We start from the raw sequence: 144179 nt of genomic DNA, 5'->3' as shown, positions 1-144179 counted from the left end.
ATTTCCCATCATATGTATATTAAAAACAAGTGTAAGATATTTATAGAAGAAACCATATTATCTTGTTCATGAAAATACAATAGACTGTGTACTGGAATTCCAGTAGGAAATTCTAAATAAGTTCTACCAATTCTGAAACAGTATTTCTTAGAACTAGCACAAAAGATAGAGGATTTAAGAAAGGACTCGAAGATGAGTTTTGTATACTGGGAAGGCCCCTCCATTGAGATCATATGAGTGTATATCTGCCTTTAAGCCTATCCATTATTTTAAGTTTTCATTATGGCTTCTCATCAATGATACAGACACATTGGCTATATTTAGCGGATAGAGGGAGAAGGAGGGATGTGAATGGAGAATGTGTCTACAATGTTACTCCACTGGGAAATATAGTAACAAAGTTCCACAAATAGGATGTGACTTGGGCCTTTATCATTAATGCTCCTGCCTCCCCAGGGGATGTTTGGGGAGCTGGACTGGAGCTTGAAGCAGAAAGGGAAAACCTGCAGATGATGAGTCTGCAGAGAGAGAGCCGGGCATGGGATCAGAGAGAAGGAGGAGTCTGTAAGATGGCTCTGTATCTTGATGGCCAGTTCCCTCTTGTGTGAACTTTGCTGAGTAAAAGTCTGTTCTAGCAACCACACAATTCCTGATGAAGACATCGGTCTTCCGATTAATAGGACCTCATGTCCTATGAGTAAATGTCACAGGGCATGAAGCCCACTCCATAAATGAGACTGTGCAATCAATAAATATTACGTTCTTTTGTTTCCTCCAATTGTAACTCATCTGACCCTCAATTCACATTTTATTCAATCTCAGGTGTTAGTGAGGTGAGAGGACCCCTCTTCTTTAGAGCAGCCCACAATCTGGGAGGTTCCCACTTGAAATGGGTCTTCAACTGAGCCTTCCAGCCATGGTTTCTGTTGATGTCCTCCTCATCCCCCTGCTTGCTCCCCGGAAGGTAGGCATCACTGCCACTGTGATGCTGAGGTCCAGCCCCCCTAAGTTAAATGTACCACCGAGACACCTTTGCTGACACTGCCAGCCTCCTCCACCCCTGCCCCAGTGTTGAGGACTCCCCCATCTCACTGCACTCAGAGGGACCTGGCTCTTTCTTTCTTGCCTGCAGCATAAAAACCTCAAGTTCCAGCCTTGAACATAGGAAACCAGGGAGGAAGCCCATCAGCGAGTGTCATCTGTTAATAGCCGGGGCTACCCGTTTGCACTGGAGGAAGGCAGAGTGAGTCGAGGAGCACGGAACAGCAAGGGACACCCCCATCGGTAATCCTGATATTCTGCTAATGTGTATTCCTAGTGGCCATGGCACCCACTGCTTCTAGTGACCCTCCTGCTCCAGGAGGACCTGGTGGCTACCATGCTTAGACCATTAACATCTGTGTGGGTTCCTGGAATTCCTGCCGGCAGCACAAAAGGCTGAGTGGTGAGAGATGGAGAAGCGGCCACTGGGTCCCGGCCCCCCTGCCCACATCCTAGGAGAGGAGGTGCTTTGGCAGTTGTGGTCTTCGGCGCGAGGACCTGGCCGGCTTCCTCAGACACATACTTCCCAGAGACACTTTGCCCAGCCCAGGCCACTGCCATGTCTTCTGGATTCTTCCCTGGAGCAGCTCTGGGCTGATTTTTGTGGAATGTGCAAAAGCCACTCTGTTTAAGCACAGCGCTGGCCTTCTTGTTGCCTTGATTTGAAACCCCAGGCTTGAGAGAAATCCTGCCTCCTCAGTGTGGCTTTCGAGGCCTAGTGCCAGCTGGTCCAGTCTCAGCCTCGCCCTCTGCATCACATGCTCTGTGCCCCAGAACCACACACTACTTGCTCTGTCTTCCCGGACCTTTGGTGATACCGTGTCCTCTGCCTGCGACAGTGACCCCAGCAGCCTCAGGCACTGACTCTGGAGCTGCCCTTCAGTGTCAGGGAGGGCAGGGGACAATGGCCCCGAAGTGCTTGGGCCTGGGTCTGAATGCCAGCTCCTCTACTGGCTGGAGGTATGACCTTTCATTCTCTGAGCCTCAAGTGTCTTGTCTGTAAACTGGGCATCATTAAACCAACTTCACAGGTGAAGTGATGATTCAGTGAGGACGTGGAAATAAGGCACAGGAGCGCTAGGAAACGCGCTGCTCTGCTACATGCTTGGGATGTAAGACTTTCTCTCATCCCTATGAATAATAGTCCCTCTTTGCACTCTACACCTTTCTGAATAAAAGCAGGTGTTGTTTATTGAGCTTAAGAGGTGGCTGACAATGAAAATCTTGGTCAGGGAGCACCTGTGTGGCTCAAGTGGTTGAGCATCTGCCTTTGATTCAGGGTATGGTCCTGGGGTCCCGGGATCGAGTCCCGCATCAGGTTCCCTGCAGGGAGCCTGCTTCTCCCTCTGCCTGTGTCTCTGCCTCTCTCTGTGTGTCTCTCATGAATAAATAAAATCTTAAAAAAAACAAAATCTTGGTCAGAAGTTTGAGTAATAAAGCAAAAAGAATGAGAGCCTCCATTTGTTAGTGCTTACCATGAGCTGGTACCGTGTGGAGTGCTAGAAGACGTTAGGTCTTCTTATTCACAAGTCCCCCCAGGAAGGGAGGGGGGGGTTTCTATTTCCTTATCTGTTTTGACTGGCAACAAAATAGTGGCTCAGAGGGTTTATCCAATGATAAATGAGTTATCCCGTGTCCTACAGCTTATATGTGGGACAGTCCAATTGGAATTGGATCCAGATCCGAGTGCCCATGTGTGCAGTTAAACACCCCCACACATGGGTACTGATGGGGTTCAGGACAGGCCTCCCCAAAATATGCTACTTTGGCATATTATTTTTACTTAAAGTTACTCAAGAAACAGCCTGTGCAAAAAGGACACAATGATTCTCCTTTGTCCCCTGGAAAGCAAGAAATAGATTTCCCATGTGAAGGGTACCCTCCCTGTGCCAGGAGAGAGGTCCTTATCACTAGAGATAGGGAATTGAGGGCAAGAAAGCTATATAAACAAACCTTGTTACTTCTTCACTCATTCACTATCCCAAACCCAAGCTTACTTGTCTTGTCAGTTCTTCACAAATGTATTGTTTCTTTGTCTAAAAGCTGCCCACTTTGGTCATGTCTTTGAGTCTCATATTTTTGTGAGCTCCTATATATATGAAATTAAATTTGCTTTTCTCCTGTTAATTTTTCTTATGTCAATTTAATTGTTAATTATTTTACTAATTATTAGTTATTTGTTAGACCAGCCAAAGAGCCTACAAGGAAAGAAAGAAAAAACTTTCCTCCCCTGTAGTATATACATTCACACATATACACACTTCATACGCACAGTCTACGCATATGTGTATGCGTGCACACACATATTCTGTTGTGCCTTTCCTGATACTGGTAGGCAATTAACTCATGTCTCAGTGGACACTGGCTGGACATCTTACAATTTAACTCAGTTCTGGTGCTATCTACCTGGAGATGCACAGGTTCTGGCTTAGTCCCACAAGACTATCCCCCACTTTGGAGTTCTCTGCAAGTCCAGGTTGCCACTTCGCTTCTGGTAGACAGGCTATAAATCAGAGGTTCCCTCAACCCCCTCCTCAGGCTTAATTAATTTTCTTGAGCGGCTCACAGAACTCAGAAGAACTATTTACTTATTAGATGACTGGTTCATTATGAAAGGATATAACTCAGGAACAGCCAGCTGGAAGAGATGCCCAGGGCAAGGTACGGGGGAAGGGGTGAGGAGCTTCCATGCTCTCTGGAGCACACCACTCTTCCCAGATCTCTGCGTGTTCACCAGCCTGGAAGCCCTCTGGTGCTCTGTCCTTTGCGGCTTTATGGAGGCTTCCTTACAGAGGCATGATTGATTCAATCATTGACCATTAATGATTGATTCAACCTCTCTCCAATCCTTCTGTCTTCCCAGGAGGTCAGGGGTTGGTACTGAAAGTTCCAACCATATAATCATGATTAGTTCCCAGGTCACCAGGCAGCCAGCTCCCATCCTTAGGAGCTTTCCAGAAGTTACCTCACTAACAAATATAGGTGTAGTTGAAAGGGGCTTATCATGAGTAACACAAACTTGTATCACTCCTTACATTTAGGAAATTCGAAAAGTTTTAGGAGCTTCATAGGGATGAAGATGGGGATATATATTTGTTATTATAAATCTCAATATCATGGATGTATATACTCATAAACATATATACCCCCCACGTATGTTCATGCATGCATATACATACATTCTCTCTCTCTCTCTCTCTCTCTCTCTCTCTTACACACACACACACACACGCACACACACAGAGGGAGCCCAGGGACAGGATGTATAAGAGATTGGACCTATGGCTGTCCTGGAAAGTGGAAGAAGACATGAATAGCAAAGGGAACAGGTGACATAGTTTGACTCCCAAGAAGGGAGGGGAGCAGGGTGAGTGTTAGTGTCCTGACGTCTCCCCCAACCTTGCTTTGCTCATGCGGTCATTGTTTTATTGGCACATAACGGGCTGCTCTCTCTCCTGAAATACTCCTCCTGCCCCTCACAATGGTGCCGGTGACAAGGCCTGAGAAGAGCACATACTCCAACCACAGTACTTAGGGCTCCCTGGAAGGATGGAGAGACTGGGTCCTTGTCCTGGGACACCCCAAACCTTCTCCTTATCAGACTTCGGGGGCACAGATACACTGTTAGATCAGTGGAACACATTCCTGATTTCTCTCTTTATTTAACCTCAGTCTCCTACTTCATGATGCTTTGTTGATTGTGCAGATACTTTCATTTCTAAGGATGGTAGTGTATCTGTTACTCTTATAAATTTTATATTAAATTTTGATTTAAAAAAGCAAGAAATTAGAAAAATAATGTCTGTGAATGCCTGTCAGCATTTTAGTGTTTCAAACATGTACTCATTTTAGAAGTGACTAATCTTGTGCCCAACAGGCTGGCCCATCTGCAGTGTTATTCATTCATTCATTCAGTTAAAAATGCTGATGGGGCACCTGCCCTAAGCTGGAATGTTACGTCACTGTGCTAACAATTAGGACCCAACAGGCAAGATTCCTGTGTCCAAGGAGACTACTGGAGAAGGGTGGCTGGCCAACAAGTTAGCAAACAAAGGAATAAGCAACAATAAAGAATGTACTGAATGCCACTGAAGCGTACACCTGCAATTTTTATGTTACTATTTTATGTTAAATTTTACCAAAGTAAAAAATACTGATTTTTTTTTAAGGTTCTGTGGTAGGGAGTAACAGGGAAGAGATGGGCTAATTTCCCTGAGATGGTTGGGGAAAGCCTTTCTGGAGGAGGGACCTTTGAGCAGAGAGTGGATGGCAGATGAGACCCAGCTGGCTTGGCCACCCCTTGATGGCAATCTTGGGTGAGGTGGGAAAGGCAGCAGGACGTGGGACCTCAGAGGCTAGGGTAGGGAGGGCAGCTTTTATTCTGGAAGCAGAGGGAAGCTACAGGAAGATTGTAGCTGGGGGAGTGACCTAATCTGGCTTACATGTCTAGAAGATCATTCAGGCTGCCCTGTGGCACAGGGGACATAGAGGCTGGGAGAAGTAGAGGCAGCAGTGTGAGGCAATGTGGCAGTTAAGGCAAGAGGTGAGGCCTCTCCCCTTAAGCATCTTGGCTCCCTTACCCCCTTTCCCTGATTGTCCCCACATCACAGGGCCAGTGGGTCACACATTGGAAAGGAAAGATGAGGAAATCAGTGTTGAAATCCACTGGTGCCTGTGTCAGTGGCAAAGGCCTCACTTCTGGAAATGGGGTGTGGCCTGCACAGCCTGAAGCTTGGGAGCTTCACCTGCTCACCAGGGGAAGAGAGGGTCAGGGGCCAAGGGCAAGAAGGGAGTGGCTTACAAGAGCCTGGGCCTGAGAGTTTGGCAAGTGAGCTCACCTCCCTGGGCCTGGGTTTCCTCATCTGTAAAAGCAGGATAATAACAGCACTCACAATGCAAGCTTATGACAAAGGTTCAATAAGGTAACGTGTGTCAAGCTTGCAGCATAGTTTCTAGCACAGGGCAAGCACTCAGTAAAAGATAGCTGTCATCATCATCATTATTTTACTTTGGAAATCTAAAACATTTATTCAGTTGACTCTGGGTACATTAAAACCATGAGACTTCACCATCTGAAGGTTATAGATTGAGTTTAAGTCCTTTTGATTAATAAGGTCAGCTACTTTTTTATACTCCGTGAGGATCTCAGGGTCAGGGTCTGGAATTTCATCTTTTTTTTCCTCCAGTAGGCTCTCCCATCTATTTCTGTCCCTTAACGCCCTGGTCTTTATACACTCATAGCACCCAGAGTTAGGTGTTCAGTGTCTGTTTCCTGCTAGACATGCTCCGTTAAGAAAGGACCAGCCTCTCCCAGGCATTGTGTTAATAGGGCATTGATTAAGAATCTAGATTTCATGTATATATTCAAAATCATTGAAAGCAGGATCTTGAAGGGATATTTGCACAGTCATGTTCATATCTACATTATTTGCAGTAGTCAAGAGGTGGAAGCAACCAAATGTCCATCAACAGATGAATGGATAAGCAAAATGTGGTACATGCAAACAACGCAATATTATTCTGCCTAGAAGGGAAGGGAATTCTGACAGATTGCTATGACATGGATGAACCCTGAGTACATTATGCTAATAAACCAGTCACAGGACACATACTGTAGGATTCCATTTGGGATATATGAGGTATCAAAGTAGTCAAATTCACAGAAACAGAAAGTAGAATGATGTTTGCCACAAGCTTCAGGAAAAGGGGAAATGGGGGATTGTTTAATGGGTACAGAGTTTCAGTTTTGCAGTTCTGAGTATCTGTTGTACAGTGATGTGAATATACACTTAACACCACTGAACCATATACTTAAAAATGGTCACGATGGGACAGCCAGGGTGGCTCAGTGGTTTAGCGCCTCCTTCAGCCCAGGGCGTGATCCCAGGGATCGAATCCTGTGTTCGGGCTCCCTGCATTGAGCCTGCTTCTCCCTCTCCCTCTGCCTGTGTATGTGTCTCTCATGAATAAATAAATAAAATCTGTAAAAAAATGGTCACAATGGCAAATTTTATGTTTGTGTTTTTTACCACAATTAAAAAAACTTCAGGCTTCTGAAAAAAGAGGCCTAAGTTACCACTGGACTCCAACATAAACAGGAAAAATTGTACCAATCTCTTACTGTGGAAATGAGTATTGTATGAGATAGTCACGTAAAACTCGGTGTTTGGCACCTGGCAGGTACTTAATAAATGTTATCTTTGCTTTTATTATCATAAGTGCTTGATAAATATCTGCTGGAATGAATGAATGAAGCAAACATTTGAAGAGTAAGTAACTCTTACTCATCAAAGGGGACTCGTGTTTGGAGCTCTTGTTGGTCTTCCCCATTCCACTGAAGTCTCCTCCCTAATCCTGTAATGGCCTCCCCATTGCTAAAAAAAAAAAAAAAAAAAAAAAAAAAAAGGTCCTATTTTGACTATCAGTGGTGATTGTCACTGTTGTTCATTCTTTCCTTCCTGAAATTTTTTCTTTACCTGGCTTCAGGTACTTCATTTAATGTCTTAGTCTTTTCTGTTTTCCTCTCATCTCCCTGACCTCCCAGTGCTAATGTACCCAGGCCCAGTGGTGGCTTCTCTCTTCTCTTCTCTTCTCTTCTCTTCTCTTCTCTTCTCTTCTCTTCTCTTCTCTTCTCTTCTCTTCTCTTCCCTTCCCTTCCCTTCCCTTCCCTTCCCTTCCCTTCCCTTCCCTTCCTTCCCTTCCCTGTGTCCAAGGAGACTGGAGAAGGGTGGCTGGCCAACAAGTTAGCAAACAAAGGAATAAGCAACAATAAGCTAAGAATCCATAAGGGAAAGGAAAGGAAAGGCAAGGAAAGGAAAGGAAAGAGGGAAAGGAGGACGGAGAGAGGAGAGGCAGAGCGGAGAGGAGTACTGCGTAGGATGCGAGAGGTAGTAGCGCTCGATAGCGTCTCTTCTTTCTCATCTTTCTCTTCGTCCTCTCCTCGTCCTCTCCTCTCCTCTCCTCTCCTCTCCTCTCCTCTCCTCTCTCATTCACTCCCTAAGAACGTCAGCCAAACTTGTGGCTTCATATACCATTAATACACTGATAACTCCCAAATTTATGTTTCCACCCTGGACCTCTCCTCTAAAATCAAGACTCATATATCCCCTCCCTCCTCGATGCCTCCACATAGATGTCTAACTCAGCATTTTGGTAAACAAGTAGGAGAGGTTCAATTTAATATATCCTAAAATAGACTTCCCATCTTAGTAAATAGCAAGTCCACTTCCAATTCTTCAGACCTAAAACCTTGAAGTCATCCTTAACTTTTCTCTTTCTCTCATGTTCCACATCCAATCTGTCAATAAATCTTATCTGTTCAGCCTTCAGAATATATCTAAAAAATTACCCACTTTCTCCCACTGCCACTATCTTGCTTCTAGCTTCAATATTCCTTGCATGGATTATTGCTATTGTCCATGAGTGGCCTCTCTGCTTCTATCTTGAGCCCCTCTCACTCAGTAACTTAATTCCCCAAACAGCAACCAGAGTGATTTATTTTTATTTTATTTTATTTTATTTTATTTTATTTCATTTTATTTTATTTTACAGATAAATACAGGTTTAATGATACATTGTTCTTCACACAGACAACTACAGAGACTTTATAATCCCAGGATATATAACCATGCAACACAAACCAATCAACCAATTCTAAAATAAACTTGGCTTCTTACAACTATCCTGTAAATACTGCAGCCCTTGTTCCATCCAAAATGAGCCTCTTCTCACATGAAAAGTTATCACAGAGGAATGAGAAACCTAGCTTTGTGGCAAAAAGGAAAAACCAAAGGGAAAAACAGTAACTGGGTGGTAAACTGGTGAGAGCAGGATATGCAGTGCCCTTCACTGTGCTGCTTTGCTCTTCTTACTCTTGCTCTTTTTGTCCCTCTTCTTCAGTCCATCCATGTTAGCTCTCAGTAGGTTTGAGTAAGCCATCTGAAACTTGTTTACTTCTTTGGAGCTCACCACAGTGCTGATCTTTTTTCCATCAGTAGCTCTTAACAGACACTTGTTGTCTGAGGGCTCAAAGCCCTCTACAGAACCTTTCCTTGGAATGGGTTTAGTTCGACCATCATACTTCTTCAGGGTGATGAACATGCTGACCGACAACTGGCACTTCTGGAAGAGTCTGGTCAGCTCCATCAGGAACTGCTTCCTCTCCAGCAGCACCATCCCGGGGCTGCTAGCTCCCAGGCATCAGCATAAGGCTCTAACCAGAGAGATTTAAAAATATAAGTAAGAAAATATGAAAAGCCAGAAGTGAATATTATTCTCAATGGTTCGAAGACTGAAAGCTTTTCCTCTAAGATTAAGAACAAGGCAAAGATGCCTGCTTTTGCCATTTCTATAAATAGAGTAATGGAAGCTCTGGACTGAGTAATGAGGCAAGAAAAGGAAATAAGAGGTATCCAAATTAGAAAGGAAACAGTAAAATTATCTGCTTGCAGATAATAGAGCTTACATATAGAAAATTATAAAGATCCTCCCCCCCAAAAAACTGTTAAAACTAATAAATGAATTCAGCAGAGTAGCGGGGTACAAATCAACACACAAAATCCAGATGCATTTTTATATTCTAACAATGAACAATCTGAAAAAGAAATTACAAACACAACTTCGTTTACAATAGCATCAGAAAGAATAAACTACTTAAGAAAATTTAACCAAGGAGAAAAAGTCTTGTACAATGAAAACTACAAGACATTGTTGAAAGAAATTAAGGAAGACATAAAAAGTGGAAACACTTCCCATGTTCGCAGATTAGAAGGTTTAATATTGTAAAAATGTTAATATGACAAAAATGATTTACAGATTTGGTGCAATCCCTATTAAAATTCCAATGATTTTTTTTTTTTGCAGAAATGGAAAAATCCATCCTAAAATTCATATGGAATCTCCAGGGACTTCAAATAGCACAAACAATCTTGAAATAGAGGAAAGAAGCTGAAGGACTCATACTTACTGACCTCAAAGCTTACTACAAAGCTGCGGCAATCAAAACAGTGTGGCACTGGCACAAAGACAGGTGGCTAGACCGATGGACTAGAATAGAGAGCCCAGAAATAAACCCTTACCTATACAGCCAAATGATGTTTGACAAGAGTGCCAAAATTATTCAATGGGAAAAAGATAATCTTTTCAACAACATGGTCCTAGAAAATTGAATATCCACATGCAAAAGAGTGAAGTCGGACCCTTATACACCTAACATCATACACAAAAAGTAACTCAAAATGGATCAAAGATATAAATATGAGGCTCAAAACAATAAAACTCTTAGAAGAAAATATGGGACAAAAGCTTTCCAACATTGGACTTGGCAATGATTTCTTGGCTATGACACCAAAAGTGTAGGTAACACGGAAAAATGGACAAAGTAGATTTCATAAAAAATTTAAAATTCTGTGCATTACAAGACACTATTAACAGAGTAAAAAGGTAACCCACAGGATAGGAGAACATATTTGCAACTTTGATTACCTGATAAGTGATTCATATCCAAAATATATACAGAACTCCTACACTCAGCAAAAACCAAAAACCAGCCTGTTTCAAAAATGAGCAAAGGACTCAAATAACCATTTCTCCAACCCAAAGAAGATGTAAAAATGGTCAATGGACCCATGATAAGATGCTCGACATTACTAACACCATGATGTGAATGGGAAGTCATGAGGGTGGAGCCCTGTGGATGGAATTATTGCCCTTATGAAAGAGGCTCTAGAGCGCTCCCTCACTTCTTGGGCCGTGTGATGGCACAGCGAGAAGACTGTGGCCTAGAGAAGAGCCCTCACCACACTGGGCTGGCACCCTAGCATCTGACTTCCAGCCTCCAGAATGTGAGAAATAAATTCCTGTTGTTTATAAACTGCCCAGTCTGAGGTGTTTTGTTATGGCAACCTGAATGAACCAAGACACTGAACATTAGGGAAATGTAAATCAAAATTAGATACCACCTCATGCTCACTAGAATGACAACTATTAAAAAAAAAAAAAACCCTCAAAACAACAACAACAAAAAAAACAAAATAAAACAAAACAAAAAAAACAAGACCCCAGAGAACAAGTGTTGGTGAGGAAGTAGAGCTATTGGAACCTTTGTGCACTGTTGGTAGAAATGTAAAGTGGTGCAGCTGCTGTGGAAAACAGTATGGCGGTTCCTCAAAAAATTAAAAATAGAAGTACCATATGATCTGACAATTCCTCTTCTGGGTACATACCCAAAGAAATTGAAAACAGGGTCTTAAAGAGATATTTGACTACCCATGTTCACAGCAGCATTTTTCACAATAGCTAAAATGTGGAAGCACCCCGAGTGTTCATTGATAGATGAATAGATAAGCAAAATGTGGTATATACATACAATGGAATATGATTCAATTCTAGAAAGGAAGGAAATTCAGTAATATGGGTGGTAACATGGGTGAAACTGGAGGACATTATGCTAAGTGAAGTAAGCCAGCCACAGAAACACAAATACTATATGATCTCGCTTATCATGAGGTACTTAAAGTCGTCAAAATCCTAGTGACAGAAAGGAGAATGCTGGTTGCCAGAGGGTGGGACGAATAGGGAGTTGTTGGACGTGTATAGAGCTTCAGTTTTTATAAATGAAAAGAATTGTGAAGATGGAGGATAGTGATAGTTGCACAACATTAGCAATGCATTTAATACACTTAAAAATGGCTAAGGTGGTAAATTTAAATTAAATTCTATTTTTTTAAGATTTTATTTATTTATTAAGGAAAGAGAGACAGAGGGAGAGACACAGGCAGAGGGAGAAGCAGGCTTCATGCAGGGAGCCCGATGTGGGACTCAATCCCGGGACTCCAGGATCACGCCCTGAGCCAAAGGCAGACGCTCAACTGCTGAGCCACCCAGGTGTCCCAAATTAAATTCTATTTTTAACTGAAATTTAATGTTATGTGTATTTTTACCACAAAAATTTTTTTTCAAAAGAAAAAATACAAGACCATGTTCCTTCTGTGACCAAAACCCCCAATGACCTCTCCTTTCACTCAGTATAAAAGGGAAGTCCTTACAGAGGCCTTCAGGGCCCCCATAATGTGGCACTGCCATCTCAGTGACCTTAACTCCTATGCCCCTCCCACTGGTTCACTGTGCTTCAGCCTCTCTGGCTTTTCTGTAGTTCTTTGAACATGGTTAGCGGGCCTCTGCTCCAGGGCCTTTGAACTTGCACTCCCTGCCCAGAACCCTCTTCCTGCTGATATCTCTGCCGTGTGCTCCCTCCATTTTGTCAACTCTCTACTCATGGGTCATCTTATCAATGAGGACTTTCTGCCTCCTTTATAAGGATAACACCTCTCCACCAATTGCCTACCTCCCCATACACCCTTTACCTTGCCGTTTTTTTTTCTCCGTAACAACTACTACCGCTTGACAAGCTGTATATCTCACTTATTAATCTTGTTCATTGTTAATATTTCCCCTGAACTGTCAGCTCTAGGAAGGCAGGGTTCCTGCCTGACTCCTGCACTGCTGTCTTCCCAGAGCCCATCTCAAGCAGACATAGGTCTATAGGTCTAGTAAATATGTGTCCAATGAATGAATAAATGGGTTCAGTATACTCATCTGTAAAGAGGCAGGGACCTACAAGGGTTCTTGGAAACTGTAAGAGTCTATGAATGGTTGAGATTCACTGCACTGTGTCTTTCCTAGAAGAAAAAGCATTGCTGTCTTAACTACCTCAAAAACAACTGCTTGGGGTGAGCTTACTGGGTAATCCCATGGCCCCAACCCAAACTGGAGAATGAGACTTCCCGGGTCTTTCCCCCACTTCTGCATTGACGGACTCAAGTCCCTGCCTCCTAGCCAGCCCCTTCACCTGGTGCCTTAAACAGGAATGCTGTTTGTCCATGGTACCAGGGTGGACTCCTGGATCATCTGGGAAGAGGGCAGTAGGAATGCAAATGCTCATCTCCAGGAGGCTGGCTTTGCTGGTCACATGCAGCAGAATGAACGGCAAATTCTTTACAAGCAGAGCACAACCCCCCCTACCCCTTCCCCACTGAGGCTGGGATCCTTCCTTCCTGTGCACTGTGGCAAAGCTGCCCTAGCCATGGCATCTGGCAGCATTTCCCCGATTCCCTGGCTTTCTCTCTCCGTTGCCACAGAAATGGGCCCCTGGCACTCCAGAAAGACATATTTCAGGAGTGTTCACTCACACACCCGATTTCTCTCACAGAGGGCTGAAAATACACATGCATACACACGTATGCGTGCACACACACACACACACACACACACATACATACACTGGCCTCTGTGCAGTCACAAAACTACCCCGTGACACCACAGGCATGGGGATGACTGTCACATGGCAGGTACTTAAGGCTCACGTGGACTGCTTATGTGGCTCATGTGCCAAGATGAAGGGGATAGAACCTCGATTCACAAATGTGATAATCTTTGCAAAAATCTCTCCCCCTCACCCCCTTGACTTCAGCTAAGAGGCAAAACCAGGGGAGGGGCCTTTTGCTTTAAAGCAAATCAAATCATTGTTCTCAGTCTTTTCAGTGGGAAGAAGACCAATACCTCGCTCTACTTAAGCACGGCTGTGATCACTTTTCCCTCACAGCGCCTGCACTTCATCATGCAGCTGTAAGGAGGGTATGTCATGCTTTCCAGGCTGTGAGGGCCCGCTTTGGACTCAGGTTCTTTTTGCTTCTCTTGATGTACCAGAGGGGCCTTCAAAGTTCTGGAAGGAGTGTTGTGTACTGGAGCAAGTGGAGCCATGGGGAAAATGGACAGTTTGGCATTTACAGATGAGATCTGTACATGTACGGACATATCCAATGTACAAGCGTCTATAGGCACATACAATGCATATATCTACAGAGATCAGTTTCACACGTCACACACATATATACGTATATGTGTACCTATATGTATACATCCAGATACGTATACCCCAGCCCCACATATACTCCCCAGGCACAAATGGGCCCGTTTACAACTACCTTCTTCCGTGATACTTAACAAGCACCCATCTGCATATGTAGCACATCTACCTAACAGCATAGCCAAATGAGACCCTTCCTGTGATGATTTTACAGAGATCCCCCAAAATTGAAAATAAACAATAGGTGGCACTTCCCCACCCATTGCAAAGTGAAAAGGCACTCCACCTATGCAGAACTTACTAAGGTAGCAGGGTGGAGGGAACCTAGCTTTTCAACCCTGAGCCCCAAACCACTCAAGGGTGTAACGGCATTGATGTTGAAGAGATTGAGGGGAAAGGCATTCCTAGGAAAAATTGCTGGAATGCTCTGACATTTTCTCTTGGCCTCATGTATAGACAGGAGACGGGATTGCTTCCTTGTCATTTCAAGCCTATGGCTAGAGACCCAAGGAGAGCTTGGCCTATCTCTGGAGTTTGGGGGAATCCACTGGGCTGCTGTTTGCCCTTCATCTGAGTGGTCTACAGGCAAGAGGACTCTAGACTGAGAAGAAAGAGGAAAGAAAGGTTCTGAGCTGGGAATGGCCAGCACTCCAGTGTTTGCCAGGGCAGAGAATGCTTGAGTATTTTTCGTAGATATGTGGACCATGCAGGAGGGCGGCTGGAGACTTTACCTAAAAAGGCCACCTAGATGCAATGACCCCAATGATGAGTCTACAGTGGGTGAGGGAGCTGGTATTCCAGTCAACAGAAATAGTCCCTGCCTTACAGGAATTGCAGTTGGGAGACCTTCCCAATGACAAGGGTTTCTAAGAACCTACAGAGTACCCAGGAGAGAAAGAATCAGGTTTAAACCTCTGCCAAGGCCAGAGGAAACCAAAGCCAAGAACCGTGGGGGCCAAGGAGATCAGCTCTCCCCTGCCTTGCCCTCTATTTCACCTGAAGGAGCAAGAGGAAGCCTAGGCAGTGGCCTCCCCATCCCTAAGGAGGCCCCGATTGGGTGGGGAGACATGCCTTTACTTTAAATAAAATTTGGAGTTTCTTCAATTACCCAGCCTGGAAATTTTAATTATGGAAATGAGAGTATTCTTGGGACTATAAGTGTCTGGGGAGGATCTGTTATTATGTAAGATGAGTGACCAAAGAAATTATGGCCGAGTTTCCACCCCTCAAAGATTTCATCCAAAGTGGCAGAGAGAAAGGAGTCTAGCCAGCAGTTTATAAGGGCAGTCATAAGAAAAAATGAGATTCTCTGGCTGGTGTCTGAAACCTAAGGTATTATACTTTTCTACCAAGGGCTATACTTGCTACAGAGTCAACCTGATGAGGTTGACTGGCAATGAGCCTCTGTCCCAACCCACTCTCCCATTAACATGTATACCCTCTTTGTGACTCTGGGCAATACACTAACTTAATTTCTTTACCTAAACCATAACACACACACACACACACACACACACACACACACACACACAGACTCACAGGCCATTAACACCATGGATTTGCTGCAAATAAGCCATAGCCAAACTGGGAAAGAGGGCTTCAGCAACTACTACAAAAATACATACTCTTTTTCCTTTTAGACTCGTGGATAACATGTGAAAAAATAGCATGTTTGAGACCCCAGATGATGATGTCTTATTTTTCAACATTTTTAATCTTTGGCTAAAAAAGTTGCAGTGTGACCTTAGACCGTATGTTGGATTGAACCAGTAGAAATTGCAATGACCTACAAAACTATTTCATAAGCTTTGACCTAATATCATATCTTGTTGAGATTCTATATATAAAATGAGGATAATATCTCATACCCAGCAGGACTGTTGTGGAGATTAAATAAAGAACAAATACCAGGACCTAACCCCGTAGGTAAATCCACCAGTTTCCAGTTGTATCTTGGCCACAGATCAACAGGAATGAGGTACCCAGCTGCCTATAGCTTGTTGCTTGGTTTCCAGTGTGTCACCCTCCCTAGACTCTGGGGGGCCAAAGCCTTTTGAGCCCTTTGGTCCCATTCTCTCTTTCTACAAGGGCTCTTTCTCATTCTCTGAATTTTCATTTTTATAGCCTCAGTGTTTGAGATGTAACTCCTCTCTTTCTGAGAAAATCATTACTATTGTTTTTCTTGTTGTTCCTTGGCAGTTTTCCATGGCAGACGATGCTCCCATATTGTCTCTGTTACCCTTCGGTCCCCTCTTTTTTATTTGGTTTGTCCCAGGGGCTTTGTTTGGTTGTCTAGTAGCTTTGCTAGTGTTTGTATTTAATGGCTGGAAAGCTGTTTGGAAGCTCATCAGTAGAGGTTTGTTATTGGTGGGTTTCACTATTATGTGAAGAAGTAGTTAATTGGTTTTGTTCTTAGGGTCATCATCTTCCCTAGAATGGAGTCCTTCAATCTCCTGCCTGAGGGTTATTACTCTGGCACCTAGTACAGATCTCTGTATTCAGTGTGGAGACTTTCATTTAATATCCCTCTGTAAAATGAAGTCTTTGGCCCTATTCTTAGATGTGATCATGTCTCTCCAGCTCCACTTCAAAAAGGAATCCAGGCTTTGTTGTGTTAGAGGAGAGATATTTTTCTGGATTTAGTGGTTGAGGGAGAGAGTGGTAGTAATTCTGGTGGTATTGGTGATGACGGTGATGGTGGTGGTGACGATGGGTGATAATGGTGGTGGTGGTGGTGATGGTGATAATGATAATGATGTTAGTGGTGGTGATGATGATGTTGTTGGTGGTGGTGGTGATGATGGTGATGCTGGTGGGGGTAGAAGTGATAGTGGTGGTATTAATGGTTCTTGCTGTTTCCTGCTACTTCAATCATCCCTACTATTTTCAGCTCTACTCCTCATCCAACCTCCAAGCTACCCAGTGTCTCCAATTCCTGAGATGTTCTGGAGGCCTCTGGCTTTTCTCGTGTAGGCTTAGGTTAAAGCTTTCTCTAGTTGGCAAAGCCGGTTACTATTCATCCATCTGCTTTCATAAAATTAATTGACATATCTAAGCTTCTGTTCTTTTTGTTTTTGTAAACTTACATTTTTATATTCCTCTGTCATTTTAATGGCATTTGAGAAAGAAGCAGATATAAGTGGACAGATTTGATTTCCACTGCCCTTTTAAACACCTAAATTTTGCTTTTTTTTATCTTATTTTCTGCTTTTTTCCCCATTTTTAAAAATTGTCGACATGAAGAATTGAAAGCACATTGAACATTCCAAAATAGCTAAGAGCTATGAGCTTATCTCTACCCCATATAAGCTCAGACACCAGGGTCCTGGATTTCTCAGGGAATGAAAGAGACCTGAGCCACTTCAATTTTTCTTTTTTTTTGTATTTCTGAGTACATTTTTAAAAATGAAGACATGATGAAACAAAAGTTAGGAAAACAGATATTTTTTTAAATCATTGCATTTATCAAATTTATGGTTTCAATACTGAAAAAATTATAAAGCAACATAATTATGCTATTCACAAGATAATTACAGGATTTATTAAAATATTAATTCATAACACAGAGACAGAGTGGTACAGTAATGAGATTTGAGCTTAAAACAGTGTGATGAATATCTTCTTTGAATTCTACCTCAACTCAGAGAGAACATTACCCAACCAAATCTTACGGCCCCCACGGATATGGTGCCATGAGTATGCTGCCACTCTCCATGTGTCCCTGCCTCCCCCCAGCACACACACACCCCTGTGATGAGATGCATCCCAGAACATCAACTGTGCAGCCTTCCACTGGAGGCAGTAAGCAGAGTGGCAAAAGTTTTCCCTGCACAACGAGCCAGGTGGGTCAGGTGTGGGTAGCAGCACATCACATTGCAGTAGCCGCTTTGCTTTGACCATTAGGCACTGGCCCAGGACTTGCACATGACTGTCTCTCTGAAACTGAATGTCTCTTGGGCCTTGGTTGGTAACCAGGAAGAAATTAAGTGACCAACATGGCTTGTCTCCCTTTAAGATATTCAGGCTACTGAAACTCAGCTCTAGAGGGACTTGGAACCTCGGTGAATTCTTCTCTTTTCATCCAACCCTAACAGTTAAAGAAATTATATACAGAACAAGAAAAAAATTACCCACCATCTGACTACTCACCAGCCAAGCAGATCACCCATTTTCATTTTTCCTGTTTTCTTCCTATTTATCTACCTAGTCATAGGTTGATACACATGTATACACGCACATATCTTGAAATAAACAGACCACTGGGCTGAAAGTCAGGCAGAGCTAGGTTCAAATCCTGTCTCGCCTCCCGCTTCTTTACCAAATGCATGGCCTTGGGTGTGTGACCACCTCCCTGAGCTCATCTGTCATCTGTACAAATGGAATAACAATAGTATCAACACCATAAGATCACTTAAGGATAAAATCATGTGAAATAATATATGAGAAATGCCAGTCACAATGCCTGCTACATAGTAGGTGCTCAATAAACAGAAGCTAAGGTTATTGTCATTGATTCTTTAAGAATGTTGTTCAACAAACATTTATTAAGCATTTACTACGTGTCAGGCAGCAGGGAGAGAGAAAACAGAGAGCCTGCCCTCCAAAACTACATCATCCAGATCTAGATACGAACATGCCGACAGATAGTGAGTGTCCTGTGCCAGCACGTGAGCTAGCGAGGAGGCCTGACTGGAGCTGGACTAGGGAGATGGGAAGGAGACACCAGGCTAGGCAGGGCTTGGTTCATGCAGACTGTGGGGCTGCAGGGAAAACCTGCAGAGAGACAGGCTGGGGTTCTGCCTTTTTATACTGAACAGCAAATCACAAGCACTTTGGATGTTGCGACGTAATCTTCCCATCATTTGTAATGACTGCATAATATTACACTGCTTTGGGGGTCCTGTACTTTCCCTTCACCTCTCCCGTCATCCTGGGCTTAAGGTCACCAATTTGGAGCTATTAGTGATATCACCACAATGAACACACACGTGACAGTTTTTCCTTTTGAGAATGACTTTCGTAGGATAAATTCTAGGTCAAAGGGTATGAACATTTTTTTTTTTTGAACATTTTTTAATAGCTCTCAGAACTCACTGCCAAGTTCTTGTCAAAGAGTTTGCACACTGGATATTAGCATAATTTTGTGCATTTTGTCAGAACAGACAAAATTGGTATACCACTGTTGTTTCCATTTTCATTTCTTTGCTGAGTTGTTTGGTGGAGGCAATTGAATTGAATGAATACCTAGGGCAGGCATAAGGGATGAGGAGTGCAGGAAATTGTGAGTGCAGGTTGGTTTTGGGACTCAGATTTGGGGGCTGGGATTTCTGCAAAGCCCAGCCTTGGTGAGGGGCAGGAGGAAAAGGAGGCTTCCAGCTGACACAATTGGATTTCTTAATTGCATTGTTTGTATTTCCCCTCTTTTCTGTGGCTGACTAAATGAATAATTAACATCATAATAATCACCACTGAATGTATGCAACAGGGAAAAAAGTGTCATTTCTAATCCTGACTGCCTTTTCAGGAGGGTGGTAACTATTAGATAGGGACTCCTTATTCTTCTGAGCACTTCGAAAGGTTTGGAAAAGCAATCAAAACTAGGATAATATTTGTGGATCTTCCATTACTGATGGGAAAGGGGTTGCTGTTGTTGTCTGCCTGTACCTGTCTACCCCAATCCCAGGGAAGGGCAGGGTGAAGGCCACCTCATGGTAGAGAGGAGTAGACTTTTCTGAAGTCCTGGGCTGAAAGAGGTGAGGAAGGGGAGGCCAGTTCCTCCTGCTCCCTTGTGCGTGTTCTGCCGGAAAGAGAGGTGGTGGTGGCAGCAAGAGGCCAGAAGGACTGTGTGTCTGGTTTCTCCAGATCAAGAGGGTATGGTGGACATGTCCAGGTAGGACAGAGGATCCTGAGAACATGGGATGGGCAGAGGAGAAGGTGTGCTTGTGGCATGCTTCCCTGGACATGGTGAGCGGGCTGCACAGCAGGAGGAGCACTGCACAAGGCTGCGTCCAGCTGTGCAGCCCATGCAGGAGCGCATGGCTGGATAAGCGAGCCTGAGGCAGCAGGAGATGTGCCAGGTTTCTGTAAGTTCCCAGGGACCCCAGCAAGGAATGCTGACACACTGAGAAGGACTAGTGTGGGTGGACTTTGGAATCAGAGGTGAATGGCCAGGACCATTCACCCAGCAATGAGTGGGCACACAGTGCCCCAAAGGCCAGTTGAAGGCAGTCACCCACAGCAGGCAGCAGCCCAGGGACCAGACTAAACATCAGACAGCTCAGGCTGGTATAAGACTACCACTGATTGGGTGGCCTAAACAGCAGACATTTGTTTCCCACAGTTCTGGAGGCTGACACATCCAAGATCAGGGTGCCATTATGGTTGTGGTCTGATACACCCTGGTTTGCTATCTCTTTACTGTGTCCTACAGTGGGGACCCGAGAGAAAGAAAGAGCAAGCTCCCTTCCTTTTCTTACAAGGACACTGACCATCAACCATGGGGCTCCATCCTCATGACCTAATCACCATCCCACTCCATCTGTTAATACCATTCCCTTCGGAATAAGGGTTTCAACCCATGAATTTTTTTTTTGGGGGGGGGGGGGAACAAACATGCAAGCCATAACAGAAGAGACAACTTGAGAGCCAGCAAGATGCCAGAGGGTTGTGTACTTTGAGGTGATCTTCCTTCCTTTGACATTCAAATGTCCTAAAATCTACTCAGCTAACTTAACAGCTTGTTGTAAGTTGAAGTTTTGTGAAAACCATAATGAAGCTCAATTTCCAATCCAGGTGGATGTGGAATAGCATAAGGCTGGAATGCAGAAGCAGGAGACCCTAAGGGTGGTGAGGGTGGGGCCACACAGAAATCTGGAAAATGAATGGGGAGAGGCTGTGGATTTTCAAGCCTGTGACACTGGGTTGCTCCAGCGGCAACTGCACAGGCTATGCACAGAACAAGGGCATCCAGCTTCGGCTTCAAGGGCAAATGGAGCTGAAATCCCAGACAAGCTGCCTTTTCCTAATATGCTTATAGTCCGACCCTTAGCAGGGTTGGGCTGGGTGGGGGAGACTGGAATATCTGGCCTGTTGCCTCTGGCCTCGATCAGGCTCAACCATTTATCACAGGATACCATACAAGTATGACCATTTCCTATGCACCCAATTCAGTAGAAATGTGTGTCTAGTACAAATCGAGATGTGCTATAAGTGTAAAGTGCATCCCAGATTTCAGAAACTTAAAACAAAAATAAGAAACTCCCTAATAGGTTGTTTTATATTGATTATATGCTGCAATGTTAATTTTTTGAATAGATTAAATATGCTGCCAAAATTACTTGCATTACTTTTTACTTTTTTCAAGGCCACTACTAGAAAATTCAAAATTACATATGTGGCTCCCATTGTATGTACGGACTGTGCTGCCCTAGGAAGAAAGTTAACATTTTGCAGAAAGAATAAATGGTTTTGTCTGTCTGCAAGGGTATTATATACATGTATGTGTGTGTCTGTGTTTAAGAGTGCAAGTATGTGTGTGTGCGTGTGTGTCTGTGTACATGTGCATGTGTGTGAGCATATCCATGTGTGTGTGAGTGTGAGTGAGTGTGTGTGTGGCCGAGCCATTGAAGGGAGGCAGAGCAGGCCCAGTGGTAGGCCAGGATTCAGCAATCCAGCAGCTGTTGGAGGCCTACTGATGAGGAGACTGAAATAGCAACTAGAAGCAGAGTGAGGGAGACACTGGGGCTCTCAAGATTCCCCGAAGGAAGGCCCGAGAAGCAGCACAGTGGCATATGAAAGAGGAGCCCGCCAGCTGTTGAATGGCCCTTGCTCACACCCCGTGTTTCCAGGCACAGACTAGCCTAAAGGTGAGGAGGACAGGCTTTGAAGCCAGATTGCTCAGTTCAATTCCTGGCTTCTCCACTAACTACCCATGTGACCTTGAGGAAGTCACTTAACTTTGCTGGGTCTCGGTTTATTCAGCTGTAAAGAGGGCATCTATTTATCATTTGGAACTTACCATCGGGTCATTATGATGCATTAATGTGTTCGTGGGTGTAAAGTGCTTCAAACAGGTCAACTGGGTCCGGCTTAGCCACAGCCTCCTCTCTCATTTTGCCAGGAGAGTGTGGTCTTATGATTAGATGAGCCTGGATCTTGTGCCCAGCTCAGGTGGACAGGCAGTTGGGTCCATCACCCCAAGACAGGAGAGAGGCAGGGAAGTGGGCCAGCAGATACACATGGCAGCTGTCTGGTCTCCTTCATCGCTGGGCTCTGTGACCTTGGGCAAGTGGCTCAATGAATCAGTAGCCCAACTTCCACATTTGTAAAAACTTCCTAGGGAAGTTAGAAGGATTACAGAGTCTCTGCCCCACCAAAGGTGGCCAGCAAATACTTTAAGGCAATATTGCTGTCATTGGCAACAAGGAGCTGACTTTCGGTCTGGGCTAGACAATGACCCAAATTGGGGAGCCGTCCTTTCTGACGATCAGATCACACACACCTCAAACTCTCAACTCAGTGCCAACAGGAAGGTCAGCTGGGACTTTTGGGCTGAGACCTGCTGGGTGGGCCCTGGCCTGTGTCTGTTTAATAAACATCCCCTAGCCTCCTGGAAGGTTCCCTTCACTTGCTACACAGTTTTGGTCCAACCTGTTCTCCTTTTGTAGCTGGGATTTTGTAAGAGGCCAAATTCCAGGCTGGGGCAGGATAAACAAGATTGCATGGCTAATGATTGGTGAGTTGGTCTGGAATGCAATTTACCACAGGTTGCAATGGAGGGCAGTTGGTCACCCCCTGGACAGTGTACAGGGAGGTTGTTAAAACAGGAAGGAGAGTCCACGCTCTGTAGGATGGCTGCTTGGCATTTTTCTCTACCCCTTTTTTAAGAAATGGAGACACCTGCTACCAACTGGCAATTCCCTGCCTCAACCTGATTTACAAAGCAATAAAAGCCTTACATTTGTCTAACATTTTGTATCTTACTCAATTCTGCTACTACTCCGGTTTTACAGGTGGTGAAACGAGCTCAGAGAGGAGAAGTAACTCGCACAAGGACACACAGCCAGCAAATGGCACAGCCAAGACTCGAAAATTTTCCACAAACCAAATGAGGCAAAAATAGTATTTGTGCTTGGTCTTCTGGAGCCAAGGCTAGCCCTTCCCTCCCTCTGGGTAGGGACACTTGAATTGAATGAAATCGGAGTGAGGGGAATGGGATGGTCTCCTGTTCTAATGTAGCTATCATTATGATGGAGAAAGATTTTTCTTTTTTCCTAGCTCAGAATTTTAGAGATCTGCTTTCTTGACCTCACACTGTTCCTCTCTGCTCAAATGGAACTCCAGTCTCTCCAACACCACTCTGATGCGCACCCCACTTCTAAAGGGATTGCATGGTCGCACAGCCGAAGGAAGAGATCCGAGTTCAGTTCCTGTTGTCTGACCTCAAGCAAGTCACTCGGTCTCTCTGGACCTCAGTTTTCTTCTCTGAAAAAGGGGCATGTAAAGTTGAGATGAGCTCTGGAAGCTCACCCATGCTTCTAAAGCTTCGTGGTTCTCTGCCTGCAGCTCTGGCACAGAAGAGCCAGGCCCAGGGCAATTTCTGACCCTTCTCTGCACCTTGGTGCCCTGTCCTGCTGGGGACATGTGCAAGTCTCCCCAGGCCTCCGTGGATGGCCCCAGCTGCCCTCTCCAGTTAGCTCAGCACAGCATTCGTGAGAACTGATGGTGGAGATAAAGATAGACATGCTGAAATGAGGCATGCGCTCTCTCTCTCTCTCTCTCTCTCTCTCTCTCTCCTTTTCTCTCTCTCTGCCCCACGCAGCCTTCCTCCCTCAAGGCAGCTGTGGACTGGCCTGGGGGAGGACTGGTTACCATTCCAGAAGGAGCAACATTCGGGGCGGGCAGGTTCCATGAGCTCATTCTTCTAATTGTTCTGGCTGGTTATTGTTTCTTCTGATTTATTTCCAATTAGCACCAGGGAGCCCAGCTTGGGTTTGACTCTGCCAGTTTCCCAGAGCCAGTTCTCAGCTATTTCTGGCTTGGACAGGCCCAAAGCCTTCCTGCTTCCATGCTAGCTGCCACTCGGGGAGGGCCTCCTGGGCACTTACGCCACGTTGCCACCCTGGCAACAGCACTTGTGAAACTGGTCTCATTGTCACCATTTTACAGAAGTGGAAACTGAGGCTCAGTGAAGCAAAGGTACTTGCCCAGGTTTCCACTGGCAGGAAGTGCTGAAGGTGAATGCTGTCTTAGAGACTGCCAAATGCACGTGCATTTCAGTACTACCATGCTCGCCACACTCTTCTACTGTGCCTAACGCGCTGCCCTGCCATTGCATTGCTTGAACTGCTTAGAAACAATTAATCCACAAATAAACCCTAGGCCTTGTCTTCCAATCAGAAACCCAGATTCTGTGACATTCCGGCTGTTTCTGAGCTAGCCGGGAGATCTCCTGGTCATATTAGGAATAAGCAAAGCCATTTGGGTTTTAATAACATGGTGAGAAAATGGTGTGACTTTAAAGTCTTTATTAGCCCTGGAATGCATTTTCCAAAGCAGGAATTAGCTGACACAGGCAGAGTGTCAGCTGGAAAAACAAGGTCTGGGTTAGGTGGCCCAGAAAAAAAACCTGCTTTGGTGCCCAGAGCCTCCCATTGATTTCAATTGCTGGTTAGCACAGGCCAGCAGAATAATTGTCCCATCGGTGAATGTGCCATTAGAAATGACCCCACACAGCTAATGGGGGTTTAATACTGGCTTGCTTGGTCCTTGGTATGGTTCCTGCTCTCATTTTTAGTAAGAAAATTACCTGTCTGTCATTCCCTTTAAACTTGCACAGTAATAATTAGCCAGGCCCCAAAGAGAAGCTGGTTACCCTTAACCTTGGCTGGATGAAGGCTCAGTGACCCATTAAAGTCTGTGAAGTCATTTGACTCTGGCTGGCTAGGGAGGTAATGTAGCAGATATTTGATAGAAAATGGTTATAATAACAACTCACATTTGTTCATCATTTCACAATCTTCAGAGCTCAGGGCCACTTTGGGGTCATGAGCAAGGATTCTCACCAAGGGGTCAGCAAACCATGGCCTACTGGCCAATTCGGCCCACCTCAGATTTTTGCAAATAAAGTGTTATTGGCATACTCTGTGCCCATTGATTTACACTGTACATGGCTGCTTTTGCATCAGAGACTGTATGGTCTGCGAAGCCTAAAATATTTACTATCTGACCCTTGACAGAAAGAGTTTGTTGACCTCTGCTCTAATTCACAAAAGCCAAGTTTGAATCCCGAATCAAACACTCACCAGCTGTGTGATCTTGGGCATATTGCTTTATCTCCATCCTCTGCTTCAGTTTCTTTGTTAATTAAAGGTAATAATAGTATCTGTGTTGTAGATGCTACCAGCCCTCACTGACTCCTTCAGTAACACCCACTCCCTTAAGCTTGGGCATGACCAGGGCACTTGCGTTGAGCGATGAAATGTAAGTGGAAGTGGGTGTGCATCTCTTCTAGACAGAAGCATTTAGAGCTGGTATGGGCTTCCTATGCTCTTTCTCAGCCACATTGACTGAAGCAACCATGTGGCCTGGGTTTACAACTACAAGATGGTCAGCTGGTTTCTTTTTTTTTTTTTTTTTTCAGCTGGTTTCTTAAATGATTAAAATGGTTAGAGATCCCCTCCACTCGCAAAGGATGTTTGAGTGAGAAACACATTTTTGATGTTTAAACCAAGATCTTTGCATCACTTGTCACTTCAACAAATTCTAGCTTATGATAACTGACCCACTTTACAGTGTTTTTCTTAAAATTAGATGAACTAGGTGTGTAAGATCTTTAGAATAGTGGTTGACATATAGTAAGTACTCAGTGGATGTTAGCCAAAATTACTAGTATCATGGTGTCAGTTGTTATTAATAAAAATGTATACTATTTTCATAAATTATCTCATTTTCAAGCTCACAATGACTATGAGGTAGTGACTATTATCTTCACTTTTCTCTAGTAAGCATCTAATGGATACCTGTTTTATGGTAAGTAATATGCTAGACTCTAGGGTAGAGAAATAAATCAGAGAAGCTTTTGGCTCATAGAGGGAAGATCTGTCTAACTCAGACTTTGGAGTGGAAGTGGTATTATAGGAAGGCGTCACAGAGCTGAATCTTGGAAGGTAAGTGGAGGTTTACCAGATGGAGAAGGGAAGGAAAGGCATTCCAGACAGAGAGAACCAGCATATGCAATGACACAGAAGCTGAAATTATATGCTCTTTTGGGGCAAACATTGAGTGGATTGGTGTGTTAGACAGACAAAACTTTGATTAGGAATATAGCAGACAATGTAGCTTGGCCATGCAATAGACATTTGCAATCCATTTCTCCCTCACCAACTATACCACATGGAGAGAAGCAAGATAGAGGCTTTATCAGAATTCACCTTGCTAGAGATTACCGTGTGACACTGTGTCAACCAAAAAGATGTCAAGAGAAGGACTCCAGGGCAGGGGTAGGGGGCTGCAGATTAAAGCAAAGAAACCAACGAAGAGATCTCACTGTTATGTGTGAGTGTAATGTTCTGGAGTTATGGCAGCCATCTTGTGACAATAAGAAGAAGGACAGGAGAACTGGAGAGATGGAACCAATGAAGTACTGCTAAAGCAATCCTGGAAGGCACGTACTCCCAGATTTCTTGACAAGTAAACAATATGTCTTTGTCATTTAAGTGACTACTCATCTGTTAAAGTCCAAGGGGAATTTTGAGAAATGAGGCTGGAGACGTTAGCAGGGCCTAGATTAGGCAAGATTCCTAAAAGCAAAAGGGGCACATGAAGAATTCTGCGTAGGGAAGGGAAATTCAGGCTTATAGAGGGAAGGAAGTCACTTCTCAGGATCCCACTGCTGATAGGTGTCAGAGCTAGAATTTGCACAAAGATCTTCCAAGCCATAGACCAAGCCTCTTCCTGCGGCTGTGTAGGGCATTTTCCTTTTCAACTTGCTTGTGGCTTGTTTTGGCTCATCGATTATTTCTAACTGCACACTGGATGAATTGAGACTTTTCCAAAGCTTATTCCTAATTTGAGACTAGATCTGTGAATTTCATAAATAAGGAGACTTGAGAAGGTAAGAGAAGAAATCGCAGAAGGTGAGAAGTTAAAATAACTTAGGGCCCAATTGGCTTGGAAAAAGACTTACAAAGACCAGGACATGGGGGAAACTAGAAACAGGAAGGATGGCAGCAATCCTTCCACCATCTTGGTCTCATTGGCCGAGAAGTAAGTTACAGCCACAGCATGCTCTCTCGACTCTCCTTGGTTTACATCTCTCTGGCATACGTTGTTCTGACAGGCACCTATGAGACCCTGAGCTACTCAGAGCCAGCACAGTGCCTGAATCATCTGTGTCTCTCAGAGCCTGGCTTCATGTATGTCCCAGAGTGGGCACTTACCAGTACCTGCCTCACGTAAACTGAAACTTAAGTCAAAAATTAGGGGTGTCCTCATCTCTAAGGTGGCAGTATCAAAAGACAGTGTCACAGGTCATCCCCATTTTTTTCTCCCTCAGCCTCCTTGAGCCAGATGGGCTCAACTCACACATCAGATCCCTCTCCCTGCACCCCCAAAATCCGGCACCAAAGACCAGCTGAAATTCATTCTAGTTTAAGATGTAAGAAGGCCAGTTCTGAGACCCAAATGACCTGGCACTGCCACTTATTAGCATGACTTTGGGCGAATAATTTACCTTCTCTTTGTCTCAGTTCTCTCATCTGTATTAAGAAATGATTGATTTTATATACTTGTGAGGATGGAGTGAATTAATACCAGGAAATGCTGACAATAAGCACCTGATACATGTTCTTATTGTTATATTATGATTTTATTAGTTGTCACTGGTATTATCATGCTTTGAGGCAGCCCTCAGGACCCTGATCCTACGTAGACTCCACTCCAGCTTATGGTACACAAATCAAATCTTGGCTAGGGTATTTCTAGCTGCTGGCATCCATCCTGCCATTACCCACTCTAGATTTGGAATTAATCAGAACTAAGAGACCAGCGTTCCTCTCTGGATCCTGGCTTAGTCAGGCCCTCAGGCCCAGTGTCCCCTGTTGCCCCAGGTAGGATCAGCCCTGACCCCAGTTCCTGTCCCCTCCACCCCCGCCTCAGCCCTGCCCCAGTCTTGCCCCCTCCCACCAGCTCTGAACTCTCGAGGGTGGGGAAGGGGAAATGTGCCCTGGCGGCCCTGCCCCCCTGAGCCTTGTCTGTGTTTTCCCACCTTCATGCTTCAGTCACTGTCGTCCCTGACTCATCAGTTAGTTAACAAGCTCCAGAACGATTCCTCTTCCCTGTGGCACCTCATCAAATAGAGTGAGAGTGCGGGCTCCGTGGGGATAGTTCTGTGGGATAACTTTGCTTGTCTGTTTTTCTATGTGCCTGTCCTCCCTTTCTCATTGCTCCCAGAGCATCTCAAGGGCAAAGGCTCTGTCTCTTCCTTCTTTTGCAGTTGGTACAATATGGAGAGTTTTTCTTTTCACAGTGGGGAATCATGGGCCATCTGGCTGGCTTATTAGTTTTAACAGTAATAATAGTGCCTCACATTTACTGAGCACTTACTATAAGCCAGGCAGTCTAAAAAGCACTTTATGCGAATTAACTTGTAGAATGTTTGCAATAACCTTGGGAGGACAGTTGGGTTTTTGTTTTGTTTTGTTTTAATCACTGTTTTACAGATAAGCACATTGCAGCTCAGAGAATGACTCGCCCAGCTAGTAAGTGCAAGGTAAGATCTGATACCAGCCAGTCTGACTCCAAGACTGTGTCCTCAATCTGCGCTTCTCAAACTTTTTGGGACATGCAAATCACTTGGAGACCTTATTAAAATGCAGGTCTGGGTCAGGACCTATAAGGTTCAGCATTTCTAAGAAGCTCTCACATGACGATATGACTGATTGGAGCACACATTTTAAGTAAGGAAGATCTAGATTAAATTATATTTCTTCCTACTTTGCTGGGTTGACTATAGGATGCTCACTTAAGTTTTTTCCTGGAAAGAATTTCCTAAAATAAGTCATGGGAAAAGTTCACAGTAGGAGTCCTGGGTGTGAATTCTAGCAGTTACTTTTTACCATGACCTTGGGCAACATCTACTCTTAGAAACTCCAGTTTCCTCATCTGCAGAATGAGGCTAAGTACCACTTGTTGGATGATTATGAAGGCTCAGATGTGATAATGCCCCTGAAAAAAGGGCTCTGTGGATGCTGTAGAAAGTATGGGTGTTAAAGTAATTTGCTATTAAAGTACTAGGAACCAAAATAATATTATTACTGTTAACAACTCCCAACTGAATGGGCCGTGGGTAGAGTCCTATGTCACTGTCATTCAAGTTATCACTCATTCCCCAAAATCTTTTTTTTTTTTTTGCCATCTGACGATCAAGAGTGAAGGGATTCATCAGTGTTTTATTGCAGTAACTCACTGCCTCAGCATGTGAGTTTTATAGAACTTTCTGTGAAGGGTTTTATACCCATAAATCAATTCTTGCAAGCCCCTTCCATCTTTGGAATCATGGGTGAAAGAGGAAGAAAGCTTTGGTCCAAAAAACAAAATGAGATCACAAGGAGGGCTTGACTAAGCAGGAAAGCAGAGCAAAGCTGATGCCCAACACTGAATTTCCAGCCATGAGGTCCAGTGTGGAGAGCAATAGATGGGTGCCACAGGCATCGCTAATGTGACCAACTGACAGATGAGCAGAATTTTGGATGTTTCTCATTAGGTCCCTTAATTTATCCACTATAATACACTGGAGATGGTGGGTTAATGATGGCTACAAATTCTCTGCTGCTTCTTCTATTAAGAGTTGAAATCTAGCTCCTGTCCCCTTGAGTCTGAGCTGGGTTAGAGACTTGGTTTATATCAATAGAATACAGTAAAATGATATTCTGAGGCTTCCAAGACCATACCTTAAAAGGAAAACTGACAGCTTCTGTGTTCTCTCTCTTGGAAGCCAGCTGCTTTCAAGAAGCTTAGGCCAGACTACTGAGAGGTGAGAAGCCATGGTATGGGAAGAAGCCTTAAGGATGAAAGGCCGTCTTGGGTGTAGTAGCACCAGCTTTCTGGAGCAAAAGAACCATCCAGCTGAGCCCAGTTAACATCCCAAATTGTGAGAAATAATACATTATTGTTGTTTTAAGATTGATTGATTGATTGATTGATAGTAGAGAGAGAGACAGAAAGAAGGAGAGTGTGTGCGCCTGCATGAGCAGGGGGAGAGGCAGCAGGAGAGGGATAAGGAGAGAAGCTGACTCTCTGCTAAGCCTGGAGCCCTACCTGGGGCCCTCATGACCCTGAAGTTATAACCTGAGCCGAAATCAAGAGTTGGCCATAGCTGCCTGAGCAACACAGGCACCCCACATTATTGTTGTTTTAAATCCCTACCTACATTTGGGGATGGCAAGTTACACAATTGATAACTAAAACACCAGACATTTCTTGAATCTCTTTTTTTCTAATTTTCCTTCAATTTATTCCTTCAAGTATTTCCCATATGTGAAGCCAGTAGCCCTTAGTGTAGCCCTGACATGAGCAGTGTTGTCATGGCTCAGAAATTTGTTAGAAATGCAGATTCCCAGCCCCACCTCAGATCTACTGCATCAGGAATTCTGAGGTGGGACCCAGCCACCTGGATTAACAAACCTGTGAGTTATTCTGACACAACACTCAAGTTACAGAACCGCTGGGCTAAGGCCAATGGTTCTCTACCCTGTGTATCTTAATCACCTGGGGACTGAATATACACTGGCTTCAGAGAGTGCCCTGGACCTCTTGAATGAGGTAAGGCTCAGAGGTGTGTGACGTAAAGAGTTTCATGCTGACTCTGCCACACAGCCATGTACCACAGAGGAATTTAAAATGTCTCTCATGAAGTTGGCCCCCTTAGACCAGGGCCTAATGCATAAATGCACAAATGACTTACCTGAAGCTTCGGTAAGAGGCAGATTCTGATTCAGTAGATCTGGGGTTAGGTCTGAGATATGCGTTTTCCTCATAAATTCCCAGCTGACATTGATGCTGCAAACCTCACCTAGAGTAGCAAAGCTCAGGGGAGTCACCATCACTGTTTCCCTCAAAGGGTAAATGGCTTAAAAAGCAGTTTTATATTACACAGCCACACACAGAAACCCACTCACAGCCTTCTATAAAAGCTTCAATCTGAGGTAGCTATCCCCACCACTGTGGGGGCAGTCTACTGCACAGACTATGAGCCCCTACAAAAGATGCTGTTTGAGCTTCACCCCAAAAGATGACAGATGACATTCTTTTTTTTCCCCAATTCCTTTTTATTGTGATAAATATATATAAGAAAAAATTGCCCATCTGAACCATTTTTAAATATACAGCTCACTGGTATTAGCTACATTCATAGTGTTGTACAGTCATCACCACCATCCATCTCCGTAATTCTTTCATTTTTGAAAGCTGAAACTCTATACCCATTAAATAATAATTCTCCATTCCTCTCCTCCCTGCCTCCTCACCAACCCGGGTCCTGGCAACCACTATTTTACTTTCTGTCTCTGATTTTGACTACTCAAAGTACCTCCTAGAAGTACAGTATATGTTCTTTGGTGACAGGCTGATCTCACCATCATATCCTCAAGTTTCATCCCCGTTGTAGCATATGCCAGAATGTCCTCCTGGTTGAATAATAGTCCATTGTATGTATATACCTCATTCTGTCTATCCATTCATCCATTGACTGGACACTTGGGGTACTTCCATGTTTTTGCTATCATAAATAATGCTGCTGTGAACACGGTGTACAAATATCGCCTTGATACCCTGCTTTGAATTCTTTTGGGTATGTACCCAGAAGTGGAATTGCTAGATCATATGGTAATTCTATTTTTAATTTTTGGAGGAACTGCCATACCATGTTCCACAGCAGCTGTCCCATTTTACATTCCCACCAACAGCACACAAGGATTCCAATTTCTTCACAACCTCACCAACACTTGTTATTTTTCTGGTTTTTTGATAGTAGCCATCCTAATGGGTGTAAGGCTGGAGAAGAGCATTCTAAGGCCATGGGAAGAGCCTTGTTAAGGAACCTCAGAAGAGCCACTCAGTATAGCCAGGCAGCACAAGGAAAGGGAAATAAAGCCAGAAGTGGTTTGTGGCTGGATTATGAATGACCTTGAAAATTAGGCTAAAAAATCTGAATCTTATCTCATGGGCCATGGGGAGACATGGAAGTTTCTTTAGCGGGCAGGTGACATCTCTGTAATCACAACCAGGTTCCCACAGAAGGTGGAAGGGCTGCCCTGATTGCCACCACACCCACAAGACTCATATGATGAGACAGAGCGACACCAGAAAGACTTGAGGGCTTGGTGTCAAATGCAACAGACCAATATTTTGAAACTGTGGTGGCCTGCCTCTCTTCAAAGAGAACGCTTCTCCATCAATTTGAGGACTTGTCTTAAGGGCGAGAAACAGCAAGGTTTCCACTCCCAGAGAGCATAGCTCTGCTCACATGTTCCAGTAAGTAATGTTCTCCTTGCCACGATGAACAGAAAAATGTGCCTGAAGGAATGAAAATCCCCACTGCCCTGCTACCCGTGGGCAGCCTCGGTTACTATGGAAAATCCCTGATTAAAGTCAGCAGACAAGTTTCCTAGCGAGCGACTATTATTAATAGGAGCTTCAGCCTTGTGCTGACATTCCAGATTGGGTTCTTTAATATGCCATTCCACAAGTCAGGTGATTAAACCCCTATGTTTTTTAAAAGCGAAGAGAATGCACCCACCTTCGCCAGACTGACTACCCTCTTTAATAACCCACGCGCTCCTGCTCAGTTAGCATGAGAACAAAACTGCGACCATGAAATTATTTTAACAAGACCATAAAAAAAACAATTTGTTTGAGTGATGTTTGGGGAGCGGGGGGGGGGGGGGAGCAGATCCCACCCTCTCTCTAAACTAATTAAACTGTACTATATGTCCTTGTATAGTTCCTGACATTTTTCTGGTTCACTCAGTTTGAATGGTTGCACAAGGATCGGCGCCAAGCTCCCAAATGGCTAACTCAAAACAAAAGCAGGGTCTCCAGAGTATTCTTGAGCATCCAGCAAATTGAGGGAAAGTTATTTTGGGTTAATCAATGTACTTCAGTTGCAATCACATCTTGCCTCATAGAAAAGACCGGAACAAAGAATCACTGTTTGAAATCCAATTCAAGATGAACTGGAAAGTGACATTGACCTTACTGCATTCATTTTATTTTTTATATTTTATGTTATATTTGATTTTCTATTCTGTTCTATTCTTAAAATTATACTCTGCTCTGGATGAAACTATTGACAATGGTCCCTCATTTCCTGTTCACTCAACACCACCCCCTGATAATTTATGTCTTTTCTACTCACACCAGCTATTACCGGAAGCTACTGGCAGTTTCCTTGAACATCTTTACAGGCAAGTGGTCTATTCTCAGCCTGTCTTAGGGACTAGACATTGATTAATGGCTGGGAACTTTGGTTTCTGGCAAGACAAGTCTTAGTTTAAGCTAGAGAGGCCTTTGGGTATTGGTCAGGCTCTCATCAAAGTTAAATTGAAAAGCATAATAAGTGTCTTAGATGCAACACAATTGGGGATGTGTTAGATATGAAACCCCCTTCTGAGGAATGAGCCTGAATATCATGCCCTTATACTCTTTCAAACTAATGTTTATCAACCCCTTTGCAGTTTAAAGAAAATATTCCCCTTTGAATAGCTCTTTAACACTGACAAGGCAATAAAATTTGTGGAGTATCAGCTCCCTTTAAATTCCAAAGAACTGTGAAGCACAGATAAAACATAATTTAATTCATTTCCAGTTAAGCAACATACAGCAAACACCTGCCATGTGTGAGATACTGATGGGGACTATCCTTTGGGTGAACAGGATGAAACTGATAGAGATGTTTCCTCATTTCAAGGAAACTAGACTGTCCGAATTTAAGAGGAGAATTGGTATGGTAAATGGTAGAGCTGCTCATGATAAGCTATAACATTTTCATAAACCTCTACAATATGCAAAATACATGCACATATGTGTATGTGTACACACAGCTACAAGACTGTTTATCTCCTGGCAATAGATGCTGATGGTCTCTAACTGCTCTCCTACTGGTTCATCCAAACCAGTGGGGGGAAAAATCAGCTGGAGTCACGGAGTTGCTCTAGAGGTGAAAACAACCAGGTAATCAGTAAGAAACTAAGGGCCTTTGGAGTCCAACAGAGATGTGAGTCCTGGCTGTGCCACTTATAACTCTAAGCTTGTCAAATGAGAGACACAATGCTCACCTCTTAGGGTTGTTGAGAGCATCTCCAAGATAAAATATCTTAAGCCAATGCATGGTACATAGCTGGCTCTCAATGGCTGTCATGTCCCTTCTCCTCTTGTGCAAGACTTGCTTTATCTGTCCCAAGTGTGCCTTCCTTGTGCGAGGTGATGGGCCATCCAAAGCTCTGCCATGCTGACCTTCCCAGGGTCCTCTAATCAGTGCTCTGTCTCCTGCCCCAGAGCTCCAGAAAGGGTGTTGTCTCACTCAGTGGAATAGCTGCCTGGCCTGTTTTTCTGAAGGAGGGGCTGCATGGAAGGGAAACTGCCAGGGAGAACAGCAACCCACATCAGGCTACTTCCTGTTTTGAAACCTAAGGACCTGCCTGTAATCAAGGATGAGGAGTAGAGGCTGGGGGCAGACAGTACCAGTACCCCAGGCATGAAGGGCTGTCTGTCACCTGGGGCTGGTATAACTGGTGGTGTGCTCTTGAGCCTGGTTCTGGTTTCCCCATACACCCTTCCTCTGTGGCATGCATTTCTTAGAAATCCAAGACCCAAGAAGGGCATTATTTGGTGCCCTGACCTGGTATGGGAAAGATAGCCCATTATTTGGTTTCTTTCTTTTTTTTAAAAAAAGACTTTATTTATTTATTCATGAAAGACACAGAGAGAGGGGCAGAGGCGTATATACAGAGAGAAGCAAACTCCGCGTTGAGGAGCCCGATGTGGGATTCGATCCCAGGATGCCGGGATCATGACCTGAGCCAAAGGCTGATGCTCAACCACTGAGCCACCCAGGTGCCCCCATTATTTGGTTTATACATGAATCCATGTCATATGTTACTCCATCTTTGCTTGTCTGGTGTTCTCCTTCCCTATCCACAGGGACAAGGAGCAGAAGAGCTATTAGTACAGTTGAGCGTCCCTCAGTTCTCATGGCCCACAGCTTGTCAGAAGCACAATGCCTAAACTTCAGCTCTCCTACGGCAGTCACCACCGTCTGGTCAACCGCCATCATCTCTTGCTCAGATACCTGCAGTGGTCCTCTAATCACTACTTCCCATGCCTTCACCTCGCCTTCCCACAAGCTCCAGTCCTTGCAGTGGTATCAACCCTCAGAACAGAACTCTGACCCAAGTCCCACCAAGTGGAGTATGACATCCCCCTGGCCAGTGTGACTTGTTCAGGGATGGGCTGTGATCCAAGCCAGTGAGTAATTAAAACTCTCATCTATTAAGCACTTGCTGTGTGCCAGACATGGGACAAAACCCCTAACCAGCAACATCTCCCTTCTTGACCCTCAAAATAATCTTGTGGGATCAGAGCTATTATTATCAGAGTGGGTGAGAAGCTTGCTAAAGGAACACAATGAGGACACATCCAAAGAATTGAACTCAATTCTTCCAGACTCCAGAACCCACCCTTGTGCTTGAGTGTAAGCATGGACACAGAACACTCTGTAGATGTTTTCTCCAAACAATAGAATTTGTCATTTTAAGACTTTGTCTTCTAGTGAGACCAGCATTATGGTGCAATGCAATCAAAATGAAGAATAGGGTCCTGCAGCTCAGCCTGCCTGCCCAGGGTATGCCCCCCTCTCCTAGGCTCCTACCAGCAATATGAGGACAACATATTTTCTGCCTTGATGATATGGGCATTTTATTTTTTTCTGAATAAAATATCACCATGTTATAGCAATCTGGTGGATCTTGGTACATTTTGGTGGATTGATCAGTTTCTCTCTCTGAAACTGATGTGGATATTTTAGTGCATTCATCCTGGGATGAAGCAAGATTCTTCCTTTTTGGTTTAATGTGAAACAACATTGGCTTTGTGACCATTACTCACCCTCAGCGCAGACTCTCCCGAGAGAAGAGTCTCGTGCTTCAGAGCAGGAATCTGAGGTCAGAAGGACCAGGGTTTAAGAGTTCTCTGATCTCCAGCAAGGTACAGGAACTAGCTAAACCCATCAGCCCATGGAATGATAATCCTACCACTCAGGTCTGGTGGGGAACTGAGCTCATTTAGGTCACCTGCTTAGCATAGTGTGCAGGCATAAAATACAGGCATATAATAAAGACTCAGTTGACTGTAGCTGTTTTTATTCATTTCTCTACTGAGAAGAAGAGTGGATTTTTTAAACTTATGATTATTTGATTAATTAATTTATAACCTGAAGTCCAAACACATGTTGCTGATGAATTAGCAGCCCCATCCTTCTTCCTTCTTATGTCTCCCTTGCTTAATCAAAAACCATTTCTCAGGCGCCTAGGTAGCTCAGTCAGTTAAGCATCCGACTCTTGATTTCGACTCTTGATCTCAGGGTCGTGAGACTGAGCCCCAAGTCAGGCTCTGTGCTGGGTGTGAAGCCTGCTTAAGATTCTCTCTCTCTCTCCTTCTCCCTCTAACCCTCCACCTCCTCTCTAAAATTTTTTTTAAAAAAATATTTCATAAAATGATTGCTGAAACAACTGATTCCTATATTTTTCAATGGAAACATGCCCACGACATCCCTTAGTTGCTCTCTCTAAAAAACCTACATGAGGTTCTTCTCTTCCAGTTAGATGCCAGGGAAAATGTTTCTCCTGACATATTAGTATGCTTATTCCTTATATAATGTAAATAATGTAGCTGGTCATGTTTCCTTTTTGTTCTGGCCACTAGGAAGCTCAAAGGCAAATTTGTGACTCAACTTTGATAAAATCCCAGAATCCTCTGCTCGTTTATGTTATAACTGCCTTCCTGGTCTTGATCTATTAAATCTACTTTTCCCTAATCTTTATTTGATCTCTATTTATAGTTTTCTACTGTTTACTATTATATTATATTATTATACATACATAATATTTAGAAAGGGGTCAGTTATATATAGTCATTAGGATGATGATTTTTCAAAATATTAAACATTTTTAATCTGCCATAATCACATAATCTGGCAAACCTAGATGGTAATGAAGCAGATTGTGGGGGGAGAAGAAGGCGTGTGTGTGTGTGTCTAAGAAACAGAGAGGGAGAGACAGAAGCTTCTACCACAGCATATAAAACTCTAGAGTGGGCTTGAGTCCCTGGTGAGTTTGTCACCTAAGATAGTTGGTGAGCTTTATCTGCTATCTTCTGAGAAACCTGGGTGAATCATTTCTTTCTGGTCAGTACATTTGTCCCAGCCCTCTGGCCACTCCATGGACTCCAGAATGGGCACCTTTAATCTACTTTCTACTGGATTCCTGAGAGTTTTCTTTTTGTTTTAATTTAATATGAGCATGTGACTCACCTACTTATGCCTCTCATTGTTACCCACAAAGTAAACCTTAAAACTTCTTCATCTCCTGCAATCCCCTCATTTTCTTATTGAGAAGAATGAAAGCCAGAGAAGCAAAGGGATTTTCCTGAGGTCACACAGCCAATGAATAGCAGAGTGGGAACAAGAACTGAGGTTTCATTCCCCTGTCCATTCATTGCTACATGCATACATCTATTTATTCAAAAAATATTTCTGAAGACAAAGAGGCATCAGACATATTGCAGGCTCCAGAGACACAGCAGTGGGTGAGATCGACACAGTGCCTGATGTCTCTGGGTTCACACTCTAGAGGGGTAGATTTACACAGAAATGGACAGGTTGGGATGCCTGGGTGGCTCAGTGGTTGAGCATCTGCCTTCGGCTCAGGTTGTGATCCTGGAATCCTGGGATCGAGTCCCACATCGGGCTCCCTGCATGGAGCCTGCTTCTCCCTCTGTCCATGTCTCTGCATCTCTCCTTGTGTGTCTCTCATGAATAAATAAATAAAATCTTCAAAAAAAAAAAAAAAACCCAACTGGAGAGGTTGTGCTAAGTGGTGTACAGGCCACAGAGGGGCACCTTGCTAGATAGCCAGTGGGCCACTGAGGGGAGGTGGTGTGGTCAGTGAGGGCTGCTCCAATAGGGACATTTGAACCAGCAGCCGGCCCAGGGAAACTCTGGCTCTGGGCATGTACATGAGTTCCTGAAGAGGACACTGGGAGAGGGTCCGAAGAAGGCAGCTGGCGAAGAGGTTGAAGAGGATGCAGGGCCATGGCAAGGCCTCCTGCTCAGCCATCACGGTGCTGGTCACAGAAGTTCATCACAGGCTCAGGTGCATGTTCCACCCAGAGGCCTTTGAAAAATCATGGAGGAGCAGGAGCAGGCCTTTCCTTCTATACCAACCCAACCACAGCTCACTCCTTCTCACTGGATCAGATTTACACTCAGCGGTATTTTTAGCCTTCTCTCTCGAGCTCAGTGAATGCACCCCACATGAAAGAGGAGACAAATTTATCTCTGTGGTTGAGAAATACTCACATGTGAGAGGCACGTGATAGCAGGAAAGAGCACAGGCTTTGGAATGAAGGGAAGTTAGGTTTGAACCTTAGCTCGGTTAGTGACCTGTCCTTCAGCAAAAGGACCTCACTTCTCTGCACACTTCTCAACCACTTCTCTTGGTTTCCCACCTGTAAACAGCATTAATAGGAACTAGTGTTTGTAGGACACTGAGGCTGAGCCAGGCATCAGGCATCCTTTATAAAGAGTAACTTGCTTCATCTTCTTATGAACCCTCTTCTTGCACTATTATCATCAAGCCCATTATAGTGATGGGGAAACTGAGACCCAAAAAGGATGACCTAGTATTCAAATCCAAGCATTCCTGTGTCTCACGTGTGATGCTGTTGCTGGATAGCCAGTGCACAAAAACCAGAGCACAGCCTGGGCCCTCACCGTATTTAATCAGTCTTCTGTTTACTCTGAGGAAGCAGATGGATAGTGTCACAACCAGATGCTCAATGGTTGCAAATGGGAGGCAAACCTCGTTGGCCGTGTTGCTCACCAGCATGCCTGACCCAACAGCTAGATTCCCAGGATATTCCTCCTGCTTTTCTGCCATGGAAAAATAAATGGGTTTAACTTCTTCCCACTCAACTACTGTCCCTCAGCAATAACACTCTCCTCTGGATTGGAATATTGTTCAAAGAGCACTGTGTCCCAGGCTGGACGTGCGCCTCCTCTAGGCTCCCATGGCACCACGTGCATCCCATATTTCAGCCCTTATAAAACCATCCAGTAAAAAAAAAAAAAAAAAAAAAAAAAAAAACATCCGGTAATTACCTCACTTGCCCAGGGCAAGAGCACAAATAGAGGCCCACATATCATATGTCTAAATATTAGAAGTTATAAATCAACCTAACAAACTGCTAAATAAAATATGTTCTATCCACATACCTTGACAAATATATATGCCTAGCAATCTGGAAGGCCAAGATAGAATTAGGACTCTCAGATGCCTCAGGATTTTGTGACTAAATCTGGTGACATAGAAAGGCTGGTTCCAGCCTTGGTCTCTGTCCTATACTAAGATGCGCCTCGGGCAGGGTGTTCCAGCCTCACATTTATATCGCATCATCCAATGCCTCTCCCCACTGACAGCTGCCCTTTGGCCTCCACTGGGCTTTGGGGTTTGCATAAGGGAGGCTAGTGCTCAGGCTTTAGGAGGACAAACCTGGGAAAGAAGTCTATGCAGATTCCAGAAATGGGCTTTTAGCCATCTGAGTACAACATCCGCGGACCCCAGTATGTATGCATGGAGCATGATCCAGAACTGTGTTATGTAATAGCAATACAGTCTGAGCCACAAATGCTAGTAGCCACAGTGGAATTTAAATTTTACTCACACTAGAGAACAAAAAAGTAAAAAGAGGTAATATTACCTTTAGCAATATATTCACCTAATATTTTCAAAATACCATCATTTTAACATGTAATCAGTTACAAACAATTATTATATGAGAAATCTGACATTGTAGTACTATTCTGCTTTGACAGCACATCTCCATTGGGTCTAGCCGGCATCTATCCCACCTGCAGCACAGTAAGCGCTCCCTCCTGACAGAGAGAACCAGCATTTAGCAAGATCCCCAAGTGGTGGAAATGGACATGAAAGTTAACAGGCTGGCTTCTATAGAAGGCTCCCTGGCCTGCTGACTCTAACCAGAGAGGGCCAGAGCTGGACTGGGAGCAGGGCAGGGGTGCTTCCTAAGGGCGGTTTTGCCTCTCAATAGGAACACTCTTCCTATTGAGCCACGCTGCCTTCCCTGAGGCCCTCTCAATTGAGCAGAAAGGCAGAATAGTGTGAACAAGGAAAATGTGGAGGGCTTGGAGAATAAGAAATGGACAGATAGGAAGTCGGAGTGGAGACGACATCTGTTTAAAGGGAAAAAGATGAGAAAGAGCATTGTCACGGGGGGACAGTAGGCAGGTCTGGGGAAGGATGCTCTGAGGAGATTGTCTCTGCTGGGAGATAGTGGTAAATGAATAGTTTGTACTGGTTTCAAAGCATGACTACACGGGTGTTTAGGAAATGAGAGAGGTCCGAGGTCACCACATGGGAGGCTTCTGGAAAGATTTGTACAGGGAAATTCTTCTTCTTTCTTCTTCTTCTTCTTCTTCTTCTTCTTCTTCTTCTTCTTCTTCTTCTTCTTCTTCTTCTTCTTCTTCTTCTTCTTTTTTTGAAAGAGAGAGTAAGCAAGGAGAAGAAAGAGGTGGGGGAGAGAGAGAATCTCAAGCAGACTCCCCACTGAGCACAGAACCTGACATGGGGCTAGATCCCATGACCCCAAGAGCATGACCTGAGCTGAAATCAAGAGTCAGACGCTTAATCAACTGAGCCACCCAAGTGCCGTTGTGCAGGGAAATATTTGATCCCAAGCCCTTATACTGCAAAATCAGAGCTATGTCTCAACAGCTTAAATTTGCCAATGGTTTGAATTGACATTTTGTCCCAAAGGTAGAAACCAGTCCCATCATGCACTTTTCATGAAGGTTTCTGAAACATGCTGGAGGTGAGCAGTTCCATTAGAAGTTGCATAGTGGAAATGTCATTGTCTTTGCTCTTAGTATAATGGATATTTCTTGGAGAAATGCCTCCTGGGTGCATTTCAGACTTAGTTCAAGCTGGGCTTGTATCAGGTTGGAGTGGGAGGATAATACCTGGAGATGAAAATGAAAGACAATGAAAGAAACAAAGGTTTACCAAGCACTATGGTTTTGCTGGATATATAGAGTATCTCCATGAATGGCCAATTGCTTCTCTCGAGTAAGTGTCATTATATCTGTTGAGGGTTTTCATCAACAAGTAATAGGATGTGGCCCTAACAGTGGCTTAAAGAGTAATTCTCAAGATGTAGTTCACCAGCATCATCAGCATCATGGGTACTTGTCAGAAATACACATTCTTGGGCCTACTCCAAACCTACTGAATCAGAAACACGGGTAGAGGGCCAGCAATTTGTGTTTTAACATGCCCTCCAGGTGATTCCGATGCATGTTCACATTTGAGAAAGAATGGCTTACACCATAAGGACATTTACTATTTCTTAACGAAATGTCTGGGAGCAGACTCCACACTGCTAGGACTGTGGAGCAACATTTCTAGGATTCTCTTTACCTTTCTCCCATGGTCATAAAAAGGCTGCCATAGCTTTGAGCATCATGTACTGTACTTACCTTGTAGTGTCCCAAACAGGGAGGACTAGGTGATGGCAGAAAGTGGGCTCCTCTTCCTCAATACCTTCTCTTTTATCGGGGAAGAAAACACATCTCAGGAACCTCCTCAGCAGACTTCCCTTCTCAATCCACTGCCCAAACCTGGGTCTCATGCCTGACCCTAGGCAAATTATTGGCCAAGTGGGATAGTCTGACAAAGACTTAAGCTAGCACAGCTCATCCCCTTGAGCTTGCTACTGCTCCTTCAGTGCCTGAACCAAATCATTCTCTATTAGCCAGAACAAATCAGGGGTGGGGGTAGGGGATGCCTGCTTTCGAGTAACCACTGGTGTTTGTTACAATTCTTGTGCCCATTTCACAGACATGGAAAGTAAAATCTCAGGGAGCCACATACCTAGGAAATAGCGGAGCTGAGATTCAAACTCACTTTTTTTCTGACTCCCCCAAATTTCCGTAGCCTCATTCCACCTAGGGCTTTTTTTCTTTTGTTTTTAAGATTTATTTATTTATTTATTCATGATAGACACACAGAGAGAGAGGCAGAGACACAGGCAGAGGGAGAAGCAGGCTCCATGCTGGGAGCCCAACGCGGGACTCGATCCCGGGACTCCAGGATCGCGCCCCGGGCCAAAGGCAGACGCCAAACCGCTGAGCAACCCAGGGATCCCCTACCTAGGGCTTTATAATTACCCAGAGCCGGTAAGACAAAAAAGATAGATTCTGGGACTTTCTGTAATGGCAACATTCAGATATGGATTATAATTCGGAACATATGATATCAGTAGAAGAGAGGTCACCAGCTGGATATCTGTGGGCCTGTGCTTTATTTGGCAAGCTATTTTTTAAATTTTTATATTCATGTTCAGTATTTAATACTGGGACACTTCACATTAAAATTCCAACTTCTAAAAAAAAAAAATTCCAACTTCTAGGTGCATCTGAAGAAACGTGAAAAGCTCTTGCTACAGACCCAACATCTCCTCATGGCAAGAATCACTAGGAGCTGTGTGGCCTAATTTTTCTCATCTCCCACCACTCTCTGCCATCTTGCCACCGACCCAGTTCACCTATTTGTATCACTTAACTTGCCCCACTTCGAATTTTGCACACTCTCCCACCCAGACCTGCCTCCATGGGGCCAATGTCTGCAATGCTGATGGTGAGGTCCAGCAGCATCTCTTCTTCACCCCAACCTCCCAATCTGCAGCCAAGAGTCCTTGGGGAAGGGCAGGAATGGGGCAGTGGGAGCTTTTGGAGGGAAATCTGAGTTTTCCCATGGAACCACCAGCACTGGAACACCATAAGACTATTCTGTGGGCTCTTTGGGCTGAGACATGGCTCTTTGGGCTGAGACATGGTCCCAAGAGGGAGGCATGGAGGACTCCCTGTCCCCAAGTGTATAGTATGGGAGTGGACCCCAAGATAGCAAGCAGCTGGGACAAGGGGTCTGAAATCAGGGTGGTAGGGACTAGCAGGGCTGCCTTACCTCCCAGAAGCTGGTTCCTGTTGAAACTCCCCAGTGTTCCTATGCAATGTCCTACTCCTTAGGGTCACCGTATGTCCTCTAGGATTTGTTTTAGTTATAAACATTACCTGGGGACTAATTGTCCTCTCACTTAAACCACTACCAGAGGAAATCATATATAAAACTTGGAGTCTATTTCTTTATTTTGGTTTTCAACTCTGAAATACAGTTAGTTTGCTTTTCCTTCAGTACACTTAGGAATATTTTTGGATAGTGTTGACCCAGGAGCACTCTGTTACAAAAGGAGAAGCCACAGCAATAATAAAAATGTTGATGATAATAGTGTAGCTAAGAAATGAGGTAATGCATGGGAAAAGCCCTAGCTCAGCTCTGTGTCAGCTCCGAGGACACAAATACTCAGGGAATTCTCCATCTGTCCAGTGGGACAGACAGATGGATAAACAGGCCATTACAATGGAATCTGATCAGGGTGGCTTCAGAAGTACACAGAGAGTATTCTCAGATCTGGGACGATCAGCACCTACCCTGAGATGGGAAAGCTTCTGGAGGAGGTGACAATTGAATCTTAGCATAAGAATCAGCCAAGCAAAGAAGAGGAGAGGATGATTAGGCAAAAGGAGGCGTGGGAGTGAAGGTCTAGAAATAGGTAAGAACACGGTGCTTGGTGGCACCTGCCTGTTCCTGGAACTCACAGGGAAGGGAGACAGGGGAGGAGCCTGGAGGAGTAAGGAGCAAGTCATGAGGTCTGTGGATTTCTCCTGGAAGAATGGAGATGCATTAAGGGTCTTAAGTATAAATGTGACCAATCATGCTTGTTGGAACAGTCACCCAGGCTTCAGATGTCCTGAGAGTGGAAAACAGAGGGCAGCAGACTTGAATCCAGCAACTGCTCAGTACTATTTTCCACGAAGGAAAGAATGTTGATATTTGCTGTCTCCAAGGTTCTCCATCTCTGTATTCCAAAGGCATGAAAGTGGAAGTTGCAGATGTAACTTGGGGCAAGGGATCTGAAATCAGGGTGGTAAGGACTTGGGGGTGGTCCAGCCTTGGGGGTTACACAGCTCACTTCTACGAATTCTATTCAACAAAGCAAACCACAGGCCAATCCAGGTTCTAAATAGATTCCACCTCTTCATGAGGGGAGAGGCAAAAATTAGGAGCCGAGCCATCTTTGTATGCACCATCCCTTGCTTATATATCCTCTTAAATCATCTATTATAGAATAGGATACATGATAGGCACTTAATAAATATTTTTTAAGAATTGACTGATTGGGCAGCCTGGGTGGCTCAGCGGTTTAGCGCCGCCTTCAGCCCAGTATGTGATCCTGGAGTCCCGGGATCGAGTCTCATGTGGGGATCCCTGCATGGAGCCTGCTTCTCCCTCTGCCTGTGTCTCTGCCTCTCTCTCTCTCTCTCTCTCTCTGTCTCATGAATAAATAAATAAAATCTTTAAAAAAATTGATCAATTGACTAAATCATTTACTTTTATGTGGGAATCACTGACCATAAAATAGATCAGTGTTCTTCTTGGAATAAGGGAGAAGGCAGCTCCATGGATTGAAGAGAGCCAGCCAAACTGCAGTCAGTCCTCGTCTGTCCTATGACCTTCGGAAAAGTTACTCAGTCTTTCTGGAACTCAGTATGCTCATCAGGAAAATGAGGATAATTATACCTACATATGACAGTCCCAATACCCACCTTACAAGATATGTCCAGGTCTCACTGGTCATGGGTTCTAGCCTCCAGAATAGCCTTGAGGTGATAGGACCCAGTGAAAGAAAAGATGGGTTTATCACAGAGAAACAGGCTTTATTTTGAGGAGGAAGAAAATTCTTGAGTTATTTTAGAGCACTTTCATCTGGAATAAATAGAACACCACCAGCAAAGAAGACATTGACCTTTTGATTTACAAAGATAGTTAACTGAAGAAAACCCATAACAAAAGGTTGCCTCTGGGGACCAGGAATTAGAAATGGAAGGGAAAGAAATGTTTTGCTGTTTACTTTTTTGGCATCATCTGAATATTTTTCTCCCATGCATGTATTCTTTATCTAGTAAAATAATTCAAATATGAGAAATTAAAACATTGTTGAAACAATGTCTTCCCTGTCACTATTACTTTGAGCACATAGTTGGTCATTAATATAATTCACAGCTTTAGAAAGTGCTAATTCCATTTTTCCTATATTGGGAAGTCTTAAAAAGAACAGAGTAGAACTCCCAGGGTCTTTCTTCTCGCTCTACCCTGACTCAGTTTCTCCCTAGACCCTCTTACTCTTGGAATATTTTTGCATTTGTTCATTAAATGCCTGCTCAGCCTGGAGACAGTTCAGGTGACGTCCCATCTTTGCCGCCCATGATGCACACTACACTCTCACGGCCTCCTCCTCTCCACACAACCTCATCAGCTGCTCCTGCTGCTGCTTGGTTGGCTTAATCGTTTGATTTGTGATATCCAGGCAGCCTAATGTCTGTGCTTCTTTTTTAAGCAAGATCATGATATGGAGCCAGTCAAGGAGGAAGAAGAAGCCTGAAAGAGGATGAGACAGAAGAAAGGGAGGAAGGAAGGAAGGAAGGAAGGAAGGAAGGAAGGAAGGAAGGAAGGAAGGAAGGAAGGAAGGAAGGAAGGAAATGCTGATTCTTGCCGTTGTGTAGAATGCCTCTCCACAGCCTCTCTTCCTCCAGACCTTTCTCCACTTGCCCCAAGCTTCTCTTGTCCCTCCACCCTGGCAAGCTTGTGCTCTTGCATAGTGCACAGACTGGCACAGATCAATAAATAACGCTCTGAAAGACAAAAAGAAGGATTTGTTTTTTAAGTCTACCACATTTCCCAGTCACTGCACATATATGTACACATCGAAGGCACCTGCAGGTGCTGTTAGGTCTATGAGATTGGCGATTAGTCCCACCATCCACTTCTCGGAGTTTCCACCACTGCCATGCCTGTCAGTACAAATGGGACCATGAACTGATGTGAGCTGATGTGTGAAAATATCACCTATGGTCATATAAATAAATAAAGAAAGTGTGGTCGCTTCAGCAGCACACATATCAAAATTGGAACAATAAAGAGAAGATTAGCATGGACCTTGCGCAAGAATGACATGCAAATTCATGAGGCATTCCATTTTTTGAAATAGGGCAGAGGATCATAGGGTAAAGGAGGGAAAACTGAATGGGAAGTAATCAGAAAGGGAAAAAAACCACGAGAGACTCTTAACTATAGGAAACAAACTAAGGGTTGAAGGAGGGGAGGTGGGTGGGGGGGATAGGGTAACTGGGTGACAGGCATTAAGGAGGGCACATGATGTGATGAATGCTGGGCATTATACGCAATTGATAAACCACTGAGCACTACATCTGAAACTAAGTATATATTTTATGTTGGCTAATTGAATTTAAATTAAAAAAATAAAAAAGAAAGAGGGAAAGGAAGAACAGAAGGAAGGAAGAAGGGAGGGACAGAGGAAGGAAGGGCTGCCCTCCCATGTTTACTGTAGCTCTTGATCTTTTTCTTTCCTTAAATCATTTTTGCCAGTCTCCAAGTGTGATTCCCAGCAAGTCATCCCCAGACTTAAGTGATAGCTCTTGCTGTTGGTTAAATTGTGTCCCTCAAAAAGATATGTTGAAGTCTTGACCCCCAGTACCTTGGAAAGTGACCCTATTTGGAAATAGGGCTGTTGACAGTGCAAATAGTTGAGGTCAAGCTCGAGTGGGCTGGCCCTTAATCTAATAAGACTTGATGCCTTACAAGAAGAGGAGACACACAGACACACAGGGTGAATGCCTGGTGAGTAGAGGCAGAGGCTGGAGTGATGCAGCAACAAGCCAAGGAAGGCCAGAGATTACTGCCAGCACCTGAATCTGGGAAGAGGCAAAGAAGGATCCTACCCAGAGTCTCAGAAGGAACACAGCCCTGCTGACACTGTAACTTCAGACATCTGACCTCCAGAACTGGGGGAGAGCACCTATCTGTTGTTTTAAGCACCCCGGGTACATATTATGTTATGGCAGTCCTAAGGAACTTAATCAACAGGGCTCCCCACAGCTGTCTTTGGATCCTCAGTAGGATAGGAGTCTCAGAAGGAACCCCATGATCGATTTCAATTGGGTCAACCAGAATGGAATTTTCGAAGTGAAACACACACACTCTCACTGGATTCTAAAAGAGGCCCACTCCCTTTTATCAAAAATGCAGAGACATTTGAAGATACAATGTGGCTTTCTTTTTCTTGTCCTCAACAAACAAACAAACAAATGAAGGAACAAGTTCTCAGGATAACAGGGCCAGGAGGGTGGAATGATGGAGAGTGGACAGAGGGGGAATGTGGAATCTCAGAACTGCTTCTTTGTTGTCAGCTGCATGCTCCTGACAGGCGGATCAGTTAGGGCCCTGGAAGGATGGCCATGCCCTGAATGTGGTTCTGATGGAGATCCATGGGAAAGGGCCATGTTGGAGAGGTAGGGGACAAACCAGGGATGGTAAGGCAACAAAGTGAAGCTGGAACCAGCCATCAGGCCCCAGAGGAAATGTGTTATTGGGAATGAAAGTCATGGAGACCTATAGCTCCTGGTAGACACACATCTAAGTGGGTAGGGATGAGGACGAAAGACATCAACCTTCTCTTCATTCTTTTTTTTCCCGACCCCCTCTTCATTCTGAACTTAGTTTTTCTTTTGTTTTATTTTTGTTTTTTTTTTTTTTCTCTGCTAAATGGCAATAAGACCACTGACCTGATAGGCCTATGAGAAGTTAACCTGAATTATAAGAGACCCAGTGTAATACTGGGCACAGAAGTGTGTCCTCAATAAACATCCTGTGAATAAACAATGAGGGATGGAATGAATGCTTTTATAAAGCACACACAATAATTTTCTTTTAGCAAAAAAAAAAAAAAAAAAAAGCCTCAAATGATAGACTTGGATAAATTATGCCTCCGCTCCATGTCATAAAAGTTACAGAGGGAATTGTATAGCATATCAGAGATAATTAACTCCAAGTTGAAACAGGGCTGCCAGAATTCAGGAAGGATTCCTCTCGTCAATCTTGCCCTAAAAAGGCACCGAGGCACATGCACAGGAAGGAAAATAGAAGCCAATTAATTCAAAACATTTGGTACCTTGTAGCCTCAAGAGATTTAGACAGGAGCACTTAGTGACCGTGACTGAAATAGCAAGTGCTCAGGCCACACGGCAGGTAGGACGGAGCTGACTTGGCCACCATCCGGAAGAGTCCACTTCTAGGGACTGTTGAATCAAAGGCAAAACGCAAGGTGGGGTTTCCTTAGGGCCAGTGGGTTTGGAAGGGGATTTGAAACCAAAGGCCCTTTCTCTGGGGAAAGAGATTGGAGTCTTTTTCCGGTTGCAAGGGAGAAAGATGGGCACTGTTGGGCCTCTCCTGACGTGCTGAGTGGTGGGCTAGAGGCTCCTGCACGTGGCCTCTGTGGGTCCTCACAGCACCCAGGGGAGGCAAAAGAGGAGGCAGGCACAGGGAGGGCAGGGATCTTGGCCCAGGCCCCGTCACCGCTGAGTGGCCCTGTGTGAATCTAGGCGGTTTTCATTCTACGTCGTATAAGTCAAATGTGTCGGCTCTGCTTTTAAGGACTGGCAGAGCAGTGACTTATGAAAGGACCCTGGGCCCTAATGACACAGTTGAGCACTGCTGTATCCTCCGCGACTTGAGAGTCCCTTCTCAAGGGAAGTCGGAAGTGTTCTTATCACATTAGCCACCTTGCATTTGGTTTTTCTGAGAGTCATGTTGGTAATAACATCACATAAATCCCAAGAATTCCTTGGAAGGTAGAAGTTGCAGCTCCCATGGCAAAAATGATCTGGTCATAGGCAGTGGATGGAAGACATGGCAAGAGAACTGACATTTCCTTTCTTTCTCCGTGTCCCAAGACCTTTTCAATAAGTGGTCACTTCTCTTAGATGGAGACAGAGAGAACCAGGATCAGATCCCAGAGTTGCCGTTACCTCCAGGGTAACTTAGAGCATGTCATTTAAATTCTGTAAGCTGCAGTTTACCCATCTGCAGATTGGGGTGCTCAACCAGCCTTCTCTGGGATGTGTGTGTGTGTGTGTGTGTCTAAGGTCATTCAAGGCCTGATATAAGGGTTATAAAAATGTTAAAGCAGCTTGTCCTCCAAGTCCAAATTTGAGGGACTACCTAAATTGGGAATTTAAAAATTTGACTACTTGGGACCCCTGGGTAGCTCAGCGGTTGAGCATCTACCTTCAGCTCAGGGCACGATTCTGGGGTCCTGGGACCGAATTCGACATCGGGTTCCCCACAGGGAGCCTGTTTCTCCCTCTGCCTGTGTCTCTGCCTCTTTCTGTGTGTCTCTCATGAATAAATAAATAAAATCTTAAAAAAATTTTTTTTGACCTCTTACAAGCATGTAGCCCTGTCCTTAGCAAGATGCTTAACCTGAAGCACCGTTGTCTGCTTGCCTTGTTTGATGGGCTATCTATCCCAGCCCCTAGACATCTGCTGCCTGTGGCTGATCTATTAGCTGCCTCACCTGCCCCCAGAGCAGAGTGATCTGTCCTCTGCCTCCATCCAGGCCACCATAAAATATTCAAGCAGCCTGACAGCAGATAACTTACTTTGACTAGATTCTCCTAAGGTCGTGGGTTGGGTTACAGATGAGAAGTCTGACCAAGTAAGAGAAGTCAGAGGTCTAGAGGTGGGCTGCTTTCAAAATGAGGAATGATCACAAAGAAAGTAAATCACAACTCAGGATGCTGCTTTTTAAACAAATGCAAACTTAGAGAGCTAAAACTCGCTACAGGCTCCCTAAAGGAGTAGTGAAGCCTGAGAACCGATTCCAGACAGTGGAGGATTACAGTTTTCAAAGTCATAAAGATCTAGGTTCAACTGCAGTGTGGCCACTTTCTAGCTATATTCCTTTGGTAAATTACTGAATTTCACTTCGACTCAACTTTTTTATACATAAGTGGGGGAAAATAAGTCCTACCTTCCTTGAATATGATCAAGTATTTGGAGGGACCTGGTATATGCTTACATTATGCAAGTTCCCTCCTCTTTTCCAATCAGGAGTTTCTTTTTATCTAGGTCAGCTTTAGGAAGGAGTGACAGCCAGGCATCATCTGATGGATAGAGGGTGACCCCATGAAGGGTCATCTGACACTGGAACAAAATTCACTCTATCCAGGCATTTAGAATATACCCTGATTCCTAGGATTTCTTTGCCATTCACCTCATTCTCCCCAGAAAGGATCTGAGGTTGTTTACTATAAAGTGCATTTATATATACTACCATTAATAAAACAAGAGTAGGAATGATAACAGCTAATGTTTACAGAGTGTGTGCTATACACCAGGTGCTGAGTTAAGTGACTTGCCCACATTAATATTTTTTCAAAGATAAGGAAAAAAAAGCAACATCCTGACAAAAAGGTGGAGGCATATGTACTAAGCCTTGATGGGCCTTTCTGGCTTTAACATCAGCCCAACCACGCATTCTGGGTCACAGTTATAAAAGAAATGGTTTCAGTGGGAGCAAAACAAAAAAGGGGCTTTGGACTAGAGATCTTTAGAGTCACAATAATAAAAATAATTTTTCCTACAAGAGTCCAAGCAGTAAAGTTGTTTCTGTAGCTGAGAGTTCATAGCTCTAAGATCTAAATATCAGTAGCTTCAGAACGGTCAGATTAAGTGCCACCCCCCCCCCCTTATGGCCACCAGCTCTGACTTCAGTGCAAAGCATCTTACATATTTTTTTAAATCTTGTTTATCCTCTTTTCCAACCAATGTTATGATAAAGTCTCAAAGCCAATGTTAAGACTTCAAAGCCTTTTACCTATGGCTCCTTTGGTGCCCCAGGGGACCCTGTGAAGCCAGGTGCATACTATAAATAATCCACTGGGTTATATCCAGTTTGCCTAATGGACACTCACACTGCAGGAGCAAAGTCTGCAGTTGAGGGTCTGAGGTGTCTCTGAGCTCCCTAGCAGTCCCTTCCAAAAGGGAAACTCAGTGAAGTCCAGAGGGAGTGCTCTCTCCCTAAAGGGAGAAAGCACACATTTGGGAGGATTGTTGCTTTGGCTTGGTTCCTTAGAAGTAGAATATCACTTAATAGGCTTTGGGCTATAAGGTTGCTTCTTGCTTCTCTGGCTGTAGCTTCTGTAGGATAAATAAATGCAGGATCTGTCTTTCCTGGTCAGTGCAAAATGCTCTTAGGATCTGGCAGGCCCTAGGTCGCCCCTTGTCTCTGCTGCACTCCCAGAACATGCCAGACTCTGTCTACATGGAGCGTGTACACTCCATCTCCACAATCTCCATTCACACATTCCACTGACAACTCTCCTGTGAGGTAGACACAGTACAATCTCCATTGGACCGCAGAGGAAAAGGAGGCTTAGAGAGATAAGGTAAGCTGCCTGAGCTCACAGTCCACAAGCGGCAGAGCTCCAGCTAGACCCCAGGTCTCCATACCTCTAGAGGTATGATGATGTGCTGAATCACACATGGTGAGCAGGTCACAGAGCAGGACTCAAACTCGGGACTCCAGACTCCACGTCTAGTGCTCACTCCACAACACTGCACAACTTCTCAGCTTCCAGTCATCCTTTTAAGAAATATTTACTGCCCACTTCCCAGGCACCAGGAGCTATTGGAAGGCCTAAGGATACAGCTGTAAGACAGAGAAGATCTGTGTCCATGTGGGCTCACCGTCTAGTGGAGGAGACAGACTATAAATAAGGAAACCAATAGGTTGACAACATCATTCTGGTTGATATGAGCCTCACGGTAGAAATATTCAGGGGCTGAAGAGGGAAGAAGGGTTGGGGGTGTGGGGTCATTGATTTAAACAATGAGGGTCAGGAGAGGCTTCTCAGAGGAGGTGATGTTATCTGAGAGCTGCATGATAAGTAGGAGGCAGACACGGAAGACAGAACAAGATGAGTGAGAGCCTGGAGCTGTGAAGTTTCAGTGACAGGGACTGATACAAGGGTGGGGTGGCAGAGAAGGTCATGGATGAAGACACGAAGAGCATCGGGTGACGTGGAACAGAGGCTAGCCACAAGCCTTAAGGACATATGGAGGGTTGATATTTTCCTAAGAGCATTACAGAAGCACTGAAGGGTTTAGGCACAGGGGTGACAGGACCTGAGTTTGCTTTTAGAAATCCAAGAAAGATTACTCTTAGCTGCTGTGTGTGTGTGTGCGTGCGCGCGTGCGCCTGCACTTGTGCATTTGCACACATGCCCTGGGGGTGATGGTGGGGTTGCAACTGGGGGTCAGGGAAGTCAGCAAGATGCTGTTGTGGGGGCCCCAGCAGGCCTGAACTAGGGTAGTGGTGATGAGAGTAGAAGAAGAAAGCAGATTTGGGTCATGTTTGAAAACAAAGGCATCAAGGCCTGTGAATGGCTTGAAAGTGAGCAGTGGTAGGGGTCGGTGTTCAGAATGACTTTCAGGATCCAGGCTCCCTCGAGCATATCAGGTGAAGAATATGGCCATCTCTCCTTGGGGCTGCTGGCATAGGACTGTGAGGGCAAGACTTGAGGGGCAGATGGAGGGCCCTGCAACTGAGGCCTAAGTGTCAAGTCCCACCCTGTAGCAGCAGGAGCCTTTCCAGCAACAAGCAGATCCCTCTGCCCACAAAACAGGCAGATAACAAACTCCACTGTGCCTGGAGCCTTCCCGGGGGCGGGGGGGTGGTGGTGGTAGCAGACAGCCAGGCCCTGCTGCAGCAAGGGCACTGCACTCTCTAGATTGGGTTCCTGGAAAAACTGCTCAATTATTGATAAGGAGCCCTCCTGACATCACTGAAAGACGACAAGGCTCTCTCCTTGCTTAAGTAATGCCTCTCTGCCCAGATCTGAGTCCTCCAGCTCAGCAATGGGGAGACGGGGGAGGTGAAGAAGAGGATGCAACAGTTGAAACACAGCCGTGAGGAAAATACTCAGCATGTGATAATGAAGATGCTAATACTGTAATAATGAACATTTTCTGAACACTTGCTATGTGCTAGGCAGAGTTCCCAGAGACGAGACTCTTCTTGAGAACTCTAGGAGGGAAGTCCTATAATTATGCCCCTTTTACAGGTGAGAACACCGAGGCAAAAGGAGGTTAATCCAACTCATCCAGGTCATCCAGCTTAGCAATGGCAAAGCCAGGTTTAAATGCCAACAGCCTGGCTCCAGACTCCATGGAAACTCCTACTACCCTGAAATGTCTCCATGTGCTCTCCCAGGTAGGATGTTGGAGCTGGTAGCAGAGAAGGCTACTTTCCTTTCTTCATTTAAAATGAATTAGTTAGGGATGCCTGGGTGGCTCAGTGGTTGAGCAGCTGTCTTCAGCTCAGGTCATGATCCTGGAGTCCTGGAATTGAGTCCCACATCGGGCTCCCCGTGGGGAGCCTGCTTCTCCCTCTGCCTATGTCTCTGCCTCTCTCTCTATGTCTCTCATGAATGAATGAATGAATGAATGAATAAATAAATAAATAAATAAATAAATCTTTTTAAAAAAGGAACTAGAACAATGTGGGGAATATTTAATTAAATCCCTGTTAGGGGCTTATATTTACTACTTTACTTAGATTTACTAACCCTCCGTGAAATGAGGACTCTTGTCAAGCCTATTTTACAAATGAGAAAATGGAGGTTAAGAGAGAGAAGAGGTTTTACTAAGGCTGGGCAGCTAAGGAAGGACAGGCCTAAAATTCGAACCTTGGTTGTTTAATTCCAAAGGCAGTGACTTCTCTAACTGCACTATGCACACTCATATATGTAAACTGTATGTATAAGTTGCTCAAGTTCATTTAAAAGAATAGTACTGTTTCAGCATAGAGCACACATGCTGTGTACAGTGCATCCTGGTGTGACCGAGCATTGCTATGTCCTTAGAAAGCCTGGTGAAAGATCCATCTGAAGCTAAAATTCCAGCTGCTCCCATGTTTCTTCCTCTGAACTCAGATGTGTGCCTTTCTTTTCATGACCTTAGAAGAAAGGAAGTTAGACCTTAGGCCCATTTCTTTAATCTTCCACCAATTTACTGCTTTGAAATAGTCTGTTGTTTCCCTTTTATTTTGCCATCTTTGAATTTTTTTCAATATTCCTCCTTCTTTTTCTCCCTCCCTCCCTTCCTTTGTCATTTAACCAACATCTATTGAGCACTTACTCAGTGGCTGCGATGTTGCAGAAAGATCACTGGCAGTGGGGCAAAACAGGCCAGTATTCACTGCCCTTGATTGATTAGCTCTGTGGCTTTGGGCTGGTTCTTTCACCCCTCCAGCCTCAGCATCCTCATCTCTAAAATGGGCTAATCCTACAATGTACTCCACTCCATTTTACAATGTAAAATGAGCACTCCTCAGCATCCTCATCTCTAAAATGGGCTAATCCACAATGTACAAAGTACTCCAATGTACTTTTGTACTCTAGTGGTCACAAAATGAAGCATAGTCACAGCTGTGAAAGTGTCCCACAGGGAACTTGGCATGGGATGGGTGCTCAGTACATGTTGATGGACACTGAGACTTCGGGTATGAGAAGATGCTGAGGAGGAGCCACAGACTCCACCCTTGAAGATCCTCTGCCTAGAGAAGGAGATAGGGCAGAAACAAGGCAGGGTGTGACAGGGCCCTGGAAGAGGGAAATAAAGTATCCTGAGGATTAGCAGGAAGGAGACAGGCTTGTCATGAAAATGCCTTAGGTTCTACAGAACAGCCTGGAAACACATTCCTCTCTCTCTTTCTCTATTTCTCTCCTTCTCTGAGGGGTCAGAATGATGTTTTTCTAGGCCAGATCCGAAACTGCCCTGAATCCTCAGTAAAATAGGGCAGAAGGTATCGAGGTGATCCTACCTGTGATTGAGGCCAGCGGGCTTAGAAGCTTGAGAAAGCTCCCTTGGGCTGCTTGCATCTATAGGCAAGAGCCAGAAGTCCAGGTCTGCCCTGAGCCTGGCTCTGCCACTTCCTAAACATGTGACTTTGGACAACTGCCTTTCCACCCTAAAGCTTCAGGCCCATCACCTGTAAAATATTATTAACAACAGTTCCTGTCTTTAGGGCTGTTAGGAAGACAGAGAGAACTATACCCAAATCCAGGGCATATGGAGTATGTATAAGGACCAGCTTTTAACTTTCTTTCTCTTCCGGATAAGTGGGGACATGTTGGGGGCTCTTCTGAGACAGGTGGATTTTATTGGCCAATTAGAATTTTGGCAGCTCTAGAATACCTAAAAGTAAGCACTTGACAATTTTATGTTTTCTATGTTCAACAAAGGCAACACTTAGAAATAGGTGTGTTTTGAATTAATGGAAGCAAGCTACTTAGGAGACAAGTCTCTTGCATCCATAAGCCAAGTTTAGGGGCAGCACCCATCAGACTTGCTCTTGTACTCATATTGCAGGGTAGGTTTAAGGTAGACTTGATGGGAAGGATATCCAGGAGCACTTTTTCGGCTGCAGCCATCAAATTGCGGTGAGCCCTGCATAAGGGCCAGTACTCTCAATGATGTTCAGAACTTCACAATGTATACACACACACACACACAGATGCTCCACTAGACTCATTCATGCAGTCATCTCATGCACATGCATGACCAATCAAGGGACATCTTCTGAGGAGGAAAGGAAAGAGCATTCGACCAGGGAAGCAGACCTCTATTTAAATCCAGGCTCTCTCGGTGTCCATCGAAAGATGAATGGATAAAGACGATGTGGTCTATGTATACAATGGAATTTTACTCAGCCATTAGAAACGACAAATACCCACCATTTGCCTCAACGTGGATGGAACTGGAGGGTATTATGCTGAGTGAAATACATCAATCGGAGAAGGACAAACATTATATGTTCTCATTCATTTGGGGAATATAAATAATAGTGAAAGGGAATAGAGGGGAAGGGAGAAGAAATGGGTAGGAAATATCAGAAAGGGAGACAGAACATGGAAGACTCCTAACTCTGGGAAACGAACTAGGGGTGGTGGAAGGGGAGGAGGGCGGGGGGTGGGGGTGACTGGGTGGCGGGCACTGAGGGGGGCACTTGACGGGATGAGCACTGGGTGTTATTCTGTATGTTGGCAAATTGAACACCAATAAAAAATAAATTTATTATTTAAAAAAAATAAAATAAATCCAGGCTCTGCCTCTTTCATCTCTCTGAGCCTCAGTTTCCTCATTTGTAAAGATGGGGGTAATAGCTGGGGCTCTTGGGAATATTAGATTAGAGAACTGATATGAAAATGAGCCAACACAGTGCTTGGAAAGTAGAAGGGGCTTAATAAATGCTGGTCAAATTGGAATCTGTTGAGGACTACAGGGACACAAAGATTGGGCAAATTTTGAGGGGATCCTAAGGGATGTCAGCCTTGTGTCAGGTTCTGGGCATACAGAGATGAATAAAACATACCATCGTGGGGTTTTTGTTTTAGACAATGGGATGGATATACGATATACACAAACATTAGAAAAGAAATCACAAAAGAAGTCAAATTTATGCCAGTTGTAAAGGACATAAATGGGTTTACAGTCAGAGACACTCCTGAGCTTGCAGGGTTCTCTTTGGCTATTTCTGACTTTGAAGAGCATAGCCATAAAGAAAAATGAAATTCAATACTCCATTCAATTCAAACTGGTGAAGAGACCTCATCCAAGGTATAAGGCACAGAGGGTGATGTCAGGCTCCTGGCTCAGCCAGCACAAGTCTAGCCAAGCATGTGTGCCAACCATCCCATCCCACAATCCCAGAAGCAGGCCACCACTGAGATCCCAAACTTCTCTTTGCCTGCAAATCTCCAGCTCCAGGGAGGCAATGGCCTCTCAGTGGTTCCATTTGAGAAGCAGTGTTCTGGAAATCTCCCCTTTGTACATCCAGTCCCACACTCTACCTTCTTCCACCTTGCTCTGTGTCCTGGGAAGGCTGATCTAGGTGGATTGAATCAATGGAGTCCCCTTGCCCTCTGGTTCCTGCTTGGGCCCAAACAATGGGGAGCCTGAGTAGGCAACAGGAAGGAGGGAGGAGAGAAAGGTTCTTATTTATTTATTCCCCTGCCTCCACCTTGCTGTGGGTTGGTTGTGTCCCTCTACCAAAAGCCACAGCTCCTGCCAGGTGGGCCTCTCCACATAGGTCACCACTCTGTCCTCTTTCCTTTCAGGCCTAAGGGAGGTGACAGCACTCAGCTATTACCAGCCCCAGGGAACTGCACTATCCCTGTGGTTTCCCCACATCTTTGTAAATGGCTCCTTTATTAAACTCTTCTTGAATCACTAATTTAAGTGTGCCATCTGTTTCCTGCCAGCCCCTGACTGACACCTCTAGGTTCTCAGCTTTACTCTGTGCATATATTTTTCTGGACCAGTGGAAAATAAGGCTGGAAATTTGGCCATGACAAGGTTGTCCTTCCAAACCTTTGCCCATCCTGTTTGCTGTTCACTTTGGGCCAGTCACAAGAGTCATTTTCCTCCCAGTTCTAAGAAAAGGTGGTTTTCAGGCCTAATCTGAGCTCGGGAATCTCAGGTATATATGGAGACAGAATTCACATGAACCATGGGGGCATATTCACCTACCATAAATGGTGCTTCTCAGGATTAATTTGCAATTACACCCACTACGCCCTCAGGAGGACCCTGATACACACATTACATACTTATTTGGTTATGATGTTGGCTTGACTTTATTCCCTAATGATTCACACAGATAGTGTCCCAAACATCCTCTGCTCTGTAGTCATGTCATATATATCTGCAATGTGAAAAAATGTAGTTCACATTTCTTTGAATTCCTATTGGGTGCCAGGCACTTTAGGCCAGGTAGTAGAGAGTGGGATTGACACAGTGAATGGACATGCTTTCTCTACCCACTTGCTACTTATCCATTGACTAGCTTCTAACCTTGAGCCAGTTACTTACCACCCCTGTTAATGCCTCAGCCTCCCCATTGGTAAAATCCATATAATTGTCTCTATCTCTTAGAGTTGCTATGAGGATTAAAGTAGTAAGATGTATAAAGCACTTATACATGTTTATTATGATTATGTGCATGATCTCATCTAATCTTCATAATGGTCCTAGAGTATGTGATTGTCATGACTTTGCAGGTCTGTCTGACCCCAGAGCCTGGTTCTAGCACACTGTGTCTATGGAGACGATGAGGGGTGGCCCACCAGTGTGTTGTGTCGTGACTTTGTGCCAGGAACCATGCTAAGCTCTTACATACATTAGCCCAATTCAAACTTAAAATTATGCAACGAGGAAACTCTTATCAACCTTATTTTACAAGAGGAAACCAGGGTATCAAGGGTTAAGTTACAGGCGTAGGGTCATGCGAAGGATTTAGCTCTGGCAGGATAGAATCCTGGTATCTTCAACCCAGACATTCATGCCCTTAACCATGAGGAGAAGACAAAATGCCACGCTTTTCAATTTGTAAAACTTGGGGATCCTACAGAAGCCCCTCCGGGGTGTGGGATGGGGGGTGGTTTCTGCACTGTGAGCTCCATCCCAGTATAAACCAGGTCGGTGTCCTTAGCTGCAGCAGTGAGAAGCTAGCTTAGCGCTGAGGCTGGCAAATGCAGGATCTGATGTAATCTATTCCATTACTGAGTGTGCAGTAGCTCATGTTTAAAAAAAAAAAAAAAAAGGAAAAAGGAAAGAAAGGAAGGAAAATGGGGCCCAGAAGCAGTCCAATTGAAACGCAGCAGCTGGCAATACCGAAGCTGATCACAGTGGCCATCCAACAGGAAGCAGAGGAGGACCCTAACTGTCCAGATCATCATAATTCCCTCCTGCATGACAATGAAAGACGAGGACACTCTGACAAGGCCCCCATTTGGACAGGCTCCCACAGGCAGGCTCAATGGTACAAAGCAGTGTCACTGCCTCAGAGGAGACCATGTGAGGGGACGAGAGCCCCAGTATACAGTTCCTCCTCTGGATGTGCTATCATCTCCAGCTCTGCCTCCACTTACTGCCTGCACAAGGGCAGGGGGAGACTGCCCAGTTTCCCCCCCCGAAAGGCATTCACTCAGGGAGGAGAGAAGAACAAAAAAGCAACGGGGAACTAAGATCTAGCTTCATCCAACACAAAAGGGAGTGGGATAAAGGATAACATGCGTCCAATCTGGCATAAAAGAGATAGGGGATGAGGCTGATCAAGTGGGGACCCTCCTGAGAAAGACGATCAGTAGGACCTAACAGTAGGCAGCTGCCTTTATGTAGGGCTGAAATCTTGCTAGAACCAGCTCATCTGTAGGTTGAAATCTGGCTCAGATGGCTTCAGGGACAGACAGCCGGGGATTCCACACCTAGCCCAGTCTCCTGGCGGGGCTTCCAGCCACTAGCCTGTACTCTGTGACCCCGCCCCGGGCAATTTGACGGGGCTGAGAGAAGGTCAGCTGACCCCAGATAGACCAATCAGAATCTCATTGGGGGACCCTCCCCTTCTTCCCCAGGACAGGGCTTGTTTTGATGTGTCTTGTTCCCTTTTTTTCTCCCTATTTTGTGCACTGCCATATCCCAAATGTCTAAGTTAATGCCTGGCATGTAGTAGGTAATACTGTGTGTATCTTTAACTGAAACTGTCTCCTCGCTTCGAATCAGGATTCAGCTGACTCGTCTCTGCAGAGCTGGCACTAGGTGCCGGCCCTAACTTGGGATCTGAGGCAGCTACATTCTGCAAAATGGAGTGAGGAAAGTGCAGAGGGAAAAGGAGGAGTAAGAAAAAGAAACGAGAGGGATGGAGGCAGAGAGAGTCAGGAGAAGCGATGGGAACAAATGCCTCTATCTTCTTGGTGATGATTCCTTTTTGTTTTAAGCTAGCGTGAGTGGGTCTTGATATTTAAAACTAAATCATTCTAACCAAAACAGCATGTCTCCTTGGAGTCCCTCCCTAAAGGGATTGCTGAGAATTCCTGTGCACTCTTGAAGTATTTTTAGCTGAGTGCACTTGGAGGCATGAAGGACAACTTTAATCCTTCACCAAATACCTTGTCTGATCTGCCTACGGAGACATGGAGATGGGAAGGTGGTAGGGTAACTCTAGAGCCTGACTACCTGGTTCCCAATACTGACTCCTTCCCACCCATCCTGCAACCTATGGCAGGTTATCTAACTTTTCTGAACCTCAGTTTAGTCCTTTGTAAATGGGCGTGTTCATAGTATCTACCTGCATGGGTTATTTGAAAATATAAAGTGTTTTGCACAGTGCTTAGCACATGGTTAGTGCTGGGTAAGTAATAATGCATCCAATATATTGAACAAGCAGGATTCCTATAAAAGCAATTTTATTTTTGTTTATCATTTCCCATTATACCTATTCATGATGTGCAATCTATCCTTGCTCCAGAATGAGAATATGGTCAATTTCATGAGTTTCCAAATTACTGTTAGGTAATAAAAAGTCCTGTGATCACTTTAACTCAGGGACACTGCCTCAATTCTTTACTTACATCTTCTCCCCTCTCCCCCATAGGGCCTGCTGCCAGCATTTCTGCTCCTCCATTAGCTTGCTAACCTATTTTCTGGATCCTCCAAGGATCATGTGGGGCTAAAGAAGGAAAGTAATGGAGATAGGAAAGCTCTCAATTGTTTGTATACCATCAAAGCCTATTTGCACTTTCTGCAAATGTTTTAGGTTGACAGTTTCACACTCAGATTTTCTGGACATGTCCCTGTCTGACAACTGCTCACCTGCCATCATAGGACCATGTCCCCACCTTCCCTCCTCTGCTGCCATCAGCCACTGTAGCTTCCTCGAACATGTGTCAGACCCAGACCCGCCACATCCCCCACTGCAGGGCACACGAAGCAAGCTCTCTGAGACTCCCTGATAGACCAAGTCTAAGGATGAAGCACAAACTCCTTTTCCAAAGAACATCTCGCAAACTCTTCCCTAAACTTCATCAACCCGATCCCATTCTATCCTCCAAAGTGGTGAAGAGCCTTGAGAAGTGTGTGACCGGTGTTGGGGTTTTTCTTTTGTAAGTTCTTTACTTGGTTGTCCCTGCCCTGTTGCAACAATGCAGCAGCTGTTGTACCTTGGTGCCTCTGTCAAAACTCCCATTTTGATCTCCTGTTAATAATAAACTGACATGTGCATTTAACCTTTCCGTTCACAAGATGCGATAGGGTGCATTGTCTCACTTTCTCACCACAACTCTATCAAGGTGGCAATTCTGCTCTCTCCATCTTACTGATGAGGAAATGTGAAGCATAGAGAGGTAGAAAAGCCTATCTGAGGTCACACAGTCAAGTTGGGAGGCAGAATTGCACTGTCTGCCTGACTCCTTTCCATAGCGGCCCATAGCTCCCCGAATGAGGAAGGTATAGAAGGGCTCTGTGCCCTTGCTCTGTGCTGCCTGGAACTTGGGCTGTAAGCCCCCCATGGCCCAGGGCATTCCTGATTCAAGGGATGTCCTAGAGGCCATCTCTGCAAGGCAGCAGCCTCCTCAGTGCAGAACTCAAACACAGACCGAGACTTCCTTGATGCGGATTGAGGCGGCCAGCCCTGTGACTGGCAGCTGGGTTCAGAGAACCAGCCAAAGAAAAGCGTCGCTTCCTTTGCACATAAAGCGCCCATTCTCAGCCACACACACTGGCACAGACACTCACAGACCAGAGCCTCAAAGGGCTGGACAATAAAACAGACACAGGCAAGAGCAAGAGATTTTTTTTCTTTCCAAATGCAAAACCCAGATAATACTCAACACATATACAATTTGCATAGGAGCTAAAATTTTTATAGGAAAGGCAGAGATTTTTTGTGCCAGAGTTTTGGGGGCAGATGGCTGGGGGAGGTGTTTATAAAGACAGCTTTATAGCCTGTGGCCACTTCCTCATGGTGATCAGCCCATGGGCTCAAAATACAGCAGCTCCCTTTTCCCCCAAGTTGCTCATCCTCTACACGGCTTCCTTTCTCCTCGGTCCTCTTTCCCATATTGATACTTTCTAGTGGCCCACCCTGGGCTAGCTACAGAGATGAGGGATAATCAAACCTGGCCTAGGGGCTCCAGGCAGGTAGGGAGACAGGAAAGGAAAAACCAACAATGAAAATCCAGGGTAATAAAGATGCAGATGAATGCAGAGCACTGTGGGGACCACAGAGTGGGGAGGAGGGAGGAAGGATCCAGGGGGTGTTCGAGGTATTTTATGATCGGTGCAGACAAGGCTGAGGGGTTGCCTAATGCATCAGAATAGATCCTGGCCTTTACACAGAATTGAGTGAATGTCAGCCTGTCGTGGACTGAGAGAGAGCTTCGTGGAGGCGGAGATGCTTGAGCTGAGTTGTAAGAGCATGTTCATTAGGCAGACAGACTGCAAAAGAGGGAACTGCAAGCCCAAGGAATAGTCAAGGCAGAGAAGCAGAAGGGAGAGTCTGGTGCGTGATTTGAACACAACAAAGCTCCTCAATGCAAGCCTATACTTCATTGGAGGCTCAATCAAAGGAATAGCGATCTGGTCCAGGAATGGAAACTAAACAGTCTAATTGTATGGCTCACATCTGATGAGCAAGTCAAGGAATTTTCAAGGGTGGTTTTTACAATATGCAATGCAGTATAAGCTTTTGGGATTTAATGCCCCAGTAAGATGCAAGTGTGCTATGTGCAGCCTCGCAGGCTAGAAATGGTCAGCTGGTCTTCAGGTTAAAGGCCCATTGCTTGTTGGTCATCCTTATGCCCCTTTGTCCTTGGACTGTCTGGAACCTTCTGATTCTCAGTGGCCCGAATACCTAGATTTTTGTCCAAAACTCAGCACAGGTTTTCCCAGATGTAGGAACACAATGAAAGTCTAATCAAGCCCACTCTGGTCTTGGGGATGCTAACCTCTGATTCTCAACTGCCCCAGTCTTTGTATAATGAACCTCTGGACCCCAGAAATGAAGGCTCCATGACAGAATTGGAAGGTCCTCTCCAGGACAAGAAGGAGTGTCAGTGCTGAGACCTTTTCTTTTCACAGTCTGAATGTCAAAACTCAATTGGGTACAACAGACATTGCTTGGATCCGTAATTCTAAAGTGGCCCAGCCTGACAGGCACCAAATAACATCCAAATTTTACCCCACACAGCGAGAAAGAAGGAAAAGCAAAATCAGGCTACTTCATCAGTTTTCTCTCATGAACGCATCTTATGAATATTTTGCTTTAAAAGACTAATGTGCTGAGGACTTGGGAAAATGTATTTGTATGCATTCATTAAGTCTCCAACTCAGAAACACATTCTGGGACTAATTATTTTTTAACTAACTAATCAGCATGTTTCATTCATAAATTGGGATTTATCAGTATAGCACAAGAAAGGAGAGAACATATTATTATTTTAATTTGGTTAATATGCAAAAACGCGCTGTGTTTGTAATGACCTGCTTTCACTGAATAGAGGCAGCCTGGAAACAGTAGCGGCTTCCTGTAATGAGGGTGCTGGCTCCCGGCCCCAGCTGTTCGCCACTAGACACTCTGTTTGCTCCCTGACCTATCAGGGCCTGTGTGTCTCCTGCAGGGAGGCAGGAGCGATTTCCTCACAAGGGGAAAAACAACGCCAGTGTGTTTGTTCTGCTGATAGAACCAGTTACACCCGCTTTGTTAGTGGGAAGAAAAAGCCTGGAGCACGAGGGTGGAGGGTAGTGGGAAGGAGTGTTCACTTCTGTTGGCTATAAAACACACACACACACACACACACACACACACAGGCACGCATGCACACATGCATGCATGCACACACACACACCCTGAACCTGTCAAGAATAGGGCCCAAATCCATTAATAAGAGAGAGATACCCCTGTAATCTAGCGATTCTTGTCTCCTCTCACCCTATTGTGCCTGCCATCCCCTGTGCTGTTTGTCTGTCATGCAAATAAATCCTGTTCTGAAGTCCCCTGATAAAGGGATTTATTTATCAGCCCGACCTGAGTATCCCATTTGTTCCTGCAAATGAGCGGCTCCTCATTGCTCCCACGCACCCTGATTTAGAGCCACAGGAACCGGGGCTGCAGGTTCACCCAGTTTATCAGGAGTCTGGACTATCTCCCCACCCCCTCCAACTGTCAGGTCCTGCTCTGAACCAGAATCATCTGGCCCCTCTGGCTTGCAGAATTGCTCCAGCCTAACACAGAAGTACAGTGTGGGGACGGGTGTGGGCAGAAGTCATCGCCGGCCTTTCGGTGACATACTGGAGCAGGGTCCAACTGCATTCTTTCTGTCCAGCCCTGGTGCCAGTCTGCCTCCGTCTCCGCCCGGGGACATCCTGATGTGGCACATTCTAGGCCAGGCGCTGCTTTTGTGTTTTAAAGAAGGACATTTCCTTTTCCTTTTTTTTTTTTTAATTTTCACTCTAGGAGCTATTTTTAAATTATGAAAGAGATACACACACTCATTGTAGAAAGTTTAGGAAAAGCAAAAAACTGTCCATTAAAAAGCCTGTAATCCCACTACCAAGAGACAATCAGCACATACACTCCTAGCTGGGATGTTTCCTTGTGCCCCTTTGTACCTATGGCAGAACAGGCCCTCTCCATAAGAGAGAGCAGTCTGAGCTTCCTCTATTTGTGGAGCAACACTTTAAAGCAAGATGGGAAAAAATCGTGCTGTATTTTAAATGTTTACATGCAACAATCAGAGTCACATGATTGCTAAATGGCAAGAGTGTAACTGTGACTGTGTAACTATTCAGGATATCCCTGTGATTATTTATAAAGCTGCATTTAGAGATCATGTCAAAAGGCTAAATTTGAGACCAAAAGTGAACATGAGACCCAGTCAAATTGCTCTCCTGGGTGGCCCAGCCCACTCCCATGAGTCTTGTAGATGTGTGTTTGTGCTGGTATTATGTTAGAGATCACACTATCTTCACATTTCTGTATTCTGACTTAATAGTTACTTTGTTAACATTTTTACAAGTCAATAAAGACTCTTCTGCAACCAAGTTTTGATGGCTTCCCAACATCCCATATGCAAACTTACCACTTGAGCTTTTACCCATTATTGAACATTTCAGATGAATCCTTTTTTTCCCCCACTGCAATAAATAATACCACATTGAACATCTTTATATGAAAAGCTTTTGTGACTTCCCAGGTGACTTCCTTTGGATGGATTTCTAAAAAGAAAATGACTGAGTGACAGGGTAGGAACATTTTAGTGTCTTATTTCATCTTGCTCAATTTGTTCCCAAATTGGTGGTACTGATTTACCATGAAAGTTAGAACATTTTTATTGTTGTAATTAATCTTTGATTGCAGAAGTAATTCACAGAACATAGGGCCCTTGTTAAGGAAATAGAATTTCTGGGTCTTGGGCAATGCTCATTTTTGATAGACATTGCCAAATTATAGAGGGCTATTTATTTATTTATTTATTTATAAGATTTTACTTATTTGACAGAGAGAGAGAGCATACAAGCAGGGGGAGTGGGAGGCAGAGAAGCAGGCTCCCCACTGCGCAGGGACCCTTATGCTGTGATGCAGGGTCAGGGCTCGTTCCCGTCATGACCTGAACCCCAAGGCAGACAGACCCTTAACCAAATGAGCCACTCACGCACCCCTTGAGGGCATTTTAAATTACTTCTATTAGGGATAATTCTAGAATGCCTCGAATTTAGGCTTCATTATTGGGATGTAGATCTGAAATGTTCCATGAGGTGGGATGTCAGCCAAAGGTCTATTTACGTATTCATTCATTAGCCCCTCCATCTCTAGCCTCTGAGGACCCAGCATGGCCCTTCAATAGCTAGTACACAGTCATCGATGAATATGGGTTAGGTGCTCTCCTCCTCACCAGCCACACCCTCAAGGGGCCTCAACCTGACACCTGATTCCTTTCCACACCTGCCAACCCCTAGCTCAGCTTTCCAGACAGCGCTCAAATTTCCCCTCTTCTCCGAAGCCCTCCCTGGAGCTCAGGCTGAGTAAGGTAGCCTCTCTCCTGTGTCCCCACAGCACCCTTATTTACTGGCTTGTCATGCAATATGGAATTTAGTTATCTCTCCCCTATTGCCCTGGATAGTCTCGGGATCTTGAGGTAGCGCGCCTTGGGGCATCACCTGATGGACGTGTGTGGATGGGTGATTGAATCACAAGCACATATCCATGGCAGTGTGTCAGCTTTGAAAGGGAATGGGCCAAGTGTATGCAGCATTTTTCATACAGACCTTCACAGAAAAAGGTTGTAAACAATTAGATGGCTAATAGTTGACCTTTGATAGTGATCATGATGTTGATAAAAATGATGAACGATTGGGAAATAGAGCATATCATGAACTATCTCACACCCACAAATTTATAACCATGTCATTCACCTCTCTGGAAAGTGTTCATAATGCTCCTTGCTTCAATATTTCTTCATGAAATCAAGAAGTTTCTTAGGCAATTTATCTTTTAAAATGCATAGCAAGGATGACAAATGGCAGCAGGAAACCTGCTCAAATAGTTGGAATGTGGCAGCTCACCATCATCAATCTCTGGGTAGGGTCTCAACCATGAAAAGAAATTGATGAAAAAAGATTGGAAGTAAAGATATTGAAATGTGAATAATGGTGGCATCAGTGGAGTTAGGGCAACGTGTGAGGTTCTTTTTGCTTTTTTAAACCTTTTGGACTATTTCTCCATGTATATAAATTCATTTTAAATCTGAAAAATAGAAATCACCCCAAAAAAGATCTAGCAATAAATGGCATTGTAAAGAGAAAATTTAAAATAATTGTGACGTGTATACATAAATGACAGAAGAAAATAATTCCAACAGGATTAACCTGAGATATCAGCTCTCAGATTACCTAGTCACTCATTCAATATTCACTGGATACCCAGGAGGACTGTACTAGGGGCAGATTGGTGGGTGCCCCCCTCATGATGCTCACATCTAGTGAGAGCCACAAACTCAAGTATGAATGGGGGTCAGGTAGCAAAGAGAGAGAAGTGAAATCCACCCACTGGCCCAGTCCTAATATTTGCTAACATTTGCAGGCCTAGAGAAAGAAAGAGTATAAATGCAAGTCTGTCTACCATATGCCTAACTACTTTTAAGTTATAAATAGAACTAACAAATTGAAGTATGGTCTAGTCTCCTATTTTGACAAACACACCTTTATAATGGAACCTGGAAGGCCAAGTTCAAGGTTAGAATTCTCAGACTCCTTAGACTTCCTTACCTGAAAATGATGATATGGTCCTTAGCCCAAAGTTCCCCCCAATTACCCAAGCTTTCTCTTGGCCACCCCTAAGGCCGAGGGTATGTACTCTTGCAGTGGTATTCACCTTTAGAAGCACTATCTGAGAAAGAGGTTTCTGCAGGTTCTGGAAGCAGGCACAGGTCACATGGGAAGGCAATTCCAGGCACCAGCAGTGTGGTGTAAAAGAGGCAGTACAGGGGTTCCTTGGCTCCATAAACTCCTGGAAAAGGGTGCCTTTGGAGCGGAGCCAGAGTGGTGCCTCTAAGGCATGGGGCTAGAGGTGGGATGCCACTTGCCTGGTTCCTAAAGCAACATGATCAGCTGGATGGGCAGGGACTATAGTGAACTGAATAGTGAACACCCCATCTTACGAGAACAGCAACCGCTTAACTCCAGCCCCAAATTGCCATATGTAGGAATCCAGATGGCCACATCTTCCATTTAAAAAAAAAAAAGATACAAATCTGGGATTTCTTATGAAATTGCATAATCTCTACATGTTAACAAGTAATGACTTTTAAAAAAGCAAATTACTCAGCAGGCCCAATCTAAAATATCTGGGAACCACCTGTCTGTGACATCTATGGAAGGAAAGAAAATTAAAATTCCATTTATATGTCGCTTGACCACTATTTGGCTTTGAAAATGATATGCACCAATTCATTAGTGTCACTTAAGCCTATAAGTAAATAATGATGTCTCCATTGCTGTATATATGTTTGAATTTCATGCATCTTCTGTTCTCCAGCAGAAATCCAATTTACTTGGTACCTTCTAGTACTGATGAATATCCTTGTAACCCAGCAGGAAAGCCCTGATGTGTGGATTTGCACCTTTTGTTTTTGTGATGCCGACTTTCCTCATGTTTTCCTCTAGCTTGCCATAATAACCTGAGCACATACCCCTCATACTTCGCTTCGCATACACTGCTGTCTTTAGGTCTTTATGTCTGTCACTTTGAGAATTATCTCCATGTCTGTGGGGCCTACTGCAGAGCCTGTCACATGGTAGACACCTGATTTTGTTTGTTCTGAACTGAATTTGTTAGTGGTTGGTGCTCTATAATCACATATCTCCCCAGTCACAAATTAATCATAATCATAGCTGACAGTTCTTGGGCATTTGCTATAGGTTAGGTGCTATGGCGAGAGCTTTACATGTATTGCTTCATATTGTCCTCTCAAAGAACTGCTTGACAATTTTTATCCGCATTTTCCAGGTGCAGAAACTGAGGCTCGACAAACACATCTGCTCATGGGTCATTCAGCAAATGGCAAATGGCACTCTGGTAAATGGTAGAGATGGGATTTGATCCATTCCTGCCTCATTCAAAAGGTGTGTGTTCTTAATCAGTAAGGCAGTGCTTCCCTGAAAGTGCCACTGACAGTCTTTAAGATGCTTTCAGGTGGTACACAGAGGAACTTTGAATTGCTAGGCATTTGTTTGACTCTATCTGTATTTATTTCAGTGTATGTCAGGAAAAAAATAAATGGTAGCATCTGTTTATGACACGACATTGATTTCTCTATTTACATTAGTGATATAAAATTTTCCTTTTAAACTTATTTAGTTAAGTTTTAAAAGTTGAGTCCATTTACAAATAATGCTGGGTGAATAGTAAGATAGGTCATATAATAATACAGCAAAAAATCCTGTGTCTGAGTATATTAAAAAGACTAAAATTTGAAAAACTCTGCCTCATAAACCACCATACAGGGATTAAAAAGAAATACACATATTCAATGAAGTGAATGTTTAGACCCCCACCACGCACTTACAGATTTGTAAAACGTTGCTTAGAAAATGCATCCCAGATCTTGCCTAACGAGGGCTCCAACCAGCCTCTGAACTTCTAAATTTGAAGCATGTTTATTTCTTTTTCCTTTTTCTATTTTTGGAACTTAAATGGCCGAATGGATTAAAAAAATTGCCTCTAAATAAAAAATGAGCTAGGGGCCTGGAGCTCTCCTCTGCCTCATTTCAACTCTGAGCAAATGGTGAATTACAACACCCCTGGACATAGTGGTTTCTAACTGCCAAGCTGCCAGGCTTTTAAATAACAGCCACACAGAAGTGTGGCCATAATGCTACCTATTTCCCTTGCTAAATTATTTATGCATTTATTTTATTTTACTTGGGCTGTTGAACCTGAAGGTACTTTTGTGGGGGCCAGGTCATATCAAGAAACCCATTACTGAGGATCAACTCAGCTACATTAGAGACTGGCACATCCAACTGTATATGATATTGTTCATTAATATTATATAATTACTGCCTCTGCAGTTGTTTTTGGGTGGTGATAACCTTATATGTATGCCTGTGTGTGTGTGTGTGTGTGTGTGTGTGTGTGTGTGTGAATGCACTATCCAATGGCTTCAAGGCAATCCACTTCATTAAGAAGCTGTTTAACATTGAGGGTATATCAATACAGACTAGCTTAATGTAATCGTGGAATGGTACCTAAACTGACTCGGCCAAATGAAGCTATTACCATGTATAATGTGTTTTAGACAAGATTGAAGTGGTTTACTAAGTTTATAAACCACTTGCCAGGATTTACAGTGACTGATTTGCCAGAAGATCAGCAGTGTGGTAGAAGTGCTATGCCAATAGTAACTTGATGCATGCTAATAGGAGATTGCTGTTATTTTTCATAACACAATACAAAATGCAACAATAAAATCTAGAGTGCTCTTTGTAAGATTTTCCAAAGTACACTTCTTGTTATATTCAACCTAAAATTTATTACTTTGGAAAGTTGATTAATTCAACCTTAATTCAACAAACACCCAGTAAAGAAAGCCTACTATGTGCCAGCATTATGCCGAGACCCAGAGGATACAAAGGAGATAAGTTGCTGACCCAAAGGAGCAACTCTAGTGAGTGAGATCTAAACTACCATTTACATGATAGTCAATTATACGGCAAAGTGTCTCTGCCAACTTAGGAGAAGACACTCACCTTTGTTGGGAGGTTAAAGATGGCCAATGAGAATGCTTGAGTAGGAGCTCCCCTGGCAAACAAAGTAGTGTTCTTGGCAGACACATGTGGAAAGGCCTAAGGAAGTTGTGTGGGAAGCCTAAGAGACACTTTTTGACTTCTCCAAAAACTCTCCCTTTACCTTTGCTAGCAGAATCCTGGTTTTATGCTATGTTTCACATTTTGGAGGTTCTTTAGTCTTGGGGAAGGTGGGCCCAGGTCTGGTCTAGATTGTGGCATGTGACCCAACCAGGTTCTGACCAGGTTCTTCCTGACCGTAACAGGAAGTATGCCGAAGGGCCCTTGGGAAAGACTTACTCTCTTTGATCAGAGGAAAGCTCATGACTAGAAACTCAATTCTTTGAAGCCCTTGGTTTCTTGCCTCTGAGAGCCACAGTGTCATGACTGAGTCTGTGACAGACATCTTAAGGCTCTGAAGTAAAGGACAAGAACATCCAGAGATTCCAATCCAGAGCCCTGACATCATTGACCAGTGAGCACGAGCAACTACCCACCTCTAGACTCCTTGATGTGTGAGAAAAATAACCTTTTATTGGTTAGGTCATCCTTACTCATGCATTCTGTTACTTGTAGTAAATAGTATTCATGACTGATGGGAAGTTCAAGGAACCTCAAGTTTTTCAGGATGCTTGGAACAATGCTCTGGGAGAGTTGCCAGATGCTGAAATGTCATTCAGTCTGTCAGGTGCATAGGATGACATGTTAAGGAGCCTGACAGTGCTTTTCAGACAGTAGGTCCTTTTCCAGTGGGGTACACAAGATGATTGCAGGTGGCACCCTGACAAGGTAGTGCATACTTTTAAATCATGCTGTGAGAAATTTAGTTTCCTTTCCATTTTCTTTCAATCCCTCTAATTATGTAAAGAAGATCTTTAAAGATTGGGCTAGTAAGTCTTTAGCACCATTCTAACCTTATTAATCTTCCTTTTTTAAGAAAAAGGAAGAAGCCCTGAAAATCAGAGCCTTTGAAATGCATATAGGATCTAGAAGAAATTCATAGCATTATTTTGTTTTCCATATTTAAACATGACAATTACTTTTTGGTGATAGTAAATATAGTTGTTTTTCATTTTGAGTGGTAAATCACACTAACTTAAACAAGTTTTTAAGTTTTTTTTTAGAGGGTAAGCCAACTGACAGAAACATTAAATGTGTGACAGTGAAGGAGCTATACCAATATGGCAAAAATTGTGATACTGGAATGAAAATCACTGAAGTTTGAAGAATACAGTTGAGGGGCACCTGGGTCAGTTAAGTGTCTGACTCTTGTTTTTGGCTCAGGTAGTGATCCCAGGGTTGAGACTGAGCCCCATGTTGGGCCCAGCACGGTGTCTATTTGGGTTTCTCTCCCTTTCCGTCTGCTTCCCCTCTCAAAAACAAACAAACAAATCTTTTAAAAAAGGAAAAATATAGCTGAATACATCAGGAAGCTACTTAAAGTGTTTAAACAATGGAGTGATGTAAGTAGACTCCCCATTTAGAAAGATTCAGTGAGCAAGGCCAGGTATTAAGCCTGAAGACAGCATCTGCAAAAAAATTCAGGTGAGAAATGATTAGATATGAACCAAAGAGGGAGACAGAGAGAAGGAGGAGATGCTGAAGAGAGAAATGTCGAAAACCTGGGACCAACTATAAAAGGATGGAGGAGGAGGAGAAGAAGGAAGAGTTTAGGATGACTCCTACATTTGGCTTAGCCAATTGAGAGAATGAATCATAGCACAATTGAGTAAACCAGAGAAAAGGGGAGGAGGACTAAGGCTGGCCACAGTAAATCCGAAGTCCTTCTTAATCCCAGGTGGGGATGTTCTGTGGATCACTGGTTCTCAAAGCATGTTTATCAAACCAGTGGCATTGGCACCTAAAACTTGTTAGAAACATAGATTCTCGGTGCTACCCTATCCCTATTCAATCAAATTCTGGTTTGTTTTAACTTGTCCTTCAGGTAATTCTGGAGCATGCTAAAATTTGAGGACCACTAGGTAGAGGAGGAGCTCTGAGTCAAGATACCTGGGCAAAATAACTGAGTTATTTTAAATAAGGCCCTCCCCTGGACCTGTTTCCTCAACTGCAAAACAAGGGCACGGACTTGGCTATAAGACTCAGGCCAGTCACTAAACTTATCTAGGCCAAAGTGCCTCGCCCATCAGTATCCACCTCCCCTTTTCTTCATTGGTAATAGAATGTCACTTTTTAACTAGGTACATGAGTGTGAAATAAACACCACATGTGTTGTCCAAGTTGGGACCATATAGCCAAGTTCCCACCAGAGGGAGGAGAATGAAAGTGATGTTTATGTCTTCTGAAAAGTTTCCTCAAAGAGGAAGAGTCATGTCCTTCTTCATCTTCCTCCTTTCTTCATTTGAAAACACAGACGTGATGGCTGGAACTTGATCAACTGTCTTGGATCATAGGCAGAACTTATATTTTGAGGAGAGAAGCAATGGGAGAGAAGGAACCTGGCTCTGGTGGTTCTTGAAACCACCCCACCAGCCCTACATTGACTCTCCCAAACCTCTTTTATGTGAGAAAGGAACTTTTGTTTTGTTTTGTTTTAGCCATTCTTATTTTGGGTTTTCTTGCTCTTGCATTATTTTGAGAAAAATCTCTTGAACTTTAAAATTTCATGGGAAAATAGGATGAGAAAACATAATCAGAATATCTTTGGGAGGACAGGGCCTGGAAATCTGCATTTGATGGGCTCCTATAAGGACCGAAACACACTAAAGTGTGAGGTTGGATGCTTATGAATCCACTCTTCTAACTGTTCTTTAGAAATAAATATACTCTAAGAATAAGGAACCAGGAAATTTGGACATAAAAGAAAAGGAACATAGTAATTTTATAGATGCCTTTCTTTGAACCTTTATTGCTTAAAGGTTCTAAAGTGAAACTATTTAGATAGTAAAACTTCTGGCTGAAAGGAAATCATCAGACAAATTGAACCAGTGTTTGTGAGTTTACAGCTATGTTGGAGCTAGAATTTTGGTCTCTGACTCCTAGCTCTCTGACCTCTGGACCCTGAAGCATCTCTGCAAGCTCGAAAAGGCTATTCTTTTTCCAGTATCACACGTGAAAATCTTCCAAGCCTATCCACAAGGGTGTAAGATGGCAGCTGTTCAACAGCATGGCCAGGGTTTGGTGCAGGGAAGTGAAGTGTACCCAATCAAAACAGCAAGGAGTAATCTACGTCAGCAGCCTATCCACACAGGTGGCTGAGGCACTAAAGAACCCAAGTCATCCCATGTGATGCATGTCACAGTTTAGAAGGTCAGCCCCCTATTCCTGGTCACCAAAATCTTTGCCAGAATAAGACAATTTCAAGTGAAGCATGTCTGTGTCTTGGACTTTTCCAAGCCATTTATTCAGTAACAATGCATCGGAGGAACTGGCTTCACCAGTCCCACCAAAATGGCTTGTTAACTATGGACTCTATGTTAATGATAATACCTTAAATGGGAAAGCAGGAGGAAAACAGTGTTTAAAATGCAAAGGGTTTGTGCAGATTATAAAAGAACAAATAAGAAGGGAAATATAACCCAGCAAATTAACTGTAAAAAACCCACAAACACAGTAGTGTTTTCTAGGTAAATGTGCACACCTTTCAATATTAAAACAGGGTGAAGATCAGAGGTGGGGTTTAATACAACCTGCTTTCAAGACTTGGTTTTGTTTCTGTTCAGCTTGCCTTCTGGGAGTGAGCGTCCAGACACTTTTGGAAAAGAAGATACTCCAAAGGTAATTCCACTCATCTCTCTTCCTCTACCTTCATAGGACCTCCATTGGAATATTATTGTTACATTTTTAAAAATTTTGGTAAAAGATATATTCCACCCTACATTAGAAGGCTTATTAATGAAGCTAAGCAAAGTAACTGCTGAGTATTAATCTCTTAGGGACGGGACCATGGACCTGCCCAGACTTGTCTTCTCGCTACAGCTCACTACTCAGCAACACCAAGGACACTGTGTCCTTCAATTCCATCACAGAAAACTCCTGGGCCACCGACTCTAAACTATAAATGGACCAATTGCTTTAAATACTTCTGCAGGCAATGAGCATGTGCTCATGTATTTTATGGTAGTATCTTGTCGCTTTTTTGTATGGGTGTCATATTTCCATAAGGTGCCTCTGTTTTACTCAAATGAACTGAAGCAGGGTTGCCACACTGTCCAACTCCAGGGTGTGATATTCACATAATAGTCTGTGGTGCCCTATGTAGTTGTTTAGTGCACAACATGAGTGGCCTTGGGTGGCAGCCCTGGTTACTAAAGTCACCAGGCAGGCCCCTGGGGAGTTGGGTGTGTGCTGTTGGGAGAATGCTGACAAATGCATCAAGGGCAGTGGTGGAGGACATCAGAATTGGAATGGGGCAGAGTTCATTCTGTGTGATTATGAGATGAGATTTATATCACCTGCCAAGCTTTAAAAGAGGCTGGTGAAGGAGATATTAGAGCCATGCTTCCTGGGAGGCTTGGATTTGGGGTCTGACCCCAGAGGGGCCGGGCAATAGCCAGCAGGGTACTTGCATTCACTAGTCTACAAGTTCTCTGAAGGTGTGTCAACCTCTTGCTGGACAGGGAGGGAGGGTTTTTGTTTGTTTGTTTGTTTTGTTTTGTTGTTGTTTTTATCTGGTAGTACCTTAATGTTTGGACAGAGCTTGCCTTCTCCGCAACCTGAAAGGCTCCCAGTGAGAATGCTTCACTGAGTAGCTCTCTTCTGCCAGCAAAGCGTTCAAGCCAGCACTCATCTGCAACTGTAGATCCCTTTGGAGATCCTAAATGGAGCTGCTGAATTGTTGTCATGGTTACCCAGACTGGTTTCTGTGGCCAGAATGTTTTTAAGGAGGGCAGTCCCAAGCTGGGTATCCTGGGTTTCTGAGCTGACAACTAACCCAAAAGAATTGTTTTCTCCTTCCCTCTCCCATGCTCCTACTCCCTAACCAGCAGCCCGATGTCTATAGTGATCATCTTAGCTTCATTTCAGCCCAAACCTACTGCCCACATTTGACTTAGTCTTAAAAGATCAAGCTGACCTAGTAGCACCCTGACTGGGACTCGGGTGTGCCTCCTCCATCTACAAACCAACACAGGTTCCTGATTCAGTCATGTACACAGCTGCTTCTAGGCAAAAGACACTTGTGAAGTACAAGTTCTCTATGCTTCATATGGTAATAAGGAACTAATTTTTTTTTCAAAACCTCAGCCCAACACTTCACATGTAGTTTATATAATTTACCAACCCAGTGAGACAGGAAATATCATTCACATTTTATCTATGAGGAACTAGGGGCTCATAGAGGTAAAGCCCAGGGCAGTGCAACTAGGAAGTAGCAGGGGTAGGATTCAAATTACAATATTGGGTTTCAAAGATAGTCCCTTTTCTTCCGAGTCATGGCTGCCATTTTAGCCACTGAGAATTGGTAGCTGCAAAAGACTCAACCATACGCTGGGTACTGAACGTTCGTTCATTCATTCATTCATTCATTCACTCAACAAGCATGTTCCCAGTCTGCTTTGTACCAGACCCTATGCTGGCCATTATGGCTGGCCATTATGGCTACAAAGACAAATCAGATAAAACCTCTGCCCTTAAGAAACTAACTTACTGACATCTAGCAGCAATTTGAAGAGAGGAATCTACAATATGTTAGAGAGAGGGGCAGTCAGGGAAACCATTCTGTTGGCAATGACACCTAACTGAACCAGCAAGTCTCAAGGTATGTCCAGTTGCAGGTATGTCCAACAGCAGAGTAAGACCCAGTCCCTACGCTCAAAGAACTCAGAGTACAGTTGCAGAGGTAAGATTCATGGTCGTGATGTGAGAAAAGAGAATAAAAACCACTTCTTAAGGCTCTAAATAGGTATTGTACATGGAACCGTTAGCAGATTGAGAGACTGAGGCAGAATAAGTTAGGGCCATTCAGGGAGGGCTGTAGAAATGAAACGGAAACCACCTTTGTTCCTAAGATTCTTCTTAAAAGTCTTTGGTCTCTCTTTGTTTTCCTACTCTGGCTCTACTGTGATTTCTTCTCTCTCTTCTTTTTTTTAAGATTTTATTTATTTATTCATGAGAGACAGGGTCACAGGCAGAGGCAGAAGCAGGCTCCATGCAGGGAGCCCCATGCGGGGAGCCCCATGCGGGAGTCGATCCTGGGTCTCGATCCTGGGTCTCCAGGATCACGCCCTGGGCTGAAGGCGGCGCTAAACCGCTGAGCCACTGGGGCTGCCCTTCTCTTCATTTTTCATTTCTTGTTTCCTACTAAAGGAAAACGTTCACGTCTGTAGAGCATGTGCTGAGAGCAAGGCATTACCCTAGTCCCTGATGGAGGTCGTAAGTGGGAATGTGCAAAGGTGAGCAAGACGCCCACCGGCGCGGCTAAGGAAGACCTGCCCATCCAAGTTTGAGAGATGAGAACTCCAAACAGCAGAAGAAATGAAATAATTCGGACTTGGAAAAGCGACTGTCATTCAAGGTTAACTTCACCATCGTTGGTTGGTTCATTTTTTCCAGCAGCCATCCCGCAATGCCTCCTCCAGGTCCTCTCCTCAGTGAGCCCAGGGCGGAGCACAGGTCTGGCCGACAGAAGCAGCCATTACCACAGCGTGATGAACGAGCATGAGAGACAGACACAGGACTCAGGAGCCATGGATGCACTTGAGAGAGAGTGGGTAGCTTTCGAACGGATTCCTAAAACGAAACAAATGAAGAAAGGAAAGGGCATGTCAAAACGTTTGGAGCAGCTTAGCGTGGGGCATTTGTTCGGAGATGAGGCGTTGAAGATGCACTGGCCAGAGAGCGGAAAGGCCTTGATTAGCAGACTAGGGGGTTTGGCCTCGTCCACAGAAAGAGATCTGAACAGGTGAGGACCACGATGAGATTTTCGTGTTGGCAATGTCCCTCTGGTACAGCCCGTGCGGTGGACCAGAACAGGACGGGGAAGAGGGCTCCACCACGTACGCTTACGGCAGCTCTATCTTTGTGCTTGAGAGGCTGCACCAGGCGGGCAACCAAGCCAGGCTGGGGGGTGGGGGCGGGGGACTGGAAGGTGAAGGGAGAGTCCGCGCGGGGGATACAGCCAGCACAAGGACGTACGCAGTTCTAGGCACGGCACAGCGGCTGGGGAGACCCGCCTCCCCTTCCAGATCCCTCTGGGGCGGAGCTCGGGCCAAAGCACGTGACGCCTGGGGACCCACCTTTACTGTGGGCAGGCTTCCCGTTCATCCGTGGTTTCACCGGCCGCCACTTGGATCCCCAAGACTCTGACAGTTTTTCCCAGTGCTAGAGGGATCCCTTCTCTTCCGTGCATCCCTATCTGCAACTCCTGCAAAGCGTGGGGAACGGAGAGAAACTGCGAAGGAGTCCCTCTGCCCACACTAAAGATGGCCACCTGCCGCGCTCACTCTGGGTAGGGGAGCGGGTTCCAGGCACCAGGCCTCGCTGGGCGAGGCGCAGACGGAAGGGGCGTCTCTGGAGGTAAGTTTTCGACCTTCCTAGGAGGGAACCTGAGCCGGGGGCGTGGCCTAGTCTAAATCCTAACAGCTGATTGGTAGTTCGGCAGGTGGGCGGGGCGCCCTCGGTACCCTACCCCGCCCTCATCGAACCGGAAGTGTCTCTCGGTCTTTCCAGCTGGTTGTCATTTCACTCGGCTAGGTCCTGAGGAGAAGGACTCAGCCGCGGCTGCGGGACCCGGGCACCGGGAGGCGGTGGCGGCGGCGGCGGCGGCGGCGACAGCGGAGGAGGAAGAGGAGGAAGAAGGAGAGAAGAAGAGCCAGGCGGAGTCCGCAACGACAGCGGGGACTGCGGGACCAGGGTAAAGCGACGGCGGCGGCGGCGGCGGCGACGGCCCAGCAACCGTGAGGAGAAACAAAAGCCTTCTAAATTATAGATTTCTCTAAAATCCGGGGGAAAAAAGAGAGAGCACAAAGGGGGGAGGCCCTTCTCTTTTAGAATAACTACACTAGTGGGTTTTCCCTTTTTTTCCTCTTTTTTTCCCCCTGCGGAGAATCGAACTGAGAGAACTGAACAAACCGCCCCTGGGTCCCATGAGGGAAAAAAACCCCGGAGCCGCAGAGAGGGGAAGAGGCCGAAACCGCAGGACCTTCCAGGTCGCCCCGTTGGCCCCCGCACCCCCGGGCCGCCAGCTCGCCCTCGCCCTCGCCCTCGCCCTCGCCGAGTCTCGCTAATCCTTCCTGATCGCGATCTCCGCCCCCCCGCCCCCCCGCCAGAGGGAGAAACGGGTGTTTCCAGCACATTTCATGGGGGAGAGGAGGCCGGGGGGAGCCCAGGAACAGCGACCGCAGCAAGATCTGCACCCGAAGCCTCAGGAACAGCCCCAGAGGCCAAAACTGCACCCCGTGAAAGAGCAGAAACAGGACCAGGAACAGCAGAAACCTCCCTGCAATCATCTTTCCATTAGTCAATGCTGATTTCCTCTCCCGCAACCAGGAATTCACCTCCCACCCCAGATAACCTAATATAATCTATATATATAAATATATAATATATAATGTTCTTAAATTATTCCTGATTTTTTTTTTAACCAAGCTGCCAAGAAAAGAACGTATTCTCCTCTTAGCCCTATTCTAATTTTTATGTGAGTGAATCTAAACTGCTGAGGAAGACCATATGTGATTGTTAAATTATATATATATATATATATATATTTTTACTCCGCGCAATGCTTATTCTTCTACATCCATAGATGCTTGAGAAGCTGTGTTTTTGTCATTCATGTACATTTTCCTTTGGAAAAAGAAAGCGCCTATTTTACTAACCAAAGACTTGATTTTTACCCTCTTCGTTTTTATTCCCTCCTAGAAATAAGCCCAGTTGGATTCATGTCAATGTTTTAAGAGTTTTTTGTTTGTTTGTTTGTTTGTTTGTTTTTTTAGTTTTTATTTTCTTTCAGAGACCAGAATTCCAAATCAGAACTATTTCAAGTGATAAGCTGCGATCTTTGAGCTAGCTATAAATAAGACATTTCAAACAAACGACTTAAATTTTGGGTAGAGGATACAAAGACGTGAGACATCAGGTTGTCATTTTTTATTGTAAGAATCTGATCCTAAAAATAATAAATGGGGGATTACGGGTTTGGAGTGCTAGTGCAAAGCAATACTGGGAATAAATCTGCTTTTCCAGTCAGATTCCATCCACATCTGCAGCCTCCACACCATCACCAAAATGCCACCCCCAGCCCTGCTGCTTTTATAAATAATAACACAGCTGCCAATGGCAGCAGTGCCGGGTCAGCTTGGCTCTTTCCTGCTCCAGCTACCCATAACATTCAGGATGAGATCTTGGGGTCGGAAAAAGCAAAAAGTCAGCAACAGGAACAGCAAGACCCTTTAGAAAAGCAGCAGCTCTCCCCCAGTCCAGGTCAGGAAGCTGGAATACTGCCTGAATCCGAGAAGGCAAAATCAGAAGAAAATCAAGGGGACAATTCTTCAGAAAATGGCAATGGGAAGGAGAAAATAAGAATTGAGTCACCAGTGTTGACAGGGTTTGATTATCAAGAAGCCACGGGGCTAGGTACTTCAACCCAACCCTTGACGTCTAGTGCATCGTCTCTTACTGGTTTCAGTAACTGGTCAGCAGCGATAGCACCTTCTTCCTCTACAATCATCAATGAAGATGCAAGTTTCTTTCACCAGGGAGGGGTCCCGGCTGCTTCAGCTAATAACGGTGCTCTGTTGTTTCAAAATTTTCCCCATCATGTCAGCCCTGGCTTTGGAGGCAGCTTCTCCCCTCAGATCGGGCCTCTCTCACAGCACCACCCTCATCACCCTCATTTCCAGCATCATCACAGCCAGCATCAGCAGCAGAGGAGGTCTCCTGCCAGTCCCCATCCCCCACCTTTCACACATAGAAATGCTGCTTTTAACCAGCTGCCTCATTTGGCGAATAATCTTAACAAACCCCCCTCTCCATGGAGCAGCTACCAGAGTCCCTCTCCTACACCGTCTTCTTCGTGGAGCCCGGGAGGTGGTGGATATGGTGGCTGGGGAGGTTCCCAAGGCCGAGATCACCGCAGAGGGCTGAATGGAGGAATAACGCCCCTGAACTCCATCTCGCCTTTGAAGAAAAATTTTGCAAGCAATCATATTCAGCTGCAGAAGTACGCTCGCCCCAGCTCTGCCTTTGCTCCTAAATCCTGGATGGAAGACAGCTTGAACAGGGCTGACAACATTTTTCCTTTTCCGGTAAGATTATGTTCCATGAATAGATTAAGATGAATAAGGAAATTGCGTGGTGTAATATCTGTTTAAGAGAGTTTGAATGGTCTATGTACATATCAGAACTCTTCTTAGCAAATGAGTTAATTACCAAATGTTATGGCAGGACAGGAGTATAATTTGGAACAAAATACTTAGCTGTTTTTTGATAAATTTCTAATTGTAATCGTCTCCATGATAATAGTATGAATTGGCATGATTCTGAAAACAGGTCGCTGGTGATGTCATAATTATTAACTATAACATCTTTTAAGCCTGACAAGATCATCAGGGCTGGTTTTTCCCTACTTTTTTAGGTGAGAAAAAATAATATATAGATATAAGTATATACTTCGTTGTGGAAACTGATGATCATTTTCTGCCCAGATGAAGTAACCGTATAACAAAAAAAAAATCATTTTTTTTTTCTTCACTGTAGGGTAGTGATTCGCTGAAAACCAACTATTGAATTATAGTTTTCTCACTGGTTACATTTTAAACCTGGAACCTCTTTGAACCTTGCAGTCTGAACAGTCTGAATTCATCAATTCAGCAATTCCTCTTAAACCTCTTTGCAAATTCCAGCCTGCCCTATGTCAGTAAGGACTGGTACAGAAATGATCTAAATGTTTTCTTCATCCCCATTTATTTTCAAATACCATGAAACTGTTGATCTCAGAGTGACTCTTTTATGATGCCTTTCATCCATTTGTTTATTTTCCAGTGTTAACACTAGGGGTGGAGATAAACCATTCCTAAAAATAGATCCAGGCAAAGATCACTTGTCTTTCTTGCCACCAGTGTATCCTTATTCTGCATGAGTCACATGGCTTGATGTTTTTGAATTAATAAACAGCTGGTCTAGTTGATAGATATAAAATAAAGGGAATTTCATAGTTAATTGAACATTAGACGCCCCACTGAGTTCATATACTTTGGGGGTATGATTGTTTATATGTGTTTAGGAAATTTATATGGGATAATAACCTAACATTGAATCAGTCCTCTCAATGACCCCCACAGGGTAAATTCTATTATCCCCATTTTGCAGATGAGAAAATTGAGTATCAGAAAGATGTAACTTGCCCAAAAGTACACAGCTGCTAAGAGTACAAACTCTAGGTTAAAAAAAAAAAAACAAGGATTAAAATATGTATCTGTATACATGTATACATGTATATATAATATATACACATGCACCACAGATAGAGGGTTATTTTAGAGCTCTTTCTGCAAGGGCTAAAATAGATTACAAACCAGTTTCAGTGTTCCCAAATACGATATCAGTACAAGCAGAATTATCTGTTTTGATTAATAATTTGTTTACTGTTAAGGCAAGTTTGCCAAGAGAAGCTTATTAAATGTCCAAGGAATTAAATGTCCCTTTCTTGAAGGATTCGGGCAGAATAGTTAGAATGTATCTTAAAGTATTTGATCAAGTTTAGTTTTAGATTTTTAAAAATAATTTTTGCCTAAATATCAAAAAAGCTGTTGGCTTTTGCTTTAAAAAGGGTTTTTACTCAAACTGAAAAGCAATTATCTTGCATTAGTGGGAAGGCTTTTAGACACTGGCAATTTCATGAAGTCTATTTTTTAAAAATCGCTTTTAATATTCTTTGGAACATAAATTTAAAGAAAAGTTAGTGCAAAGGTGACTTTTTTGAATTACTCATATGTTGCTAATTTTAAAATCTAAGATGACTTACCTGGATTAAGATTGGCTCAGAATTGAACACTTTTTTTTATTTTGCTACAGTACACTGACAGAATGAATTTCTATGACCTCATGGCTTATTTTCTGTTCTCAGTTTACTGGTTTTTGATAAAGGTTTGCTTTGGGAAAAACAAAAATTTCAGAAAATGAGTAAATTATACACATGCATATTATCAACATTTTGGGGGGCTGATGGAATGTGTTTACATGTGAAATCTTTTGGATCGGTTGGAGATTAAGCTGGTTTATGAAATAATAATAAAATCGACCAAGATTGATACTAAAAAATACTGCTAGAAACTATTCCTGTAGAACTGTTGTCTGTTATGCTGAGGATGGAAAAAGGATGAGTCAATATACCTGGCTCAAATATGGTAGGATTAGAAAGTAAATTGTTGATTTCTGCTCATCATCCCCCACCATTTTTAGGAAAGGGAAGAGGGTTCAGGAACCAAGACCAAGTGTGGGGGTAATTTGAAAGTCACAATAGGGTTTGGGTTTTGAAAAAAGATCATGAGAAGTTAGTAAACTGAGTACTGTATACTTACTTGAATGTAGTCCTGTGTGTGTGTTTTAACAATTACTCTTTTGAATTGTTTTTTGGCAAAAAAGAAACAATACAGTTTTGGGTTGGTATGAATTACTTGGTTAAAGTTGATATGAAAAACTTGGAACATTTATTTGACTGGGAGCCTCGAGCCCTAGGTTGTGCTCTTGGCCCTATCAGTATCAAAGCCTTTGGCGGCCTCAGTTTCTTCATAAAATTCGAGGGGTGACAGAGGTGATGCCTAATCTCCTTATGGTTCTGAGGTGAGCTACTGTGAAATCGAGATTGGTGCAATGACAACCATACTCTTTCCGAACTGCTGCCATCTTATTTAAATTTATTACCCTAAGCACTATTAATTTTAGGGAAGAAATTTTACAGATATTAGTAATTTAGTTTTTAATGGCTATTGTAAAGAATTCCTTAGGTGTTATAGAGAGATCTGGAAATATACCACGAAAATTACAGAATCCACCTTACATGGCTACATTATAATATTAATATTCAATTAAAGGCCAGCGTGGTTCTATTATGTTGAAAGGAATGAATTTACCTGATACGTAACTAACACTGGGCAATGTTTATTTTGAAATAAATCAGAATGTTTTTTTACATTTGTTTAATGCAAGTTTGGTTATATACAGTGAATTAAAATTAATGATAACATTTTTAGTTAGTGTTTTTGTCCAATCTTAACATTCTCTTTTACCTATGTTTGTGGAGCAAGAACAGAGATTTCAAACATGAAAAATCCTCTAAATAACTGATACGGCAAGGCATTACATTTTGGGACTTTTTTTATATCACAAAAAAATTAAGTCTTTTTCTAGTTTTTTTCTTTCTTTTTTTTTTTTTTGCTTAGTTTTCATTATATGAACTCAAATGACATGCCTCAAATCCTGTTTTCACATACAACTAAATTAATATATATTGAATAATAGCTAACATGCGTATGATTTTTAAATGTTTTATATTTATTAACTCATTTAATTCATTCAATAATCCTATGAGGTGGAAATTATTATTACTATTTGTACACAAGATTTAGCTTTTTTTTTCTTCAGGATTTGGCTTTTTAACCAATATATTACATAGCCTCTTCACATAAACATAATACAAGTGTGTGGAAAGAGGGAGGGGGAATGCCTTCCAGAAGCAAGATGAGAGGAAACATTTTACAGTTTGAATGATTGATGTATGATCATCAAGAACTGATTGTAGATAAAGTTTTGAAAGTGGAAAATAACCGAAAATAATAGACAAAATAGAAAAAATAGACAATTTTTTTTTTGTCTATTTTTAGTGCATACTGTATACCAGGCACTGAGCTAGGTACTTTCACATGTTATCTTACTTCCTATGAGGTTTGGTTCTATTGTCCCAATTTCAAAATGAAGAAACAAGGTCCATATTCATGTGACTAAAGGAATGATTTGACCCTTACATTAGGGAGAAAAAAAATCCTCTGTGTCCTGCCAAACATCCTGGAATTCCCATGTCCAAACCAAATAATATATTGGGGCACTTGCCAATAATTTTATTTGAATACAGCACTTCTTTGGAGGGTTGCCTAGATCTTCTGTCCTTACAGGAAAGTAAAGGAGAATTTGTATAGCATATATTCTGATAGTCTTTTATCTTCAGCTCGATTATGCTCATACCTCCACTAGTCACAAAGACCATCTTAAAACTTGATAGGGAGACATTTTGGGATTTAGAGCCCGTTTGCTCTTTAGACACAGTCACCATGGATTTGTTACATTGTCTTAAGCAGGCAAGTAATTCATGTCACTTTAATAACTCTACTTGTGTTGTCAGTTTATCGATCCTTAAAATTATATATGGCATCTTATATTTGAAAACAGAAAGTTACTGTATTGCTTCAGTTCTGAAAGTCATGGTGAATCATTACAATTGTCTATAAGTACAACCTTGTTACACTTTTTTGTTTTTTAATATAGTCCTGAGAGGGATCTTTGTAGGGGAAACATTTTCTTTGACTTTGTATTTATTTATTTTAGAAGAAGGGAAATGAATTTTTCTAACTATAAAGCATGAGTTGGATGGTTTTGGATCCAGCAGAATTGAGATACCGGAAAAACTTTGGGAAAAGCATACCAGACACAATTTTACACCTTTTTGTAGAAAGCCTTTTAACTAGGTTTAATTGCTTTTCTAATGGAATCAAAACTTGGGTGGAGTAGAGTTTTTTTATTATTTTTTGTTGTCTTCACAGAAGCCATGGAATATGATCAACACATTGTTCCACATCTTTCAGGAAAAACCTGTTTATAGCAAGCTGAGTGAATATGTTTGTTGCTAGTTACAACTAGAAAGATGCTCTTAGATCATGGGTTCATGCTTTTGAGAATAATCCTTGTTGGCGTTTGTGAGAAAGAAATGGAATAGTAGTCTTAAAGTTAATATATGCCTAGTTTAAATTTTATGGCCTATATTTATTATGTTATGACTTTATCTTGCTATAAGGAAAATAAGCTTGAAGATCCATGATCACATTTTTGAGCACTACATTGTACATCAGTTTCTGGTCCCATCACAGATAAGATAATGTGTATAATGTGTTTCTTTAAGGTAGGGAGCCCATAATATGAGCATTTGTTTTAATATTTCCTGACAAACTAATTTTATATTTAATTGTTCAAAGAAAATTATTCTTACAGAAATGAAAGTATATTTTTACCATGATAAAGTTATAGCAATATTTAATTGTTTTACCTAAAATTTAGTAACGATTCTCATCACATTTTGTATTATTGAAACAGGAGTTCCACTTTCAGATTTTCAGAAAATTCTTAGTAGATAGAATGATAAAGGTGTAGCCCTATTTTAAATCAGTTTCTGAAGGTGAAACTTGGCTAATTACTGAGAAAGTCTATTTTATGAGGCCAAGCATGTAGTAGCGTGAAGTATAGGCTCTGGATCCAAGCAGACTTAAGTTTGACTCTGCACTCTAATTAGCTGTGTGACCTTGAGCAAATCACTTAAATTCAGGAAGAAAACCTCATCAAGATAGTAATACCCAATAGTGAAGGGTTTTTGTGAGGTATCTTAAGTATGTGGCCATAGTAGGTAGCTTAAATTTTCTATAAATTTCAAGTATGGCCCTCTAAAATATGTAAAGTAATGAAATTAATTGCAAACACAATATCTATGAAAGATTTTGAACAGTCCTTTGTTTTGTTTATCATCATCTATATACTTTGCTTCTTAGATTACTCCTTTAGAATAAGCTAGATGCAACTTAGGACAGATAAAACATTTAGCAGAATTATCAGTTTTCTTGAGAAGTTTTATAATGTATATATCTAAACTTTCATTAGAATTGGCAGACTGTATTTTTCCGTATTTTGAAAGATTTTGCCTATGGTTATTTTAAGAAATTTAGAACATCTGATTGCTTTTGTATACATTAAAGAGACTATTTCAAAGAAGAATTTGTTTTTTTTTTTGTTTTTGGTTTTTTTTTGGTTAAGAGATAGGAAAAGGTACTATAGATTTGAATTGGGTATATTTTAGTTATTATCCTGGAATTCAGTTTTATTTTTTATATTTTAATTATTTCATACATATTTATTGAGCACCTCGTATGTTATAGACTGGGGACAAGACTAGATAGCTCATAAAGTTATTTTGGTTTGATTTATAATGTATTTCTGATCTGTGCTAATCCCTGAATGATACTAAATATGCTTTTTTCCCCTCATCATAAACAAATTAGCAACTGATAGTTTCCTGTCATTTTAATCATGAGCTGTTTTAAACTTTAAGGCAAATTAACAGATCCAACTTTAACAGATCCACATTGTATACAAAAACAATGTGTAAATGGTGTTTTCAGACATTAATAGTCACATTTATAAATGTATTACTTGTATGCTTGTATGCAGTGTGTGCTTGTTTAATTTCCGTGGCAAAATGGTACCACAAGAGGCAAACTTTATCCTTTGGGTAGCAGAATTCAGGTCTCATTACATGTCAAGAAGGAAACTCCATCAGCCACTTAGAGGTCCTCTCCTCATGTCTGCAAACTGAATTATTAAAGTTCAAAGTCTTAATCTGTATAAGTACTTTTCATATTGTAGAGTATTTGGATTGGGCAATTTCTGTTTGCTGAATATTTACCAGAAGTATCCCAATCATTTTTTTATATATATCTAAACTAAGTTATAGTTAATATTTCAGTATTATACATTTTAAAGCCATATTTATATTTAAACATTATGTAATATACTTTTAATAGTAGTCCTTTCAGGTGTTTTTGAGGAATGCATCTAGTGCTAGTCAGTAAAATAGCTATTTTCATTTTACATCTGTAAGAACCTTTAAAAAACAAGTCAGCATAAGAATGTTGCTATTCAGAAAAATCTCCTAATTATAGTATGGAAGTCAGATCTGGGTTCTAAATATGGGGCTGCCACTTACTAACTATATGACCTACCTACCTAACTTTCCTGATCCTTCATTTTCTCATTTGTTTTTACTGGTCATCAAATAGAAATATTAATTCAAAATCTTGAAAATAGCATATATTTTTAAAATATGAAAGCCAGTATATATCTTGTGTGTGGCAGTTTGAGCTTAATTTTAAAGAAGAATTTCAGGCAGCCTGGGTGGATCAACAGTTTAGCCCTGCCTTCGGCCCAGGGCCTGATCCTGGAGACCGGGGATCGAGTCCCATGTCAGGCTCCTTGCATGGAGCCTGCTTTTCCCTCTGCCTGTGTCTCTGCCAATCTCAATCTCTCTTTCTCTCTGTGTCTCTCATGAATAAATAAATAAAATCTTTAAAATAAATAAATAAAGAATTTCATAAACTGAATTATAATTTGTAAGAATAAAGTCACTGTACTTAAATAATAGTGGGAATCAGGCTAGATGATGTCCTCGTTTTCTTAAACACTGGTAAAAAATTTAATGACCAATTTTTTTTTCTTCTTTTTTCCCCCTCTCTCTATTTTGGTAAAGTATTTTCCTTCATGTCTTTTAAATCTTTTATTAGGGAAAAATTTAAGCATATTGAATAATAGACAAAATAGTATAGCAAACCCCCATGTGCGTGTCATCTGGCTTCAACAGTGATCAACTCCTGGACAAACTCCTATCTTCTTCCTAACCCTCTCCTCTTTCATGTTATTTTAAAGCAGTTCCCAGATATCGTATCATCCCATTTGTAAATGCTTTAGTATGTGTCTCCAAAACATTAGGAATCTTTTTTTTCCCCACGTAAAAACAACAGCAACAAAATTTCCTAGTGGTTTTTTAAGAAAATATGGTGAGAAAACTGAAGCAAGGCCCACATTTCTGTTGCACCTGTGCAGCGTATTTCACCACTCAAGCTGGTACTAGTCTCTAAGGACATCAGTGCTAGCTGGCATCATCTCCTTCCTTCTGGGCAGACAAGGGTGCTGGTGGTCTTAGGCCATCAAATAAGAAGGGGGGGGAGGAGACATCCAAAAAGTGCCAAAACATCAATTGGGGACCAGAAATCTGGGAAGAGATTGTTTATAGTTTTTCTTTTTCCAGCTTATTCTTATCTTTACTCCAGGTTTAGGCTTCCATGGACTTTTGTGGAAAGGATCTCTAAAAAGAGAGAGAATAGAACAGGACTGGGAGATCTTTGTTATATTTTTGTCTGTTTTTGTTTTTAAAGAAGAATTTAGAGGTTTGAGGCCTTTTGCTGACCTTTGGACTGCATCAAACTTTTTTACATCTCACTTTCAACCTACAAAGGTTTGGTATTTTCAGTGGCCCATATCCTGGGAATACATGACCAAGGCAAGCATGTTCCTTCTCCTCATGATGTGTACAGTCTGGTGACATCTTTGTACCTGAGTGTTTAGAAGTGCCTTCTGCTCAGGAAACTCTTGAGAGCTAAAGTTGTGGGGGTGGGAGTGTGAGGGCCCAGAAAGAAGACTATCACTGGGCATAGTGGGCATAGGCTGCTTTTTTTTTTTTTTTTTTTTGACATTGCTCTCAAGACTCACAAGAGATTTTATGGGTTATAGGACACAAGCAAGCCTCAGTTTAGGAATAAAGATTGTGCATCTGTTGACCATTTTCTTTGCTGACTCTGGACCCTGATCAGGCCCAGCAGACATGAAACAGAGGAACTCTGACGGCCAGTAAGCAGCCAAAGACAGAGGAAGGGCCAGAAGGGTCTAAATGACTTCATTCCTTAGGGTTGAGTTTTAGTAATATTTGCCTATTTTCCTGAAACTAGTGACTTCTTGACCTCAGTAGCTGATTAAGTAGGAGGAATATTTTTTCTATTTCATTTTGTTATGAAAATGGGCTACAGGAAATAGCATAGAACAGCTGAATTATTCAGATATAACAATATCTAATTTAATATATTAATTTCAGGCTCTTGCCATTTTACCAGAGAGAGAAGCAGCAGAGGGAATGCTTATTAAATGGGTCTACTAACTGCTGGGCATTTTGTACAATCTGCCAGATACCTTACTTCATTTCTCCTCACCAGTTTTATAAGGGAGGGTTATTATCCTTATGTTGCTGATGAAACCAAGGTTCAGAGATTCTGCACTGTCAAGATCACTTGTCTAGTAAGTGGTAATTTAAACTTAGATTGTGGAGACACTTGGGTGGCTCAGCAGTTGAACATCTGCCTTAGGCTCAGGGTGTGATCTCAGAGTTGTAGGATCAAGTCCCACACTGGGCTCCCTGTGAGGAGCCTGCTTCTCCCTCTACCTATGTCTCTGCCTCTCTCTGTGTGTCTTTCATGAATAAAAAAGAAAAAAAAAACTCAGGTCGTGGAACAGAAAAAAAAATACACACACACACACATATATATATATTAGTTTTTAGAAAGAGTACATGAGAGTCAACCTGGGGGATGGGGCAGAGGGAGAGGGAGAGAATCTTTAGGCTGCACACTCAGTGCAGAGCCCGACATGGGGCTTGATCTCATGACCCTGAGATCATAACTTAAGCTGATAGATATCAAGAGTTGGATGCTTAACTGACTGAGCCACCCAGGTGTCCCTTGGAATAGAATAGATTTTAATTATTGCTCTCTGCCAGGCAAGGTGAGAATGCACAAAATAGTCAAGAGAAGAACGAGTCTGTTGATCCAGGCACTGACTAATCAAGTCTGGAATGGCAGTTTTTTAAATTCAGTTAAGTGGTGACAAGAAATGTGTATCATTTCAAGGATTTCTAATGCTCAAAATCAGTATGGTTTATTTAATGAAGGTGGAGTTAAAGAAAATTTTCTCAAAGGCTTTCTGGAGAGAGCTATTTAATCCATTCACATGGGAGTGAATGGACCTGTTGATCCAATCAGAGTAGTACACCAAAGACATTCATTTATTTATAGGTTCTTATAGGGAGCATTTGGTATCCTACAGTCTGTAAGATTCTGCCTTCATTGTTAAGCCATCATAATGAGAAAGTACTGATTGAAGACATAACATGTTAAGAAATACAAGATGCTGAACTGAATGTGTTTTTTTCTACTTTAGATAATTACCTCTTGGACTTTAACCTCTGACCCTTGTTCTCAGCATTCAGGCCCTCTATATATGAAGGACTTCATACCTGCCAGGTGTTTTTTTATACATTGAAATTTCTAGGTCATGACAAGAATGAATGACTTATTTAAATGAACCACTTTTCTGAGCTTCTGCTCTGAAGTCAGACTCCTCCACTTACTGTGTGACTTTGAGAGCAATTAGCTAACTTCTCTTTGCCCAAAATGGGAATGATAATTACATACACTTTACATGGTGGTTGTGCGGAACTAATGTCTGTAAATCATGCATAATTCACATAAGATGTACAACAGTGAACCAGGAGAAACATGTTAGCCACTTTAATAATGGTGGTGATGATGATGACAGTCTTAGAGTATGCTACACATATGCTGCAATGTGTGGCTATGGAGAGATGAGTGACCCTCATGATCCACTGGGGGCATAACTGTAAGGGGATTTGTCAACATCATATGAAATGGCAGCATCCGGAGGGGATGGAGAAAAAAGGACTTGTGCCTGCACAGGGATGCGAAGGTCATCCGGAAGTGGAATCTTGAAAGTTGACTATGTAGTCAATTTTTGATGCCTGTGGGCTTAAATATTTAATCCAAGAAGAACATTTACATTTTGGCACATCTCAGATTAAAACACCCATAGTACCTTTGATTAATTATGGGCTCGTTGGCATTTCAAACTTCCTATTTATTTTGGCAGCTGACATACTGGCATAGACTTTCCTTTCAAACCAAAATATTTTCTTTTCCCTTCTTCACTAGGGAGAGTTTAAGCCAGAAAGAGAATCTTCATTGACTGATGCAGACACATAGCTGTCTGAGAAGTGATGATTACAGTAATGTCTGTCTTTATAGGGAGCGAGTGAGTAAAGGGAGTAGCTGACTTCTGACATTGGTACTTAATAATGTGGTAATATTTGATTAAGTACTTTTTGTGTTTTAGACCCAGTCCAGTGATGTGAAAACATACTAACTCAAGTATAAAAAGACAAGACCAATAATAGAGTGGTCATGGTGGTTGATTTGTTGAAATTGAACTTGTGATCTTTTTCCAAGTTAGGTATCTGAGAGCTTCAAGAGGGCTTTGTTTTGGGTTCTGTGAGTAGAGGCTACCTCTTCACATGGAAACCTTAAAATGGTTGATGTAGAATATTTTTTTAAAAGATTTTATTTATTTATTCATTAGAGACACAGGGAGAGGCAGAGACACAGGCAGAGGGAGAAGCAGGCTCCAGCGGGGATCCCAGTGTGGGGCTCAGTCCTGGGACTCTGGAATCACCCCTTGAGCCAAAGGCAGATGCTCAACCACTGAGTCACCGAGGCGTCCCTGATATAGAATATTTAAGCTGGACTGTATTATGGCCAGTCAGCTACAAATCACAATGCCAAGTATCTAAGGAAATTAACCTGTTGAATATACTTGCTTAGCTCAGTGCTTTTCAAAGTGTGGTCCCTGGCTTCACTTAGAAACTTATTAGAAATGTGAATTCTTGGACCCTACCCAGACCTCCTGAATGAGACACTTTGTGGATAATCTATGATTTGACAAGACCTCCAGATGATCCTGACAGGCTCCCAAGTAAGAGAAATAGTGGCTTGGAGTAGCCATCTGGATGGATATTTAAGAAAAAAAGCGACGGATAATGATTTAGGTTTGTGGTATAATTGCAGTCTACAGTTGTTTTTTCTGCTGGCAATAAACCAACAGGTTCACATATTTCTTTTGGCTATTTCTGGAATATTATGAAAAGTCAGGTCATCAGTTATTTGCTGATGTCCTATTTTCCCATGGAAGTCAGGATTACTTTGTTGTAAATTAAAAGGATGGGTTCTGATTTTTGAAATACTAATTTGTTTTATCGGAACATTATTTTTTATCAGCTTTGATTTCCATATTGACTTGTATGGTTTTTCCTTTGGAAATTGTCCTGTGAAGTAGAGATGACAGAAACCAAAGCCAACCAGTAACTGACATGCAACTCAATATTTTCAATACAACAATCAAGATAATAAAATGAGGTCTAAGTATGGTAATCAAGTTTGCTTTGCTGAGCCTTGAAGATAATTGGTGCTCTTCTATTTTCATTCATGATGGTTTAGCTTACATGTTGTAGAGTCAGAAGGCCTGGGTTCAAATTCTACCCCTCCACTTACTTTGCATTGATAGAGTTACTTAATCACTCTCAACTTGTTTCTTCATCTGTGAAATGGGATAATTTTACTGAACATAGCTAATTGTGTAGGATTTTTGTGAGGAATAAATAAGATCATGAATATCAAGCATTAGAAGTTGATAAATGTTAGCTGCTGATTTTGTGATTATTATTATTACTGTTACTACCATTTTGTACTTCTGTGGTTGGCAGTAGATAATCTAGAAAGGCATTTGTGGTAGCTTTCTAATTTGTGCACCACATCTTTTTTGTCACCTCAGTAGGAAGAAGGAAGATAAGGCTTCTTATCTTTTCAGTACCTCTGATATCATTCCTGTATTATTCTTACACATACATTTTGTGTATTTTTGATTTATTGAGAAATATCTGAGTGACTACTATTTGCTAGGCACTTGCACGTTCCTGCTCCCAGGACCTTTAATAGCAGAGTGTCTTATTTATTCAAATGTATGTCTTAATTAGTGTGGTCCTTTGACTTCCATGTTCATTACTTTACCCAAGGAATTATCGCCTGCTTTGGAAGGAGACTTAGGCTTGAATCCCACCTAGCTGCTGAACTATCCAGTAACCTGTCTGTGCAGTAATTATGAAATTTCCCTTAATCTTAGTTTTAATTATTAAAACAGGAATAATGTCATCTAATTTATAAGGAGGTTTGAGGGTGAATTAAGATAGTATGAATAAAGTACCTAAAATAATGTCAGGTACTTATTAGATAGTCAATGAAAGATAGTTCTATTTTTCTACCTTTAGACTGTCAGGAGAAACTGATGATGGTGGGTTGAAGCACATTTGTTTGCTTATATTTTTTTGTTTTGTAATGGATTCTCTGCCCTATTATCTGAAATCAGGCCATCCTACTTCAACAAATCATTTTAAGTAATTTTTTTTATTTAAAAAGCTTATTATTTTGCATTATGTATAGCATAAGAAGATATAGCAACTGTCCTTCTAATACTCTCAGAGTTCATTTTCATATTACCTATGATTGGCCCTTACCTTTTTTGTGGGCACAAAGTGATGAGCTTTCATTAGTCATTCTCATTTATGTTTTGCTTTCTGCCATAATCATCACTATAATTTAAACTAAATCTTGGGAAAGCATAAGCTGAGGGTATTGGAAAGCTAGAATACAAATATATTTTAGAGCTACGAAAAGGACATTATAGATTCAATCAAACTCTTTCCCTTTTCAGATCAGCAAAGAGGTTTAGAAGATGAAAGTACCCAAGCTCACATGACACACCACTGGTGGAGTTGGGGCTTCCTAGTATCTAATGCTCATTCTACCAATTTATGCTGATGCTCATATTTTGGTTGTCAGCTCAAGTTCAATCCAAAGAGTTGTCACTTAGCAAGGTTTCTATTTTATAGTTAGTTTACGTTCTGGAAAACAGATCCAAGAAAATAGAGGAATGATTATGATAGTTGGCCCAATTAGCAATCAAAAAGGATAAAATCAAAGAATGAAATAGGGACATCCAAACCCTCCTGATTTGCCAGTTTATTTATTGGGTAGGAAAACCAGCATCATTTGTGCTGCTGTTCTTATTCCTTGGATTTATTTATTTTTGCCTACTCCTCCACCTACTTCCTAGTGGCACACTTATATTTTAGTTTTTTGTTTTCGTTTTTAATTAGAGGTTAAAATTGGATGGAAAAGATCAGTGAGAGGGAGTAAATCAAGAAGGATAAACTTTAGATCCTCTCTGAGAAGAGAATGTTTACTTGACAAAATATTTGGCTTTTGAACTCTTTGAATTGCCAAAGCACCATAAGAAATAAAATGTTATACAAATGTCATCATTTATAATAATTATAATAAGGTTGGACTGTGGTGATAAATACCTATTAGGTCAGGGTTGGCAAGAATGTGGTAACTGTGCCATTGGGTCCTGTACCTTGCACTTAAATCATCAGCAGTCTATCCAGACACTGTTCCCTTCTGAATCTGTACAGAGCCTGAAAATCCTTCCGAACACATTGCATCTGAGAGTTGATACCAGTTGATCAGAGTTTGTATATTGGTATTGATTTGTCACTCTTGTATTAAATCATGACAAAGGAAAAAAAAATCATGACAAAGGAAAGTTAGTATAAGTGTAAAAAGGATGAAGGGTTTGTTTTTAATCCCCATAAAGCATTACTTGAAAATTTAAAAATTTAAAAATTTCACTTAGGATTTTGATATTAGTGTATTCTAACAAATAGAAGTCAGGCAAAAATCTTTATGTTTCAGGCAATATGTGGGGGCAGGTGGGTTACAAAGTGGCTTTGCTGAATTCCAGTACCACATATAGAAACTTATAGGTAAAAAGGATGCTTCTTTACTTAATAGAAACAGCTGTCATAAACCAAAACACACTGTGTAATATTCTTTATCAACTGCTTCTTTTCAGTGATCTTGTTATTTGGCGATTGGCAAAATTCAAGTTCTGGAAATTCGCAAGGTTGCTTACTTTAGTTGCATTAAAAAAAAAAAAAAAAGCTGAATACTCCCATCCCACTACCCATTACAGTTATTTTGGCAAATGAAAACCTGCAATTCTACAGCAGGAAAGGGAAAATGTAAAAAACCTTAAGGAAGTAGAAGGGAAGAAATATTTTAAATATTTAAAAATTACTTGAAGGAATTCATTTATTCGTTGCTTTCGCAAACGTGTGCTTTCTACCTGTCACTTTCTGCGTGAGGCACAGTGATAACAGAAGTGTAGGACAAGGCTTCTCAATCCTGTTTCACCTCCTGACACACATAGAAAACATAATACTGAAGCAGAAGTCACCTGCTAGGAAGTTCCTGTGGGCTTAGGAGATGAGTATCATGGCATACTGTCATCCTTTGGAGTTGTGCACATTGGGAACATTTGATGTAAGACATAACTTCCTTCCTTTGGGAAACTGGCTGAAGACATAGGCAAGTTACTAGACACTGAGAATTATTGCCTCCAAGATTGGTTTTGTATTGGAGATAGCAGAGACAGTGGCTGGCCTGGTTATGGGTGTGGTTCATAGATTTCAGAACAGAGGACAAATCTAGTAACTGTAGAATGAGATAGTGGAATTTTATATTATTCTTTTTCAAATTATGCCTCACATCCACTTTGCTTCCAAAAGAAAATGAAGTATGAATTTTGATTTAATTCAGTGCTTAAGATGAGGAAGGATAAAAAACAGAATGGTGTTTCCCTTTTTGTGAATTAGAAATTCTAATTCTGGGCATGTGTCCTCCTGCTTCTCTATTGACCATGTTGAGTAGATGAAGATGAGGAGGAAAGACTTAGGAACAAAAGTGGGAAAGATGTTCTGGAAGGAGTTGTACTATATTAAGGTACCTGCTTCCGATCCCCGTCTTCCTTCTCTCTGCACACCCATCACCCCGCTGCCCCCCCCCCAAAAAAAACCCCTGTAATACTCTCTGTTTTAAATATGGATTATATATAAATATAACTGTCCTTGCATTCCTGAAGTTGCAGACGTAAAAAAAAAAATGGTACCATAAAACAATTCAGTGAACATTCGGAGTATCCACATGGTGGGGTAGGGTTAGGAGAAGTGATCCCTATTTCAGAGAAATAAGACAAGTAGCATTATGGAAGGACAGAGGAGAGAAATGTCAGGTCAATAAAAAAATGCTCTCTAATGGAGAATGTGCCCTATCAGCCTTAAGGTTCTAAAAGTTAGCTGAGGGGGTGGGGAAGTGAGATTCAACAAGTTAAAAAAAAAGAGTGGGGAATAATATCAGGTGAATTCCTTAAAAAGCCCAGAGCTTTGAGTTATAAGTAACGTAAGAGAAACTAAAGCTGGAAAGAAGGTTATAGAATCCTGCATGTCAAATTCCTGTGGGAGCCCCCTTTTCTTTAGTATTCTTGCAGTTGTGTCTATGTGTGTACCAGTTTTATTCTTCAAGTGGGTCAGAAACCTGTATTACTGCTTCCTTTCAGAGTTTAATTTTAAAATGTTTTCATCTCCTACTTTTCACTTATCAAGCTACACTTTAATTTTTGTTGTTTCTAGTACTTTTCCTCCAGAAGAATGCTGGAGCCGTTGGGTCATTGTATATTTTAAGATTCTTCACCCACTCTTGAAATGCATTTTGTTAAACCAGGGTTTAGACCAACAGTGTTGACACCCTGTCTCCCTTTAATTTTAATGGCAACGAAATCAAGACCACTTTGCCACTTAGTGGTCTTACGGACCTTGGATAACTATTTTCACGCTTTGGCTTAAAAAATAATTACAGCTATTCTGAATAACTATTCTGAATATAGCTATTCAGTAGCAGTATCTACTGAATGCCAGCCTAGTATATAACTGCCAGAGCAAGTTTGGGAAGTTTTACCATGTTACTACAATCTTAAGTGGCAGATAAAGATTATGAATTTTATTTTACATTTGCTTCATGTTGTTGACTATATGGAAATTGGTTTTAGTTGCCTCTGTTTTATTAGTAAAAATTATACTTTTATTGAAATAATTATTAGAAATCAAATCCCTCTTTGCTGAGCCCTGGCTACTTTTATGATTTTGATGTTTTGTAAGTGTTAAAAGTAAAATGCAATAATAATGTACCTTATACAGAGAGGGAGTAAAATTGTCCCGTTTTGATCTGTGTCCCATTGCATGTAGCCTATTGTCTCCTTTTATAATTAAAAGTTTTTTTAAAAGTGGTTTGTGGCTGTTGTGTTTACAGGATCGCCCCAGGACGTTTGATATGCATTCACTGGAGAGTTCACTCATCGACATTATGAGAGCTGAAAATGATTCCATTAAAGGTAATTTTAAAAGTCTCACTATTTGATTTTAGTGAAGTTAAAAATTTGTATTATCTATGTAATCTCATGAGCAATATGGCAAATATGGTTTCATATTTTGTATGTAGTCAGTTCCATCAACTTTATACATGTACCTCTCATTAAAAATTCAAATATGTTTGATGGGCCATCATAATACCAATTAAGAGAACTATAAGAGTACTACTCAATGAGGTGGGCAGTTAACTGGAAAGACATGAACCTACAACTAATTTTTTAATGTCTGAGGCAAAAAATGCTCAGTGCCTCAAATCTGTACGTCTCACCCATGACAGTGACTATACATTGGTAAGAGTTCAAATGTTGATAGAGTTTTTGGACTACTTTTAAAAAATTGTCAAGGGTTTCAGAGTTGAGATGAAGTTTTTTCTTTTGAAATATTTTTTATGGAGCATGTCAAAAAAAAATAATGCTACTTGGATTCTGATTTCAATTCTATTACTAACTAGCTGAGTTATCTTGAATAAGACATTTCATTTTGACCAGGTCTCAATTTCTAAACTTTGTTATAAGGGACTTATACTGGGGAGCTTTCTTTTTCTTTGCTCGCTTTTTAAAAGAAATTTGGAATAGTTGATATATTTGGTCATCCCACTTGTTTGTTCATTCATTCATTCATTCATTCATTCCATGCTTAGGGTCCTGCTTTGTGCCAGATGTGGCTTTGCACTAGGGTCAAAGGTGGCAAGACAGACTTACTTTAAGTGGTGACCAGCCTGGTCTGGTTTTCCCTTGAGTTTGGTTTATTACATTACTAATGCAGTGAAACTTTTAAGTATTTTTCAGCAGACCAACAATGGTAACTTTTTTAATGAGGAGAGCTCTTTGAGGTCTGGAGAGATGAAAAATAATATGTGAAAAATATGCATCCAGCTGTTGAGATAACTTTGGAAGAAGAATATTTTTTTTTAAGATTTATTTATTCATGAGAGACAGAGACAGGGACAGAGACGTAGTCAGAGGGAGAAGCAGGCTCCCCGCAGGGAGACCAATGTGGGACTCGATCCTGGATCCCAGAATCATGCCCTGAGCTGAAGGCAGATGCTCAACCTCTGAGCCACCCAGGTGTCCCTGAAATAAGAATATTTTGAAGATCTCTACTGAACTCCCCATGAATTCTGTTGGGTGACTCTAATCTAGATACACACTCTGTTTCTGAGGAAAGATGATCTCATTCAGAGTCAGCTTTATTTTTGCCATTTCTTAGCACTCTGACTTTGGGTAGTGTTTCAGCCTCTTTGACCTTTCTTTTTGTTTTCTCATCAGAAAAATGAGGAGATTCTTAAGGCCCTTTTAGCACCAGAAAAACTGCACACTCTTAAAAAGTAGCTAAAGGAGAAATTTGGATATGGTTTTTAGATTGTACCAATGTCAGTTTCCTGGTTTGTACTATAGCTACGTAAGATGTCACCACTTGAAAGACTGGGTAAAGGGTATATGGGATCCCTCTGTGCTGTTTTTTGCAACTTTCTGTGAATCTGCAATTACTTAAAAGATAAATACAGAAAAAGGAGTAAAGGTAGAGGACATTTGTTTATTCTTAATGTATTGGATTCCTTTGGCAGCTTTCTTTTTTGGGGGAGAGAGCCTCTTATGTACTTGATACTAGGAATAATAAATAATTAGAACTCATTTTCATGATAAGCACCTATTTTTATTTTATTTTTTATTTTATTTCATGATAAGGGCCTTTCAGAGAAAACAGTTTAAAAACAATATCAGATATAAACCATTTATTATGTAATGCTTCTAAGGAACAAGCCTCTAACTAGTACTTAAGTTAAATGTAAGAGTTTTACACATTATTCTAATAAGATTAACAGTAGTATTTCCTTGATTTATCAGATACAGCTAGATGTCTCTTGGGTTTATTATTATTTCTTCTCCTAGTTTTCTAAATTACTGTGTAAAGTTCTGCTTTTATTCTGTATTCCCTTTTTAATTTCTTCTACCAACTTTTACTTAAATCAATTTTCTTTTAGCTAATTTTGTAGGGATAATGAAAAGTTAAGTCTGATGACAGAAAACATTAAATCTGATTTGCCTAGTCTGGGAACATAAAAGTTTTATAAAATAGTTATTTATAAAAGGAAGTGTGTGGCAGAGTGGAAAGGCCATGGGTTTCGGAGTCAGGTAGATCTGGATTTAAATTGCCATTCTGGGATGCCTGGGGTGGCTCAGTGGTTGAGCACCTGCCTTTGGCTCAGGGCATGATCCCCCAGTCCCAGGAATCGAGTCCCACGTTGGGCTCCCTGCATGGAACCTGTTTCTCCGAACTCTGCCTGTGTCTCTGCCTCTCTCTCTGTGTGTATCCCTTGAATGAATAAATAAATAAAATATTTTTTAAAAAATCGCCATTCTGCCACTACAGTTTGTGGTGGTTGTGAGGATCAAATGATAGGATATATCTATGAACTGCAGCATACTGTGTAGCTTATAGAAAACACTTAGTAAACGGCATAGATTATTACTAAATATCTATTAAGTCTATTTTCATGGTTATCAAATGAGAAAGTTAGTTTCGATATAAACTTAAGTGCCAAAGTGACTTAAGTATATTAAATGAAGTTTGTCCATTTTTTTTCCTTCAAAGAGCAGTAAAGAATTCATAGATGAATTCATGGGCCTAAAATGCCAGATTATAGTTATGCTTGATTTCTTTGTAAACCGAGATGATGAACTTTTTATCACCTAGTCTATCACTATCAAAATGTAGTTTGGCTCAAGGGAATACTTCATTAATTGTCAAACTCTCCTTTGCTTTAGATAGCTATTAGGAAAGCTGTGCTTGATTTTGACAGTGATTCTATTGTGAGATTTTGTTTAAAGATGATAGCAAAAGTTGAATATCTTAAAAACAACATGTTGTCCTTTTAAAATATGAAACCTGCTAAATCATTTTGAAGATAAAAGCCCTTCCATGTGCTCTACTATTTTAGAAATGAAGAAAACAGAAAATGGACATGGATTCTGTAAGATTAGTAGAAAAATGCCTCTCAGAAAAATATTATAAGAATGCAATTAAAATAATTTGAGAACTATTTTAAAAAGAGCCCATGATAGGGAGGCAAATTTTATATTTGGGCTTATTTTATCTTAAAAATAATTTCATAATGTATATTATGAATGACTTCATTTATTTTTATCCTTCATTTGCAGTTCCTTATAGAAATGTGGTTTGTTGTATGTGTTCAAATAATAAAGCCTAGAGTTGGTACCAGAACTACAAGTCAAATGGATTGATACAGCTATTAATACTATAGCTGTATTAATCCTACAAACAAAACTGAATTTTGCTTTTCCTTTTGAGCCAAAAAAAAAAAAAAATCTCACTTAATGTAGTGCAGTTTAAAATTTTATTTTCACAGTCAACAGACAAAATGTTTAATATACCTAGGAACCTTCAAATATAGGTTTTGAGTTTCTTTATGAATGTATTATTAGATTCCAACTGGCTTGTTGAAAACCTTTCATTTTTTAAAAACATTTTAACAAACATGCAAAAGGAGTACCTAGGCTTCATTTCATAATTTATATTAGTTTTGTTTACAGTTTAAATAGTTTCTCTAAGAATTTTAAGGCTACTATAATTTTCTCTATGTACAGAGAATTAGCTTTTTGGGTGGAAAAAGGTCCTCCCACTGCCTTATCTCCATGTCCTTTCTCTGATCAGCCGGCATGTCTGTATGTTATTTTTATTCACGAAATTGTACATTGCCTTCTCCATAACCAATGCCTGTAGCAGTCCACAGAAGCTCTTCCCCAGAGACCGATTTCATTTTCTTTACTGCACACCCTGTCTCATAAGCTAAGAGCGTAAGCTACAGATAGATTTTGAATTTTGATATCCCAGGTGGCACCTTGCTCATTGCTGCAAAATTATTAGGTTTATCAAATATTTTCTTCACCTGGACAGAATAATCTTTTACTATTGTAGATAGTCAGCTGATCATTTGGGAAATATTGTATCTTACTGTATTTGTGCCTTTGCTTGACTGTGAAATTGGTACTTACTATTTAGAAATGGAGCAGCATGAAATACATTAAAACCACATGCAAGTACATCTGTTTTCAGCCTTCTGAAGCATAGGTTGGACACAGTGAAATAAAGATTCATGAAATTATATTATATTCTGTATATAGTAGGAAAGACCTCTGAAAATTAAGGAGCCTTTTTTTTCTTTTTGTGTGTGGAGGAAATAAAAATATAGATATAAACCAAGAAGTAGCAGTTATGGAGTGGAAGCAGAGGGAGACCACACTGGAATAAAGAGGGGAAAAAAGTACTTGAAAATTATCAGATTATCAGATGGAGCTGAACAGTCCACAGTTTGATAATAGTTGTTGAAATGTATTTTCAATCCTATATATGAAAACAATTTAGTATCCAGTTTGCTTCATTTCACTAGAAAGCCAAATGAGACAGCAAAATTATTGAGAGAAAAAAGGCAATCTATAAATTGTCAAAACATTGTAATTGTTCGTCAGATATTAACTAAATTATGAGTCAGAATATCATTTTTCCTCAGGATTGTGAAATTGGAATCTTTTTGTCTTTATACTGTTATAGAATGTATCTTGCTTCCAGTTTTTGGAAAAGGGAACTCAACATATCCACCCAACCCCTCTGAGTTTCAGGCATTTTAAATACTTGATTTGAATGTAAGCAATAATGATTGCATTCCCAGAAATGCAGGTTGTTTCAAGTGCCAGTGTTTTACATATCCCATGGTGCCCAAGAAACCTATTGCATATGGAGAGTAAGTAGTGGAAGTATGTTATACAGTTAGACATTGCTGCCACACTTGCTTCATGCATTCATTTAATAAGAATTTATTTTAAGAGCTGGATCTGCTCCAAAGATACTATGTATTTAATTCCTAACTGCGTAGGGTATTGTGACCCTGTGTTTTAATATTTTTGATATATGTTTTCTTTCTTTACTACACATTAAATTGGGGGGCCCTTCCCCCACTAGTTTCATTGCTGTGGGTTTGTTTGAAACAAATGCTTAAATGAGTAGGCAAGCGTTGATTCCATCTGTGCCTCTTTTCTTTGTTGCTAAGCAAAAGAATTTATAATGATCTTTCTAGAAGAAAATCATGAAACTCTGCTGAAAGTTTAGTACACAAGGCCTGTTTCATTTATTTTGTATGAGTTTTTTTTTTATGTCACTGTAAGAGAATGACCGTTGGGATAATTTAAATTCTTTATCTTTACTGTAGGGGGAGGAGAAAGTTAGTGCTACTTAAAAAAAAAAAAAAAAAAAAAAAAAACATAAAAAATAACCAGGAAATCTTTAATTTTCCTTTGGTGCACATTTTTTTTTAATATTCCTATGTTCCAAATTGCAGCCACGTAGTTCTCTATTTTAAAGAACAGATGTTGCAGATACACGTTTTAGAGCATATACAGCATACCAACTTTATGTGGCCTGAGATAGCTCCAAAAACTTTCTACAAGAGTTACTGAAAATAGGACTAAATTTAATATCGCTATAGATTTGAATTTTGGAGTAACTAAAATTATAAAAACAAAAGGCGCTTTTATTAAAATAAGTTCTGTTGCTGTAATATTAAAATGATTTATTTCAAACGGTTATGAGTATTGTTTCTTACAGTATTTAACCTTTTTCTGGTTGAATCAGTTTGCCTCTGGTAATCTGAGAAAAGACTTCTATATCTTACTCTGCACCCCACACCTCCATCACTTTTGTCAAAGACTAGATGGACATTTTCCTTTAAGGAAGATATAACGGAGCATGATATACAGTACCATAAAGAAGAAATGGATAATGCAAACCAGCTAATTTTACTTGTGATTCTTAATCAAATTTCACCCTTCAAGTAAATTACTATTACTTGGTTGTCAGATGCCTTCTTGTGACTTGCGGGATCTTTAAATATTACCCATCTTGAAGCTTCAGAGTCCACCAGGCAGCTGCTAGGAGAGCCCTGCAGGAGCCTTCCTGAACTCAGCTAGTTCCTTCTTGCTCTGTTTGGATGATACCAAGTAACTCAAAGCAACATGGCAGGGGAGTGGCCGAGGCCTCCAGAGAATAAAAAATTGCCTTCTAAAAGTTTCATGAGTAATGGAGTAAGGTATATAGCAAATATAAAGAAAATAAGACAGTTTAAACTCGGCTACAATGGACTTCCTGTGTGGCCATTTAGAAAAGAAGTAGTTTCTTCTCCTTTTGCACTCTCCCTTTCATGGCTGCTGAAATGGAACATCCTAAACAGTCTTTCTCTTTTGCTTGGCTTAGTTGGGCGGCAGGATGGGACCTGGGCTTCTGTGTTGAGGTAACTACTTTTGTGAGCAAGGAGAGGATGAAGTAATGGGGCATGATTTTCTTTGTATTATCGATACAGGCTGTATTCTTAATTTTGAACAGCCTTTCTGGTTTCCTACTGGTCAGGATATGTTGGATTCCTCACACAGCACTGTGTAGGCAGAGCTTTCAAAGGTGTGGATTTTGAATAGTGTGACTGCGCTTTTTCAGATGGGGATTGCTGTTGCTCTTGGTTTGGTTTGGTTTGGTTTGGTTTGGTTTTCAGCGGGAGAGGGGAATGCCTGGGAGAACAAAATGTGTGTGAACATCGATGTGCTCATAGTGTTGGATTGAAGTCCTCATCCTAGCCTCTGAATTGAAACCAGCTCAATTCATATTAAATACTCCTTGTACGGTGTCCAGATCCTTCTCTGCCTAATTTATTGACTTAACATAGACTGGTAAGTAGAAAGTAGTGATCCTTTGCCCTCTGCTCTCCACACATTCGTGGTAGAATATTGACCCTTGTTTTTATTTGTTCTGAAAAATCATGTAAGCAGTTGTCACAAAGGGGGAGTTTGTCTGATGTCATCTGTGATGTTGGGTCCATAATTACTACATCAGGCCTCTTAATTCTGAACATGGAACACAGAGGCTTATTTTGAGCCCATGAAAACGGAGTAGTCCTCTTAAAACATTGTTAATCTCTGATTTTACCTGGGTGAGAGGTAAGGGTAAAGGGGATGGGGGGAGTAAGTGAGAGTGAACTTTTTATGAGACTAGAAGGTTCAAGATCCTAAACATTTCTTTGAAAGAGGCTTTTAACTTAATAACTTGTTTTTTTTTCCCTTTACAAATTGTGTTAAGGCTTACATATCTTATGCCTGTTGTGATTTAATTTTGTTGGATACACATTCAGAGCAGGGACTGGTGAAAGGAATAAACTACATGTGATAGTTAACACTTAGAAATAACAAAATAATAACTTAGAAAGCAAGAAGCAGTCGGGTAGCAACTGTTTTGATACAGCTTGGTCCTCAACCAATTAGAGGACCCTTTTTTAATTCTCAAGAAACCAACAATAAGTGCAAGTCTTAATTCTGAAGAGCAGCCATGATTAATTGAAGTATAAAGAACTTAAAAAAAAGTTAACAAGTGCTTTTCCATAACATTCCCTTTCATGGTGTTGTGTACAACTTACTAAGTATGGATATTACAATATATGGACAGAAATTAATGTTTTCCATTCAGAAATGAAATCAGAATGACATTTAAGTAGTGGAGTTTTCAGACTTTGTCTCCAGTTTGTCAGTGTTAAATATTAGGAACCTCCCCACACTATAAAAATCAGAAAAGGAGGTCTAGAGTATTTAGAGAGATCCATTTTGTTTCTGCTCTAATAGTGTATGTGCACCTTTTGGTACTGTCACTTATTATTTTTCTGTTTTCCCCTTCTGTATTATAAAATTCTATGGAGCGGTAACTTGCTCTCTCATTTCGTGGCAGGTACTAAACCAGCCCTGTATACCAATACTTGTATAATGAAAGCTCTTTTGATAGTGAAGTAATACAATAGTGAGCTGTCTGTGAAGGTCTTAAGACTTTCCTTGATCTTGTTATATAATCCTTGAATGTTATTTGCTGACTTTGGGGAAGGGAAGCAATGCCATCTGATTCATAGCTGTCATAAAAATATCCAAGATTCTCTTTGCACACAGTTTAGTAACAGGAAGGACAGCACAGTTGCACAATTGTGCCACAAAATTATTTCTTCCTTGATATGCATGGAATTTCTACCTGAATATGTATGCAGTAGATTTATTTATCACCTTTGTATGTCTCATACAGTGAATTTCTCTACCCCACTGCTCTTTATTTTTTCCCCTCACGTTGCCACTGTCCTCACTACTAAAGTTAAGGGTGGAAAAGAGAGAAAACTCAGTGAATTTGTTGTTTAGCAGTAAAAAATTTGCCAAAGGAATACTTTTTAACTAATTTTGAACTATTACTACTTTTTAAAATCAGGTATTGAGATGGCTAGTCTGCCTCTGGGTTTTATTATTTTGTCTAATTGACTGATTCTGAATTCAGTCCCACGCCAGTGCACTCTGTTCTAAAAGCAAGGCTTTGTTTTATTCCGGGTATTACCTGGTAACCAGTCAATTAAGAACATTAGTGGAACTCTGAAGGGAAAGCAGTTCTATAATCTCTTTGGAATCCAGTTGGGCTGATGCCAGTTGCTATACATTGGGAAAGAGAAGGAGGAATCAACCAATTAGAGGACCCTTTTTTAATTCTCAAGAAACCAACAATAAGTGCAAGTCTTAATTCTGAAGAGCAGCCATGATTAATTGAAGTTTATTGAAAAAAACTAACTTCTACTGCCTCTAATATTCCAAAGAATAAGTGCCTGATATGGTTAATTAAATACAGATATTTAAATTAGCTACTCAGTCTCTTTGTTGTAAATGATTCAGTAGTTGTTAGATTATAACAGACTTTCCCAAATTGTAAGAAGTGAAAAGAGAAGTTTAGAATTGCGTTTGAACTTGGCTCTGCCGTTAGCAGTTATATGGTCTTAGGTCCATCGCTTCTCTCTAGATCTTGGTTTCCTCACCTAAGAATGGAAGGATTGAACGTAATGACCTTTACATTGATAGTAGCAATTCCATACAATCTTTCTGACATGGTATTCCACAGTGACAAAATTGAGGGTTTTTGTAGTTTAATGACTAAAAGTAGTGTATAAATTTCATGTGAATTTGGGTGTGGCAGTGTTTAATATTGAGTAGTTATAGAAAGGGTATACCAGAAACCAATCATATGTAGTCCGTTGAATGAAGGCTTTGTTTTTATTTTTAGACTGCATCTTTTCTTTTTTGAGATAGGCCTAAAAATATTATGTTTAAGAAGCAGTTGCTTAAACTTGGCCTCATGGAATGTTTCTGTTTTCAGGTTGTGGGCTACAGGCCTCTTCATCCATAGGAATTATTTGATAGGGCCTATGAATCCATTAGGACTAAGTATTCCAGTTAGGTGATATGTCATTTACATGTGCAGGATTATCTTTCAAAGTCATGTGCAAGCTGATGCGCAATTAAAATACATTTAAAAGTGTTGCCAAATTCACAGTAGCCTTGTACTATTAAGGTTGTTTGTTGTTGTTTTATTTGTAGTATTCACTGGAGTGAGGTGGGGGCCTCAGCATGGCATGGAGGCTCTCTGTAATATTTTGATTGAAGTCGGTCTTAATAATTACAGAGTTTATGAAACACTGCTTTAGAGATGTTCTGCTTTAAATTGCCATTAGAATGTACCCCATTACCAACAAGAATCTAGCATAAGAAGGAATTTAGTAGAGAAGATGGTGAGGATGAAGATAGAGGAGGGAGGAGGTAATTTGCCCTATCCTAGATGATGATGATGATGATGATGATGATGATGATTATTATCATCTCCACCAAATCGCATTTTTGAACTTTGTCTCTGACATCTACAACCGTCTATTTGCCCTATGAGGCAGGGCTAGGAGTGTGGGCTGTTTAGGTTGCATCTGCCATGATGCTAGGGTGCAAGGGGAGCCATATGACAAAAGGAATGCCCTCTGGGGTTGGATATTAGGGGGAGACTGCCTTCTTTAAGTCACATAGTTTGGAAGTATCTAACATTTTAGCTTCTGCTTATATTCTAGTTCCACAAATATTTGAGCACACTCTATATACCAGGTAGTAGTAGATCAGAGGGCACATCTGATGCCAGTCTACATTTCTCTTTTTTGAGATAGACTTGGACATTCTGTATGGAAAGCAGTGTTAACAACTAGTTCCAAGTGAAAGAACACTTCCTTCTGATACCTCTCTGACTTTTACTCTGTGCCCCTTCTGAGATTTATATAACTTAAATCCTTACAATAACCTTTTATGTGAGTTTTGTGATCTTCATTTTTTCAGTTGGAGAAATTGAAGTTCAGAGAGACACAACAGCTTCAGTAGTCACTCAACTAATTGGTACCTAGAGGATCAAGATAGGAACACACAGCTTCTGACTCCTGGTTCAGTCGTTTGGATATTTATTGTGTGGCATTTAAGAAGGAAACAAACATAAAGAGAATTTAAACATTTTCTTTTTTTAGTATGCTTTAGGCAGAGAGTATGCATTAAAGTTTCCTAATTTCTACTTAGGAGAGTGGGTATAGAATTTAAGATCTGGATTTTATCATGATCTTCTGTAAAAGATTCAGATCTGACATCTGCTGGTTTCTTATTAAAAGGTACATTATTGGGAGTGGAAGTCAAAATAGAATCACTGAGGGAACTTTTCCAAACTGGCTTATTGTTTTCCCTGATTCTGATTCACCAGGTTTGTCATGAGACTTAAGCATGTGTATTCTCCAAGTGATTCAAATACACTACTCTCTTGCCCTACCCCCGTCTTCACTCCTTTTGTGAACCACTGTGATATAAAGTCCTAGCCATGGGAAGCAGTTCATAGCAAACACATATCAAGAATCAACCATGTGCCTGGCACTATTTTAGGCTGTTGAGATATATCAGGGAATAAAAACATTCTCTGACCTCGTGCACCTTATCCTTCAAATAATTAGCAGATATCTCTGAATGGCTTGTTTATTACTTAGTTTTGAAGGCTAAAAAGTAAGAGGAAGAGTCCATGCCTTGAATATTGATAGGGAAAAATAGAAACTGGGCCTTCTGAGAAATAACAAAAGGTGAAATTACAGCAGGTATGAAATTCAAGCATATTTTTCGTTAAGGTTCAGTAAACTCATCAGAATTTGTATTAAATAAGTGATTAGAATTGATGATAAGAATGTATGCAGAAAGCCAAATAATGACTTTGCTGATTGCTTTTGGGGGGTTGGACTTCAGTAACCAGTTTTAAGGACAGATTATTACTCTTCTCTAAAGTTCTCAATCTTTTGCCAGCGACTTGGCATATGGTCCCTAGTCATTTCATGTTTGCACGGATCTTTTATGTTCATGTCAGTACAGAGAGCCATTTCTCAAAATCATTTTTACCTTGGGCCCCGATCTATAATTCTTTATGTTTATTCACTGGTTCTTTTAAAATGTGTCTCTTGTAACAGATGCCTTTTTAAGTCAACCTTTTTTTGCAAGGTAGGAGAATTTTAATTTACTGCCTTGACTTTTCCAGATTACTTAAAACTTTTCTACTACCTGTTGGTCTGTTTTATCATTTTTCTTTACATTATACTATCCTTTTAACTGGCTTTTGTCAGTTTAAATTTGGGTGAAAACTATGCCTCCTTTTTAAACTTGAAAAATTATCATTAATCAGTGGTATCATAACATCCTCTTAAGGCAAGTTATCTTGTTGCTCTGTCCTCTAAATGTAGCATCCAGAGTCAGAAGGCCTCTGGCAGGGATAAAAATAGCCTTCCTGCTTGCTGGCTTGTTGTTGGTTTACTGGCAGTAGGAAATCTTTTGAATTCCTTAATTGGGTCAGCTCTTTGCTAGTTCTATCTAGCCATTCCCTTCTGCCTGACATTCTTAGATGCTTTTACATTTTGCAACTTTGTACCTACCGTGAGTTGCAGTCAAAGCCATCCTTCTCTTATATGAAACCTCCTATAATCTATAGAAACTTACACATTGACTTTTCCTTTATCTTATGGATAATTTTTTTTTTTTTTTGGTCACTATTACAGTCTCAGATCACAATTGAAAAAGTAAATTTGAGCCATTGATACAAAAGGAAGACCTCCTTGGTTTTTTTTAAGAAGAATGTTTTTCAGTTGAATTTTCAGTTTTCATTTCCTAAAATACTTCTGCTACTTTGCCAGTTTAGCTATTATAAAAGTAAGGAGTTTGATTTTTTTTTTTTTTCTTCTTTCTTGCCTCTTCCTAAGAAGAATGACATCCATTTGTAACCAAGAACACCACCAGCAAACTCTCATTTCTTTGAAGGTGAAAAATCCCCCAGATGGCCACTCCCTTCTCCCAAGTTTTCAGTTTGGATCTTATTTGGCTAAAACGAATCCTTCCTTTTCCTTTCACAAGTGGAAAATCGTTGGTTATCTCTGGCATATAGTCTGAGAGGGGAAGAGTTTTAATATTAAATAAAGCACCTATTCTATACTGGGGGGTTTTTCTGAGCATTCCGCAAAAAATTGTCTCATGAATTTCTCAACAACAGCCTTGTGAAGTAAATGGAAGTATTTGTTTTACCGAGGTTCATGGAAGCTAAGTAATTTGACCTAGTTCACAAGATGGGATTAATCTGACTCTCTACCCTTTCCACTGTGTAGTCCGTGGCAGAGAGACTACCCGTTGCCGGCTTTGCCTCATTCATTCATTCAACAGCTGTTTATTGAACATCTCTGCTCCAAACTCTACGATGCAAGACCCAAAATTTGTCCTTAAATATTTTGTTGCCATAGAGAAAGATTTTAGAAATAGATAATTTAAATATAGAATAATAATTGTAGAGAGTGTTGTATGGAGCTCATGAGGTCATCTGAACCAGAGAGCAGGTGGTTTAGGGCAGGGAGGACTTTCTATAGGATGTGAGGCCAAGATAGAAGTTACCTGGGCAGAAAGATGGTGACTTGAGTGGTGAGACATTGGGAACAGAGAGAGGAGGGCATTCCAGACAGAGGAGTGATCACATAAGTAAAAGTTAATGGGCTAGTAGTTCTGAGTATATCTGGAGTACCTAATGTGGAAAGGAAAATGGTGTTGTGGAGAGATGAACCTGGAGAGAGAGGCAAGAGAAGTCAAGAATTTTTAATAATCCCTGGCTTTTAAAAAACTGAAAGCTACATCTTTCCCAGAGAGGGGTTTTGTTTAGCCTAAAATGTGTTTGTGTTTGTATGATTTAAATGGCTCTTTGGATGGGTGAGGGGCAAGATTATCCAGCTGATGCCATTTGCAACCAGCTTCTTTGTGATATTGCATGGAAACATCTTTACTGAAGTTGGTTGTATCACAGATAGGTAAAATAAGGTACTGATTTTGATTTGGGGAGTTATTTCTAGGTCAATAGAATAAATTATTAAAAATAATTCTTGTTATATCATTAAGTGATAGGATATATTGGACACATTTTATTAGTTCATATTGATATGTTTTCTGCATCTGTGTAAGTATAAGCTTGGTATTCAGAAACAATTTATTACACATTTCTTGAGCCTTGTGCTGTGTGGTCTAGGTCCCCACAGCGCCATCTTGCTGCAAGTCTCAGACAGTGTTGGTAAAAATAGCAACTGCAGAAAGGCAGGTGAAGCAGCACGCTTACTTTACACAATTATTTGTAGCAGTATAGCTTTGACTTACTTAAATGTGAACTAAAGAAAATTAGCACGGGTAGAAGCAGGAGGAACACTTCTTACAAAACAACAACAAATATATGTTTATGTATTTATGTGTGTGGTGTGTATAAATCTTTGCTCTGCCTTAGAAATTGGTCTAAGCCCCATACTTATTATCCTTTTGCTGTTAGAAATTTTTAATGGTGTCTACTGAAAACCCTTTCCTTTTATTTGGAGTATCCAAGCTTTCATAGTGTAAGTCAATAAAAAAATTAACTTAGAATTTCACATTACTTGTCACTTAATAGGACTGCATGCTATATTTTGGATAACCCTGCAGTAATCCCATATCATCCTTCCTTAGCCTACACACATCACCAACAATGCTTGTATGACTGAAAAATAGAAGGTTATAGCATGAAATCTAATAACACTGTAGAACGTTTGATGTATTTTAGTGTTTGTATATTTGAAATAGCATTTATTATATCATTTCCTGCTGAATCATCAGTAACAATAATATCTGGGTTGTGTTTTAGAAAATAACTTTCTCCAATTTTAAAAGTAATACATACATTTATATACTCTAATGTATTAGAATATTTCCTTCTAGTCCTCCTTTCTTTCATCTCATTGACTAGGTTACTTTAGTTCGTCTTAAAAGAATATGATAGTACATACTGTTCTTTTGGGCACTTACTCCTCCAAGCAGTTCCTAGTCTGGTTGGTAAACATTGGTTCTCCAACTTGCAGATGCTTGGCATAGAATTGCCTAGTTGAAGTACAGATCTTTTCTGGGCTGTAGAATTTGGTAGTGTAGTTCCCCAGAGTCACACTGTATCAGTTGCCTATATTTGGTGAGGTTGAGTCATATCACCAAATATGGTCTATGCCTTCTGCATGATGTATGCCAGGCTTCTGGCTCCAAATGCCACAACTGGCCTCCAGAGACAACTACTTTCTTGTCATAAGATTAGGACTGCTGATCAGGCAGTATTTCTTTATATTTATAACACAATCAATGCCAAGAGCTTTCAAAGATTGAATTTTATCCACCAAATAGTGTTCACTTGCCTGAAATCCCAAGGCTCTCCATCTCCCTTGAGAAATTCAATTCTAGATATTGCCAAAATCTGGGTTATATTTATAGGTAGATGAGTTATCAAAAAAAAAAAAAAAACCACCACAAACACTGGATTATATTCAGATTCAGATAGCTCATTTATTTTTATTTTACTTCATTTTTATTAATTTGAAATGCTAGTGTTTTAAGTTAAGTGGAATGAACCCATTGAATGCTTACCTGCTATCAAACAGGAAACTCAAGGTACCTTAGTAAAAAAAAAAAAAAAAAAAAAAGCTCTTCTTAAAGGGTGCTATTCCCTAAGAAGGTTGGCTGTTGCAACATAGCTAGAAAGAAAAGTTAGTGAATTAATCTAAAAACAGGGTTGCCTTTTCTGGAAAGTTGCCCTGGAAAGGGATGAATCAAAGAAAAAAAAACTTGAAAAATACCCTACACTGGCAACAAAGGAAAATGGCACTATCTCAGATAAGAGAGGGGACTGTCCGTGATCTAGCTGTGGAATAGAAAATGCAGAAATGCCTGTGTAAATTGGCATCCATAGGACAGAGAGGATCTCAGAGCAGAAATGAAGGGTGTACAAGGAAAATGAAAAGATGTACAGGACAATGAAAAGAAGACTTGAAAGTCCCATGGTGTTTTTAATGAAAGTTTATGGAAGATTTCCAGAAAGGAAGTGATAATGTGTTATACAGAATCGATGTCATGAATGGATGACTCTACATATTTTAATTTTAGAAAAAATTTACAGAAAGATAGGACAGGCAGGTTAAGAAAGCATTATGAAGTTGAAAAAAAGGTTTTTGACAAATGTCATTCCTTATATTTTTAAAATTGAAATAGAAGGCATTACTGACTGGTTAACAAACTGTCACAAGCATATTTGTTACTCAGAGGCCAAAATTGATTGGAGCCTGACAGTATTCATATCACAAGACAAGATTAGAAAATTAAAAACAAGTATCACTTTCAGAGTTAAACTATGAACTTTGCCAATGATTCTTCAGTGCCCTATTGTCTTAGCTGAAGGGTAGAATTACTGCATTCAGAAGTCTGAAAAGCAGAAAAAGTATCAAAGGTCACGTACCTTGGCAGTAGAGGGTGGGATCTCTTCAGGAGCTGTGCATTGAGGCAAACAAACTCTGGGAAGTGAGTTAAAGGACATTTTTGTGCCTGTCAAGTTGAAATATTCTTATCTCTCTCTCCTTAAAAGAGGTACCCAAAAGGTGAGTTTTTGATAAGGTGGAACTTGATTTTAAACTGGGCCAGCCAGGTTGATAATTTATTTTTTGGATTCTCATTGTTGATTATCCCTTCTTGGCATCAAATGAGAGGCCATTTAGTTCATATGGAACAGTTCTGATTTCAGTTGAAATGTTAGCATTAAAAAAATTAGAATATCTTCTTCGAAATAAAAAAATTTCCTCTTTGTTTAATATAAGTACTTTGTGTGTTGACCTATATCAACTTTGACTTTGTGTGTTGACCTAACTTAAGAAATGTTTTATGGTTAATAAAAAATGGTATGTGTGATACTTCTGTTATTTACTAGAGGATTTTTACAGCTATAAAATGTATACAAGTGTTCCATTACAGAAAATCAGCTGCTACTTTGAGTTAACTGATGCAGAAACACTACTCACTCCCTCTTAACTTTTCTAACAGTTAAGATCATGTTCTTTTTCCAGTATCTCCAGTCTGTGCTTTTTAAAAAATGTGCTTGTGACAGATCATATGATCCAGGTTTATAGTTAAAAGCAGCTCAGATGAGATTCACTGGATTTGGATACTTGGCTGTGTATATTAGCCTTAAATAATTGAACCAATTTTTAGGAAGGAATTGAAATATTAACATTAATTTTTTATTTTCCCCATCTCCATCCCTAGCTTCTCTCTAAATAGGAACAAGCTGAAATTGAAGTGAACTAATTAACAATTTAGTGGCCCATGTATTTGGTTTTAAATTGTAGGAAAATTGTTAAGTTCAGATTTTGTTTTGTATTAGACCCCCAAGTTTTGGATATGGGTTAATTAAAGCTATTAGCAATGGCATGAGTTCATTTCTTTAAGAGACTAATTCAAAGAAGCAGAATTTTGGAAAATTGAAAGATAGTTGAGGCCTAAAGTTCCTTTCTGAGGAGCTATAAGTATATGGCTGGTGGATTGATAAGACCGCATATTAACTCTGGTTCTCCTAGTATTCAGTAGAACTAGATGGAGCCTTCCTGGTGCTTGGAAGTCCTGCCCCAGCCTTAAGGCATGGGAGAATCTCTGTTTCCAGAGCTTTTTCCAGAGCTTTGGAGAGTCTCTTGTGATTGTGTGGGGTTCGAGTTTAGACTGCTGTTTCCTAATGGAATGTCTGTAATTATGAATCAATTTTAAATTCTCACACTACTCTCTGATTTACAGAGTACTGCCTATGGTAGATAGTTAACAATCACATTCTCCTATTCGCTTTTTAGATGAGCAAGACCTATAGAGGGTTTTCCATCATGTTTATTAAGGTGGGTGTAGATGGGCATGTAGAATATGAAGACTTAAAAAAATATATTACCCTAATTTTTTTTTTTTTTTTTTATAACTTACAGCATAGAACTAGGCATATGGTATGGTACTCAGAAGTAGGTACAGGGTATGTAGTCTAGATACCTTAACTAAATATATAGAAACTCTTCCAAAATGGAAATGTAATTCCTGATAAAGGGAGAAATCCCAGTGCTATTCCCCCCACCACCCTTATTTGTGGCTACCAATTTGGAAGACATTGCATCCTCCAAAAATTTTAGTACCATCACAAATTCTTTTTGATGGACATCTTGGGTGTCCATTTTAGGTTTAAAACTAGATTTTGAACCACTTCAACATAAGAAGGAAATGAATTCAGCAATTTTTGAGTATCTGCTGTGCTCTGGGCATTGTTCTATGTGCTTTGATATTTTCTGTCACATATAAGTACAATGATGTTTTCCTTTACTTTCTGTTACTTTTCCTCCAAAGTAAGAATTTAAACCCATCAGTCTGTACCTGTAGGCATAAGTTTGGCACTTTTGTTACAAATTATATGGAGAAATCTTCTTGCTAGTTATGTACTTTAAAAATAAAAATAAAAAACTACATACATGAAAACACTTTTACATTTATGGGGCAAAAAACTTATTTTGAGTTTATATTAGAATATAATGTTATAAAGAAAATTACTTTGTATGGGAGTTTGGAAGTTAGAGACCAAATAGTTAAATATAAAGGATATTTTATTTTCCCCACTTTCAAACTTGCCCTTTTTAGATGTTTGTGAACATGCTGATTGATATGTCCTCTGACTCATTGTGTTCATTAGCACAGCAAAGTTTTATCCCGCAAGAAAGCTTTTTAAAAGTACCTTAGCTATTAAAGCTATTAATTCAGCTTTGTTACTGAATACATTTAAACCATCTATGAAAAAAATAATTTAGTAACGGCCTTCTTTTACCTTCAGGTCGTCTAAACTATTCATATCCAGGATCCGATAGCTCTCTGCTTATTAATGGTAAGTGATAATTGATTTACCTTAGTGAAGTTCACAGAACTGAAACAAGTTAGTCCTAGATGAGAAAATATAGTAGGTATGCTTTGACAAGTGGAAAAAATGACATTAGTTTGTTCTGTAATGATAATTGCAAGTTACTATTAATTTATTAGTGTATAATGAATAATTATTTTTCCTCCAAATTGTGGCAGTAATTTTTTTAAACTTTGAAAACTGACTATTCTCTGTCTTGAAATTAATGACAGAATAAATGAGAATCCCATAGTGATACATAAAAAATGGTTTAATCTACCATTAGATTCTATAGAGTGACCTTTGAAATGTCAACATGAAAACCATTTCCATGTAGTTAGAAAAATGTTCCAGGAGAAAGGGAGGGTAATCAGAAATCTGAAACCAGAAAAAGCAGCCTGAGACCACAGGGCTTGACATTGTAAAGGACAAGGTCATTCACTGTTTGTTGTCTAATGAGAACAAGAAAAATGAAGTTTTATTGGCCTTTACAGTGCCTTTGGTAAATTTTCCCTTCTGGTTCTAAATATTACCAGTGTGCTGTTGAGTTCCCTTTTATGTGCATAAGCTGTAGCAGACTAAATTTCACAAGGAAAGGACATTTCCTCAAAGAAGGAATTAAAGACTCAAAAAGTGTGTTTTGTATAACTATAGTTTAATTGGGTAGAATACAGAAGTCTTACTTCTTTTCTACTCATATGCTATTGAATATGTATTTTAAATGTGTGTGTTCATAATGCCTTTCATCTGTCAAAGCTCATTTTAAGTCCACCACCTCTGAGAAGTGTTCTTGACTAAGTAGCTATATTCTCATCATTCCAAAAACAAAATGAAACCAAAACAAACAAATAAGCTTTGTACTCTTTGTCTATGGTATGTTGTGAATGGAGGATTAAAAATTATTTTTATGACTGGAATACTTTTGGTTAGTATTTGCAATTAGTATTCTGTAGAACATAGGATTGTTGAGCCAGGAAAAGTTAAAAGAAAATTTGATTTATGACAGTTGCCATGGATGCATCAGATCCTCTGGAGACTATATATACAGTTTATAAAAGCCTCACTTACTTATTCATCAGACTTTGGTCTTTTCATGCTACAGCAATCAGAAATAATGCCAAAATATAATATTTCAGCATAAATGTGGGTAGACGAAAACCAAACCCAGTGGTGATAATGGCATCAAGATAAGAGGGAATAATATAAGGGTTGCCATTATAGCAGGATTTTAGCTTTTCCTGTGGAACGAGTTCCAGAGTCTGTGTGCTGGAAATGGCAGTGAACCCAAGATTTGAGATACTGATGTGTGATCTTAGGCAAAGTGGTCAACTCTTCTTTGTCTCAATTTCCTCATGCAATTGCTAAATTAGATCAGTTGCCCCTGGAGTCCATCTTTGTTAAGGTGAGACTCTCTAAAGGGTTTTCCTTAAAGCTAAATTCACTTCATTGTTTCAGAGTCTGTTAATTGTGAGATTGCCTCCTCTACCCCTGCCATCAATATTCTTTCTTTTATGAATAAATTATTTTTTGTCACCCTTATTTGGCAAAGAAAAAATAAAGGTAATCCCCCCACCCCCCGCCCCCGAGTAATTGTTTTAAAACTTTACTAGTCCATAGACTCTAGAAAGGGACTGGATGGTTTTTGTAGTCATGTACATGGAAGTTGTGTTTATTAGAAAGGTATACTGGCTGAGGTTGATATTGTCTCAAACTGAAAGATAGGAAGATAAAGAACAAAGAGATGTAAAAGAGAGAGAACTTGCTGATTCCTTAAGCATAATCCCAGAGTGGGATTATGACTTCCATGGTCTCAGATCTAATGTTCATCTCAGAGGGTCCTAGAACTTGATTTTATCATATTTGATCAAGTGTTAGTCCTTAACAACCCACCAGCTAGGACCAGATGCCAAGAATAAAGCTAGGTAGACCAGATGCTGGAGGTAACTGACAAGAGTCATTTTCTCTTTGATAGCAAAGTCCAGATTATAGCAGATTAGTTTAAAATCATGAAATAAAGCAAAGTCACTTTGGTGTGGGTGAAAGCATTGCCCATTCTCTTCAGTCAAATTTATGAAACCTCTATGGTGGATTGCTTCTATAGATAATTAATCTTATTTGTGTGTTGATTTTTTTAGTGACTTTGCTGGCAATTTAGTTCATGTTTTGGGGGTGCCCATCTTGTAAATCTAATGTAAAGCATTAGTTGTATTGAATGAAGATAAACTTTGGACTTACAAATACTACCCATTGCACAGAATTGTGATGAAGATGAAATACATGTAAATCACTTTGCATAGACTGTTACACAGTTAAAATAATTGGAATGGTTAGGAATATTTGTGGCTAGGAATATTAGTGCTAAAAATTTATAAGGAAAAACAAAAAAATTGATTAAGATGAGTGTAAAAACTGTCTATAGTTGAACATGCATTCTTTGATTATTAAAATAGCATAAAACTTACAATATTCATTTTTAAATGCAGTCCCTTTATATCTTATGTCCATGCAATCTTTTATTAAAACTGAAGATAAAAGCCTAGTACATTGTGTTGCTTTACATTCATTATTCAATTTTAAGACTTTAGGGAACTATAAGGAGCTATTCTTCCCTGTCCACCATAAATAATCTATTCAGGCTTAAAAACCTTTAGAAAGGTGATTATATATATAGTCTACTTTGTCTCAACTGTAACTTCCAGAGCTTTTTCTTCCAAGCCACTGTTTAGTTGAAAGTCATTCTTTCGTGTTTAGAGTAAAATATGTAAGAACTATTTACTTTCTTTTTCAATGAACATCTGAATTTCAACTATGATTTTTATTGTATAACTTGTTTTGAAATTTTCAAGCAATCTCAGAGCTTTTTGGAAAAGAAGTAGTTTAAATCCTGTATAAATAAAAAGAAAAAAAATTCAGAGTAGTCTCCCAGCTTCAGCAGTTTATATTGGAGTAATGTTGGGATTTGCATGTTCAGAGATAAAAAGAGCTTACTCATCTAGTGGATCAAATTACTTTTTTCCCCCTTGGCCATGCTCAAATCATCAGTTTCATACTATGCAGTGCCCTTCATATACCACTCATGACTTTTAAAGGACACTGCCAATATAATTCAACAAATAATAACTGATAACTGTGCTAAGAATGTTGTGGTGCACATTCTGGGGAATTATTCAATCTATTGCTGTTACTATTTTTTTTTAAGGGACATTCTTGGATTTTAAGTATGAAAAAACAAACTTTGTAGCTACTTTCTGTATGCCATATAAGTTTGCTAGAACTGCCTTAACAAGTGCTACAGACTGGTGGCTTAAACAAAAATTTACTTCCTCTGAGGTTCTGGTTCTAGAGGCTAGAAGTTCAAAATCAAAGTGCCAGGAAAGTTACTTTCTTCTGAAGCCTCTCTCCTTGGCTTGTAGATGGTTGTCTTCTCTCTGTGTTCATGTGATTTTCCCTCTGCGAGTGAAGGGTGTCCTAATCTCTTAAGGACATCAGTCATATTGGATTAGGGCCTACCTCAATGACCTCATTTAACCTTAATTACCTCTTCAAAGACCCTGTTGCCAAATACAGTTCTACTCTGAGGTTCTGGAGATTAGGACTCTAGCATATGAATTTTGAGGAGGGAACACAATTCATCCCAGCACAGATACCTTTTCCTAGTAAGTTTTATGTAATAGGAATATAGTTAGAACATCTATTTTTATGGTTTTGAAAAGCAAGCCTTAAACTGTGACTCAGTTTCTCAGCCACGTCAGAAAGGAGTGCTAAACTTGGGCTAGACTTACCTTGGATTCCTCTGGTATGTCTTGGTGTAGCTTTGAGACAGACCTCAGACTGAAAGATTAGTTTTCCCTTTCCCCATCTTGAAAATTTATTTTGCCTGAGAAAACTAACATGTAATGGCCACCACCTCTGTATAAAAGTGCTTGTGCATGGTACTTTTTCCCCCAACCTCCCATTCCACTGGTTTAGCCCATAGGATTAACTGCTTAAAAAAATGAAACTTCTGGCTGGGAAAGTTATAGAATAACAGCAAAATATGTTAGGTTTTAACAGATTCATATATGTATTTCCTTTTCTCTGTGGAAGTTTTTCACTTGGAAGCATCCACTAAAATATTTGCTTGTCCCAAAGGAGGAGATTAGTAAGAGAACTTTAAAAAAAAAAAAAAATGGTTAGCATAGAGCAACTCTTGATTATAGTTCTTTGGAATGAAAGGAGGAAGATTGCCTGCTTAAGGTTTAGTGGCGGGGTGGCAGAGGATGGGGTAACCTATGAAAGAGGGGAGGGTATAATTTACCCAGGAGAAATGTAGATTATAGTCACTCACTGAAAATGTATATAATGTGGTTCTAGTTGCTACAGTTCAGAGCATGTTGAGAGATACCATCGTGAAAAAGATAATATGAAAACATACTGTAAACTCTAAAGTGCCCTGCAATTGTTAGCCTTGGAATAGTAATGAAAAGCTGAGAGTAATTATTGAAGACCAACCTCAGAATATAGATACATGAGTTTATTCTTGCAAAAGGCAAAAATTTGCTGCTTACTGAACATCTCACTGTGTGGTCATCATGTATACATAGGGTATCTTTTGTTATTCTCTCATCAGCTCTCCATTTTTATAAAAAACTGAGGATTAGGAGATATAGAGAAACTAGAGTCCCATTCTCTGCCCTACTATAAGAGACCTCTTTACAAATCTTTGTCTCATCTTTATTGTATCTTATTGCAGTTATTTGAATATTGTATCGAGTATAAACACAAGCCAATGTGACATGAAATTCTAACCATTAAGCATATATTTAAGCATACATTTAAAATAATTTTGTGACAATGAGTCAATCTGTTACATTAGGAATTGATTTAACAAAAAAAAACAAAAAATAAAAAAATAAAAAAAGGAATTGATTTAACAAATTTATTACTGATGTATTAAATCAATCCCCAATTATTATAAAATCATTCTTTGCATCTTTGTTGAATTGTATGCCCTGGTCTTTATGATTATCTGCTTTTTGGTTCTATCATTTTTATTCTTTTGTTAACACATTAATTCCTTTTAGCTTCCAGCCTTTGATTTCTATCATTTTAAATGATTGATTTATTTGACTAATTCCTCCACATACTTTTTTTTTTTTTTTTAGTCCTACTGGAAAAGTCAGTTATTTGATAACATTTTTTAATCTGAGCCCTCGCCCCTTGTTTTTTTCTGAATAGAATTGCGATCTGGTTTCTCTACTTGGGGGGCAATAAGAGGTAAGTGGAGGGCCTGAGGTGGGACAGAGGAGCCTGAGTATGATCAGTCTTTCATTGCCTGCTGAAAGCTAGTAATGTCTTATCCCTCATCTTTTTTTTACAAAGATAATTAACTCTTCTCATGTAGGAAAGTATGGTTTTCTTTAATACATCATCTGTTTGTTTTTAACATTAAGTACCAAGAAGAAAATCAAAAAGGGTCCATGAACAAGTATAGTAATATAGTTAATAAATGTAAATAGTACAGAAAGGGATAAATCAAGAAGTGAATTCCTTCTTTCCTTCCCCATGCCAGTTTTTGTCTCTAAGGTTCTTGTGGTGGTTTTTAGAAAAAAGATTTATGCATATTCCCACATACCTATTTATGTTTTCTTTATTTTTAAATGTACACAAAAAGAATCATACAATACACACATAGGAAACTCATGGAAACTACATCTTAGAGAGCTTTAGATACCAGCTCAGGAATATGTGCTAGTCTTAAAATGGCTACATCCTAGGTGTTTACTTCTTACAATTGTATCCCTGTTATGTGTACTTTTTCCTTTTTTACTATAAAAATGAGAAAAAGATACTTTTAAGAAACAAATATTTTCATTTCCATAATGAAATATATAGATATAGATCTAATGTATAGATCTGAAAAGTCTTTCTGTATCTTCTTTGCAAATCTAGCATCCCAGAGTAGTGGAATGTTTTACTAGAGGGAATTTAATGATGAACATTGGACATTTGTAAGCAATCCTGTAAAGACATTTTGGAAATAAAGTGCTTGCAATAGATCTAACAACAACGTGTATCCAGAAATTATAAAAATTTATAGTAGAATGTTTCCAGCCCATTTAGAACATTCTTAAGTCATATTAGTACTGAGCATGAAGTTATTGAGGACTTTATAGGTAAAAACGAATAAATAAAAATAAAAAGATAAATCTATAAATAGTAGTCATTTTAAATCCTATGGGTACTAGACGGTTTGTATTCAATAACAACATGCATTTTAAAAATCTTTTTAACAGTGTACTCTTTGGTAATTAAAGGAAAAATCTGGGCAGAGTTTATTTCAGCCAACTTAGCTAGAAGTTTTCCAAAATGTAGATTCTTTAAACATATTTAAAGTGAATTCTTTTTTTTTTTTTTAACCTGCCGCTTCCTTGGATGTTTGAGAACCATCAAATAATATGCAACATTCAATAATCATGAGATTGGAAATCTGTCTGTTTTCCTCAGTAAAGCTGTAAAGATCTGTGTTACAAATATGGCATCATAATGATCTTGAGCCAAGTATAATTTGAAATAGTTTGGAAAAAGGTGCTTAGTACATCTTTGACATGTAGGATGAAGCGGCACCATTTACCATTTTGTTACTGTCTGGGTTCTAGTTACATAGGTATGTTCATGTAATGGGAAATTCATTGAGTTCTGTACTTATGCTTTGTATACTTTTCTGTATACATGTCATGTCAAAATCTACATTAAAAGTTATAGTTATTACGGGCATTATAATAAGTAGAAATAAAAAAACGCTAATTTTCTGTGTTCCAGAATATCATTTTTTAAAATTTTTTGGTTCAAATTTATATTAATTTTTCTTTCTGATTTGGAAGTTTTTATGGTTGTAAGCATTGTACACCTGTAACTTATTTTCTGTTAATGTGGGAAAACATTTCTAGGTAGTGTTAGGATTTTAACCATGAATTCTTTTATATTAACTAGCTTACTTTTGTGGTACAAGGTCAGAATTTGAAAATACACGTTTAAAGATTTTGAGATTTATTTGATTTTTGTCTTTAATCTGTAGCACTTATTGTTCCTAAACCTATATTTATTTTTAATAAATGGAAACTATGAGAGTTTTATATTAATTTTGTAGCTTTTAAAAGTCGATTCTTTTCAAATACCTATTTTCTTAGAAATCTAAGTAACATCCATCAACTTTTTTAAGATTGACAGAATCAAGATTTTCAAGTCCTTCATTTTCCCAAACTTCCTTGTTATTGAAGCAGTCATAAGAATAGAATGTTCTTAAGCATCTGTTTTTATAAAATTTTTGTCTTTCTGGGGATCCCTGGGTGGCGCAGCAGTTTAGCGCCTGCCTTTGGCCCAGGGCGTGATCCTCGAGACCTGGGATCGAATCCCACGTCGGGCTCCCGGTGCATGGAGCCTGCTTCTCCCTCTGCCTATGTCTTTGCCCCCTCTCTCTCTCTCTCTCTCTCTCTCTCTCTCTCTGTGACTATCATAAATAAAAAAATAAAAAAAATTAAAAAAGAATTCTGTAAAAAAAATTTTTTTTGTCTTTCTGGCCTATGTCAGGTTGACTGAGAAAATACCATTCCCACTCCAAATTTAAGACCTCTATTAAAGTGAAATCCTAGCCGAGAGAGATTTTTGTGTAGATCCATTTATTCAAGTACATTGGTGAAAATCAGTGTACCTAGTAATGGGAGAAATGTATTTTGGTATGAGACAATTTTATTTTGGAAAATACATACATTACTTGTAAGTTGTAAGTCAATTGTAACATGTTGAATATTAATCTGGTGGGCTAAGAATTAAAACCCTGGCCAGTCTGTATAATGACTTTTTTTTTTTTTTAAGATTTTATTTATTCATGAGAGGGACAGAGAGAGGCAGAGACATAGGCAGAGGGAGAAGCAGGTTGCCCTCAGGAGGCCCGATGTGGGACCTCCGGGATTGTGCCCAGAACTGAAGGCAGACACTAAACCACTGAGCCACCCAGGCGTCCTGTATAATGACTTCTTAAAGGCTATACCTTTAAACTCAGGAATCTATCCCATCTTCTTGTTTGAACACCTCTCTAAGCCAAGCCCTCACTTGTTCCATATGCTTCTGTACTATGCACCTTTCCCTGAACATTATACGGCATCCCTATTTGCTGCATTGCTCTTTGTTTTTTTCTTAAGATTTCAAATGCCATCCCATCTCCTTCTCAAATGCGAACACCCCCATCTCTCATTCTTTGATCAGAGACAGTTGCTTCTCTTCCTTTGTTCTGGTTGCACCTAATACATAACTACAATAGCAATAGGCATGCTGCATTGTCATTATTTGCTTATGTGGCTCTCTGGCATTTAAGGTTGCTAGTTCCGTGTAGTCCGGGCCATGTCCTGTTTATCCATGGTCCCTAGCAAGAACTGGCATTTAAGCAATGTTTGTTGATTAGGATTGAGGTATTTGGACAAGCTGGGCTTAATAAGTGCCAGTTTGTTTCAGGGAAGACATTTTCTCAAAAGGTTCTTGATTTAAAGTTTGTACTGCCATTTCCTAAGTATTCAAGGAAATACGTATAAGTATGTTATATACTTATCTTCTTAGCTGTAACCTACTTGGCAATAAAATGCCAAACCTTTTACTTTTCAGCATTTGGGACATGGTAGAAAATTTGACAAGGGACAAGAAACTTCCTTTAGCTAAAAGGTGATTTAAAAATTGCCTAAAGATTCATTTGTTATGATTTTCTTTATTAGAGGTTAATCATAAAAACATCATGTAAAATTGCTATTTATCTTTTAGTGGTGAAAAAGTCATGAGTTAAATATTGAACTATTTATTGAATTGCTAGTTAGAGGAAATTCTGGGAGAATTTAAGAGCAGTATGGTAGGAGTTGGTTTAGATCCTGTTAGGTAATGTTACATATTATCTTAGTTTCATACTAGTTTGGATCCTGGGTGACAGTTACAGCCAACAGCTTCTCTTACCACAAGTAAAATTCAATATAGCTTTACAGTGTCCTTGAAGAATTAAAAAAAAAAAAGCATGCATTAAGTTGACCTCTCACTATCCAGATTCCTTGTTTTTGAGACATTTACTAGGAAATGAGGAACATAGCCAATTTTTTTTTCTTTTCTTTTTTTTTTTTTTTAGTTTCAAAAGCTGGTAGATAAAATCACAGTTGATTCTTTTGACAATGTTTGAAAGGTTTTTTTTTTTTTTCTTTTTTTTTTTCTCATTTGACATGCAGCAAGGACATATGGGCGAAGGAGAGGTAACATTATTGTTTCTAACTTTTGAATGTACCAGTTGTATTTCGAGAGGTCCCAAGTTTGCTCAGTTTCTTATTACCTTTGTGGGGAAGGAGGGGAGGGGGGAAATGCAACATAGCTTTGATTCATACATACTTTATATGTCATAGTTAACATTATGGACTTTGTAATTTGAAGGAGTCAGAATGGTAGGATTTGGATTCAAATCAATAATGTTCCTGTATTATAAACTCAACTTCTTTATATCTGAAGATTTATTTCACCTTTTTCTTTTCTGAAAGGAATTTCTTAGAAAAAAATTAAGGATCTTAAAAAGGAAAATACAATGTGACTAGTTTCAAAATACCTGATTACATTGGAAGCTCAATTATATTTGAATACCTATGTCTACTTTTTTCTACTAAGTCAGCATGATACATTTGGTTTAAAATGAGATTAGCTAAATCAATGACTGATCCTATAAATTTCAAACATTGGGAGAAAAAGCTCTAGAAATTTTAGGAATTTTAAAGAATCATTTCCTAGAGGTGCCTGAATAAATCTTATTTTTGTCACCTGTGATAGCTTTGCCTTTTTACAAGCAGGTAAGTTAGTCAAATAGCTCAACTTTAAAATGCAAGTGACTTTTAAACATTATTTAGGAAATAACTTCCAATTTTGTAGTCATTTAAAAAAAATTTATATAACTCTTGAGCTGTAGTTTTGTAGGGTAAATTCATTACAAATATACCATTATTACTTGTGTTTAGTTAGGAAAGTTGAAAGGAAGACAAGTGTGACAACAAAAGAATATTGGAATGTTTCAGTAAAGGAAGAGCACTGAAGCTATGATTCTGTAGGATCCATTAACAAACTCCTTATGTAATACTTAGAAGTAAATTGGCAACCTGAAAAGTGACAAAACAGTGCTTGAGAGATTCTAGTTTTTTGTAGCTCTGTGTTTAGCTTATGATTTACAAAGTTCATATTTTGTTGTCAGGTAAACATGGGAATAATGTTAACCACATTGGCATCTCTGGTCTTTTCTGCTTGTATATTCTGTATGATAGGATTTTCAAACAGCAAACATAATGACAAATTTTTAGAATTAGATAGCACCTGTGGCAGCTGGTAATTACTTAACTAAAAGAAAATAAATCTTTAGCTTGCCTCAAAATCTTAAATTCTGTAAGACTAGACAGTGAAGTTGGATAATAGCATTAATGGGTTTTGATTATATCCCATTAAGGTAAACCAAGATGAATGCTCACTTTAAAAATCAACTTGTTCATTTTAAGGACAGTCTTAGAGGCAATTGTGTAGGCTATATTATTTGTGTTTTAAAAAAATTTAAGTGACCTAGCATCTGGTAGTCGAATTTAATATTTAGTGTACATGTCTAGGCTGCCCATGGCCATGGGGCCTCACCAAGGTAGAGCAGTCTACTGCCAGCTGCATTCAAAAGAGTACTCCCTCCTCCTGTACTTCCGTTTCACTCACTGAAATTTCTGGATCCCAGGGGGATAGTTGAGCAGCCTTCTATTTAACCATGTACTTTCTCTCTGACTCCACTGAGACTTTCAAGTGATGGGAATTCAAGAGCATATCTAAGTAATTTGTTATTCAGTGAGAAAAATAAAAGCTGTTTTATTGAATCTACCGTTTGTCTTGTTTATTGGTGTAAGATCAGCTGTGGCAAGGAACATTTGCTGTTAGCTTTTTTCCTGCTTTCTATTCCAGGTCAGTCTTCACTGTTTCCAATGGAAGATGGATTCTTGGATGATGGCCGTGGGGATCAACCTCTTCATAGCGGCCTGGGTTCACCTCACTGCTTCACTCACCAGAATGGAGAGAGAGTGGAACGATATTCTCGCAAGGTGTTTGTGGGCGGATTACCTCCTGACATCGATGAAGGTATATTTACAAAGAACTGTTACTTGCACAGTGCCTGGACTGTGGCACATAGTAGGTAACTCATAGACAGTGGTTCCTGTTATTATAATGACAGTCTTATCTGGCTCCAGGTGTTCAGTTTTGATTGCATTGTTCTCTTGTCCGATCTTGCTGTCATAGCATATAAGAATAGTTTATAAAGGAAAAGGAGCAGGACTTTGGGAACCAGCTGTAACAAACAATTGGACTCAATGAAAAGAATAACTGTCTTTAGGAAACTGTCTCAGGAGTCTGTTGTGGGCACACGTACCACTTACTATGTTTTTGTCTGTGTGTGTTGCCTTGGTCAGATTCAACTATGTGTTTTCCTGTTTGTTTCTTAACTGCCCCAAAAATGTAGTTAATAGAAAAATTTAAAATCTTTGATTAAGGATGAACTTTTGAAAAATGAAAGGGAATCTTAAGAGTTTTTTCATTTTCTGAGTATTTTTTTACTTGTTAAATATTTACAGGTTTTTAAAAATGCCATGCACCATTCTTAGGCTTGTTTACAGGATAACCAAGGTAGAAAGTCCTTGTTTTAATAGAGTTTCAGTTCTAGTAGGGGAAGGCAGACAAAAAGTGTGTGATTGTGCAAGAAAATACTGAAAAGAAAATAGTGTGATACTGTGATATTCAGGGTATCTTAGGTGGTTAAGAAAAGCCTCTTTTTTTTTTTTTTTTTTAAGTAGACTCCATGCCAAGTATGGAGCCCAATGTGGGCTTTAACTCACAATTCTGAGATCAAGACCTTGAGCTGATATCAAGAGTTGGACGTCTAACTGACTGAGCCACCTATGCACCCTAAGGAAATCTTCTTTAAGGAAGTGATATTTGAGCTGAGACTTGAATTAGGAGCCAGCCAAAGGTTTAGAGGACTGTTGCTCAGCAATATTTTCTTCATCTGTGGGTCTAAGTGACCCTATTCAAGTTCAGACTAAAATTCAAGTAGCAGACCATATAGCAACCCATATATCCTTGATGGTGGTTGTTATTGCTTTCCTAATCTCTTGTGTCTTGGTTACCTGAATGGGAATGGCAATAAACCAACTCATGTTATGGAGAATAGAATAGTTTTCTATAAAAATCTATAAGGTCTAATAATAGGGTTTAATAACTTCTCATTTAAACCGAGATTAAATGTGTTGAGTCACTTCATTTTCCTTAAGATGGTCAATTTTTGGGAGATTGAAGCAAAAAAAGTATTCAAAAAGCCGAAGATTGAAATAAACACTGTTCTCTTTTGTTTTGTTTGACCTATGAGAAATTGTCTTGGGGGGAAACTGTGTTAGGATTTCAGATTAGATTGAATCAGTCTTCATCCTGTTCTCAGAGGGCCTAGTTTTCCAAAGTGTTCATCCTGGGTTGACCATGTGGTCACAATATTGGCCTCTCTAGTAAGCTCCTGGGTGTGGCCTGCTGTTTTCTTTGCTAGAATCTTCATTTTCCTTAGTACTGTGGATTCTATGTTTTCCGACCCTTGGAAGTCAGGTGTTTAGCCCAGATGGTATTTAATGAATGCATTATATGCTTATGTAACAGAGAGTGAAGAGAAGACTGAATTTTATCAGACCTTGCCTAGGTTAAACTCCTTCTCTGGCCCAAATAGTCTATATCTTCTTGGAAAATTACTGAGCAATCTTATATGTGCAGTTTCTAAAATTCTTAGGAGCATAAGTAAATGTGACCAATCTGGCAAAGGAGATTGTTTAAACTGAGCAAAATCAATGGGAATTATGATAATCATCAAGCATATTGATAAGTCAGTAGCAATTTAAGTAGGCAGACCTATCTACTGTAATATATATTCCTGGAGAACATTGTGTTCTGTAGAATTATACACTAAAAGTTATAAGGTTCCTGGGGAAATAGGGTTAAAAGCAAATAATTCAGAACCTAATGAACTTTGTACCTGAAGCACTAACAAAAATAAAATTATTACCTTAGAAATGACTTGGACAATTCAGGCAAGTAGCTCGGTGTGGTTAGAGGCTGCCTCAAGGAATACTGAAAAGACACAAAACCAACAGAGCAGAAATGCTGGCTTGCAGGTTTGGAAGCAGTGCAGATGTAACCGGACCTCTGAGCACCTGAGAAAGTACACACTCCCTGGAGATGAGAGCCCTGAAAGATTGGGAGTGTGTTTCTCTATCAAGCGAGCCAAGTTGCTGTGCTCATTTTTCATTTTCTAAGAGAGTAGGAGGGCTCCTGCCTTCCTATCAGGCAAACTAGAGGCTTTTTCTTTTCCTGATGAAAATTGTAATTCTGCTCCCACTATGCTAGTTCACCTTGCTCAGGAATAAATCTTTTGCAAACTGGTACAACTTCCAGGTTATAGTGATTCCATTCCTCTATTTACCAGTCTTTCTTACATGAGCAAAATGGTACTGCAGAAACAGGTAGCAGAGCAGAGCAGACTATTGTTTCACAGTCCTAGAGAAGAGGAAAACAGTTCTACCAGCTTGGAATTTGAACACATCCCCCGTCTCTTCTTTTCCTCTATCCTGCCCTCCTCCCAGGTCTTACCTATACATGCTTACCTACTCTTTCTGGCAGTTCTTTGGAAATTTATTTTCCTATAGTCTATTCATGAATCTGGTCCTGAGGAGATGGTATAAGCTGAGAGTCATCCTACAGAATGAATGGTCTCTAAACTTTTAACACTGTCAAAGATATAAAAGATAGGAAAGAATGAGAAGTTGTTCCAAAACTGAAGAATACTGATAACCTAGGAACAGGACATTTAAATGTATCATGTGTCCTGGATAGGATCCTGGGTCAGAAAGAGGAAAAGAGATACTATTGGGATACTTTGAAATTGGATGGAGTCTGTGAATTGGGTACTAACATTGTATGAATATTGATTTCCTGATAGGGAGGGTTATATGGTGGTATATGAGGCAATGGCCTTGCTTTGAGCAGGTGCCAATGGTTGTATTTTTATAGTAATGGTTAGGGAATCTAGATGAAGGGGATACAGGAGTTCTTTGTACTGTTCTTGTAAATAGTAGATTTGAAACTTTTTTTCTAAACTCCTCCCCCCAAATGATTATAAAAATATTTAAATTTACTTTTTTGCTTTGCTTTGTTTTTCATTAGATGAGATCACAGCTAGTTTTCGTCGCTTTGGCCCTTTGATTGTGGATTGGCCTCATAAAGCAGAGAGCAAATCCTATTTTCCTCCTAAAGGTAATTCTTAAGATTCAATATACAAATAAAGTGTATCCCTATGCTTTTTCATGTGTAGCCTTTTCATAAATGTTTACGTTCACTGTAAAATTTTCCATTGTTAAAACTTTTATTTTCCCAAATACATCTTTAATATTTATACCTAATACATACTTTTAGTTCAAATTTAATTTTACTTTAAAAAGATGTTTAAGATCTCAAACTTGGGGTTGGAAGATTCAAGTTTTAATTTTTATTACTCTTTTTCCCTTCCTTAGTTTCAGCTTATACTTCCTTTCCGATGAAGAATTAAAAAAAAAAAATAGGGAACAAATAAGTTTTTTCCCCCTTTTTATCAGGTTATGCATTCCTGCTCTTTCAAGATGAAAGCTCTGTTCAGGCTCTGATTGATGCATGTATTGAAGAAGATGGAAAACTCTACCTGTGTGTGTCAAGTCCCACTATCAAAGATAAGCCAGTGAGTGCTGTCTAACATAAAAATAGCTTCTTGTTTCTACCTTTATCTCTGCTTTGTTTGAAAACCCACAGACATCTTGATGTATCTGTTAATGGACATGTTTATAAGTAGAATGCTGTTGTTGTCAGCCTTCTAATGTTGATACTCTATGCTATTTACACACATTATTTTGATATTGAATTCTTTCATTAATTAAAATATTAGTAAGTCTTTACCATTATATGACTTTACTTGATAATGCCATTGATAAAGATTAAGTAGCTGAATTTCCTCTGAATAATAGAACTCAAAAATCACAGATATATTTGTCTGTCTCGTTTCTCTCTTTGATCAAGATTTTACCTAGTACTATCCTTAACTTTTTGCATATGGTACTCTCCCAAAGTAAAGTGAATTATATATATTCATAAATGTACATGGCATACTGTTTTATCTTTTTGAAAAAGTTTTTTTTTTTAATCATAAAATAAGTCTTTAGGCATAGTAGCAACTGGCCTGTTTTGACAAATCTGGCAAATCAATTCTTTATTATCACTCAGCCAGATCTAGAAATGGGGACAGTTCAGAATGGAGGTGCCTGTTGGTTCAGCTCAAGCAATAATTAATGGAGCTCCTCTCCGTGTCTTGGGATTGTCTAGGTCAGGAACACTTTTCCCAGGGTTCGCATGGCCTAGATTCTTTATTCTTGACTTATGTTCCCTCACAGTCCCCATAGGTATTTGATTTTGGAACCTCTAGCCTAGGACTTTGTTGATGTGCATAGTGGGAATACCCTACTATGAACACATCCATAGCCTTTGGTATGGGCATCTGTAGAAGTTAATAAATGCAAACAATTATGGTGAGGTACACAGTTCTTCGTTGACTAAAGCAATGGACACACCGAAGTGTTTTATCATAAGTTTACTGCAAATATCAACATTTTTACCTTGAAATGCTTTTTGAAATAATGTAACAGATTTGTTAGTAACAGGGGTAGTTTGCATTTGTAGGATTGAGCACACAATCCTAGTTTACTTAGTATTGTATCTTGATCAATATCAAATACTATGCTAACTTAATATTATGTGGCTATTGGGGGATTGGGTAGGATAGGATAAATTTACTTCCTCATAAATTGTCTGCATTAAGAATGGGACATTTCGGTTTGTCTGCTCCCTAGGTACAGATTCGGCCTTGGAATCTCAGTGACAGTGACTTTGTAATGGATGGTTCACAGCCTCTTGACCCACGAAAAACTATATTTGTTGGTGGTGTTCCTCGACCATTACGAGCTGGTATGATTAAACAAACAAAAATACCCCTTTTACCCTTTAGCATAAGAAATACCTTGAAAAGGTTTATAGGAAAAATTATCCACAAGTGTTTGAATTAATGTTCAAGAGCGAGAGTTCTAGAATCAAAGTATCTGGATTCGAATTCATGTACTCTGCTCCCAGTAAATCATTGAGTGATGTTGGACAAATTGTTTTCCCTAATTTTCAATTTCCTCATCAGTCAAATGGAGTAATTAGGTGTATCTTCTTCATATAAAGTTTTTCTGAGGATTAAATGGGGGGAAAAGTGGTGCCAAGTACTTCCTGTGGTGTTAGTGAGCCTCACTCTCATCATCTGAAAAAACCAAGAGTAGATTATGTTAAGAATTTCAGGGTTCGTTTCCCATGCCCTCATTTGCTTACCAGCTATTTACTGAGCTCCAAAATATAGTAGGGTTCTCAGCAGTGCATCGTGTTTGTAGTACTTCTAGAAGAGTTCATCCCCAACTTCAAGTAATTTGAGGTTTATTGGTATAAATTAGATAAAGAACATAGAATGAACAAGAATGCAGTTTCAAAATTATAACATTTCATGGAGAACATGATATATTCATTATTTTAGGTTTTTATAGAAAAAAAAATGGTGAACAGCTAGACTGTAGGGAAAGGTAATAAGGATTTGATGGAGACAGTCTAGAAGGACCTCCACACAGTCCACCAGTCAGTTTTCTAGTGGTCACATGGTTGTTTATATTAAGCAATACATTATTAACTGTAAATACATGGTAGCAGCATGGTATAGAGCAGATAGCCCAGGGTGTAAAGCCCAGCACTGTCACTTAACCAACTGTGCCTTGATTTCCCTGGGAAATTACCACCTACTTCCTTCCAAGGGTTGTTGTGAAGTTAAAAAGACAACATATATGAAGCACCCAGGAGAGCCCTGCTCCTTACTTAAAAGAATAAAGATTAATGATTGGTTTAGTAATTATTATAAGGATGTGAGCTCAGAATACAGATGAACTGCTTTAGATGAACCCTTTTGTGAGCTAGGTGGATTTTCCTGTTTCCAAATACCCTCTTTGCTCTTTTATTTAGTGGAGCTTGCCATGATAATGGATCGTCTCTATGGAGGTGTGTGCTATGCTGGGATTGATACTGACCCTGAGCTGAAATACCCAAAAGGAGCTGGGCGAGTCGCATTCTCTAATCAACAGAGTTACATAGCTGCTATCAGTGCCCGCTTTGTTCAGCTGCAGCATGGAGAGATAGATAAACGGGTAAGTCCTAGATTATATTCTGGGAAGTTCTAGAAATGGTCCTCTCAGTAGGTAATTACCAAGATTGGGATGGGGGGATTTTATATGACAGTAAAATTGGCAGCTGATGATTATGCCTCTAGGACCAAGTGGGTGTATCCTTTTAAATACACCTAAGGATTCCTATGAATTTTTTCTGTCCCTTAGTGTTTTGAGTAGCCTAACCAGAAAGCTGTATCAATTTACTCAGGGCAATTTAATCTCCTAAGCTATCACCTCCATTCATTCATTTATTCAGTTAGTCAATCATTCAGTAAATATCATTACATCAAGTACCAAGCATCAATGCCCCTGAGATCTCCTGACCTTTTTTTAAATCATGAATACTGCAGTAATTTTCCAGTGCACTGTTTTACACTGCCCTGTATAACAAACAACTGAATAAATTCACTTGTAGGACTGCATATCTTAGAAATACTTCGTTATAACAAATTAAGTGGAAGAAAGCATAATCTTTTTATTTGTAGTATATTCTGTCACCTAAAATTAGGTAGTAATTAGCATTATTTTCAGCATTTTAAATTCTTCTTTGTTGGCTTAGCTTCTGAAATAAAAAGCTGGAGAAAACCTCAGAGATAGTATTCTCCTGTTTTCTAAGGTACTGTATTTGAAACTGTCCCGTTATCCATTTTATTTCTTTGAAATCACAGATTTATCCGTTATTTTTGTGTTTCATGCATTTAAACAATTGTTTTAGCGCCTAGGACAAGAAGTTCCCTGTCCTCAGGAGTGTATGTTCTGATAGATGTATCTTATACTGATACTACTCAAAGTATGGCCTAGATATAACCTGCCAGAAGCAAACAGTTAGTTACTAGTTTGTGGCGAGATAGGAATTTACACCAGAATGTGAATCAGCTACATTAGTAAGCATAATGTTTAGTTCAGCTTTTTTTTCCCCTCCTCATAGAAAGACCCTCTTAATCAAAGAAGCAATGCGTTGATTTGTATTCTGGTGTCAGCTCCTTATTTCATGGGAGACTGGCGCTTTCATTAGGGCTGACTTAGATATCAACACTCCGAGGCATTGTGCTCAAAAAAGTCCTTATTGATTGATTGTATTGTGCTATTCTCAATTCATTATGTAGAAACTATCAAGCCAGTAGAGGTTTACACTTATTGCGTATGTTTCATTTTATGTGTATGCTACTTCAGTGTCAGAATAAAATAAAAGATTATGGTGGAAATCATACTCTGTTGTGAATTTATAGAATTTATAAAAATAAAGGTATAGACTATTATAAACACACAGGAAGAGGGCAACACAAGTTGCAGTATACATTAACAAGCCCACTTGTTTTTTTTGTTCATGCTAAAAAATATATCCATGTAAGCAGTGTCTTCTGCCTTGCTGCTTCATCCCAACACAGGTGTCAGAGGTGTAAGGTTAGTCATTGGAAATGCAGACTTCATTCGTATTCCTCTGCAATCGAGTTCTTTGGCCAGTGTTCTTGCTACTCCATAGATGTTATGGAATGGCCTCAGGGCCAGAAGGCTAATGCTGTAGTTTTGTCTGCTCTTCCTGTCTTCATGTCAATCGTTGTCTTTTGTTCACGGCTAACCTTTGTCAGGATTCCTTGTCAGAACTGGATAGCACCAGTGGTAGCGATAGCCTGGTATAAGGAAATTTAACCATGAATCTCTCCAGGACTAAAAATAACCAACTCTTTTCTCACTGGTGAATTAATAGCCAGGTTATTTTTAAGGCTTGAGAGACTCAAATGACAGGTTAGCCTATTGAACATTGGAACAGACCCAGTTTCATAAATTCGCCTCTGACTTTTAGACTGAAGTCAGCCATTCTTACTGACAAAGAACAAAGCAAGGTTTTAGATTGTGAGTTATATGGCTGCGTCTTATTTTCTCCCAGTTCTGCATTTGTGATTATAACCCAAGATGTGTACACTGTAAATAGAAACCATGACCCAGGCTTTATTACAACTTAGAAGCTTATGACGCAGATGCCAGGCATTTTCTCTCTGATGTGAATATTGAAGTGCTATTTTGTGGAACTGGGAAGCTCTTAGTTGGTTTTGTTTAAATGATAATTCTACACATGACAAAAATCCAGATCCACTAATTAAAGTGACAGTTTGTGTCTATAAATACTCTCCTGTGGGTTTAATCTCAGAATGTTCTAAACAGTTGGCTTCCTTTTTTTCATTTTTGGTGGAATCCTTTTTTCCTTTGAAAAGTGGCTATTTAATAAGACAGAAATGTAAAATGACGGGTATAAAAGTCTTACCAGGTTCTTAAAAGATGGGCTATCTTAATCTCAGTCAAAGAATTATTGACTCTTACTTTTGGGTGCCCTGGCACAGATTCCCTGGCAGTGGATGGAAATGTACACACCATAGTCAGCATTGCCTGTGCCATTTGAGGAAAGATGTAAACTCGTTTCTTTTATTTTTGATTGCAGGTGGAAGTTAAGCCATATGTCTTGGATGATCAGCTGTGTGATGAATGTCAGGGGGCCCGTTGTGGGGGAAAATTTGCTCCATTTTTCTGTGCTAATGTTACCTGTCTGCAGTATTACTGTGAATATTGCTGGGCTGCTATTCATTCTCGTGCTGGCAGGGAATTCCACAAGCCCCTGGTGAAGGAAGGCGGTGACCGTCCTCGACATATTTCATTCCGCTGGAACTAAAGGGGAACTACAGTGCTCATTTTCAGGCCTCAGAATAAGTGCACTCTTCTGTTAATTCTGACCCCTTCCTCAACCTCTTCATGCTGGCATGTCCTTTTGTAGCAGCCCGTCACTTAACAATAGTATAATGAGAAAAATGACCTATAATATAGGTGTTTTGTAGATTCTTGTGTCAATGAAAACAATATGTACGAACTCCTTTTTCGTATTGCCATCGTGTTGCACGGAAGTTTTGTTCTCTTGTTTTGCTGGAGACCAAGAGGATCCAAACTTCCTGTAACATTTTCTTAGAGGAGAAAGAGAAATATTAAAAGAGAAATGAAACAATAGAGTATTTTGGGTTTTTAATTAAATTATTGTTAATAATATAACATATAAGAATACTTTTATTAAAATGAACCATGCACCAATAACACTATCAGTTTGTCCTGACACAGTTTCCCCCCAGAGAAATGCTTTTGCCTTTTCCTTTCTTTCCTTCTTTTTGCCCCTCTTTTTCCTATCCCGCCCTTTTTTATTCATTTAACAGCAGTGGAGGAAGTTAACAATTATTAACAGGAAAGAGCATGTGAAAGCAAACACAAATGCATGAGCAAGATTGAAGCAGCATTAGAACAAATCATAAGGGTTTAGAGGCCGAATAGAATTTCATGACGCCTCGGAGTTACCACCACATCAGAAAAAAAAAGTAAAGTAGGCAGAGCTAGGTTTATTTTCTTTTCAACCATTTTTAAAACTTTAGAATGTAAAAATTGGGTAAATTTACTACTGAGGGGAGTGCACTTATTTATTTTTAAACTTTCTTATCTGGTCACAGCCCCAGGAAACCTACCAAAGCTAGAATTAACGACAACTGGTGGGAAAACTAGCATTTCCTCTCCTGAAGAACAAATGTATAAATTTTATTTTTGATGTTATATATAAATTCTATATCCTAATTTACTAACACTCATCAGGTGTCAGCCTTTGCTCTCCATTTTGACGGTAAAAAACAAGACAAAACAGAACGGATCTAGAGATACCTCAAGGATATCATTTCTGATTTTGTGTTATAGTACAATTGTAGCCAAAACTGGAAAACAAAACCAATATACAAATTGGCCGCTGATTGGCTTATGTTTAGATTTAAAGTTACTTTGGGTATCCTGTAATTTAGTTGTAACATAGAAAATGAAAAAAAAAAAAAAGTAAAAAAAAAAAGTAGTTGCAAAGTGTTTTGCACTGTTGAACTAAGTAACTGTGTAAATCTGTGCAAAGGTACGTATGTTTATCTTACTCTTCCTATAAAAATAACATTACCTTTTCAGAACTTAGCATGGGACATAGTCAGTGTTTGAAGTGCCAACTTCATCAAGTAATGCATGCTTTATTATAAATAAAATTCTAGCTTTGAAAGGCGTTATTATGTGTTGAACAGTATGCTTCAGGGGTAAATTTAAAATAGTCTCTTGAAGCCCTGGTCATGGAAGTAACTTTTATGTTAATTGACATTCTCTTATCAAATGCTCTATCCACCATTAAAAGGATCATTACCAGTGTGCAAAACATTAAAAAAAAAAAATCTAATGGCAATCTTCTAGTTGTGCTACCTAACAGTACCATCTTGGATCCTTCAAAACCAAAGACTTGCCCCAGCACTACGGTGGAACCACCTGGCTGATGACCCCTATTGATTATCGTTAGGAAAAGCAGTCATTTATTTTTAACACAGGCTTTAATGAACTATATACCTGTTAAGTTCCAAAGGTCAAAATGGAGGCATATGCTGTCTAATGGTCAAACGTAGAAAGGGAGCTGCTTTTAAAGAATTCCCTGCAAATATTGAAAGCAGTCATGCGAATGGAGGGTGCTCTTGTGTAGCTGGTCAGGGACTTTTTTTTCTTTTCTCCTGAACTACATAATTCTAATCGAAATGTTCATTTGCCTCTTTTTATTCTTTTAAATGCTTGTAGGTGGCTTGGGGTGTGCTATTGTGCTGTTCCTACTCAGTAAACAGGTGTGATGAGTTAACAAGAAATAACACTGTTTGAGAACTAGCTTTGAATAATAATTTTTCCCTTTGTACATGACCTGCTGAATTTCGGTACAGTGTTTTTGTAGCTAACTTATTTTGTCATGCACATAATGTATATTTGTTATGCACTACTTTTGTATATCTTGTTTTTCCAACAGTGAACATTTTTAGGCACACTTTTCACTGACGGGATATCTCTTTATGCAATACCTCAATTTTTCATATTGCAAAGAGTAGCTTTTTGTACTTTTATTACTGAGAGATCTTCATATACTTCATTTTTTAATATAAATAATTTTAATAAATTTTATTTTCTTATATTCTGCTTTTTATACATTTCAGTGCTCTGCATACATTTTAAATTATGAATGTTGTGCACTGGCAATGCTATTTTAGAGTCTGCAGAGAAGAGAAAGCATGTTGCTTAAACATCCTTCCCCAGCACCAGCTATTGGTGTACCTATAATTTAAGAAATAGTCTATGTAAAGTCACAAATTAATGAAAAAGATTCGCATGAAAATGACAGATAACACTGTAGTTCCTAAAAAGAAAAAAAAATTAAATTCATAAGCATAGGGTAGAAATTTAAAATAACAAAATTGTCTACAGCTTCTTACTAAGTTTTTAAAATGATTCATAAAGCAGACATTCTTGGTGAATGTTTAGCCATTTTTAATATTAATAAATTGATGTTAAGTGTTTGATTCAGAGATGTCTGCTCTTTTAATTATATATAAAGAAAAAAATAGCCTGCCGCGGGACAGGTGTGTAATGTTAGTATGCATGACTAATGTAAGAAATTGTTATTCTACTAATATTTACTTGTGATTGTGTGACAAGCGTGTTTACAGATTATTTGGTTACACTTCAATTTACAGGGCATAAACAATTATTATCTATTACTCTGAACTTTATTGATTACATGTCCTTCAGATTACATGGGATTGTAGTTGGGAGTTACCATGTAACTCAAAACATAATTAACATGTAATTAGTTTACAGATTTTAGGGTATCACTTCAATTTACCAAGCATGTAGTTCTAGCGCACTAGCATGGCACCAGCCATGTACTTACAATGTAGTTACAGAGTAATTACATGGTTATTTTTGCAATGTAAAATAAAGTGTTTCTGATTATTTTCTATGTAAAGGAACCCTTTCCCTTCCCCTTCTGGTCCCCACGCTTTGGTATAATATATATACTTCTCCATACACAGACCTCTGCAGAATGCAAAATAAAACTTGCAGTGAATGAATTTAGCATTTTATGAGAGTGCTGTTGGAAAGACTTGATAATTCACCCCTTTTGTTTTGAAGAGTTGAATCTTCTGTTAAAAGGTGATTTAAAACTTGAATGTGATGAATTGTGGCAAGTTAACTTCAAGTTATGTGCAATACTTATTTCAAACTTTTGAAAGATCTTTGCAGTGTAATTCTTTGTTTTTAATTGCAGACATTTAAAAATGTCATTTTCTACTGTTAAGAGTAATCCTCTTTCTTGCTGGTGTTTCTAAAGAAAAGAATCAGAAATCAATCTTTCTACTAATGTAAATTTGAGATTATTTTTAAAAATGGAATAAAAGAGGTTTTGGTCATTTGCTTTATTTTATTATCTTATTTTAAAGCTACTGTGATTGATAGCATTGTAAGAATTGGGACAATATTGTATTCAACTGTTTTATTTTTTATATTTTTAAAATTTAAAGTATAATTAGTTTTTATAATTTTCATCAGATTTTTGTTATATTTTTTGGAAGTGAAACTTTTAGCAAGTGGGTGTCTAGTTTTTACTAATCCCTAATGTTTTTTTTTTTTTCCAGTGTATTGCTCATATTATCAGAAGGAAAAGTTATTTAAGTATGTCAGTTAATTGTACTACTTGGCTGAATTTCCATATAGTTTTTACTGTGTATGGGGAGGTTGTAGTATTTATTATAGCATTTTAAATAAGGGTAATTCATTTTTTATTAAAGTCATTTTCACGTTAAGTTCCTATTTTTGTATGTTCTACTCTTAAGTTATATAACACAGTTCCTTTTTTAAAAGAGTTCATTTGTTGAAGTGCTAGTGGAAAATTAATGTTATTAAATAGTTTGCAAATGACTATTTATACCAGTATGCATATAATTTTTAAATATTTGTAATGTGAGATGTTGAATGAATAAAACTTTTAACTCAGCTTTCTTTTAATATACTTATTTATTGGTAACATAAGTAGATTATGCTTCCATGATTAGGAATGTTATTTAAAAAATATTAGGTATTATAATCTTGGGCCAAGGCAGAACAAACTAATAGGAAAAGATGTCCAGTCATGTACTAGTGGCAAGTGTGTGTTTCTCATGTAAGTTTGTAAATATTGGTGGTTTGTTGTCTTTGATCTGCACTGTTTGTTCACATACTGCCCTGCAGAGCCCCCCTCCCCCTTTTTTTCCCTTTCTGTAGCCTTCAGTGTGTGTGTGAGGCCTTAGCCAAGATCGCACTTAAGGCCAAATATCCAGTAAAATCAAGGGAATGTGTGTTTTCATAATGAAGGTCACCATCTGGGAGATTTAGTTTATGGTCTTTGCTAACGAAGAGCCTTGATTTTTGGCCACTTGTACAAGAGGATCGTGGTTAACAAGTCTTGACTTGACTTTCAACGCCTGGTTTCTCCTGAGATCCTAACATCACAAGATAGGGCCTCTGGGGTAATAATCTCTATAGCATGTGAGTTGAAAGTCTTATCTTTGCTTTGGTCCATTAATCATGTGGGCTACTGAGAACTGTAATGTATTAATATTTACATTTTTAAACTGCATTTTCAGACTTTTAAGGATTTCTTATGATATAAAATATGATGCCAAGAATATTCTGTTTTGTCAAACTTAGTTTCTGTTCTTTCTCACCGTGAGTATAGTATTCTTAAGCCTAGAAGAAGCAGTTCTCCTCCTGAGATAAATGAGCTGAAGAGATCTTAAATGGTCTTTCCTGATACGTAGCTTTTCCAGCTCTAGGGGGGCACCTGCAGGGCTGAACCAGTAGCTCATGGGATCTCCCAGGAATACCGGTTCACAGAAGCTTCAATTGACAATAGCCAAAACTCCTGTTCAGAGTTCAGTGAAGGGCCCCTAAGGAAGCCCCAGGGACAGTGGAGATGTAGGTGGCATTTGGTTGCTACCTTCTACAACATCCCTTGGCATTCTGGGTTGGCATTTTTAAAGAAAAAAAAGTGAGTAGATTGTGTTTCTTTATATTAGAAATATTTATTTTAGGCAAGTGCGTATCAACTGTAAGTGATGTGACAACTAAATCTTGAAATAATCTTGATGTAACAACTCAATCTTGAAATAATACGTAGGTGCAATACTTTCATATTTTAAATCCCAAAACAGTGAATCTGAAGAGGGTGTGAAAGGCTATTTGGGCTGTGTTTCCTTATTCACTAGTAGTTCACCCAAACTTGCCAAAAAAGGAAAGTTCCCTACCCCATTCTTAACCATTCTTAACAATTAAGCTATTTCATAACCCCTTTTGGTAATGGTTTTTGTATCCACACCCAGTTCAAAAGCAAAATAATTTTTTCAGGGAATTTTTTTTTAAGTTTGATAAATACTCCTTTAATGTCTGATCAGAAGTCATGGGGAAAGTAAATTCCTGATTTTAAAAATTAAGCAACTGTGAAGATGTCGATGAAATAAAAACATTTAAAGGGCAAGTCTTTTCTGAAGTATGTAATGACAGAATGATAAACAAGAACCTCAATATTTGTTTTGCAAATCGTGATCATCAGAGCACTAAGGTAGTCCTTACTACAAGAAACAGACAAAATGTAAAGTTCTGTCATTAAATAAACTTAGAAAATAAGGTATTCTGTTGCATGGAAAATCAGAATATGCAGTTAGCTCGTGAAGGCTTTGAGAAGTTTTACAGTGAAGAAACCTATTTTGCTTTGTTTAAAGTGTCTCCCCCAACCAACACCAAATTTCTTTGCCTAGTCTCTGTTTACAGACAACATGGGATCCCACAGCACATACTTGGAATACATTGTTCTACATTTTAGTATGTTTACTGGTATCAGGAAGTCAATCTCGTTTTTTTGTTGTTGTTGTTGTTCTGCAAAGGGCCGTTGGTCCTATCCCTCCCTACTCATACCTAGGGCTGTTGCCATTGTTCACATTTAACTTTACGGGGTTTCGACACGGTTGCCTGGCTTCTAACCCCGGCACCATTTCCAGTTTCGCTCCTTAATTCCTCTCCCTCTACTCCCAGTTCCGGAAGAGAGAAATTGCTTTGCAGAATGAACCATCACCTTCCTTGCAAAGCTATTTTGATTATGCCACTCCCTGGCTCAGATCAGCCCTTACTGCTCATGAGGGCCACCACAAGTACTACTTCAGACAGGCAGCTTGTCTGAATCTGCCCTTCATGACATGCTATCTTTCTGATAATTTATATCATTTCCCTCCTTTGAAAAATTTCCCTTGCAAGTGTCCCCCTGCACCCCTGCCAGTACTCTGAGAACAGGACCACAGGCTTTGAGTAAACTCTAAGAATTCAGAAAATGAACATTTGTGGCCTACAATGAACTCTTCAGCAGTACCAATCCAGTCTCTCTTATTAGAGAACATTTTGTTTTGGCATGCCTGAATCTTGTTGGGATATTTTAAGTTCGAATCTTTTTCTAGTCAAAAATTGGGTGTCATTGTTGACTGGCTGGAAAAAGTGTCTTACTGTGATTCAGTGTGCTGACCAGAGTTGGAAAAGTACAGTTTGTCTTGAGGAAGTTAAAAATGAACAGTGGCGTCCACATGCAGTGCATGTGCAAGCCACCAGTGTTTTCTATTGGGTATAATCTGATTAAGTGTCAGTGAAAAACTGCTGGTGGGTAGATGGGGGGTGGAGGGTGGTGAATCAGTGAATACAAATGCCAAAAGCTAAGCTTGAGCTTTCTTTATCCTTTTCATTGGAGTTCTATTTCAGTAAGCAGGGCTTTGATACCATAAAAATGTCAATGTGATTAAGCAAATGTCACCATTTAAAGAGATTATTTTCAACTCCTCTCCCACCTCCCTTCAACACCAAAAGAGAGAGAAAAGAAACAAATTACCCAGGAACGACCCTTCCACCACGGCCCCACCACAGAACTCACTAAGGACAACACAGGACATTTAAAATTTGTTCTGAGATGAGTTATCCAGGATAAGAACTGGTGGTAATAAAAATTGTGAAACTGTCTGAAAGGTTTTCAGTAGGGTCCAGTACGGACCTGAGCCTCCTTTTTTGAATGAATGGAGACATCATTCACCTCTCACATTTGAGAGGGAAAATGAAGCAACCCCTTGTGTGTTTAACTGCTGGCTTGAAGATTTGATTCCAAAGACTTGCCACAGGGGTGGGGAATGGCCTCATCTGTCAGGTGATTCTCAGCTCTCCTGACTCAGCAATGATGAAATGGTTTGCTTCTGGAAGAGGAAACCAAGGATTGCTGACCATCTTGGTAGGTCAGGCACTTACATACACAGCATAGATAGCACCCCCGTTGAAGTACTGAACAGAATACAGAACTATCTCCAGGAAAAGGTGGGTGATTTGCAAGGTTACACAGCCTGAATGTGGTAAAGGCTGGATTCAGTGCCCATCTACCAAATCCCACATTCTTTCCCTATAAACCTCACTGCCAAGGGAATAGCAATGGATGGAATTTTTTCAGTTGGTTTTTTTTTTTTAAAGATTTTTATTTATTCATGAGAGACGCAGAGAGGCAGAGACACAGGCAGAGGGAGAAGCAGGCTCCATGCAGGGAGCCCGACATGGGACTCGATCCTGGGCCTCCAGGATCATGCCCTGGGCTGAAGGCAGGTGCTTAACCACTGAGCCACCCAGGCGTGCATTTGTTTGTTTGTTTATTTTATTTATTGAAAAAGAGCTAGAGAGAGATAGCCCAAGCAGGGGGGTAGGGAGAAGGGGCAAAGAAGAAGAGTTAGTGCTGTGAACCCCTAAATTCCAGAACCACAAGGAGTCTGGGAGTAAAAATAGCAATAATTACAAGTAGCACTGATGCCATGCTTACCAAGTGCCAGGCATCTTGCTTGCTCTAAGTGTTTCCTCTTTTCAAAGTCCCACAACTTCACGAGATAGGTACTGTTCACGTGGTCACTTCAGGTGGCTAATGTTCAGAAAAGTTAACTAATCCAACCTGCAAAGCCAGGATTCAAACTCAGACACACAGATTCCAGGTCCTGTTTTCACCTCACCCCTTTTGAGTTTCCAGCCAGCCAAAGGAATTTCATAAATATTTTACCAATAAGTTATACTGAAAGGATATCATTTTACAAATCCATCAAAAAATCATTGCCTTTTATCTTTCAAGGATGTCTTTAACAATACTGTGATACCTATTTTTTGTGGTGGTTATGTCATCTCCTAAATTGAGAGAACTAAGGAGTGGCCCAACCAACCAAATCACATGGGTGCCAAGAAAGGATAGCTATCTAGCCAGACAGATGAGTGGATGGATGGGTGGGTGGGTAAGTAGGTAGGTAGGCAGACAGACTGACAGATTTACATATTATATATATGTCTATACATCCATTTTGGTTTTTTTTGTTTTTTTTTTTTTATTCAAG

General features: G+C 40.5%; 1 protein-coding gene, 1 non-coding gene and 1 pseudogene across 6 annotated transcripts; 2 read left to right on the top strand and 1 right to left on the bottom strand.

Moving 5' to 3' along the window:
- Positions 1 to 8595: 8595 nt before the first annotated feature.
- LOC100687486 lies at positions 8596 to 9236 on the bottom strand (annotated as a pseudogene).
- Positions 9237 to 46247: 37011 nt separating this feature from the next.
- Positions 46248 to 46354, top strand: LOC119871660. Its single transcript, XR_005358732.1, has one exon. It is a non-coding gene; the product is annotated as a U6 spliceosomal RNA (small nuclear RNA).
- Positions 46355 to 77980: 31626 nt separating this feature from the next.
- Positions 77981 to 139750, top strand: CPEB4 (cytoplasmic polyadenylation element binding protein 4). Of its 5 annotated transcripts, XM_038534725.1 has the most exons (11): positions 77981 to 80555; positions 97218 to 97299; positions 115454 to 115504; positions 120734 to 120772; positions 124756 to 124779; positions 126497 to 126670; positions 129788 to 129877; positions 130216 to 130334; positions 131497 to 131611; positions 132689 to 132870; positions 135329 to 139750. In XM_038534725.1, the coding sequence occupies exons 1-11, from the start codon at positions 79431 to 79433 to the stop codon at positions 135554 to 135556; spliced, it is 2229 nt and encodes a 742-aa protein (XP_038390653.1). In that variant the 5' UTR covers positions 77981 to 79430; the 3' UTR covers positions 135557 to 139750. The 5 variants fall into 5 exon arrangements, with proteins under 5 accessions (XP_038390653.1, XP_038390654.1, XP_038390656.1 ...); XM_038534726.1 differs by lacking the exon at positions 124756 to 124779; XM_038534727.1 differs by lacking the exon at positions 120734 to 120772 and having other exon boundaries at positions 79431 to 80555; positions 135329 to 135556.
- The last annotated feature ends 4429 nt before the right edge of the window (positions 139751 to 144179 follow it).

The sequence above is a fragment of the Canis lupus genome, chromosome 4 (assembly GCF_011100685.1).
Source record: "Canis lupus familiaris isolate Mischka breed German Shepherd chromosome 4, alternate assembly UU_Cfam_GSD_1.0, whole genome shotgun sequence".
NCBI classification, from domain to species: Eukaryota; Metazoa; Chordata; class Mammalia; order Carnivora; family Canidae; genus Canis; species Canis lupus.
This window is presented reverse-complemented; position numbering and strand designations above follow the sequence as displayed.

Coding starts and splice junctions, on each gene's coding strand:
- CPEB4 (XM_038534725.1), top strand. CDS start 79,431: ATGGGGGATTACGGGTTTGGAGTGCTAGTGCAAAGCAATACTGGGAAT. Junction 80,556..97,217: donor ACAACATTTTTCCTTTTCCG/GTAAGATTATGT, acceptor TTGTGTTTACAG/GATCGCCCCAGGACGTTTGA. Junction 120,773..124,755: donor TACTTGGGGGGCAATAAGAG/GTAAGTGGAGGG, acceptor TTTGACATGCAG/CAAGGACATATGGGCGAAGG.